The 143030-nt window shown below is 41.0% G+C and overlaps 8 protein-coding genes across 13 annotated transcripts; 5 read left to right on the top strand and 3 right to left on the bottom strand.

The window, feature by feature from the left end:
• The first annotated feature begins 9063 nt into the window (after positions 1-9063).
• On the top strand, positions 9064-14637 carry LOC101155122 (glycoprotein endo-alpha-1,2-mannosidase-like protein). Its single transcript, XM_004074099.4, has 4 exons — positions 9064-9929; positions 10614-10723; positions 12301-12377; positions 13013-14637. The coding sequence occupies exons 1-4, from the start codon at positions 9293-9295 to the stop codon at positions 13647-13649; spliced, it is 1461 nt and encodes a 486-aa protein (XP_004074147.1). The 5' UTR covers positions 9064-9292; the 3' UTR covers positions 13650-14637.
• A 1945-nt stretch (positions 14638-16582) lies between these two features.
• Positions 16583-21303, bottom strand: sf3a3 (splicing factor 3a subunit 3). Its single transcript, XM_004074097.4, has 17 exons — positions 21053-21303; positions 20904-20951; positions 20128-20180; positions 19931-20036; positions 19301-19373; positions 18844-18935; positions 18682-18764; positions 18463-18601; positions 18314-18382; positions 18175-18242; positions 17835-17942; positions 17681-17750; positions 17434-17598; positions 17241-17351; positions 17067-17157; positions 16925-16980; positions 16583-16824 (listed from the first exon to the last, which is right to left on the bottom strand). The coding sequence occupies exons 1-17, from the start codon at positions 21146-21148 to the stop codon at positions 16747-16749; spliced, it is 1506 nt and encodes a 501-aa protein (XP_004074145.1). The 5' UTR covers positions 21149-21303; the 3' UTR covers positions 16583-16746.
• A 5235-nt stretch (positions 21304-26538) lies between these two features.
• LOC101154878 (ubiquitin-conjugating enzyme E2 E1) lies at positions 26539-31391 on the top strand. Its single transcript, XM_004074098.4, has 6 exons — positions 26539-26743; positions 27408-27591; positions 27906-27956; positions 28890-29022; positions 30318-30465; positions 31075-31391. Exons 2-6 carry the CDS (start codon positions 27446-27448, stop codon positions 31170-31172), a joined length of 576 nt encoding a protein of 191 aa, XP_004074146.1. The 5' UTR covers positions 26539-26743; positions 27408-27445; the 3' UTR covers positions 31173-31391.
• Positions 31392-33296: 1905 nt separating this feature from the next.
• rpl15 (ribosomal protein L15) lies at positions 33297-36419 on the top strand. Its single transcript, XM_004074096.4, has 4 exons — positions 33297-33404; positions 33920-34102; positions 34179-34315; positions 36065-36419. The coding sequence occupies exons 2-4, from the start codon at positions 33931-33933 to the stop codon at positions 36368-36370; spliced, it is 615 nt and encodes a 204-aa protein (XP_004074144.1). The 5' UTR covers positions 33297-33404; positions 33920-33930; the 3' UTR covers positions 36371-36419.
• Positions 36420-40953: 4534 nt separating this feature from the next.
• Positions 40954-48136, top strand: LOC101163230 (nuclear receptor subfamily 1 group D member 2). The gene is made up of 8 exons (XM_023959989.1): positions 40954-41281; positions 43510-43743; positions 43894-43982; positions 44193-44337; positions 44480-45150; positions 45261-45446; positions 46763-46973; positions 47283-48136. Exons 1-8 carry the CDS (start codon positions 41263-41265, stop codon positions 47477-47479), a joined length of 1752 nt encoding a protein of 583 aa, XP_023815757.1. The 5' UTR covers positions 40954-41262; the 3' UTR covers positions 47480-48136.
• Positions 48137-55768: 7632 nt separating this feature from the next.
• thrb (thyroid hormone receptor beta) lies at positions 55769-124118 on the bottom strand. 6 transcript variants are annotated; one of them, XM_020706870.2, is made up of 12 exons: positions 123707-124118; positions 90997-91061; positions 88311-88361; positions 88093-88195; positions 83863-83927; positions 67689-67789; positions 67458-67605; positions 63877-64082; positions 62432-62518; positions 62205-62351; positions 61636-61894; positions 55769-60513 (listed from the first exon to the last, which is right to left on the bottom strand). In XM_020706870.2, the coding sequence occupies exons 5-12, from the start codon at positions 83867-83869 to the stop codon at positions 60272-60274; spliced, it is 1197 nt and encodes a 398-aa protein (XP_020562529.1). In that variant the 5' UTR covers positions 83870-83927; positions 88093-88195; positions 88311-88361; positions 90997-91061; positions 123707-124118; the 3' UTR covers positions 55769-60271.
• Positions 124119-124710: 592 nt separating this feature from the next.
• On the top strand, positions 124711-142057 carry ssr2 (signal sequence receptor subunit 2). Its single transcript, XM_023959990.1, has 7 exons — positions 124711-124715; positions 138267-138308; positions 139589-139749; positions 140216-140314; positions 140505-140613; positions 140690-140767; positions 141772-142057. Exons 2-7 carry the CDS (start codon positions 138297-138299, stop codon positions 141880-141882), a joined length of 570 nt encoding a protein of 189 aa, XP_023815758.1. The 5' UTR covers positions 124711-124715; positions 138267-138296; the 3' UTR covers positions 141883-142057.
• Positions 134417-135928, bottom strand: LOC101175090 (sclerostin domain-containing protein 1-like). The gene is made up of 2 exons (XM_004074095.4): positions 135586-135928; positions 134417-135270 (listed from the first exon to the last, which is right to left on the bottom strand). The coding sequence occupies exons 1-2, from the start codon at positions 135779-135781 to the stop codon at positions 134900-134902; spliced, it is 567 nt and encodes a 188-aa protein (XP_004074143.1). The 5' UTR covers positions 135782-135928; the 3' UTR covers positions 134417-134899.
• Positions 142058-143030: the final 973 nt, after the last annotated feature.

Genomic DNA, 143030 nt, shown 5'->3' with positions numbered 1-143030 from the left:
TCATCAATGTCCATTTCGGACTCTATTTCAGCACCTATTTCTCATAAATGTAAATATATCATTTAAACTTGCAGATGAATGCAGTGGTTTTGTAGGGGAAACATTTGAACTTTTGACTGATCAGCTTCAGTCTTATTGTGATCTGCGATCATTTAAAGTTTATTGCTCATCCTCCTCAGTTTCAAGATCATAATTCTTCATTTTTTTCTCTGTTACAACCACGGCCTGTTGTAGTATACAGAGAACTTACTTGTTGGGCTAGCTGGTTCTGCCTACAAAGATGTAATAAAAGAAGTGTCTATTCATCCTTGGTGTTAGGTAAGTGTACATTAATACATTCTCATTTATTAGTTTACATGCAATGCAGTCACACTTTAAAGACCCACTATAATAAAAAACAGGTTTTGGGTGTTTTTAACATGTTGTAGCATTTTGCTCATGATAGAGGACATATATAAAATAATTTAAAACTAAGGATGTGTTTCTGATTTTTCTTCTTTGTACAAATCATGGTGTGTCAGGAGCATATGATAACTTTAAGTTTGAAAAAGCCCTAAGTTGAGATGTAGTAACAAAAATTGGAAGGTCAAACTCTCCCTACTCCACTCCATTCTGATGCATCCACTTGCAGACAGATAGAAAATCCTCATTGCAGGCTCAAAACTGTTCGGCAGAATGGTTTTGATATTGCTAGTCATTTTTTGCTAATGTTAGCTTGAGGTTGTGAGGAGTTTAACCAAAGGACCGATGGGATATCACTAGAGGCTTACTTCTGTGGCTAATTTCTGAGGAACTTCTTCTGCTCTGCAGAAACTATGTCCTGGAAAACTACATAGGTTAATTTTTTTTTACTATTTTGCCTAACAATTGCATAATCCTAATCAAAAGTAATATGCTGGCTCCACCCCTGACTTTAAGGGTCTATGTTTCTTAAACTTTGAGAAGAGACCTAGTCCCTAGACTCTTGCAAACTGAAAGGTGTTTGTGTGACTCCCCTGGTGCATCAATCCCTAATAAACTTCTGTGTTTTTACTCCTAACAAAGTATTCTAAGTGATCTTTGATAACCACATTTCCTCAACAGTTTCAGTCTGGTAAATATTTTTCCTTCAGAATAACAAAGTTAAATCGCACAGTTTGTGATGTCACTCCAGGTCTCCACTAGGAGGCGGAACACTCACAGCTCTCTTTGTTTTAAAGGCCCAAAGTGATGGCATAAAGGAAATGTGATTCTGAACATGAAGAACCAAAAATTAGGAATGAAACTAAGTATTTTTTAAACAGATTAACTGTTTGTTTGATCAAAAAACTTTTTTTCCTTAGAAAAGAATACATGAGGCTCACAGATTAAAAAAGCAAACTATATCTGATTTTAAAATCATAGAAATAACATCAGTTCGAACCTTTTTATATGTACTCAAAAATTGAAAACAAAAGAACAAAAGCACAGAAGAGCTGGATATCACTCTAACGTCGTGCAAGTTCTTAAACACAATGTCATTTCGTTCCATGCTATTTGAGTTCTCTATTCATTTTAAGTTGGTTTTTTTTTCGAATCAACTTCACCATCAGTCACCTACTGGGGTCCAGTTCAGCGTCAACATTAATCATACCCTTCTGGGGTGAAAGTCAGCTCATCAGTTCTTGTCCAAAAATAATTTTAGTTGTAACAACGTTGAAAAAACAAAGTTGTACTGAAATTTTTAGGGCCGTCCTGGAGGAATGTGTCACAAAAAGTCCTGTGGTTCTTTGTGATTTATGATAACATTTTGTTATTTATTATTATTATTGTTATTATTAAATTGTTATTCAATTGTATAACAATTTAGGAGCCGGTGTATAGTAGCCCTATTTAGAAACATGTCCTGTGGGTGTCGCTGTTTTCATATTTTGTTGTCAATTATAAATTGATTGATTACCTGACCTTAGACAGGTGTCCATCAGTTAGATGGAGAAATTGTTTTTGACTGCTGAAGCGGGAAATGAAGCAAAAGGGAAGTCAAATCCATTCAGTCTTCTTCTTTCTCTTTCGGCTTTTCCCATCAGGGGTCGCCACAGCGAATCATCCTTTTCCACCTCACTCTATCATGGACATCTTCTACCCTAACATTAGCCAACTTCATGTCCTCTGTTAAGACATCCATGTATCTCCTCTTTGGCCGTCCTCTTGCCCTCCTACCAGGCAGCTCCATCTCCAACATCCTTCTACCAATATATCCACTATCCCTCCTCTGAACATGTCCAAACCATCTCAGTCTGGCTTCTCTGACTTTGTCGCTAACACAGGCAACATGAGCCGTCCCTCTGATGTACTCGTTCCTTATCCTGTCTAACCTGGTCACTCCTAAGGAGAACTTCAACATCTTCATCTCCGCTACCTCCATATCAGCCTCTTGTCTGTCTCACTGCTACCGTCTCTAACCCATAGAGCAGAGCTGGTCTCACCACTGTCTTGTACACCTTTCCTTTGAGTCTTGCTGACACTCTTCTGTCACACAACACTCCTGACACTTTCCTCCACCCGCTCCAACCTGCCTGCACTCGCCTCTTCACCTCTTTTCCACACTCCCCATCACACTGAACTGTTGACCCCAAGTACTTAAACTCCTGCACCTTCTTCACCTCAGCCCCCTGTAGCCTAATGCTTCTACCTTGATCCCTCTCGTTCAGACACATGTATTCTGTCTTACTACGACTGACCTTCATGCCTCTTCTTTCCAGAGCAAACCTCCACCTCTCTAGCTGTTCCTCCACCTGCTCTCTACTCTCACTGCAAATTACAATGTCATCCGCAAACATCATTGTCCAGGGAGATTCCTGTCTTACCTCGTCTGTCAGCCTGTCCATCAGCATAGCAAACAAAAAAGGACTCAAAGCTGATCCTTGGTGTAGTCCCACCTCCACCTTGAACTCCTCTGTCTGACCTACAGCACATCTCACCACCGTCATACTTCTCTCATACATGTCCTGAACTACTCTGACATACTTCTCTGCCACTCCAGACGACCTCATACAGTACCACAGCTCCTCCCTCGGCACCCTGTCATACGCCTTCTCTAAATCTACGAACACACAATGCAGCTCCTTCTGACCATCTCTGTACTTTTCCATCAACATTCTCAAAGCAAAAATGGCATCAGTGGTGCTCTTACAGGGCATGAAACCATACTGCTGCTCACAGATCTCCACCTTCTTCCTAAGCCTGGCTTCCACTACTCTTTCCCACAGCTTCATTGTGTGGCTCATTAACTTTATTCCTCTATAGTTGCTGCAGTTCTGCGTGTCACCCTTGTTCTTAAAGATCGGAACCAGAACGCTTCTCCTCCATTCCTCAGGCATCTTCTCACTCTCTAAAATCCTATTGAACAACCTCGTTAGAAATTCCACTGCTGTCTCTCCTAAGCACTTCCATACCTCCACAGGTAGGTCATCAGGACCAACGGCCTTTCCGCTCTTCATCCTTTTCAGAGCCTTCCTAACCTCATCCTTTCCAATCTCTGCTACTTCCTGCTCCACAACAACCACATCTTCCTCCCTTCTTTCCCTGTCATTTTCCTCGTTCATCAGCTCCTCAAAATACTCCTTCCATCTTTTCTGTACACTCTCCTGGGTTGTTAGCACCTTTCCATCTCTGTCCTTAATCACCCTTATCTGTTGCACGTCCTTCCCATCTCTGTCTCTCTGTCTGGCTAGCCTGTACAAGTCCTTCTCTCCTTCCTTTGTGTCTAACCTGTCATATAGCTCATCGTAAGCCTTCTGTTTGGCCTTTGCCACCTCTCTCTTCACTCTACGCTGCGCTTCCTTGTACTCCTGTCTACCTTCCTCAGTCCTTTCTACATCCCACTTCTTTTTAGCCAACCTCTTCCTCTGGACGCATTCGTGTACTTCTTCATTCCACCACCAAGTCTCTTTACCATCTTTCCTCTTTCCAGATGACACACCTAGCACCTTCCTACCTGTTTCCCTGATAATCTCTGCTGTAGTTTCCCAGTCATCTGGAAGCTCATCCTGACCACCCAGGACCTGTCTCAACTTCTGCCTAAATTCCTCACAAGTTTCTTTATTCTGTAGCTTCCACCACTTGGTCTTCTTTTCTGTTTTCCCTCTCTTCTTCTTCCTGACCTCCAGAGTCATCTTACACACCACCATGCGGTGCTGTCTGGCTACACTCTCTCCTACCACCACTTTGCAGTCATTAACCTCTCTCAAATGACCTCTTCTACATAGGATGTAGTCCACCTGAGTACTCCTACCTCCACTTCTGTATGTCACTCTATGTTCCTCTCTCTTCTGGAAGTAAGTGTTGACTACAGCCATTTCCATCCTCTTCGCAAAGTCCACCGCCATCTGTCCCTCCAGATTCCTTTCCTTCACACCAAACCTGCCCATCACCTCCTCATCACCTCTATTGCCCTCACCAACATGCCCATTAAAGTCTGCTCCAATAACAACTCTCTCTCCTCTGGGAAAACTCTCTATGACCTCATCCAACTCACTCCAGAATCTCTCCTTCACTTCTAACTCACAGCCAACCTGTGGCGCATACCCACTGACTACATTCACCATCACCCCTTCAATTTCTAACTTTAGGCTCATCATCCTGTCTGAGACTCTTTTCACTTCTAGAACACTGTTTACAAACTCCCCCTTCAGAATCACACCTACCCCGTTTCTCTTCCTATCAACACCATGATAGAACAGTTTGTATCCTCCTCCAATACTACGTGCCTTGCTGCCCTTCCACCTTGTCTCCTGCACACACAGTACATCTACCTTCCTTCTCTCCATCATGTCTGCCAGCTCTCTGCCTTTCCCTGTCATTGTGCCAACGTTAAAAGTCCCTATTCTCAAACCTATGTTCCTGCCTTTTCCCTTCTCTCTCTGGCCACGGGCCCTTCTGCCTCCCCTCTTTCTTCGACCAACAGTAGTCAAATTTCCACCGACACCCTGTAGGTTAACAGCATCGGTGGCGGTCGTTGTTAACCCGGGCCTCGACCGATCCGGTATGTCTAAAGTCAAATCCATTCAGTAATGTAAATAAAAAAAGAAACAAATTAATTGCAAAGTTGCTCAGAGTGAAAGACTTATTTTCTTCGTCATACAGGGAAACGACAGCCCACTTGGCGCGTCAGTCAAATCTGGCGTCGCATATCTCAGTGGCTCAAAGGAGCTAGAACTTTGCTAAATGGTTTCTAGGCCTTTAGGTCCTATATGATTATTATTCATATAGTTTGTTCTTCAAAATCTGTTTCAGTTTTCTGTGTTCATTTTTTTTCTTGCAGTTTTGTTTTACAGACCAGCTCCCAAATTTACTATCCACTCGAGTGACTGAGGCCGGATGGTGGCTCCTACAGATCACGGTAATGTATTGATCAACAGGGTCAGAGGTAGTTACTCCAAAATCAAAACCTTTTACCCCTCCATTTACTTGACCTGCACAGCCTGTCTCATTGTGGCTTTTGCAGCAATGACCTCTGACCCCTCCTTTCCTACATCAGGCCTCTTCTTCCAGCAGAAAAATGTTAAGACCATTAGAAGTCTGGTAAAACTGTTACGGTTTCTGTTTCTTTGCCCTTGTGGTTTGTTTCCTTTTTGTTCTGTGATGTTTTCAGTTCACTTCCTGTTTTAGTTTGTAGGGTTTCCTGTTTTTTTTTGTTGTGAGTTTTACTTTGGTTCCCCATCCTGCCTGATTGTGTTCACCTGTGTCTCGTTTGTCTGTATGTATTTAAGTCTTGTCATTCCCTTCGTCCTGTGCTGGTCCATAGTTTGTAATTGTATTGTTCCCCAGTTTCAAGTGTAATGTATTTCAAGTATTCTAGCCTGCTGAAGCATTGGTTTTGGTTTTCTTGTAGTTTTTGTTATTAAACCCCCATTCCCTGCATCCTCCTGCCTCCTCTCCTCTCTGCGCCTGGGTACTTCCCTTCTCCCCCGTAACATTATGGACCAGCCATACCAGTACCCAGCAGAGGGGACCTGTCTCTGGTGGACCCCTGGGTCTTCCCAGGTCTACAAGGACTTTAAGGGGAGTCGCCTGGCCGTAAGAGGGGGTCGTCGTCGTCACCGCCGCCCCCATTCTGAGTCCTCCCCTGTTTCCTGGATGGAGCAGGACGTTTTCCGGCATAGGTCCTTCCTGGACCCCCTGGACCAGGACCTATGGCTCTGGGATGACTTGTTTCTGGAGGAGGGGGCCGCGACCCAGTGGACCTCGGAGTGTTTTCAGCTCCCCGCCTCCTACTTCAACGGGAGTCGACTGGCTGTAAGAGGGGGGCCGCCGTCGTCGCCGCCGCCCTTCTCGGCGTCCCGTCGTGGTTCCGGAGGTGGACCTGGAAGCTCCCCAACCCGGTCCTGTGTCCAGGAGGGCGCCTGATGCACCCCAACCCGTTCCGGCTCCAAGGACGGTGCCTGACCCACCACGACCCGTTCCGGCTCCGAGGGCGGTGCCGGAACCACCGCGACCCGTCTTGGTTCCGGAGGTGGAACTGGAGGCGTCCCAACCCGGTCCTGCGTCCAGGAGGGAGCCGGACGCACCACGACCCGTTCCGGCTCCAAGGAGGTTGTCGGACGCATCTCCTCCCGTCCCTGCTCCCAGGAGGGTCCCGGACGCACCACGTCCCGTTCCGGCTCCGAGGAGGTTGCTGGACGCAACTCCTCCAGTTTCGACTCCTAGGAGGGTCCCGGACGCACCTCGACCCGTTCCGGCTCCGAGGAGGTTGCTGGATGCACCTCGACCCGTTCTGACTCCGAGGAGGTTGCTGGACGCAACTCCTCCAGTTCCTGCTCCGAGGAGGGTGCCGGACCCACCACGACCCGTTCCGGCTCCGAGGAGGGTGCCGGACCCACCACGACCCGTTCCGGCTCCGAGGAGGGTGCCAGAACCACCACGACCCGTTCCTGCTCCCAGGAGGGCCCTGGACAGGGGGATGGCAGACCGGAGGGAACCGGACGTCTGGCCCGAGCCCCCCGCACCGGACGTCTGGCCCGAGCCCCCCGCACCGGACGTCTGGCCCGAGCCCCCCGCACCGGACGTCTGGCCCGAGCCCCCCGCACCGGACGTCTGGCCCGAGCCCCCCGCACCGGACATCTGGCCCGAGCCCCCCGCACCGGACGTCTGGCCCGAGCCGCCCGCCGCGGACCCCGAACCCGAGCCGCCCGCCGCGGACCCCGAACCCGAGCCGCCCGCCGCGGACCCCGAACCCGAGCCGCCCGCCGCGGACCCCGAACCCGAGCCGCCCGCCGCGGACCCCGAACCCGAGCCGCCCGCCGCGGACCCCGAGCCCGAGCCGCTTGCCGCGGACCCCGAGCCGCTTGCCGCGGACCCCGGGCCGCCTGCCGCGGACCCCGGGCCGCCTGCCGCGGACCCTGAGCCCGAGCCGCCTGCCGCGGACCTTGGGCTCGAGCTGCCAGCCGTTTGCTGGTCGGACAATCAAGGCCGGACGGCGCGGCCTCCCGGCCGCCCTCCAGACCCGCCTGGACGGACAGAGCGGCCTCCCGGCCGTCCTCCGGAACTGCCTCGCCGGGCAGAGCGGTCTCCGGGCCGTCCTCCGGACCCGCCTCGCTGGACTGCTGTTGGCCTTTTGATTGGCCTTTTGGGCCCCCTCCTCCTGGACTCTAGGAGGAACCTCGTTGCGGTTCCTTGAGGGGGGGGTTATGTTACGGTTTCTGTTTCTTTGCCCTTTTGGTTTGTTTCTTTTTTGTTCTGTGATGTTTTCAGTTCACTTCCTGTTTTTGTAGGGTTTCCTGTTTTTTTTTGTTGTGAGTTTTACTTTGGTTCCCCATCCTGCCTGATTGTGTTCACCTGTGTCTCGTTTGTCTGTATGTATTTAAGTCTTGTCATTCCCTTCGTCCTGTGCTGGTCCATAGTTTGTAATTGTATTGTTCCCCAGTTTCAAGTGTAATGTATTTCGAGTATTCTAGCCTGCTGAAGCAGTGGTTTTGGTTTTCTTGTAGTTTTTGTTATTAAACCCCCATTCCCTGCATCCTCCTGCCTCCTCTCCTCTCTGCGCCTGGGTACTTCCCTTCTCCCCCGTAACAAAAACGTGCTGGATGAACACATATTCTGAGGCTTGCACACAAAAACAGTAAATCAATACATAAAGAAAAACAAGGTTGGATCTTTGGGTTTTTGTTGTTGTTTGTTTGCTTGTTCTGTTGTTTTTCTGATGAAAACTGAATCCTGGGGAATCTGTAGAGAGTCTGAAAAAAGCCAAAGACTGATCAAAAGCAGAACACTATACAACAAAACACATGCACACACAAGAAAACACACAAACAAATGTGCTAAATTCATGACTCATACAGTTCAGATGAAAAATCCCATCAAGAATCCTTTGTTTGATTTTGAATCCTTTTTTAGTTAAAGGGAAGCCAGGTGATTCTCAAAATGAACACATGTTCATTCTGCAAAAGCACATCGTTTTTCCACAGATTTAGCCGGTGTTTAAATTCAAAAATAGCCCAATTGAGAAAATTAGAGAAAGTTCAACAAGGTAAACATCTTAATTTAACTGTTCCAATTTTTGGTTTGTTTGTATAAGAAAAAGGTATATTTACGTCAAATAAAAGACTCCTTCAGCACCATGGACAGCTCCGGGTCAAATGAAAACTGTTGTCTTTCTGATTACAACAAACAGAAACATGAAAAACGTTCAAACAGAAAAATAGACGAATTGTACAGATAAAAATATGGACATTTTTTAACGTAAAACCAGAAATGAAACAAATTAAAGCATTTGTTTGTTTTTTAATATTGAATAATTTATATAATTTAAAGAAATATTTAAATTTGAAAGTATACAAATTACCCTGCTATTGTTTTTCTTTCTATCCATGATCTTAACATTGCAAAATTTAAATAATTAAAATTTGTTTTGTTTTTATTTTTGAGGCCCACAGTACTGTTTCATTTGTTCCACTAGACGTCGCCCTTGTTTCCTCCAATATTTTATAACAGGCGCAATTTTCTCCCAAAAAAAAGATTACAACCTTCAGGCAAATCAAGAAATAAAACTGAATATACTTTGATAGGAAAGATGAAGTTATCAGACAGAGAGTGGTGTGATGATGACGGCGACTTGAAGCTCCGCCTTCTTCTTCTTCTTCTTCCGCTGAGCCTCCTCTCAGGAGAGAGGGAAAAAAACGACGTTTTCTCAGACAAACGGATGCACCTTCTGCGCAGGCGCAGCAGGATCGAGGCTGTTTTGGAGGCAAATCCCTGACCGATGTCCGTCCCGGAGGAGCGCGCGGTGGCCGCGCTGGAGGCCACATAAGCGGCGGTCCGGCGGCAGCGCTCCTGCATGCGGAGCTCCTGCTCCACGCCAGCTCGTGTTGGAGGGCCACACTGGGGGGTCGCAGGCGGCTGTGAGGGGAAGCAGCGTCCCCCCGCTGCCCGCCTCCCTGGAGCAGCAGCAGCACCGCAGACAGCGACCATGACGCGGCTGCGCAGGAAGGCTCTGGTCGCCCTCTTCCTCTTCACGCTCTTCATCTTCGGGACCATGATGGGGCTCAGGACGCTGAAGCCCAGCGACGGCTTCTCGGACTTGGCTCCCGGCCTGGACTCCATCGGGGAGAGGTCCGAGAGGAGGCGGCAGGAGGCGGGGGACGTGGGGGTGTCGCCGGGCCACTTCCACGAGGGCGGCAGTGACACGAAGGTGGTTTTCAGCAAATCCGACCGCGACTACAGCATTTTCTACGACGTGCACATCTTCTACTACCTGTGGTACGGTTCTCCCAGCGTGGACAACAAGTACATCCACTGGGACCATGTGATGGTCCCGCACTGGGACCCGAAGATCGCAGCCAGCCACGCTCAAGGAAAGCACACCCCCCCAGAGGACGTTGCCTCCAGTTTTTACCCTGAACTGGGACCCTACAGCTCCAGGGACCAGAAGGTGCTGGAGTCCCACATGTCCCAGATAGAAGCGGCTGCAGCAGGTACAGAGATGTTCCTCCTGGACGTTCAGGAAGAGTTTCAGCTCTGCAGCATCTCCATGGATGCGGTCCGTTCAGCAACCCAAAAAGGGCTCTGATGGTCCAAACCTCTCTAACTCTGCCTGGTGCTCCATTATCTGGTTACCTGGCAACAGCAGAAGAAAAAGAAAAAAAAGTTTTCCTCAGAACAGCGATGCTTCTCCTCATCTGAGCAGCTCTTTCACTGCTGGGGTCAAGGGTCATCTTAGATTCAATGTATTTGAAATAGGGATGTAGTGTGACAGGTGTGAATAATGTCCTCAGAAGCAGTCACAACTACGTCACCAGTTGGTATGCTCAGCCAGATCAGGAGGTCTGCAAAAATAACAGATAACAATAGAATAGATTGTTAAACTGTAAAAATGCGATCTTCAAGTTGATTTCTGACAAAAACTTGGTGTCACCGCTTTGAGCTTCCAGGTTTGAGGTCCGTCAAGTCACGTGGAGCTTGGTGGAGACAAAAATAGAGATTTCTTTTTTGCTGTCCTGGTTTTGTGACGTCACAAGAGTGGAAAAACTGAACAATTTACGGGAAGCTGTGTGTCCAGAAGTCAATGGTCACTACATTCTGAAATAAATGGTCTAATTGGAAATCAATCCTTTTTTAAATGTTCTCTTTATTACACTCCCCCTCCCTCCTCCCTGCAGGCGTAGTGGTGTTGTCATGGTATCCTCCCGGGGTGGCTGACGACCACGGTGAGCCCACCGAGGACCTGGTTCCCGCTGTCATGGACGCCGCCCACAGACACAGCATCAAGGTAACTGGTGAGAAAACCGCTATGTTTTTCCTTTCTAGTGATTTGTTCGTCGCGTGATGGCGATGCAATACCCCCTGAGGAAAAAAGATATTGTGCACATCCTTTCAACTCAAATGCATTTATTACCAGAGGCCTGTTCTGAACTTCTCCTTTCCTCGCAAGGTTTTTGCCTTGCAGCTGCATTGCATTGTGGTTCCTTAGCCGGTAAATGATCTTCTGCAGCTTGGGTTTTGAGGCCTGCAGGCTCCTCCTCTAAAGGTTAGACACGCAGATTTCTTTCCTCAGACGCCATGTTGGAGGCTGGAGGTGCTCAGGACAATCTGAACAGAGTAAGCCGAGCATCCGACTCCGGTGTTCAACGGAGACGTAGGACTGTTGGGTTTATGCAGCAGCGTGTCTCACCGTTGATGTGAGACTGAATCTCTCCGCTGACAGGATCTGAGCTGAAGTCTCTGACATCCCAGCATCACTTCAAACCCGTGAATATAGGTCATGGGATTAGGGACTCGCGCTAAAAGACTTTACTGCATAATCTTTAGGCAAACAACTTTGAATCAGAGCAGCAGAACAACGTGGAGAATTCTCAAACAGAGTTGGAGGTGAATTATCGGTTTTAGACCCAGCTGTGCCTCGCAGGCTTAAAGATCAATTCTGATTAAATCATGTTTTTGGTTTTTTAACATGTTCTTATGGGATTTTTCTGATGATGGAGGACATATTGTAAGAAAATTAAGCTCAAAATGGCATTTCTGAGAATTTTTTATTGACTTTTGTGTAAATCAAGAGCGGACAAATAATGGTGTTTGAAAAAGAGCCTTCAGTATTTGTGACATAGAAAATACGCTGGGAGGGCCACAAGCTCCCTGCTCCGCTATGCCCTAAAACATGGGAGGGGAAAGGGGGGTGGGGTTGCTCTGTGCCAGCTAACCCACCCAAAACTAAGAGGTGAAATTTTAATAAAGAACACAGGTCTTTGATTTGAGCTAAAAATGGCATCATCTTAATAAAAGGACCGCTGGGGGACGCTTTTACAATAGATCAGAAGATGATTGGAGTTGGACTTTAATGTCTGATCCAGGAAGCAGGAGCAAAGCTGAACCAGAAGGTTTTAGGCTGACAAAAATCTGAACAGGAGGACTTTTCTGCTTCACAGCATGTCTGCGTGAAAAAGCGTCGGTGCTGTGCTACCATGTTAAGCGGAAAATGGATTTTAGTGAGTTGAACTTCTGCAGACTGAAAATATGGGCCACACAGTGAAGGAATGTTAGCTTGGTGCCTAAAGAGACAGTGGCCTGATGAGCTTCTATCTGTACAGCATCAGACGGCCATCCATCTTCTCATTATCTGCGTCCATCACAGCCGGAGAACAGTCCAGCTTTGAGAAGCACAACAACCAGAAACCATCGTGCTTGTTTCTGACATTTGTTCTCTTTTTATAAAAATGCACAATTTTTGATCAGATCATGTTTCGGGCTAACAATCATGTGGAGACAGAGCACCTGTTTATTTTTTTGTTTGTTTATTTTTTAACAGTCATGCAGTGATCACAGTCAGTCCATCTGCTCGTCTCTGCACAGGTGGCCTTCCACATTCAGCCGTACAAAGGAAGGACGGACCAGAGCATGCATGACAACATCAGATACATCATCGACAGGTGAGCTGTCTCCCTCACCACTGGTGTTTCAGAGCAGGAGCTCCTGAAACCCTGATGAGGAGGATGAACCTCTGGGAACATCACATCAAGCCTCTCTTCAGTCACATCTTAATATAAAAGAAATCAGTCGGATATGTATTTTATTTTTTATTCTGTAAAAGATAAAAATTACTAAACTTTTAGGTTATCTGTCTCTAACTTTAAATCGTGAGTAGCAATCCTGTTCAGATATGTTTTATTTTGACAAGATTGGTGGACTTCCTGTTCTAAAGGTGAAAGCAGCCGTGAAGCGTCATCACTTTACACTTCACCTGGTCCTCCGGAGAAGCTCATGGCATTAGTTGATGTAAATAACAGAATCAACCAGACAGGAAGTTTAGGATAGAGAGAAGAAAACGTCTGTGATTTTCAAAATAAAATAGTCCATGAAAACTTCATGTGCTCCAGTTTGGCTCCACAAGCGCTGCAGCCGTATGGAGTTAATTCAGCCGTGCCTAGCAACTGTTGCTATCAGACTGCAGAGGTCTTTCATGTGGCATGATTTATTTGATTGGTGCATTCAGCTGAATACCACTGCAGATAAATCATGGCTGCATCATAATTTTGACTCATTTTAAATGCTTTTTTTTTCACAGGTATGGAAAACATGCTGCCTTTTACAGATTCAGGACCAGCACAGGAGAAGTCCTGCCGCTCTTTTACATCTACGACTCCTACCTGACCCCGTCGGAGTCCTGGGCGGAGCTTCTCACAGCTAAAGGCTCCAGGAGCATCAGAGGCACGCCATACGATGGGATTTTCCTCGCCCTCATTGTCGAGGAGCGCCACAAGTATGACATTTTGGCCAGCGGCTTCAACGGCGTGTACACCTACTTTGCTTCCAACGGCTTCTCGTTTGGCTCCTCCCACCAGAACTGGAAGGCCATCAAGGCCTTCTGTGACACAAATAATCTACTGTTCATCCCTAGTGTGGGTCCAGGTTACATCGACACCGCCGTGCGTCCGTGGAACAACCACAACACCCGAAACCGGGTCAACGGGCGTTACTATGAGACGTCCTTGCAGGCCGCCCTGTCCATCAGGCCAGAAATAGTCACCATCACGTCCTTCAACCAATGGCACGAAGGCACGCAGATAGAAAGGGCCGTGCCCAAGAAAACAGTCACACGTTTGTATCTGGACTACCAGCCGAACCAGCCAGACCACTTCCTGCAGCTCACCCGGCAGTGGGCCGAGACTTTCAACAAAGAGAAGGACAAGTGGCTGATGTGAGCCTCAGTCTCTGAGAAAACCTCTTCTTTCCGTGACCAATAGGTCAAAAGCTACTTCGCTGCAGCCAGTCGTCTTTTCCTGATTGCATTATGATGGTTAGAAGAAGTCCAGTTTCTCCAGGTTCTAATTTTCCCCTGATGATGAGGACACTCTATGGAGAAATATTCTTTTTAATTATTTTGCAGTTGTTAAATGATCTCCACACATGTAGATATGTTTTACAAACAAAATTTGTGGATCTGTTAAAAACTTTGAGAATCATTTGGTGATTTTGTAATACGGTTTAGTCTTTGTGTAAACACACATACAGCGATACATTGGTTTTGCTCACGTAGAAAAAAAAGCCTTTCCTGTCTTCAGACATTTTTACATGTCCTCATAACAGCATATAAACACCCACAAGAGTGTTTTCTTTGGAGGGGTGGGGCTTACAAACATAAACTTAAGTCCCATTTTCTGACTTTTGACAGGAATATTTCATCTGAATAGATCAAATACTCAACACATTTCTCCAGTCAGCAGCCAGTCGGTGTATCACCTCTCACTAGATTACAAAATGTTACTCTATTTAATGTAAATGAGTGTTTTTCCATTTGTTTCTTGTGTTATGTAGCTAAAAACTAGGAGAAATTCTTGAACTTTTAGCTACCAAAGCAAGTTTAACAGATTTCTTTTATTTTGTTTGGGATAATCCTGACCACACCATGCTTTTGCTGTCTGTGTTTCAAATAGTTTTGGATTTTCTGCTCCAAGTATAAATCAGTCTCCGTAAAGATGATCTGAACAATGAGATGAAACGGTGAGCAGGGCAAACACTGGGGAGACTTTTCTGTCATTTAGAACCTCAAAGTTCATCCTCAGCCACTTGCTTTGTTTTTCAGCACTTCTTTTTAAATTCATTTATTTTAAATTTGTATATGTTTCCAACTTTTCTGTCTGTTTTTTTCTATAAATTGAAATAAACTTTGATTCAATCCAGGTAAAGACATCAGTTTGGGGCACTGACACAATAACTGAAATTTTCTGTCTTGCAGGAAACGTCATTGATATTTCCAGCTAACGAAAGATTCTTTACCACTGGCAAGATTCAATATTCACATTTTTTTCTTTTTTAAATTATTTATAGCTACATTACCTACATTATTAATTTAGAAATTAATTAGGAAATAAGCTAATACAAAAGGGAAAACCAGTCAGTTTAATCAGGTGCATACATTTAAAAAAATCTTCCTGTTTAATTTCTTCATTTTTTCACATTAACATCTGGTTCTCTTCAGGCACATCAGGTCTGACTGTAAACATGAATGCGACAAAGGTTTCCCATGATCTTATGTTTCTTAAATAACACAAGAAGATTCGACAAATGTTTCTGAAGATAGAAAAACATTTTTGCAAGTGTGCAAAACAATTTTACAACTGTTAATCTTTCATGTACAGTTTTCCAAAAGCACTTAATTGTTTAGCCCTTAAAAATTTTCCTTTGCAGATGCAAAACGTATTTACATGTGTGGACATCAATACTCACAAAAAGGAAGTCTAACTCCATGATTGTTCTTGCTGTAATTTTCTAAGTGAATATATAGTATGTCTGTTTACATTCCTGTGTGGGATTTTTTTTCTAACAGTTTGCTCTGCAGGAACCATAAAAGAAAAAAGCTTCAGGCTCCTCCCCCTCTGGGATGGTCCTACAGACTTGCCTGATATAGGCAGGAACAGGGGCGATTCCAGGATTTTTGTTCTTTCGGGAGGCTTTATCATTTTATTTTGACCGGCAGAGCATACAGGTCACTCTGGCAACATGTTTCCATGGTTCCTCCTTCTTTCCATCACCTCCTTGGAAGCGGCGGTCCATCTGACGTACAAACTTGCCTTAAAGCTCATCTCACTGTTTTTATGAGATTGTGTGAATCCATGCTTTTGAAAGAAGCTCCATGATTTTCCTGTGTCAAACCAACATTTTCAAATACATCCTTCTTTAAATTCGACCAAACAAGTCTACAAGCAAGGAAGAATTCAGCAATATCCCAACAATTCAGAACTTTGGAACCAGTGATGCTGGAATCTTTTGAGTTACTAACTCATGAAACGGTTTTAGGTGTGTAAGACCTGGATCCTTGTGGCCTAAATCACAGCACATCAGCAGAGGGAGATGCTTGCTCTTTAGTCTGCTGAAGAATAACAGAATTACAAAACATTAATCTCGATATGTTTACTGAGAAAACATTGACTAAATACTTTCTTAAATATACAGTTAGGTGTTTTATCTTCAGTGTTGATCTCATGTGGACTTTTACTACTTTTTAAGAGTCTGAATCTGTTTTTTCTTAAAAACTGAAGGCTTTGGCATTTTCCACTGGTCCCTTGAAAGTTGCCTCTGCAAGCGCATATAGACCCCGTCTATAAAGGCATAAAAAAAAAGAAAAAGACTATTAACTAAAAATAGCTCCTTAGTTAAACAACTGAAGCTATTTCAGCTGGACAGGTTGACAACTATAGGAAAAACATTTAGACTGTAAAGACTGTATAGCTAAAAAAAAAAAATCGGGATAAATACCACCTGCTGATTTACAATGTATTTAAATTATACAAAAAAACAGATAAAAGAAAGACAGATTTAAAAGGAGACAAAGAACCAGAAGTTCTTCTTTAATCTGAGAACTCAGAAACCTTTCAGCTCAACAGCTAAAATACCTAATCTGTCATAACTCCACCCGTGCGGCTAGGAATCTTCTTTTTAGACATCAGTGTCCGTTTTTACAGTTATGAGCTGAAACATGTCAGAAAATATGACTTCTGCTGCATTTATTTTCCCTAAGGATAAAAACTGTCAATGAAGCTCTGAAATGTCATCAATTGGATTCTATATAAGGATTCTAGTAGAAGTGTTTCTCCCAGATGAGGGTCAGTGTGCTGCACAAACTCAGACAATCAGATCTGTGTAAAAAGTCTTCAGTTTATTGTTCACAGATTGACATGTTAGAAAGGTTTATGAGGAAAAAACTCAAGCTGGAAAACATTCTACTGACTAAAACAGGAAACTTTAAGCAGTTATGATTTAAAAAAAAAAGTCATCATGGAGATTCTCCTTCCTGAGTAACTACAGCAAGCCCTGCCGCTTCAGATCTTCATAGGTCTTCTTGTTGACCACATTTCCGCTGGAGTCCTCGTACTCCTCCTGTCAGTCCAGATGGGGGGGAAGATGAGAAGTGAGCCCTCACATGTCCACATCACATGTCCACATCATGTTCTCAACAGTTTTCTGGAGGAAACCTCACCTCTGTGTCTGGCTGCCAGCGCTCCAGAGCCTTCTGGGACTTCAGCTTGGCCCACACTGCAACATCCCACAAACATCAGAGGTGACACGCCCCCCCCTCGCAACAAGCACACACATCAAAACCCATCAAGCGGGACACTCACGGGAGACTGCGTCCTCGATCTGTGTGACGTTAGCGAAGTGAGCCGTGTTGGGGATCCCCAGGCAGCGCATGCCGTGAGCGTGCCTCCACTCCTGCAACACAAGACGGGTTTTTTTCCACACCTGACCCCCACACGCGTTTAAACGCACACCCCACATTGACAACGAACACCTACTGCAAAGTGCCTCTGGAAGGCTTTGGGTCCCCTGTAGGTGTAGTTTCCACAAATCTCACAGTTGTAGTTGATGTTCAGACCATGGAGCTTATAGAGCCAGTATGGGATCGGCTGGAGAGGAGAAGATCACAAGAGGAAGCTTCCGATGACTGAAGCTGAGAGCTCGTCACAGAATGATTCGGGTGGCTTTTACCTTTCCATCCCAGCCCAGGGGCAGATTCTTGGGGTTGTAGATGATCTCGTTATCCTCATCTTCGCTCTCGCTCTCACTGAGCTGCTCCTCCTCCTCTTCCTCACGCTCCTCCCCTGTCCTGGCCTGCTTCCGTTGCACGTTCTCGTGTGTCAGCTGCCTCTGCTCCTGTGAAGGACAAGCGAGGCGGCGGCTATAACTTCCGAGGTCACAGCTGCACCAGAAGCCAGTCCACCAGCTCCACACTCACCCCGAGGATCTCCACAAGCTCGTACACCTGGGCCTCCAGAAATGCGATTTCCTTGTTGCGCTCAGTGTCTCTGAGGGGGAGGAGGGGAATATCAATAGAGACGTTAACAAAACACCATCAAATTTAGACTGGATACCTTTTTAAAACTGCTTACTTTTTGGGGCCTTTGGCTTTTGGATTCTTGGCAAACAGAGATGGATCGAGCGACTCCAGAGATTTGCCTTTGGTGCTGAAGAGTCTCTGCGCTCTCTCCTCCAGAGTCCTGGAGCAAACAACATCATGCTGGTTTTTCCTCACGCCCATCAGGCCACAGCAGAAATGTCCAACAAACCCCAGGGTTTTATCACTATTTAAGTTCAACTGCTGGACAGGTAAACTCTGACGTCACCCAGAGGACATTTAGTTTTAACAGGACAACCAAAGAGGTTAAGGCTTTGAAATTGGCTGATTGGTCTCCTATAGTAAAAGACCAATCAGAGCTGAGCAGCACTCACCCTCCACACTTCAGCTCCAGAGCCATCAGAGCAGACTTCAACCTGTCCAACCCCAAAGAGGCCAACTCCTGAGAAACAGAGAAACGCATTAAACAGGAAAGACAACCGCATCAATCAGTCATGCATGAACGCTGTGTACCTCCCAGGATGAAAAGGCAGACAGGTCCAGATGAGCTCCAGCGTGTGTCAAAGCGCTGCTCGTTTCTTTCTGCATCAGAAACGTTTATGTTCAACGTTTCTTAAATCTGAGATCGTGTTCAAACGTTTGGACAAATGAGGAGAACTTACAGGCCAGCCTGGAAAGGTCCCGTTGTCCCATTTTTTCTCAAAGTCGGTCAACACTTTGCCGTAGAGGTCGTTCTGGTCCAGCAGGGGTTTGACCCTGTCGGTGTAGTCCTGCAGGTACTCCAGCAGCATCTCCAAGTATCTGCACAGCCGGCAGCATTTTCCACCTTAATGCTTCGCGTGCGGAAAAACAGCGGAACTTTCGCCGGAACAAACACTTACTTTCTGTACTCAGCATTTTTCCGGTCCTTGGAGATGTCAAACAGTTGATCGAAGGAAGACAGGTATGTGATGTAATCCAGTTTCTGAGAACCACAGGGCAGTTAGAAAGTGCACCTTCATGTGAATCTGGACACGGATCAAGCAGATCTGATGGATCCTGACCTCAGACCCCTTCAGGTTGATGTACTTCAGGTAACAGTCATGGAGGTCCAGGTAGCGGCCGTATCCCTCCTCATCCGTGAACTCCACCATGTCTGAGGCAGACAAAAATCTGGGTCAAACCAGACTCAAACTATTCTGCTCGATTTTTCTAAAACTAAAACAAAGGCTTTAAAATTAAATCCATAAACACTTTAGACCAAATATATATATATATATATTTTTTATCTACAATACAAAAAAAAGACTTAAAGCCGGCTAGTTGCCGGCTTGTGAAGGGAATTCCTACATTTAAGCCCCCCCCCCCAAAAAAAAATGAATTTAGGATCTAGCTCACCAAAGGTGGAAAAACTAAAACAGATGTGTACTTTGAGAAAGAACTCTTGTTTGTTAATAAGAGTTAATGTTTGTAAAAGAGAAGAACAAGATAAAGAATGCTTTGGAGGTGGATCCGACTTACTCTGAGCTTCCTCACTGAGATTTTCACTGGCTTTCATCAACTCGTCAAACTCTGCAGACATGGGGATGGAAATCTACAAGGAAAACATGTTAAAAAACGGTTTAATGAAGGTCACATGACCATCAACAATTCCACATGGATTATGGCCATTACTAAAACACCAAGTGTCCTTCTGCTGACATTTTCTGCAAAACAATCCTGTGATGCACAAAAAGGTTTCCTCCACAACTTTCAGTCGCTCCAAAGAGAGCAGTTCCCCTCAAGCTCTGCAGAATGAGCAACATTCCGGCACAGAATGTGTCGGTCTATTAAACACACATTTGACATACTGAGGGCTTTGTGTTGCGCTTCTGACTGATAATCCAATAATGTCCATACCCCAGAACAGGAAAAGTATTTTTTGATACCTAAGTGGCCGAGTCTATTTCTTTACCTTTCAGTTGTTCCCTACAGTGGGTACCACAGGGAATCATCTTATGATTCCCAGGATGGCCTTCCTAACACAATTCCTAACACAATAACTAACACACTCTATAGTTTAAATCTTTTCCTGATATGAAGCAGCGTTTATAAATAACTCCATCTGTCAAACCACACAAAGCAGTGCTGTTACAACTCTGGATTCTGTACCTCATTGGGGTGCTTCCTGTGAAACTCCTTTATGTGTTTGAGTCTGTTGTAGAACTCAGCAAACTCATTTGGTCCAGAGATGGCAGCGAGCTCGTCTCTCCTCATGCTGCCAAAAGAAAAGAAGAAGAAAAAAAACAGCTGCAGTAAAGAAAAAGAAAAGATTCAGACCTGTGGGTTCTTAAGACTACAACACTCACCCATCTTTGTCTTCATAGGAGTCTCGCAGGTTTGCACTGACATCCATGTATCTCTGACGAAACACATTTAGACACAAGCATTCTTGAATAATTCCATTTTTTTAAAGTGCTATCATCAAAATAAACATCTCAACTTCTTTTGTCATTTTAGTTTCAAAGTCTTAATTATGACGGCCTGTTATTGTTATATTTGTACAACCTTTCTTCATTTAAAGCTACTACAGCTATGCTTTCAGTAGTTTATATTGCATCTCATTTAGATAATACTACTTGTAAAATACATACAAACAAAATGTCCAGATCTGAGAGACAGACAGGTCTAGTTTTGTGAATGGCTTTGAAGGTAAACTCAAAATTTTTAAGTTCAAACCGGAAAATGGAAGTCAATGGAGCTGCTGGATGAATGGAAGCAGCAACACCTACCTGTGTGTCTCCTTATTCTATTTGGACAAATGAGTTCATAATCGGAGTAAAAAACACTTATTCCTTCTCATCATCATGTGTCCTTCTTCTGACTCCACTATATACTTTTTCGCTTTGAGTTGTCTATAGTAGGAAATATAGTAAAATTTTCACTTGTCTCAACAGCTTATGGATGATTGGTCGTCTTTAAGATAGCTCATCTTAAGTTAAGAAGGCAATGTTTCAATGTCTATTTTAAAACTATCTGTAGCTTTTGAACTAATACTATGCTCTAAGCATTGTAGCGGTGGCGTAAGCCTGCCGCTGTGTTAGCATCAACAAAACGTTGTTTTTTTTTTTTAAATTCTACTTACATCGAGCATGGCTCTAATCCGATGGTCGGAATTAATCTGATCCCGAAGCTGAAACAACAAATAACACATTACAACCATTAATTTTCTGTTTTAGGAGGATAACGTCGTGGCACGTAATGCCAACGTTAGCCTGCAGCGGCTAAGCTCACCGTTGACTTTTTCTGTAACATTTCTTTGGTTTTGGCGTCCATGAGCCGCTCCTTCTCTTCGTGATAGCGGCGCTGTTGTTCCAAAATAGTCTCCATGTTTCGGGAATATCTCGTAGTTTGATTGCCTGTTTTCTTCTTGTCTTTTACGCTAAATGAAACCAAAAAAAAGCTACTACGTTTGTTTCTATTGAAGCATTCTAACGTACGCCGGGGTCCGTCACCAGATAAGTTTCTGAAGAAACACCCCCCAGTAAAACGGTTCCGCTTTGATAACCGCTTCCCTAACAGACATACACTAAACTATTACTTTAAATAAAAATACTCAAAGCTTGGTTTGCAAAATTACTTTTAGATCGTGGAATCTCATTAATATAAAATATTTTTGGTTTTGTCACTTTTTTTTAAGGAATGTTGTTTTTAAACTAGACTGGAAGTGTAAATGTTTTGCCTGGAAAAAATGCACTTCATTGCATTGTTCGTGTTTTATAATGTTGTATATGAGCAAGAAATGCAGATTCTCGTTGTTTTTGACAGTTAGAGGCAAATATACATTTGAAAATATGAATTTAAGACTTTCAAGCTAGAAAGACCCACCTTAGAGAGGAGGTGGTGATGCTTCAGAGTATAGCTCTAACAGAGGATGAAGAACAAGAAGTTTAAGTCCTGCATTCCCACAGTCATCAATGAAAATGTGAGGTTTGTGCAAATTACATGGATGAAGTGAAAGTGTTCATCAGGACATAGGGAGAGAGCAGAGAATTCGGTATAATGTGTTTCACAAGGACATGGGTCATCACCAATCCCAATTTCCGGATAGCTTCAACTGACAAAGACACTACCTCCATCGGCAAGGGGGGAGCAAGGGGATCTCGCCTTGCCCAGGGTGTCACTTGGGGGACATCTTTGTGAGTCCTCCCAAAATCAAGGGAGCTGGCTCGGCCCTGGGCTACAAACTGGCTACTATTGAGGAAGTCTGAATCAGAAGGAGGCTGGTAAAACTGACATCTATCATGGATAATCCCTCCTAACCCGTCATCATGCTGTTAAATCTCTCAGTAACATATTCAGTATCAGACTGTGACACCCTTGTTGTAGGTAAAAGTGCCATCATCCACCCTCTCCAAAACCATTATGATGTGCAGAACAACACTGCACAAATTGCGTTGTAGAGTACACTCATTCTGCATTTCAATATTTTACAAATGTTTTAGCCCATGCAATATTTTAAGCCACGCAATGTAAAGACCAATAGCATTTTTTTTGCAGCCGCTCAACACCTTCTGTTTGTTTTTTATTCATTAGCAGTTGTTGATTGGATGCTTTTACTCCTGGATGCTCTGCTTCCACAGGAGACGCAGCGATCAATCATTCAGAGATCGGAAAGTGATTGCTGTCTCTGACTGGCGCCACAGTGTTCTGATTTTACTCCGTGTTTTCCTCCTGTCTGTCCTGACTTTAACCCTTTATAATCTGTTGGGTCTTCAACAGATTCAACAGTGCTGCAAGGACACTAACGGACACACAGAGATAATTTCTTCTTCTTCTCAGAATATCTACCACAAACTATCAGTACTTAATCCTCTCTCATCCTAAACACAGGAACGCTTCGAGGCAGTGTCCTTGCCCCTCTTCTTTATTCATTAGTTACACAAGACTGAACCACAACTGATCATTTAAACACCATTGTCAAGTTCCACCACACAGCTGTGGTAGGACAAAAACTAATTAAGCTGCCAACAAACTAAAAGTTCAGCATCGTGTGCTTAAAAAACTGGATTTAAACGTTTGAAAAACAAAAGATTTAATGATTGACTTCCAGAAACACAGATGTGAAACACCCCCACCCAGGACACAATCTGTTCACATCACAATCCTCTTGAAAAGACATTTATGAAAACTAGAATAAACAGAATAAACAAAAGTTGTCATTCCTTCTCTGTGTGTATCTGATTCTGCCTCTGATGAACCTAAAATATTGTCACTAATTATGCCACACAGATATTTTAATGGCTCATATTGTGTTCCGTTATTGCTGGGTTATTGCTGTCTTTTTTCTTCTTTTTTAATTTTATTTTTTATCATATTTAACCTTTTTCATCTATTATCTACCTTTTACTGCTCATGCATGAGCAAACTACCAAACTGAATTTGTTTTTTTGAACAACTTTGACAATATAATTTATTGTGAATTTATTTTAAATAATCTAGTTAAAAATAATTTAATCCAATCTAGCCACAGGGGTTGCAAGCCAGTTGCCTCTGTGCCGGTCCCAAGCCCGGATAAATAGAGAGGGTTGCGTCAGGAAGGGCATCCGGCGTAAAAATTGCCAAAATAACCATGCGAATCATCCACACCACTTTAGACATACCGGATCGGTCGAGGCCCGGGTTAACAACGACCGCCACCGATGCTGTTAACCTACAGGGTGTCGGTGGAAATTTGACTACTGTTGGTCGAAGAAAGAGGGGAGGCAGAAGGGCCCGTGGCCAGAGAGAGAAGGGAAAAGGCAGGAACATAGGTTTGAGAATAGGGACTCTTAACGTTGGCACAATGACAGGGAAAGGCAGAGAGCTGGCAGACATGATGGAGAGAAGGAAGGTAGATGTACTGTGTGTGCAGGAGACAAGGTGGAAGGGCAGCAAGGCACGTAGTATTGGAGGAGGATACAAACTGTTCTATCATGGTGTTGATAGGAAGAGAAACGGGGTAGGAGTGATTCTGAAGGGGGAGTTTGTAAACAGTGTTCTAGAGGTGAAAAGAGTCTCAGACAGGATGATGAGCCTAAAGTTAGAAATTGAAGGGGTGATGGTGAATGTAGTCAGTGGGTATGCGCCACAGGTTGGCTGTGAGTTAGAAGTGAAGGAGAGATTCTGGAGTGAGTTGGATGAGGTCATACAGAGTCTCCCCAGAGGAGAGAGAGTTGTTATTGGAGCAGACTTTAATGGGCATGTTGGTGAGGGCAATAGAGGTGATGAGGAGGTGATGGGCAGGTTTGGTGTGAAGGAAAGGAATCTGGAGGGACAGATGGTGGTGGACTTTGCGAAGAGGATGGAAATGGCTGTAGTCAACACTTACTTCCAGAAGAGAGAGGAACATAGAGTGACATACAGAAGTGGAGGTAGGAGTACCCAGGTGGACTACATCCTATGTAGACGAGGTCATTTGAGAGAGGTTATTGACTGCAAAGTGGTGGTAGGAGAGAGTGTAGCCAGACAGCACCGCATGGTGGTGTGTAAGATGACTCTGGAGGTCAGGAAGAAGAAGAGAGGGAAAACAGAAAAGAAGACCAAGTGGTGGAAGCTACAGAATGAAGAAACTTGTGAGGAATTTAGGCAGAAGTTGAGACAGGGTCTGGGTGGTCAGGATGAGCTTCCAGATGACTGGGAAACTACAGCAGAAATTATCAGGGAAACAGGTAGGAAGGTGCTAGGTGTGTCATCTGGAAAGAGGAAAGACGGTAAAGAGACTTGGTGGTGGAATGAGGAAGTACAGGAATGCGTCCAGAGGAAGAGGTTGGCTAAAAAGAAGTGGGATGTAGAAAGGACTGAGGAAGGTAGACAGGAGTACAAGGAAGCGCAGCGTAGAGTGAAGAGAGAGGTGGCAAAGGCCAAACAGAAAGCTTACGATGAGCTATATGACAGGTTAGACACAAAGGAAGGAGAGAAGGACTTGTACAGGCTAGCCAGACAGAGAGACAGAGATGGGAAGGACGTGCAACAGATAAGGGTGATTAAGGACAGAGATGTAAAGGTGCTAACAACCCAGGAGAGTGTACAGAAAAGATGGAAGGAGTATTTTGAGGAGCTGATGAACGTGGAAAATGACAGGGAAAGAAGGGAGGAAGATGTGGTTTTTGTGGAGCAGGAAGTAGCAGAGATTGGAAAGGATGAGGTTAGGAAGGCTCTGAAAAGGATGAAGAGCGGAAAGGCCGTTGGTCCTGATGACGTTCCTGTGGAGGTATGGAAGTGCTTAGGAGAGGCAGCAGTGGAATTTCTAACGAGGTTGTTCAATAGGATTATAGAGAGTGAGAAGATGCCTGAGGAATGGAGGAGAAGCGTTCTGGTTCCGATCTTTAAGAACAAGGGTGACACGCAGAACTGCAGCAACTATAGAGGAATAAAGTTGATGAGCCACACAATGAAGCTGTGGGAAAGAGTAGTGGAAGCCAGGCTTAGGAAGAAGGTGGAGATTTGTGAGCAGCAGTATGGTTTCATGCCCCGTAAGAGCACCACTGATGCCATTTTTGCTTTGAGAATGTTGATGGAAAAGTACAGAGAAGGTCAGAAGGAGCTGCATTGTGTGTTCGTAGATTTAGAGAAGGCGTATGACAGGGTGCCGAGGGAGGAGCTGTGGTACTGTATGAGGTCGTCTGGAGTGGCAGAGAAGTATGTCAGAGTAGTTCAGGACATGTATGAGAGAAGTATGACGGTGGTGAGATGTGCTGTAGGTCAGACAGAGGAGTTCAAGGTGGAGGTGGGACTACACCAAGGATCAGCTTTGAGTCCTTTTTTGTTTGCTATGCTGATGGACAGGCTGACAGACGAGGTAAGACAGGAATCTCCCTGGACAATGATGTTTGCAGATGACATCGTAATTTGCAGTGAGAGTAGAGAGCAGGTGGAGGAACAGCTAGAGAGGTGGAGGTTTGCTCTGGAAAGAAGAGGCATGAAGGTCAGTCGTAGTAAGACAGAATACATGTGTCTGAACGAGAGGGATCAAGGTAGAAGCGTTAGGTTACAGGGGGCTGAGGTGAAGAAGGTGCAGGAGTTTAAGTACTTGGGGTCAACAGTTCAGTGTGATGGGGAGTGTGGAAAAGAGGTGAAGAGGCGAGTGCAGGCAGGTTGGAGCGGTTGGAGGAAAGTGTCAGGAGTGTTGTGTGACAGAAGAGTGCCAGCAAGACTCAAAGGAAAGGTGTACAAGACAGTGGTGAGACCAGCTCTGCTCTATGGGTTAGAGACGGTAGCAGTGAGACAGAGACAAGAGGCTGAGATGGAGGTAGCGGAGATGAAGATGTTGAGGTTCTCCTTAGGAGTGACCAGGTTAGACAGGATAAGGAACGAGTACATCAGGGGGACGGCTCATGTTGCCTGTGTTAGCGACAAAGTCAGAGAAGCCAGACTGAGATGGTTTGGACATGTTCAGAGGAGGGATAGTGGATATATTGGTAGAAGGATGTTGGAGATGGAGCTGCCTGGCAGGAGGGCAAGAGGACGGCCAAAGAGGAGATACATGGATGTCTTAACAGAGGACATGAAGTTGGCTAATGTTAGGGTAGAAGATGTCCATGATAGAGTGAGGTGGAAAAGGATGATTCGCTGTGGCGACCCCTGATGGGAAAAGCCGAAAGAGAAAGAAAGAGTTAAAAATAATTTAATCCACGGAAAAGAAAATGTTTTTTTTATTCTCGATAGATATTTGAAAACAGTTTAAAAAATTCAATGAATAAAGCAATTCTATGAGCTCTTATTTTGGGGGATGAAACCGGAAGCTCCTCTCCGCAGACTGACGTACGTGCTGCGTTCAGCGGCGGAGGCACGCAGTCTCCCCGCGCACATAGATGGTATTCACGAAGCTGCCGCGTGAACTGAACAATTGACTACGACGTGGGTTTCGTGGTTGTGTTCTGACAGTCCGCCTGAGAGCACAGGGACCGGGGTCAGCGGAGCCCATCAACCCAGGGCTGCAGATAGGTTAGTCCAGGCTACAGCTCAGGAGTAATGGCGCCTTTGTGCGGCGTTTAGAGGCGCTCGGTGAAGTCAGCACTGTCTCTGGCTGCGGCCTCGCTGACTCTCCTCGCACGAAAGTTCATCGGGTCGAACTGAGTCGGGTTCTGTGTAGGGACGGTGCTAATCCTTTTCTGCCTCTTCAAGCACTCTTTGGAGACTCGTTCGACAGTGGGGTTCGGGTGTGCGGCTTGGTTAATCTCTCTGGTGTGTGGTGGTCAGAACCTGGACGGAGCCTCCCGCAGACGGTTCCGTTGTTGAAGGCTGATGTGACAACAAAAAAAAGAAGAAGCTCGGCAGGATCATTCCTGTTGGTTATTCTGAAAATCTAACTGAGGCTCAACCCTGATGGTTAAAGAATGGAGTCTGCTACTAGTGCTATTTAATACCATAGTTTAGGTATGGAGGCTTCTCGTTAAAGCTGAACCTGCTGGTTTAGGATAAATCTACGGTTATTCCTGCTGTTCCTAGTTTATCTGCATAGAAGCATTGGTTTTTATTTTACTAATGTTCAAGAGAACTTCCTTACCTCAAAGAAGAAATGCATTGTGGATGAAAAGCTGCTCTCTACTATGTTTGGTTTTTGTTTGTTACAGTCAGTCAGTCAATCAAGTTTTACGATTTGTTTCAGAGCCTTCCTCCAGTTTTTATCTGCTCTTGGGGCTCGGCATGTCGGATGAAGATTCCAGAGCCAGCTCAAGCTCCTCTTCATCTTCATCTTCAAACCGGCAACAGGAGACCAACTATCTGAAAAAGAAAGACAGCAAAGCCAGCATGAGCAAGAGCTCTAAACTACTGTCCACTAGCGCTAAAAGGTCAGTGCTGAGTTTTATACTGTACTCATCGCTTAATGGAAGATCTCCTTGGTCCTGGATCTTCTCTTACTTAGGAAAATCCAGGACTAGTCCTCGAGACAGATTTAGCATGTTTGAGATGCTGATAATCATCCTTTTTATCGGCCTACAAAACATTGTGCTGATATCATTGAGCGTCAGTGTTCTAACTTGATCTGGAAACAGGGTTTCGGATCATGAATGCCAACTGGTACTGATAAGGTGTCCCTCATGGCTCCATTCTTGGACCACTGTAGTACAACATATGAGGAAACAAATCTTGTGTTTTCCTTCAGAATTCAAAAGGAGCTGGCTGACATCACACTGGATCCTCCTCCCAACTGCAGGTAAATGTTTAATTTTGACAATATGCAGGTGAATGTAGTGATTTCTGTGATACAGGACTTGAAAATAAATTATTATATTTGACTAACATTTCACAAAAGAAAAATACTGTTGGTTTGACAAGTTTTTCTGTTTAATGTGAGCTTCCTGTTTTTTTGGTGGGCGTTTTTTTTTTTTTTTTTTTTAGTGGTTGGCTTTTATCCTCTAAGGGACTTTCTAGCCTATCCGAGGTCAGGACGGCTGGAGGGGAACGTTTGAGGTGATAAAACCTGTTGCAAGCTGCTCCAAGTTAAACGAATCTCAACTGGAATACCGCTGAATAGAATATCGAATATAGAACAGAATATTTAAGGGGGATCCCAGTAGAGTTTTCTCCTTTTTTATTTATTTTTTGGTGTGGGGGGGGGGGTGAATGCACATGATTGGATTTCAGAAACTGGTCTAAAATGTGTCACCATTTGAAAGTCCATTTCCCGATTTTTGGTGGAGAAGCGGAGTTTAGTTTAAAATCGAAATTATTGAGCATCAGTATTCAGCAACGTCATAGAAAAAAGGATCTTGGTGGAACGCTTTCAGCGTACTTCAAAACGGCGTTTAAATCAGGACCTATCTGTATTGCTGTTCCTGTTTCTGTATATAATAAAGTTCTTCCATGTGCGTTTGGTGAGACGGTCGTTATTACTGCAGAGAGCCTCCTTTTCCTCCCCCGCCATAGTTCTTCATTCATACAGACGCCCACACGGTTCTTCCATTTCAACCTATAGTCTATTAAATAAAGGTCAGCCATATGAAAGAGCTCATCAGCTCTCTTGTTCCGTGCAAAATAGTAAATCCTCTAAACAAGTTAGATGTAAGCTAACAGCAAAACCAAATCAGACTAGAAATCATCAGAGATGCTCACAGATCTGAGTGTAACTGTTTTTTTTTTTTTACAGTGCTGGACCCAAAGATGATAACATCTATGAGTGGAGGTCAACCATCCTGGGCCCCCCGGGCTCTGTATACGAGGGAGGGGTATTTTTTCTGGACATCGCTTTCTCTCCAGATTACCCCTTCAAACCACCCAAGGTCAGAATCTCTGGAGAGAAAAAAACCTGTAGCTCCGTCAGGAGCTGTTCCACAACACTGTCTGACGTTTTGCTGAAGATCTGACTTACAGATGTAGATTTGTGGGTTTTATATGCAGAAATTCTAAGTTCATCTGCTATTGATCTTTGAGAAAATATTCATTACAGATGTTTTTGTTTCTATTTTTGTCTTCATGCTGTCTTTTCCAAAGTTGGTTTTCACTGGAAGAGTCAAAGAAGACCCACATTTTCAGGATGTCAAGAAACTGACATGTTATGGAAAAGTTGATGTCAGACTGTTGTATTCAGAACATTAATGAAAACATCTGCAGAAGTTCGTTTTTTTGGTAATGTTCCCTTAGTCTGAATCAGTCAGAAATCTTTGGATCAGATACAAACGGTCTTCAGCAGTTTACTGTGTCCAAACATCCATGAAAAGCTGAAAGCTTCATAAGCAGCAGAGATGAATTCAGTCTTTACATCTAAGAATTAGTGGAAAAGACTGCTGCTGGAGTTGAAGCTTCAAGATTTTGTGGGTTTCAGCTGTCACTTAAATGAGTCACTCTTGAACCAGAGATACTTTGAGCGAGGACGGAAAGAAATGGACCCAGTTGACGAAAGTCTTCTTTTCCAATAAAAGTAAACCTTAATTTCTTTTGGAAATCAAAGTCCTTGAGTCTGGAGATTAAAAAAAAAATGCTTAGAATCCAGTCTCCTCCTTCAGTGGTGATTTAGAGGTATTCTCCTGGTAAAGAAAGTATGGAAAGAATATGAAGACACTAGACCAACAAAGCAGACAAGAAAAAAAGTAGTTTTCCATAACATCTCAGACGCTGCACCGATGCAGGAATTTAAGCCCAACCAAGAACTGCTTCTTTGACCTTTGGCCGCTACGTTCCACAGCGAATCATCTCTCATCTAATTCACAGCATCCTCACTCACGCCCTCATCTCCTCATTCACTAGATTAATCCATCTTCTTTTTGGTCTTAATCTGGGCCTCGTTCCTTTCAGGACACGCAGTTAAACTCTGCGATTTCAAAAAAAAAACAAACGACACATTTTCATATTTTTGTTTATCAAGTTTTATTATCTTCAGCTGTATAGTGTGTTCATTAAAAACATTGGAACTGTATCAGTTTGTGGGATACATCTATTTATCAGTTTCATTGTTTTGAACTAAATCATATTATTGAACGTCTTTGTTTTATTTATTATTAATGTAGATCTGCCTGGTTAGACTTAAACTGAATGTGAAAAAGCAAAAGTGGTGGTTGGTGTCTCCATTTGTTTCCAGGTGACATTCCGGACCAGGATCTACCACTGCAACATCAACAGTCAGGGCGTCATTTGCCTGGACATCCTGAAGGACAACTGGAGTCCAGCTCTGACCATCTCCAAGGTTCTGCTGTCCATCTGCTCGCTGCTTACCGACTGCAACCCCGGTGAGTGCTGCAGCTGACCCGAGCTAATGGTAAAACACTGAGATGGATCAGTGGCTGAGGTTTTTGAGGGTAAATTTGGATTCAACCATTAATTATTCAAGGGATGAGGAGCACATTTTTCCTGTAGAAGTGTGTGAACTTTAGCACGTTCAGAGTCCAGATGTTGGTGTCTCCTGAGATGATGAAGCAGCAACCTTTGGAGCAGTGATTTCACTGGTTCCACCTTTTTATTTTGTTTGTTGCAGGCTGTTATTCATGTTCAGACTCTGTTCTGAGTGATTTATCGTGGACGTCTGCACAAACAGCTCCACAGTTTTTTATTTCTTCAAGTTTGTCACTGAAAATGTATGAAATCCGATCTGCATCTCCTCTAACCTTAGCGTCTGACCCATCTTCTTTAAATCAATAATCAGACATGCAGATTTCAAGCTGATAGATGAGCTGATCTGATCAATATGCAATGAAGAAGTCCTAAATAAAGGCGCTTATTGGAGCATATGTTATATGAGAAACAATTCTGCAACAAGTGTCACGTCCTGTTTCAGTGAGACCTGCTGTTGGGCAGTAAAGGGGTTTCTGTTCTGACCTGCCCTCTGCTTCTCCTAACAGCGGACCCTCTGGTGGGGAGCATCGCCACGCAGTACACCACAAACAGACCCGAACACGACAAGATAGCCAAACAGTGGACCAAACGCTACGCCACATGATCGCCCAAGCTGACCCCATCACCGCCGCCGGGGGAGGGTGGGATTTTATTGTGAAATGTATCTTTGTTGTATCTTTTAAGTTATGCGTTCCAGCTGGAAGACCGTGTTAATATTAAAGATGAAACGTGTGCTCCTGTTGCAAACGCAAGGGGTTTGTGTTGTTTCTAACATACGGTCATGCTTGTTTCCAGTCCTCTAAAAGTGACAAATTAAATCATCTAAACATAACTTTTATTGATCTGTGCTTGCATATGTGTAAGTAAATACAAATAACTTTAAGGAAATGCAGTTTCTGTCAGACAAATCCACCATCGGAAAAAAAAATCATTACCGCTACCAGGACGAAGCTGGATCTTCATTTCATCTAAAGCAAAAAGAAGCTAAATGAATAGTTATACTTTAGTGGAATGATGGGTCTAAATGGAGATCCGCTGGATCCCGTTTAAATTACACATGTGTAAAGTTTAGAAATATCAGGCCAGGTAAGCTTCCTTCCACCTGTGCTTGGCCCTTTCTCGCTCATGCAGACCCATCTCTGAATTCATACCATTAGTAGGCAGATGCTGGCTCTCACAGTGACAGATCTGGTTTGTGGGAGATCATAAGAACTTAACTAAGGCTGTTTCTAAATGAGTCATTGTCTGTCAAGCAGCTTAGCACTTCAGTTAGTTTTAAACATCCTCTGCAGAGAGTTGAAAATCAACATGGTCTGTGCTCCTTTGCATCTTGGCAGAGGAAGGGAAAACTTGATTTGAGAGTGCATGGGATGGTCGGTTAGCTGGGTGAAAGGTTGGTTAAGACTTGTGCTTGGTGACCGTCTCCACCCACAGCTTTAAGCTTCTTCCATTGCTTGCACTGCTGTGCAGCATCCTGGTCCACCTCACCTTCGCTCTCAAAAGGAAGGTCAGCTGCAGCAAGTGTATGAGTGTAAATGACGAAGACTCAAGAGGAACGGTGAGGTTACAGGGAGCGTTTGCAAAAGAGGTGAAGCGTACAAGAGTAGGAGGAGGTGGTTTCAGGTGTGACAAAAGAGAGTCGGCAAAAATGAAATGATGGAAAAAGAATGTTGACGTTGAAGCCACCAGGAAGGAAGATTAGAAGAAATCAAAATAGAGGTGAATTATGATCCACTGTGGTGATCCCTGAAGGGAGCAGATGGCTCGTACTGTAAAAAACATGGACAAAGTGTGTTGATCCATTACCTCTTGATAACATTGAAAAGAAAATGTGATCGTAGGGAAATGTTCGGATGATTTCACATTTGGGTGTTAGCTACCAAGCTAATGGCTAATATGCTGCAAACAAACCAAAATTCCGGCGATAAACCTCGTTAATTCAATATTAACATGTTAAAGGAATGTACTCAGGTACTCACTTGCTGTAAAAGTAACTAGCACTTTGTAAAAGTAAAATAACACAGGCGATGGCAAATGCTATGTTGCAGCCACAACGCATGCGCACAAAATAAACATTGCGTCAAAACGACGCGACTTATCATTATATTTTTTGCGACGTTTTATCTAGACTAAATGGGAATTATTTGCATTTATATCTACTTTAAATATTTTTTTTTAATTTTTGTTTTATTTTATGCCCCTAAAAATTTATTTATTTTATTTATTTAATGTTTGAATTGAATTTTGAATTGTTTTATAACCATTTGAATAAAGCTTGATTTTCACTCACACAAACTTTTTTTTAGATATTTAAAATACATTCTATTTTTACAAGCCACTAAACACACACACACACATATATATATATATATATATATATATATATATATATATATATATATATATATATATATATATATATATATATATATATATATATATATATATATATATATATATATATATATATATATATATATATATACACACACACACACACACACACACACACACACACACACACACACACACACACACACACACACACAATATCATCATGATGCATTGGATTATAATAATTTTATTTTTGCAAACATTCAAATATTAATGAAAATTGGTTTTAAATATGCTATTGAGTTTTATTGTTAGTTTAACCAAATATTTATTCATCAAAAATATAGATTATAACTAGAACAAAGGATCAGTGTCTGTCTAGAATCAGTGCGTGTATAAAACTACATTTACCATGAGCACAGAGGTCAGAACTGCGCAGCCGTGGTTTTGATAAAGCATGCTGGGTAAAAATTCTCCCTCTTTCCGGCTGGTTCGCCATCATGTAAGCGAGACTTTTCTTCCACTACTGAATTAAACAATCCGTCTAAATCCTCCCGTTTACCTTAAAGCCTGTACTTCATCTTTGTGACACAAACAAACAACCTTTTAATAAAGTATAATAGCGGACTATTTTTGTAAATAAAAGTCATCTTATTACCCTAAACGGTAGTGCTAGCGCTGTTAGCTTCAGTCCTTTCGCCGAAGCGGTAATGTGTTATTGCGGGGATTCAAACGATCAGAAGACACTGAAAAGACTTTAGGCTTTAAAACAGTCAAATTAAAACAAGTTTCTCTGATATAGTTCTTTACTGCAGGAGTTTGTGTCTGTGAGGGTTCTCTCAAACATAATCACAGCTTCTATAGTTGTTGCTAAAAGCTTTTTTTGCGTCTCGTGCTGCAATGAATCACCTAAATACTTAAGTTTTGAAAGTGTCAATTCACTTGCAGTTTGCCATCATTCTTGTGTCTTTTATGAAGGAATAGATTTGTTGATCTATTTGGTTTCTCCTTGTTTAGATTAAGTCACCATGGGCGCATATAGATATATGCAGGAGTTATGGAGGAAGAAGCAGTCTGATGTGATGCGCTTCCTCCTCCGTGTCCGCTGCTGGCAGTACCGGCAGCTGTCCAACCTCCACCGTGCTCCCAGACCCACCAGGCCCGACAAGGCCCGTAGGCTGGGTTACAAGGCCAAGCAGGGTGAGTGCATCATCGTCCTCCTCAGTATCTTTGTGTGGTACCCATCTTAACCCCTTTGCCCCCCCCTCCTAAACAGGCTACGTCATCTACCGCATCCGTGTACGCCGTGGAGGCCGCAAGCGCCCCGTGCCTAAAGGTGCCACGTACGGCAAGCCAGTGCACCACGGAGTGAACCAGCTCAAGTTTGCTCGCAGCCTGCAGTCCATTGCTGAGGTTAGTTGATGTTCTGGCATATTTTCTGAATGACGGTACAAGCAATTGATGTCAGATCGTTCCTCCATAACTACATGTGTGACTATAGGGAGGACGTCTTGCTTCTGGGAAGAATTGGTCAGGTGTGATGAGAATCTTTATTTGTAATGAAACAGTTTAATTTCCAGGATTTACAGCATTTGCCGGAGTAAACATGTATGTGGTGTCTGTCTCTCCCCAAAGTTCCACTGCCATCATCTATTGATCTATTTTCCCTGTGGTATTTTAGTCATGAATATGCAGTTTTTAGTCAAAATCCAAAAACTTGTGTTGTTATCTAGTACACGGGTTCTGCAGAGTGGTAGTAGTTCATTAGTAATTACCCCTGACTTGTGGGCAGGACTGTTGGTGTGGAGTAACCCCGCCCCCTCCCTGTTGCTGAGAGCTGTCTGTTTACACGGTCTCCAGCTAGCTTACAGCCTCTCGCATCGCCAACTCGAGCTAACATTACCGGTGCAACAAAAATGGCGAGCAATATTAGAGCTATCAGCCATTCAGTTTTGAGCCAGCTCAGGTGAGGAGAACAGACGTACATTAGAGCAGCCAAGCTCTTTTTCATCTGCTCCTTAGCCACAACAATTAAAATAAAAAAAATACTTAGAAATGCAACTTTGAGCTTGATTTATGTCCACCATCATCAGAAAAATGCAGCAAGAGCTTGTTAAAAACACCAAAGAACAGTTTTCATCTTAGTCAGTGGGTCTAAAGGTTTCATGGGGGGAAATGTACGATGTAATCTCACGGTTTTTTATGTTTTTATTTTTTAAAGCAGCCTACGCTGCATTTTTTAAATAATAATTGTGTCAGACTTCATTTTTGGTTTGTCTTGTGGTCACGTATAAGGCGATGAAACTCTGCCTTTGATTAGATATTGGCTGAAGAAAATAACCTAGATTTTTGTCAGAAGACGGACTCAGATGGGCTGTTCTGGTTTCGTGTGAGAACTCCTCATTCTCTGCAGTCAGTAGCAATTGTGTGAACCGTTCGACATAAAGTGTGTGAACATCTGGGTTTAGGATATTGTCGTGACTCCTGTCTGCAGCAGAGTTAGAGCTTTTAGCTGCAGCTCGGTCTTCAGGTCAACTGTGGGCATGAACTAAACTCTCAGGTTGTGCTGTGTGAGGACGCTTCACCGCCAGAGCTGAACAGATGTTCATCTGCACAGTAGACAGCTGTGGATGAAACATCTCCTTGGAAAACAATCTGAACTTGATCGTTGTTTCCACGTTCACAAATGACTAGGAAACGTGCATCAGTGACTTGATGGAGTCCCAGATTGAAAACAGATTGGCTCTAAAAGTGCGTTTAGTGTTGAAATTCTGTTTTGATGTTTGCTTCACCCTGGGACAGACTGGTGACCTGTCCAGGGTGCCCCCTACCTTCGCCCACAGATGGCCGGGATAGGCTCCAGCAGCCATGTGACCCCACAGGGGAATAAACGGAAGAAGATGAATGTTAGCTTCATTACCAGTATTATCTGATTGGAAACCTGAGGCTGAACGATCTTAACGAAACCTTTTCCTCTTGTGGAGGTGTTGTGTGTTCATGTGTTCACTTGAATAATGAGCTGTAGAAGTTGGGTAATGATCAGGCTTCTGTGGTTAGATGAACATCTTGCTGTAGATCATTTAGTTTGAGTTCCTGAGCCTGTTGTCTCTGGACCTTCTGATGAGCTTTGGAGAGCTAACGCAGCTTCACCTCCATTTTCAGGAGCGTGCTGGTCGTCACTGCGGAGCCCTGCGAGTGCTCAACTCCTACTGGGTTGGGGAGGACTCCACCTACAAGTTCTTTGAGGTGATCCTGATCGACCCCTTCCACAAGGCCGTCAGACGCAACCCGGACACCCAGTGGATCACAAAGGCCGTGCACAAGCACAGGGAGATGCGCGGGCTGACATCTGCAGGAAAGAAGAGCCGAGGTCTGGGCAAGGGCCACAAGTTCCACCTGACCATCGGAGGCTCCCGCCGCGCCGCCTGGAAGAGGCGCAACACCCTGCAGCTGCACCGTTATCGCTAGTCTGCGCCACACGTCTGTACATTCAAAGAAATAAACCTTTTTATGGTGATCAGCGTCTGAATCAATCCCTACTTCACATCCAACGACTTCTTCTCATTTACAGTTTTTCTAGCTGCTCAGCCCATCGGGTTGGATGAGCAACATTAGGAAAGTCATAGTTAATGGAAAACGACCAGCAAACTGTGAGGGAATCAAATATAATGGCTTTCAAAACAAAACTGAAAATGCAGCGAGAACAACTATTAGAAATTCTAAGTCATTTGCATTTCATGGGAATTGTTAAACTGATGAATTCAGTATCTAACTGAATCATTTTTCTAAACTACAACACACAAATACCTTTTTAAATGAAAAGACCTTAGTTCCAGAGTTTCTCAATAACATGGTGGTTGTTAAAGCTCACACGAATCTCACCATTTTTCTAAATGAAGTAAATAAAATGACAACCAGCAGCATCTGAGTTCATGTTCTCCACAAACCGCGGTGAAGTCATCACAGCACAGAGGAACCACTTCATGAGAACTCAGAGAACCAACCAAAGTGACTTCAGAGACTATGAATATGCTCCATGCATCCTATTTACATTAAAACCTCACATCTCATTACAAGAAATCAGAAACATTTCAAATCTAAACTGAATTAAAGCCTTTAGTCTGAATTTAGTTTTCAGACAAATTTTCTTTTTCAGTGAAGAAGCTGAAACTGTTTCTGCTCAGAGGTGAAAATCTTTCCATCAAAAACAGTTGGAATCACATTAGATCAGTACGGTCCTGGTAACCCGTTGTCTGGTATTTATGAATCCTAGAATGTAAATCCAGAAGCAAGATCCCAAACATTCTTCAGTTTGGAGCCTTTTCTTTATGAAATCACTGATAAAAAGCAGCTACAAACAGAGAGTTCTGGAGAGAGGAACAAAGTTAAATGTTTGGACTTGCACATAGAAACAGGTGGACAACATCTAAGTTCATTGAAGCCGCTTCCACCCATCAGCTGCTGATGTTTGGTTCTGACCCGAGGCGTCTTTGGGTTTGTGAACCTCCAAATGACTAATAGTGTTGAGTGACAATCAAGTGGTTTCTGAATCAGCTGCAGCTTTAATACAGTCCTTGGGCAGTGTAGGAACTTTAGAACTGTTCTCCTGGTTCTGGTCCATATTATGGTTCCAAATGAGCTGCAGTTTTTTCCAGTCTAGATTGGATTGAAACAAAGCATTCAAAGTCTCACCTGCAGCACTTTGGAATAATAGTGATTTACACTCACATATGATCACATTGACTGGATTTAAATCCATTCTAAAGGGAAGAAAAAGCAGCTTTTTTTAAAAAAAAAATGTTAGCATACATTGCTTTATAGTGTTTTCTAGATAAAAAATAAGTTTGTTTCTAGTAAATAAAGCCAAAAACGCACTTCTTCTGCATGTTTACAGGTTCAAAGAAACAAAGTTTCTCAATAAATCTCTCAAAAAAGAGGAAGTTACTCAGTAATTAAGGGGATCATCTCTTATTTACGGTCGGTATTTTTTTATTGAGAAGTATTTCGACAGTTGTACATTTTCCGGCTTTGATTATTCTAGTTTCGTGAGCATCACAGCGCAACTCAGTGGTCATTTTAGGAACTGCAGTTCTGAATTTCCCCCTTTGGGTTTTTCTGCATTGAGGAAAGAACTTTCTTGTCAAACTTGGGGAGCTGGAGGTTCTTCCTCCCTTTGGACAGAGCTGCAGTTTTGGAAACAGATCTGGGGTTGAAAATAAGAAGATCTGGTGACATTCAGGCTTTTTTTTTAGGTTGACAGAGCAGAGGACACACATTTTCATGACAGGAAAGTAGCAGTGACTCACAAGTCAAATGGATGTGTGTATGTGTGTATGTGTGTGTGTGTGTGTGTGTGTGTGGGGGGGGGGGGGGTCTATTTTTCCTTTTTTTTTGGGCCACGTTTTTTTGTTTTGAAGTTTCAATGGAAGAAAAAATATTTAAAAAAAATTAAATTCTCTCCATTCAGCCATTACAACAATAGCAGCTTTCTTCAACAATATTTAAATGATGCTTTCTCTTATTCAGTCTTATTTTAACACCCCACCCCAAGAACAAGAGTGCCTCTCCTTAGACATTGACAAAATGATGATTATAAACTGAATTGTTTTTCCTGTTAAGAAAAAACTTGGGCAAATAGGTTTGGCTTTTGGAGCAGCTGAATAGAAAGCTGTGAATCCTGTTGGCTGCTTTTATAAAAAGCTTTGTCTAATTAATGTTTATTTATTGTTTATTTTATTTATTTACAAATGGGCTTTTCTGGTCATTAAAGATGATAAGAGATATTTTCTAACATGAACATTAAAAAAAGTTACAAATGTAGTGATGTCAGGTCACTTTAGTCTGAGTGAGCTCTGGATTGCTTTAAAGTTAGATGAGATGTGCTGGAACAGTCCTGCAGATGCGCTGAAGCAGCTCCAGGGTGACACTTCAGTGATCGCTTCAGTCACTGTCCAACACGAAGGAATGCTTTGTAAAAACTCGGGTCTGTTCTTTAGAGCTGTGCTGTGATGGCCGCTGAGATCATGGTGTTTCTGTCGTGCATCCTCCTCCAATTCCACCACAGAAAATGAGAAAAACGCGTCACCGTTTCTCTACCAGGATGCACTAAAACCTCCGGTTGAACCTGAATCCCCAACCCCACTTGGCACAGGTTGTTACGCATTACACACTCACACCTGCTCCTACACAAACATGCAAATGAATGTGCGAGTGGAGACAAACAGGTTCTCATGAACACATTTTGTCACACAAACTTTGCCAGTCTCTTGTTTAAATTCTATCATAGTCATTTACAAACACTATTTGACACACATTTAATGCACTCTTAGACAAATGCCATTAACGTCTCACATGTAGATTGTTTAATGGCCTTCACTTATATAGCAGCACTTTTCTAGGCCCAAAGAGCTTCACAGTCCCATTCATCCCTGCACACACATTCACACACTGATGGGAGAAAAGTATTTTACAAAAACTAACAAACTCTCACATACATATTAAAATATTCCTACATACATACTTCCAAACTCGTACATGGTAAGCACATTGAACGTGGTTATAACAGTGTTTTTGAATGATTATGGTAATTGTGTATGATAATATGTGTTTGTGAGAGACTCTGGTAGTATTTGTGTTCGTTTAAGACCAATGCAGTATTTGTAGATTATTATAGTAGTGTTTGTGGAAGACTGTTATAGTAATATTGCAGGTATGTAGTATAGTAGTGTGGGTTTGAATATAGTAGTGTTTGTGCATACATATACTACAGTCTGTGGTTTACTGTAGCAGCATTTGTGCAAACGCTTGTATTTATGTGGGAATTGATGTAATATCTCTCATATGTGCAAAAACAAAGACACATGTATGAAGGAACTTTACAACAAACTCTTGAACACACAAAGCCCAAATGCATGCATATACATGAACAAAGACATGTTCTTTTATTGAATTTTTTTTAACATATACTACAAATGTTCTGTGACTGTTCTGGTTTGCTCCCAAACTACTGGTTAACTTATGTCTTTTATCCTATAGCTGAAGAGATTTTATTTTTTGTATCTGCTTCCTCTCATTGCTGGAGTTACTAACCTGTCAGAAGTTCTTTGAATTCAGAATTGTCTTTTTTTCTTTTCACCAAAACTCCTCTATTTTGAACAGTTTACTCTTTAAAACTTTCACTCCACTATCAACTTGTTTCTCCTTTTTACACATTTTGATTCGATTGGTTTCATGTTGTTTTTAACTGTTGTTTACAGTGTCCTTAGGCATTTAAAAAGGTGATGTAAAAATGTTTGTTTTTACATTTTTAACAATTAGAGATCTACTATAATATTTGGGCAAGTATGACTCAAATATTACTCAAATCTAACAGGAAAATCCTCACTCTTCTTTTTCCAAAGCAGAATGGGTCACATCTGACCATACTTTCTCGGTTTGCTTGTCTTTATGCGCAGCTTGTCTCACATTTACCTAAATGGGTCATCCTGCATTGATCAAAAATACTGCTTCACGGCAGATTTGGTTTAAAACTACAGAAGAGGTGCTCAATCTGCTTCATTTCGGTGGAGCAGGAGCTAAATCAACAGCTGAAGTGACTCACTTTTAATAATTTTACATTTTATTTTTTAATGATTACTGTGCAGGAGCTGGAGTCTAAAGTAAATATTATCCTACTCGAAATCACCTATCGATAATCTAGTGGACTCCCTAGATGAAACTTAAAGTAAAATTAAGTGAGTATAACTTTGCAACTCACTTTTAGTTATTTTATTTTATTTGTCCGGTGTAAAGTTTATTTTGAATAAAATCACCTATCAGCTATATATTGTAAACAAACTTAACAAAAGTTGTTTTGCTTTAGGCAAAACAACCATTTATTACTATTATAACTATAACTAAAATGTAACCATAGTAATAAACAAATAAATATTTTTAGAACTCAGACTGAAGTTATAAGGTGCTGCGTACCTCCTCCTCCGCTAGGGGGCGGTGTCTGCAGTTCAGTGAAAGTATGTCAGTGGGTTACATGGACATCAGCGGGGCTGAGCAGAGGAGGAGCCGCTGAATTGGGTCACATGGGTTCTCTCTGCCTCTTCAGTCGCTCACCTGGAGCTCCTCCGTGCAGGAGAATCGTGCCGGCGCGGAGCGAAGCACCCGAACCTTAAGTTAGCTGGTTCCGGTTGGCACGGGTCGGATCCTCGCGGCAGACAGAGGCAGAGATCGGTGCTTTTTTTTCTTTTTCTTCCTCTGGTCCGAAAACCTGCCGCTGCGCTCTGCGGAGGTCCTCGCTTCCGCAAACTACCTGTTCGATCCCGGCTTTACAGCAGAAACACGGATTCAGCGGGAGCGCTCGCGGGGAGATGGACCCGAGCAGAGCCGGTGAGTCGGGGGTATGCCCCCCCCCCCCCCCCCCCCCCCCCCCCCGCTGTGTTTATGTCCCCCCCCCCTGCTGTGTTTATGTCAACCTAACTTTGTTGGGGGTGGGGGTGTTGTTAATATAAACCTGGTATGCTACCCTGGGGTTGGGGGGGGCGGCTCACCGCTCACATGGACTGGCCCGCCTAGCCATGTGCTCTTGTGTTTACGCGCACCGTGCGTTCCCGCTGATTGGTCGACGGGGGCGGCGTGACGTAGACGTTGCATAATTCGCTCCCACTAGCAGGTGCGAGCACACGTGAGGCGGCGTACCGCGAGCTGACCTACTTTTCAGAGCTGGCTGGTCTGGAGGGGATTCTGTCCGAAGTAGTGGTATGTTCAGGACGCATAGGAAAATTGGGTTCAAATAAATGAGACTGCAGAATAAGATCAAAAATACATAAATAACACAGTTTTAGAGTCTTTTTTTAGAATATTAACTTAAAGGTTTTGAGCCCACTTCCTTTATTTATTTTTTATGTTTTAATTACAATATAATGGGCCAATTGCATTTTCTTTCCAGCAGAACTTGAACGCATCATCACCGTGTTAACTTTTTTTTTTTTTTTTTTTGAAGGAAGCAGGTTTGCTTCCTGCATTGTTGTCATTGCATTTACTGTGAAGAACCAATGGCTAACGCTAAACTTGCCTTAGTGTATTGGGGTCAGTTGCAGATCATCATCGGAACTGTTGTTGCCTCTGTTTTGCAGAGTAAGACAGAAAATCTACTGAATAACAAGTCTGTGAGGACGCTTTGAGAGAACCGGTGTGGAACGGTGGGATGGGCGTGCAGCCTGTAGACGAAAGGCTTCACACTCAGCCCTGTCAAGCTGACATTATGTAATGACTGTTACCTAACCAGACTGGGACAAAAACCAGGTCAGCCTATGAAGGAACAAGATCTTGGCTGACTGCCTCCCACTGGCTGAAGCTGTTGCCCCCCCCCCCCCCCTTGTTTTTTTTTTAGTTAGTTATGAAGGTTATGTAGGAACAATACGACTGGCTTTATCTTCAGTCAGAACTCACTCTGAGCACCTCCCACAAAAAGGAGAAAAAAGGAAGGGTGGGGGCCTTGCAGCAGAAGAACAATCTGGAATGGATGAATAAATGCAGATTGGCTGACACTCATCACAGCACGGAGGCACTTCACTTCCAGGAAAACTTTCTTTCTCTGGGAAAAAAAAATTCCTTCCAAGATTTTATTTCTGAATTTGGGACATTTTTAAAGGGGGCAAACTGTGGCGTGTTCCTGTAAGCTTAATCCTAAAGATGGACGGTATGGAGGCCGCGTTTAAATTACTACTATAGATAAAAATAGATTTTTTGATTTTCACTACAGTATAGTTAGCTACATATTTTAATTGGATTGATTTCTCAGGGGGCTTCAGAAACAGCTTTTTCATCATTTGTGCAGCTGAAGGTCACCTCGTCTTTTTAGGGGAGTTTTGGATCAATAACATCACTTATTCTGTCAGCAAACGGTTCTATTTGGCTGAAATAATTCAACTGAGCAGCTAATAAATGTACAGACCTCACTGCAGGATTAAATTCTCTGATAGAAATGAAAAAAGGGAAATTAGTTTCAATCGTAAACTTTAAAAACATGGTAGATTGTAAAAAGGTAATTTCGTTGAAAATGAGAAAGGAAAAAATAGAATGCAATAAAAGAATAAGATAAATGCTGAAAAGGGGGAGCACGTAGTTTCTCTCACAATGAACAAAATTATGCGGGGTCACTCCAGAAAATGGCTTTATTCTCCGGTTTGAGGGATTTTTGAATTATGTGGTTCTACGTTTTATACTTTTAACACAAAAACAGAATTGTTGAGCTTGCGTCTCTTCTGGGTGCATATTTGTGGAGGTATGTCCCACGGGGGGGGGGGGCTAGAGGCCATGACATGGTGGAGACACTATGTCTCTCAGCTAGCCATGGAGCACTTTGGGGTTCCTCCGGTGGAACTGGAGGCAGTTTCTGTGGAGATGAATGTCCGGGCATCTTTGGTTCGACTGTGCCCCTCTTATCCTGGCTCCAGATAAGCAGAACTAAGTTGGTTTGTGTGAGGTCTTGTGGTTTTGCTTCTTAGTACAGGAGCATTTACTAGCTGTACCTTTTTAGGTAACGCTCTTGAAACCCCAAACCTGCTGCTTTACTTACTTCTCCTGTCTCTTCATCCTCTTCTCTTCACCACCAGGAGGCGTCATTGCCTACATCAGCTCATCCAGCTCCGCTTCCAGCCCCGAGTCCTGCCACAGCGAATCCTCCAATGGCAGCTACAGGGCATCTTCGCCTTCGCTCCGCGGGTCCTCCCCCACCCCGAGCCGCAGGACCCAGCCGGCCAAGCCCCAGCTGGGTGCCGATGACCAAGACCTTCCTGCTCCTCCTAAAAACAAACGCTCTGCGTCCTCAGGAAAATCCAGCATCACAAGTAAGCAGTCAAAGTGGGCTTGTTGGATATTTACATGGCACATCGCTCCCTGTTTGTGAGCAGTTGCTAGATGGAGGATGATGTGATGCAGACATCCACATGAGGCTGTAATGATGTGTCACCTGACCCCCCCGTTTCTGTGTCCCTCAGAAATTAACGGGCTGGTGCTGCTGTGTAAGGTGTGCGGGGATGTGGCGTCCGGTTTCCACTACGGAGTTCACGCCTGTGAGGGCTGCAAGGTGGGGGCGTGTTTCTGAAGAACACGCACACTCCTGTTCAGGGCGAAGCATGTGTCTTAGTGTGGCGCCGCGGGCGCTTCCTGAGGCTGAGCCCAGTTAGCTGCAGCTGACTTTCATAAAGCTGCATGGATTCCATTCAGAAGACGTCCGACTGTCGCTGCGCCACGGCACGTCAGATCACTGAAGTTGCTGGTCTGTTTGGATCCACAGGGCTTCTTCAGGAGGAGCATTCAGCAGAACATCCAGTACAAGAAGTGCCTTAAGAACGACAGCTGCCCCATCATGAGAGTCAACCGCAACCGATGCCAGCAGTGCCGCTTCAAGAAATGCCTGATGGTGGGAATGTCTAGAGACTGTGAGTACCTGAATGTGGCGAAAGTTCTCGGTTATGGAGTTAGGAAGGAGGTCGCATAAAAACACACCTGCTGTGACCACAGAGGTTTTGTCAGCGAGGTTTAGGTCAGAGTTTAGCCGACTCATAACATCTATGTCTCCAGCTGTCCGCTTCGGTCGCATCCCGAAGCGGGAGAAGCAGCGCATGCTCCTGGAGATGCAGAGCGCCATGGACAACATGATGAATGACAGCCGCTTGCAGAATCAGCCGCAAGGCCCGCCGCTGCCACCCGTCGCCAAACGGCTGCCGCCCGTCGCCAAACCGCTGCTGGCCAGCGCCACCAAACCCGTTTTTGAGGAGACCGGCCCCGCCCATTCTACCTCTTCTTCACCACGCTCCAGCCAGTCAGAATCGAGCTCCGACCCCGAGCCTGCTGTCTCCGTGGAAACCAGCTCTGCCTCACCCAGCATGTCAGACAGCAGCGAGGAGGAAGTGATCGGCACGGTGACCAGAGCCCACCAGGAGACCTTTATGTACAACCAGGAGCAGAGCAGCCTGCTGCCAGAGGCCCCTCCCCACCAGCTGACGGAGGAGGGGCTGCGAGCCTGGAACCGCCAGAACAACATGGCAACAGCGGCCGCCCACAGCTCGGCCTCCGGTTTTCCTCGAGACATAAAGGAGAGCACCGCCAGGCAGTGCCCATTCAAACTGTCCTCAGGTGCCCCCATTACTCCCTGTCAGGGCTTCAAGCACGGAGCTGTCCAAGCCCAGCCCACTTACACCTGTGCCCCTGGAGTCCAGCAGGAGTGGAGCAGTGGCAACAGGATGTACCTAGTAAGATTCACAGCAAAGACTTGTTTAACTAGTTTCTTTTCAGCAGACTCGTTTTGTCTTCCCATCAAAGCCTGAGTCGTCCTGAGCTGTGATTGGCTGTCTGTCCTCAGGTTTGTCCAATGAACATATCTCCTCACGTGAGTCTGCACAAGACTGGCAACGAGGTGTGGGAGGAGTTCTCCCACTGCTTCACGCCCGCCGTAAGGGAAGTGGTGGAGTTCGCCAAGAAGATCCCCGGCTTCAGGGACCTGTCGCAGCACGACCAAGTCAGCCTGCTGAAGGCGGGCACCTTTGAGGTGTGCTGTTACACGCTTGAGCATCCACCCCCCTCACAGCTGTCCACTCCCACACACGCTTACGCACACCGTCACATGCTTGCTCTTTTATAAACTCTTCCATGTTCAGACACTCTCTTGCATGCTCGTACACTACGTTGCATGTTCTTACATCTTCACACGCCATTGTGCAAAAAAGCATGTGAAAATGTAAGAACGTGTATGTAAGAGTGTAACCAAGCATGTAAAGCAACGTTCACATCGCCCTGGGGAGCGTGTTCAAGATAAACACACGTAAATGTGCGTTTTAGGCTTCTACGTTCAAATGTCCTGCGTTGATTCGTAGTTTGACGCGTTTTAAAGGTCAGTTTTTGGGCTTTACGCACCAAACGTGCGTCCATCGAACGCACGTTTAAAGTTAAAGCAGGTCAATCTTTGAGCAGTCAGGGACTCGGATTTGGTAACGGCACATGGGTAGCGCCCGCTTTCATTCAAGTAAGTACCAACCGTTTGACAATTGATCGTGGAGGAGAACATAATAAATGCGGTTTGTGTCCTGCAGGAATTATGACACTGTGTGAATTCCCTCACTACGCACTATATGGTGTGTTCGCCATTCTGTAGCGCTGTGCGAATCGACAATTCCATGTGCCCGAGAATTTTCCCAGAAGTCTCTGTGAAAAACCAGTGTGCATCGATGCTCAGTAGATTGGCAAATATAGACCACAATGCATTGCGTTTGAACAATTCATTGCCACGAAAATGTATTTAAATGTATTTTTTAAACAAAATAACGTTTTCATCTTTAGAAGACAGTGGCTTCATAAATGATTGTTGCAAAGTGCTCATATAATTAGATTTTCATTTCGTGAAATCGATAACGTCATTGTCACCGTAGTGAGCATGGTGTCTGAATTGCTTTTAAAATCCCGGGCACTACATAGTCCCCCGCTATATCGTTTTTTAGTAGTTAGGGGTTAGGGTGGGAATTCGGACACAGCCCAAGTCTTTTGTTTATCGGAATAGAGCTGTGAAAAAAAAAAAAGCCTGGAGCGAGACACGTGAGATTTGCTCAAATTCCACATCTTGCACCAACTGTATGAGCTGGACAAGAGGTATTAAATAGAAGAAAAGAAAAAAAAAAAAGAAACCCCTCACCATGAGCTAAATGCGCGTTCAAGAATGAGCGTCACATGACCTCAGAGGAGGCGAAAGCATGCAAGGTAGGGTTCATTCAGACTTTGACACTCTTTCTCACTTCCTCCCATCCTATGAATGCTGTTAACAGGCTGCACACTTCACAGTCCCTTTGAGGCTGAGACATTTTTGTCCTGCAGGTATTGGTGGTTCGCTTCGCCTCGCTTTTTAACGTCAAAGACCGCACGGTCACCTTCCTGGGAGGGAAGAAGTACAGAGTGGAGACGCTGAAGGCCATGGGTTCTGGATACCTCCTCAACTCCATGTTTGACTTCAGCGAGAAGCTCATGAATTTGGGCCTCAGCGAGGAAGAGATGAGCCTCTTCACCGCCGTGGTTCTGGTTTCTGCAGGTAGGTTGTTGATGGTGACAGTCTCTGTTTTGGGAAAAATTCCACATTTGATGGATCATTTGAACCTTTTTGATGCTTGTGATGTTTTACTTTCTCATTCAGTTTTTTTCTTTTTAAAGGCTGCTATAACTTGTTTTCTACAATTAGAAACTAAAATTCAACACTATCGTCAAACAGGACCAGATTTTAGTGTGGATCATCTGTACTGGGAGGAACTTTTAGGGGACAGCATGTGTTTTTGACTGACCTGTGCTGCCCACTGTGACCCCCCCCATCCTCATTGGTCTGACCGCTCTGTTCTCCTCTCAGACCGCTCGGGCCTTGAGAATGTGAACTCTGTGGAGGCGCTGCAGGAGACGCTGATCCGAGCGCTGCGCAGCCTCATCACCAGGAACCACCCCAACGAGTCGGCCATCTTTACCAAGCTGCTGCTAAAACTGCCCGACCTGCGCTCGCTCAACAACGTGCACTCCGAGCAGCTGCTGGCCTTCAAGGTGCACTCGTGAAGGCTCCCGTCAGACCAGAACCAAACAGACCTTTGAAGCACCATCGCCCCCACATTTACAGCCCTTTCTAACCCCCCCTCCCGGGAGGGGCGGGGCGGAGCATTCCTGAACTGCAGGGCGAGGTGATATGTAGCAGCTGTACAAATGTTAGAAGCACTTTTCTGTGGATTGTTGTCATTCAGTGCAATATGTGACACTTTTTTTTTTTTTTTTATTGGAGCTGCAGGAAAATGTATGTGGGGGGGTAGATGAATGTGTTCATGCGTCATCTTATCTTTTCCTTTTTTTTGCAAATTTACCACAGTGTCACGCTCTGGCCCAGGCGTCAGCTACCCCCTCCTCCCAGCTTAAAGAGAGCTGTACATAGAGCAGCTGAGTCACTGCTGTGAATACGTTTACATATGGTTGTAATTTCTGAGGATAAGCTGTGTTATGGTGAGAGTCCAGCATGAACGTCCAGAGCTTCTGTGTTTCTGTGAAACGACTGCAGCCGTTCCACACTCATGCAGCAAAATATAGACTCATTCCTTTGAGAAATGTATCAATAAAAACTGTTATGACTTTAGTTATTGTCTCTGAATCCAACACTGCAGCCGGAGTTGCTGCTTTAAATCGCAGTTGGATTATTCTGTGCAATAAAGAAAAACTCCTGTCAAACAATTACTAACCTGCGGCAAAACCCTTTTTGCATAAAAATATGAATCCATCTGCATTTTATTGATTCAAATAAGAATCTCAATGAGGTTATGCACATTAAATAAATGTAATGAAGGTTAAAAAAAAAAAGATGGGGCTCTGCTTTAATGAATTAAACAGACTGCAGCCCTAAAAAATGGCCTGTAAACTATTTCAAAAAGGAAACATTTTAGGAACGTCAGTCAAGTACAGAAAAAAATGTGCATTAGATACGTCAGTAATACTTGGCGATTAGGCTCTGGGCTGGAGGGGGAATGGCAAACCATATAGAATGCAGAAAATGAATCATTTATCGGCAAAAAAAAAACGATTGGGATTGCCTAAGAAGAAAGGCGATCTATTTGTTGGTTCAAAGTTAAAGCCTAGGTGATAATGCTGTGTTGACAACCCAGCATACCTGCAAAAGACCTAGATCTGCAAACTGGTTATCAAGCCTGTTTACTTCTGTATAGCTCTAATATTTAAAGCAATTGCAATGTCATTTACGTCAGTTACATTAATGATGGCTCCATGAGGAGATTTTATAACAGTGTTCTGTGATTGTCATAGAAGTCCTTAGTTTAGTTCATTTACCTTTTTTTTTTACTTCTAGAGACAAAATATATAAATAAAAAAATACATGATCACCTTACATCGTGTGACAACCAACCCCAAGTGACCGTTTGCTAAACATTTGAGGCTTTAGTTGGTAAGATCTAAATTTAATATCCTAAATTTTGTATATTGTTTTTAAACAAATTGCTATTCTGCACATTTCTAAAATAAAAATACAATCCCCCCTAAAAATCATTATTAAAATTACAAAATGTATTTTAGTGTCATTGCAGAACTGAAATAAAATGTGCTGAAAAATGAGGAGAGAAAATGGATTCAAGTGGTGGATGTCAGTGTCAAGTCAAAGCTCTCTGTTGTGGCTGTAATTAGAAATGCCACAACCAATCCTTTGTTAGGAAGACATGGAGATTTACCTTCAAAGAATAAACTTCATAATACTGTGCAGGCAATATCTGGACCAGCAGATTCCTAATTAAAACGGTGAGTATTGACACAAACCGGCGTAAGGAATAATGCGCTTGGACTGCATGAAGACGATGAAAGCTTCTTCACGCCTGCAGTGAACAAACATGATGGAACGTGGAGGCATAATTTTGTTTATATGCTTGATTGATAAAATGTGTGAGAGTAATAGAAAATGTAACATAATAGAAGTCATAAAATATAAAAGTAATGGGAATAATATTAATTTCTGTTTTGTTTACTGTACTGTTACTCCTGGAATGACCTGTGGCTCTCAACAAAAAAAACACAATGGTAAATACTTATATAGTGCCTTTCTTCCTACAAGGACAAAGTGCTTTACAGTCACACACCCATTCACCCAGTCACGCACACATTCATGTGCTGGTGGTGGCTCTGCTGCCAAACACAGGTGCCTGCCTACCACCAGACGCAAGGTGGGGTTCAGTGTCTTGCCCAAAGACAATTTGACTCATGGGCGTGAAGGGTGGGAATTGAACCTGCAACCTTATGATCATGGGACGACCGCCCTACCGCTGCACCACGGCTGCCCCCAATCCCAACATTTACTTACCTTAACATTCAGTTTGGCTGTATAAAAAAAAAGAAGAAACATATTCAGTCGATTTCTAATTACTTAGTTATTTTAGGTACATTTTGTATTTATAGATGTCATATTCTGAAAGAGAAGCCCAATTTTTGTATTTTAAAGACGATCTTATGCTTTTTTTGTAAATCCCTACAAAAGATAAATAATAAGTAAGCAAAAAACTCTTGAATTGTTTATTGGTTTATCTGAATGTTTCTTTTGATTTTAGTTTGATAATTTTATTTTGTTGCTATTTTTAGTTTGGTACTATATGTTTTTTTTCTTTATTCTGCTGCTCAGCAGCACCAAAAATTGGAATTTTCTCTAGTAAAAAAAACAAAAAACTGTTCTGTTACTCCTGACCTCATGGTGGCAGCAATGTTCTAGCTAATGTAAGGTTAAGGACAAGAACAGCTGAAAAGAATGAGTTCTGCTCAACCCATGTGCTATACTAGGCACTTTAACATTGGGAGTTGGGTCATCTAGACCCCACAAGACCTGATCTGCACTGGTGTCCATGGATTACATGAAATCTTTCCACCTTTATCCACCTTTGCCATGGTAGGGAGAACACGTCAATGTAAGGGTGGGGTCATCTAAGATAGCACAAGGGTTAAAGAGAAAATGTGTGGATCCATGTTTGTTCATTGTTCTACATTGATTAAATCCTAAAAAGGAATAACCATCTGCCACCATCTAACCTTATTTTGTGCATCCTCCTTACTCGCACCAGCCACCCTCATGTGCTCCTTCACTACCTCCATGAACTTTCTCTTTCCTGTAGATCTCCATGCTCAGCATCCTTTTACCAACATCATCTCTGTCCCCTCCTCTAAACATGTCCAAATGATGTCAATCTGCTTCACTTCATTTATCTCCAGAACGCCTAACATGAGCTGTTCCTTCACGGTTTTTCTTCAGTTCTGCTCACTTACACACAGATCTGGCATCTTGCCCAAGTTGACCTTTATTTCTATCTTTTTTTTAACTTGTCCTGTCCAACAGCTAGGCAGGCAGATGAGAGCTGAGGGCCTCTTGTGTTGGACATATTTTACTTTAACAAGAGGGGTTACTTATCTTCAGACAAACCAAAGGTATGTCTGAATAAACCCCTTTTGTAATTGAGGCCAAACTTTATTAATTTCAATCATGTTTGAAAATCTTTGGTGTTGGACCGGACGGAAAAGGAAAGAGGGGAAGAAGAGAGAGGGACGTTAGAGAGAGAGGGGGGGTAGGAGGGTGATAATAGGAGGGGAAGGGGGGTAAGACCATGAAGCAGCATAAAGCAACAAGTTTACTGGTTGTTAATCATTATGGTAAGGTTCAAACGTAGTACAAAAAGGGCGGGGCCTATCCACACACACACTCAAATGTTATAAACACACCTGCTAGCTGCAAAAATGTCCACCTGTCGACATGTACACAAAACAGATAGTGTTCACACGCATACTTATGCCTTAAAACCAACTAGTGTGAAATATTTCAGTCATTCAATCATGCAAACTGTTAGTGCAAAGGTGAGCTAACACCTGTGCTCAGGTGAGTGTTTATGTTCTTCTAAAATGGATGGTGGAACGTGACAAGAAGGAGGGAGAGTGCCCAGCCATCCCCACCCCAAGACCCCCACCGCAGCAGCAGCGGCAGCAGAAATCCCCCCAACGCCACACGGGAACCGGCAGGGAACAACCGCCGCCCGGGCGACCAAGCCCGCCACCCAGGCCAGGGCCAGCAGGACCGCCGCAAGGCCCCCAGAGCCAGAGAGCAGGGAGGCACGGAGGGAAAGACAGCGCCGCCCCAGCCCAACCAGGAGAGCAGCCCCCCCGCCGCGCCGGGAGCGGCCAACGCAGGGCCCCACCGGAGAAGGACGCCCACAGCCCCAGACGAGCACCCCACCACCACCCAGGAGTTCCGGGCATCCCCCCGCCCCCACCCCAGGTACGAGCCAGGACCCCCCAAGGGAGACCCGCTCCGCACTCCAGGCAGCCATCCGCCCGGCCCACGGTTGGTCCAGGGAGGAGCAAGGCAGGGGCCGCCGCCCCCGCCCAGGAAGGGGAACCCAGGGGAAAAAAGAGGGCCCACAAGGGGTGTTATAAATACGGCCCGACCAGGCTCGGCCATGTTGAAAGTTTGGCGGGGCCCAGCGCTCAGGGGCAAGGACCAGGACCCACCCCACAGGGACACGAACACCCCCGGCTCAGGTGTAATATGAACCCCCCCCACCGTGCGGAGAGAGCACCGCCGGGCCCAGGGAGCCAGCACCCAAGGGACACGGCCGCCATCGCCAAGGGGCCCGCACCCCCCACCAGGGAAGGGGTAGGGGACAGATGGACCCAGGTCCCACCTTCCTTGCAAAATGTGTGTGCGTGTATGTGTGTTTGAAAGGGTGTAAGTGTGCATGTGTGTGTTTATGTTGGAATGTATATGTTGAAGGGGGAGGGGTGTGTGTACTAAGGGGGGTGCAGTTAAAATTGGCGAGTAGGGCACTAAGGGGACATCTCCTGATTACTCACAGTGATGTCCCCTCACCCTCCCCACCAAGGGGCCCTAAATGTCTAAGGTGCGGTTAAAATTGGCGGGTAGGGTGCCAGGAGGACATCTGCTGCTTGCTGGCAGTGATGTCCAAGCACCCCCCCTACCAAGGACCCTACATGTCTCAGGTGCAAATAAAACCGAAAGAGGGGGGGCCCACTCCATACGGCAACCATAGGAGGGGGGCCACTGCCAAGTAGCCCCCCCCCCCCAAGGCGCATCGCAGGCTAGACCCCCCCCCTCACCCTAATATGAGGTTTTATGAGGAAGGGGGTAAGTTGGGGACAGCTGGTAGACTGTCCCCCGGTGGTCAAACAGCTGTCCCCCAGCCCCCCCCCCCCCCCCCCCCCCCAGCAAAGGGGCCAGGGCCACTCAGCCTAGGGGCCCCCCCCTTGGAGGCGCCGACACCCCAGGCCCAGCACCAGAGAGAGAGGAGCCAGAAAGCATCGCCCCCCCCGGAGCAAGCCCAGGCCCCCACCCCCAAACGCCGGCCCTAGAAGAGCTCTGGTCAGGCCTCGACGGGACCGAGGCAGCCAACCGGCCGGGGAAACCGCCGATGGCCTCAGCGGAGACCCCGACCCGTCAACCCCCCCTGCCCCGTACCAATAGTGCCCCCCTCCCTCCCCCAGAATGCCCCCCCACAGGACAGGGCCGACAAGACCCCCCCCCCACCCCACCCCAGACCCCGCAGCCGAAGCGGATGACACCCAGAGCGACCGGGGGCCCCAACAGGGTTGTCCCGTCCCGCCCCAGAGCCAGGGAAGGGCCGATCCCAGCCCCAGGTGTAGATGGACAGCCCATCCGGCGCCGCTGGGCCCCCCCGAGCAGGGCCCCCCGCCAACCCCCCCAGCACAGGCAAAGGGACCACCCCCCCAAGCCAAGCCAGACCACCACCCCATCCCCCCACCACGCACCCCCACACCCAAGCCCAGAGGACAACGCAGCACCCCAGCCCGCCCCACCCAGGCGCCGGACCCGACCCCCCGACCAACAGAGCCCCCACCACCCCCCGCCAGGCACCGGAGGCCCCGACCCCCACCCCGGCCCACGGCAGAAGGGCAAGGAGCAACGACGACCAGGCCCCCCCACCCCCTAAGTCATGGAGTTAGCTATGGGAGACCAGAGAGACCGAATTCTTTCAAAGTTACTTGAACCTTGGGCTGACATTTTTTCCAAGCTGATATGATCAAGCAACAGATTTCTGTGTTGACTTATATTTATATTTTTCTTGCTTTTCCAATTTATTAAAATAGTTTTTTTAGCAATGCAAAGAGTTATGAAAATGATAGATGCTAATCCTCCTTCTACATCGATGGCACTCATGTCACCAAGCACACAAAGTGACGGTGAAGCTGTGATTGAAACCTTAAGCCAGACTGATAGATCGGCACATACCTGCTGCCAGAGAGCCTGGACAGGCGTGCAGAACCACAGTGCGTGCATGTAATTGTCGGGTAGATTACCGTCACAGTGCTGACAAATGTCTGAGTTGCTGAGACCCATCTTGAACATCCTCTGTCCAGTATAGTAAATTCTGTGAAGTGTTTTGAAATGGATTAGCTGCAGATTTGGACTTTTTGTCAGTTTAAAGGTGTTTAGACAAAGTTCTGACCAAAAGCTTTCATCTGTGCTGATGCTCAAATCCGCATCCCATTTTGTTGTCGGAAGTGAAATATTATTATCTAAATTACATAAAAGTTTGTATATTTTGGAGAGAGTTTTATTCATTGAGAAATTGATCAGAGTGGTAACTACATCTGGTAGCTTTAAATCGTTGTCTCTGTATTTAAACTTTTTAGTAATAATTGATTTAAGTTGCTGATATTCCAAGAAGTTATTTATTCCATGTTTGTCTTGAAGTTCCTGGGGAGTTATGAATCTTCTATCAATAATTATGTGCTCTAGTTGTTTTATGCCCCCTGCTGTTGACCTTTATTTCTCATTTATCCAGAGCAAGCCTCCGTCTCTCTGGATCTTCACTGGATCTCACCACAGATCACAATGCCATCTGCAAACATCACAGGCAACAAAGTTTGAGACAAACTCCAGGTCCTCTCCATGGGTCTTCTCTCCTGCAAAACAAAAGCTGACTTTGACCTCAGTGTTGCATCATCAAAAATGAGGACTGAGGCTGTTTCTGAAAAATGGTGGAATCTAAACGACCGCTTCTGTTTAACGCTGATCACCATTTTTTCCACCAAATTTGCGTATTTTCTAACATTTGGACTTTGCTATTACATGTTATAATTGATATTATTTACCTTATTTTCTTTTTTCTCCCTGCTGCTCCAACTAACTTACTGTTTTATGTTTAAGTTACTATAAACATAATGTACAGTATTTGTCTTCTAACTGTCTTCCAGAGCCCAGCTATTCATGAGAGTTTGCTGGAGTTCTTCTGTCTAATTTTCCATTTAGAATTTGTTTTCCTCTCCACTGTTGCCTTTTTTGTTCACACACACAAAAAAAACTCTTTCATGTCATCTGTTTGCTGGCCTAATACTCTGGATTTAGGATTTTAACATTTTTACTAAATCTAGCTATGCTTACCCTTGTGCTATCTTAGATGGCCCCACCCTTACATTGACGTGTTATTCCTACCATGACAAAGGTGGATAAAGGTGGAAAGATTTCATGTAATCCATGGACACCAGTGAAGATCACAAATCATTGAAGAAAAAAGGTTCAGCACACTGTCTAGTGGGTCTAGATGACCCAACTCCCAAGGTTAAAGTGCCTAGGACAGCACAAGGGGGGTGCCTGTCAGGGCACTAAAAAAACAAACAAAAACGTTTCTAGTTCTGGCTGACGGGTTCTTGCTTCTGCACACATGAACATGCATCTTGGAATATTTGTGTTGGTGAGAATTTTTAGCTGTGATCCAGAAGAACTGACTCTTTTCTGACTTTTTACTGGAGATTTAACCAATTGGAACCATGTTCAAAGAATATTTGCATATTTTAGGGCATTCAAAGACACTTTAAAAACAATTATTACTGTGCCTCTTCAGGGGAGCCGGTTTAGCTCGTGCTGGTTTGCGGCGCCTTCCGTTCGTGAAACCAGGGTTCGACTCCGGGCTGCTCCCTGTTCCCTTCTCTACCTCTGCCGGTTCCAAGCCCGGCTTGAGAAGGTTGCATCAGGAAGGGCATCCGGCGTAAAACATTGCCAAATCTACCATGCGACTTGTTCGCTGTGGCGACCCCTGATGGGAGAAGCCGAAAGTGGAAGGTTATTACTGTGCCTCTTCAGAGGAATCACCAAATACTAGAGCAGGTTCAAAACCTAAACCCTATATTCAGTAAGACAAAGCCTTTAAAAATAGCTAAATGTGCGTCAGAAAAAGGATTGAAAGTAGAGCTTGAATAAATTTGTATTTCACTCAGTGGAAACAAACAGAGAAGTCCAAAGAAGCAAAAATTCCAAAAGAATCCTAAATAATGACCGAAATATCACCAGGATTTTCTTTAAAGGATCTTTATTTACATCAGCTGCAGTCTATCATGTGCATTTACAGTTTCCTGTGGAAATGACTGCATTCCCTCCTGTGTTTCAGTATGTGATGAGCTGAACAGGGATACATTTAGACACACTGAGAGACAATCTGTGGGTCTTCTGCTGCTGCTTATGTGCGACAGAAACGTTGTCCCAAAAGAAGTTTGTGCAGACAGTCCATTAGTGCCTTTAAAAAAACAAACGTTTTCGTAAATTGACATGATTTTCCGAGAATTCATTTTCATAAAACCAAAACCACATCTTTGTTGAGCTGCATGCATCTGTAAAATAAGTCTGCAGTATGAAAATATACATCCTGTTTCCTCTGTAAGAGTTTTCTATGGTGCAGGTCTTCTGGTTGGTTTGTAACTGAGTCATCAAAAGAGGAACAATAGGTGAGAGAGAACAGTGAACTGCCCAAAACCACATTCTGGACCAACAGGCGATGCCGACCACGTCTGTTGGGTTTTAGTGAATTGCTGCTGCCCACAATACCAAGAAAAAAACAAAAAACTTTTCTTAACTGTATTGCTTTTGTCAAACTTGCTGGTAGAGATGTTACTGAATCAAAGCGACATTAGAATAAAAATCCGTCTTTTTTCCCCCAACTGTATTCCATCAGTTTTTCCTTTCTCATGCATGACTTTGTCTGTGTTTTTAAAGCCCCTCCCATAATCCACCACAATAAGAGTCTTTACATTCCAGAAATAGTTAGAATAGGACATTAATGGAAAGTATTTGGATTTTTTTTAAACCAAACTAAGTCCACCTCTGTTTTTAAAAAAAATATTTTTTTCATAATAATCTAACCTAGACCAGAATCGGCTAAAAACATTTAATCTCATGCAAGGCTGTCAACAGATCTAGCTTTCACTCTCCATGCTTTTGGTGCAAAATGCTGCAATTATCAGGAAGTTTTAACAGGAATTCTATTCCTTGCTTCAGTCAATCTAAGAATTCATTTTAAGTCGCTGGATCAAAACTTCTTTTTAACGCCTTTTTAAGGGTGGTTGGAATCAGTATTGGTTCTCACAAAGGAGCTAAGGACTCTTATTTAAAAGAACATTCAGTATATTTGTAGCCTTTATTTTGGATTCCTTTCATCTTCATTTTTGCCCTGTGACAGGCTTGGGACTTGTCCAGAGTGAACCCCGCCTTCGCCCACCAGTGACCCCAACAGGGATAAAGCGGGTTAAAAAATGGATAGATGGATAATCTTCATTGTTTTATTTTAATTTGATTGGTCCAATTTTTATTCATATATCTGTGTTTGGTTTTCCAAGTATTCCTAGGTAAAAGCACTTTGTCATTTTATCTCTGAACAGTACTATAAAATAAGGGTAAGGCTACTTTTAATTTGAAAAGGTAATGCTGGGTTTATTAATGTTTTTTTCCTTCTCTTTGCAAAAAAGGATAATGATGGCATTTTGGGATTATTATCATATCTTTCTATTATTGACATCAGTCCAGTCAGCTGTTTTATAGTTCTCCAGGTTGTTTGCTACATCATATTTTCTTAATATTCATCTAGATCTACTGCACTTTCTGTTTTCCAGCTGCTATACAGGTAGACGAGCAGTTGGCTGCTAACTGAAGGGTCAGTTTGACTCTTTGTTACCCCAGTCACATGTTAAAGCATCCGATAGCTGCCTGGAGTGAGTCAGATTAGATTAAAGTTAAGTTAGTATCAGTCCGTAAATGAGTGTGTTTATGTGAGCAATGTGCTTAGATAGGTAGAAAAGTGCTAAACATGTGCAAACCATTTACCAATTACAACTAGCTCGCTGAAGAAGGTATGTTCGGCCCATCAGAACCACCTGATCAAGGTAACGTGTGTAGAGCAGGTACACAGCTGGAAAACATGAAGGTTTGGTAGATCATCAGGATCAGCTGTACGGGTGAACCACAGGTTAAGGTGGTATAAAGTTTCATGTCTTTCTGCTGCACCCAAACAGACTGATTTGAAATAAACCCACTACTTATGAATCCAAAGAAGAGCTCAAAACACAGTATTATTTCATTCTAGTTTGGACCTCTGTAAATAAGCAGGTTGGGTTTGGGGAGTCACTGATTTATCAACATTAGAACCGAGCCAAATCAACAAAAGTGGTGGCAACAACTGCAGTTACATTTACATAACGTTTGTGCCACTGGTGTCAGCAGTGGGATCTCACAATGCCCCTCTGGTCTGACCAACACTAATGATCATAGTATAAGGTGAACATTAATCACCTACAATTTTGTAAATATGAGGAGGACTTCCTGTAATATTAAGACAACTTGATGCTTAAAACATATCTGGGTCCAGCAAATCAGATCTTGATTGCTCTGTTGTTGTTTCTAGATCCCAGAACTGTTAAAACAAAGGAATTCTATTACATACAATGTAATTTTCTATCTCTAGTCTGTAAAAGTGAAAAATCGTTTTCTAACAACATTTTCTTTCAGCGTAGTCTGGCTTTGGCAGCGGTCATGTTCTCTCCCCCTCTGATTGTCTGTGCATTTGCTTGAGTCTGCAAGGTGTGCAAGTGCTCTTTAGGTTAAAGTCATTTAAACACCGAAGCAAGTCTATTGCTTTTTTTTAAAAAGGCATCACTTCACGGAAATGAGGAGAAAAGTCACAAACTGCTTTGAGGAGGTGCGTCAAGCTTTGGAAAAAAAAAAGCGACGAATGAAAAAGACGTGGACACACCAGGAGCGGCTGAAGATCAGCATCTCGCAGGCCCTCATCTGTGACCTGCCGACAGAGAGAGAGAGCCAGCATCCACCAGCGGCTCACAGTGATGGGGTCTCATCGATGACCTGTGTGTGCCCCCACTTTGAATGCATAAACAGAATGAACTTCCCATAGCACCAGGACTTAAAGTGACAGGACTGTAGAAGGTGAGTGCAAAAGCAGAACTCATGACCTCACCATGAGGAAAGTTCACTGATAAGGGAACAAACTGGCTTAGAAAAAAAAAAGAGTTTGCACAATTGCCACTTCCTGCCCTGAGAGCTGTTTTGTGCTTGTCCTTTCCCTGACTGTGCGCCCCTGTTTTACTGTTGTTTCAATCCCTGTGAATCTTTACCATTAAAACTCAGTTTTTCTGTGCCGTCACGATCTCTCTGTGACAATCAGGTGAGCAAACGTATGAAAAAAAAAAGATAAACTTAAGAAATCCACACATTCCAGGAGTTAATAACTGTTTTCTTCAAAGAAAAAAAAAATTGTTCAAGTGTAACAGCAGCTGTTGTGTTTCAAAAAACATAAACCTGAACTTGAGATCTCACTCAGATTCAGTGAGCTCTGCAACCTGAGAACTTTCTCATTCTGGAACAGTGAACAGACATCTGGGAAGGTGCTGATGTGTAGAACAATCTGCAACAGAACTTTGTGAAAGCAGAAAATGCATTCTTTTCTTCTTCTTCTTCCCGATTTGTCAACTCTCGAAGAAATTCTCTTCACATTCAGGCAACAAAAGCTTTGGTTTACCCTTTATCTGTCTTTCAGGCGCCACAGTCACAGCTCCAGCTTGCATTTTCCCTAATTGTATTTCAGAATGAACAGCAGGTAAACACATTAGGGTGGATTCAGCGTTTGTAAATCTGTATCGTCTGTCTGCCATCCTTCACAGCTTTCATTTCAAACGATCTCATCAAAGCTAACATGTTTGCGTTTCATTTAAGGCAGCAGCCATCCTGACAGGTTTGGTCCAGGTCTGATCCAGAGCTGGTTTCATCTGAAGGTCCTCTTAGTTTGGCAGGCGTGAAAGCTCGGCTGAACTCTACTGAGAACCAGGGTTCCCAGGAAACAGACCTTTACGCTGAAGTGAACCTCAGCGTGGAACCTTCCACGGACCAAAGAGAGGACGAGCATCAAAGGGAGGAAATGACGTAAACATGTTCGGGTTCGTTGAACTTTCCCCGAAAAAGAATCCGATTTAATCGTCAGTCGTGTAAAGTTGAGCTGCATCTTAATCAGAGTTCGCCAGACTTCTCCTGCAAAATTCTATTTTTTCTGAAACTTCCAAACGCGACATCTCCTCTACCTGGACGAGTTTATGATCTTCGGGTGTGGAGCTGCTAATGGGTGTGCTCACAGTGTGATAGCAAAGTACCAAACATCCTGGAGGGAACAAACTGAGACAGGTCGGATAAGCAGAGAAGCGAACTAGGCGTCTTGTAGTGCATCGTCCCGTTTTTAAGAGAAGAAACATTTTTGTGGTTTGTCACCAGAGAACAAGCGTTGATTAGATCAGCACTTTGTCAACAAATCTAAGAGCAAGTCATGAAATAAAAGAAAAGCTAGGGGCTCCTCACATGATCTGTGAGGAATGTCAGAGCTGGACCGTAGCGTGACCCCTAAACTACGGAATGAAGGGACACTCAGTTCATTGAGATGTGCAGCTTGCTGGCTCCGCCCCGGAGACCGTCAGGGTGCCCAGGACCTCGACACACACATACGAGAATGCGCACACGCCCATGGGTCAGTCCTCAAAGACCTCCAGGAAAAGTGGGGGGAACAGCTCAGTGGGACACTCCACCTTCAGGTGGAGGAATCGGCTGGCGTGGCAGGCGCCGATCATGCGCAGGTCCGTCACTTTCATTAGCAGCTTAGGCCAGAAGTGCGCCACTTTGTGTTTGCGGTGGTTGATGTAATGTTCAAAGGCGAGCAGGAACTCCTCTTGGCATCGCTCGATCCGGTCCGTGCTGCTCAGGCCCGGACGATCTGAGGATTAAAGGCACAATAAATCATTCTGATTGCAGTTCTGCAACATTGGAATAAATGTTGCGAAATTCATGAAAAACGTAGGAAGGTTCTAGAGGCCCACTCCTAAGACAACTGTGTTTTGGTGTTTTTAACATGTTTTTGTAGCATTTTCTCATAACGGATGACATATATATAAAAGAATATTCAAATAAGACTGCATTTCTGAGTATTTCTTTTTTCAAATCATGATGGATCAGGAGCAGATAGAAGCCGTAATTTTTTTAAAAGCTCCAATTTCTGACGAAGCAAGTAAAATGGGCGGGCCTAAGTCTCCCTGCTCCGCTCCATTATGATGCCTCCCTTTGCAGACAATAGATCCATTAATGACTTAATTTTCCATGTCTGAGCTGGCATCTGCATCTCACAGGAATGCAGTACAATTTTTAAAACAAAATTACATTTCACCACACTTTGGACACGTCTAGCTTAAATGAATACACACTGCTAGAAAAAACAAGAAACTTTTGGGGATAATTTCCCTGAATTATTTGAACAAGACTTCTAGATACATGATGATGTTGCAACACATCCAAAAGTCTTTAAGTATTTGACACAGTAGAAGGAACTACCGTAATGTGCCAAATACATGTTTGATGAAAATGTGCTTTGAAAAAGCTAAAAGTTTATTCTTTTCATTAGTATTTGCTGAGACGTTACTTTTTTTCTTTTTTAGACATTCTTTTTTTCTCTTAAAAGTAATGATAAATAAAAAAAGTGAAGTATTTTAACCAAGCATGCATTAAAAATGTGGATTTCCTGCAGACCTGCATGGATTTATTTTGTTTTGCAGTCTCATGTCTGACAGAGATTTCCACAAATCCAAAAAAATCAGTACAAGTTTGTTAAATCGCTAAAAAACTATAAGTTGTGATAGAAATTGTTGAAGAGAGCTATATTGCTTATGATGTACTAAAACATTTTCTCTTGGTAATATTGAGAATTTTGTATTTTTCTTTTATTTTAGCTGATTTAAATGTTCCTTTGCTTTATTCTTTTGTTAAACTTTTGCTTATTTTTCTTTTATAGATTGTTTTTCGCTCCTGATCTTGGAAATACCCATTCAGCTGCTGCAGGGCTCACCAGAGGAGAGCAGGATGACAGCTTGCAGGAGAGCCACCTCCGAGTCATCCAGGTTAAAGGAGGAAAGCGACACGCCCAGGTCAAAGATGGCGTCTGAAACCACGCCCAGGCCTCCATTTTTCAGCTGATCCCGGGTGACAGCCATTTCGCCGTTCAGCGTCAAGGTCTCGCTCTCCGGGTCGTAGCGAACGGCGGCACGCAGCGACATAATCTCCATGCAGCAGCCTTTCAGCAGGATGATCTGGTCCTCACAAGGCAGCTGGGTCAGAGAGGGGCAGTCAGAGAACGCAGCTTCCTGCTGTTTGAGCCGCAGCAGCTCAGTCTGTGCGCAGCTTCCGGCCAATCGGCGGCTTACTGCTCCCATATCCAACATCGCGTTTGTGAATTAAGCAGATTTGGAAAACAATACTTTTTCTTTTATTGCAAAGTTTGGACCAGCCAAAAACATTTAGAAAGCTTCATAATAAACATGACAAAAATCGATTTTGACTCAAAATAAAAGAAAGTGTAAAACAAAAATCATCAAAGGTTTCAGAAATGATGAAGATTAAGTCTTAAAAACCTCTTACCTCGCAAAACATTGGCAGTTTTTTGGCAAAGTCCACCACTCTGGTTATAGCAGGGGTGATAATTTTTGTAAACTGACTGAAGGCTTCAATGTCCACTTTGTTTCCATCGGGTGAACTGACCACGGATGATTGACCAAAATCCTCTGGCTGAAAGAACACAGCAAAAGCTGCTGAGTTACTGAGGGAGGGGTCAAGGCAGAGGAGAAACTCAGAAAACCCTTTCTTACCTTAGTTTCCTTTCCCCCCGCCTGACTCTGGTCAGAAGTATAGAATAAATTACATGTTATTTCATTAAGAAGCATTGCTTCCTCGACCTGTCGGATAATCAACAGGAATCGTGAAGTTTCCATGAAGGAGACGCGTCACATGACTACAAGAAAACAGGTTAAACTGCAGACAGATGAGTGCAGACAGAAAAACAAGCAGATGCAGATGAGTTTCTACAGTGGGACTCCACAGCCTCTCATTTATTTGGCATTGTTTTGCAATCCTCTATTAGGTCAAATTAGGATCAGTAAATTTTATATTTGAAAATTAGACATTGTAAATTTGGGTAGAAAAAAAGAGGCTTTAAAATGCAAAAGGTACACATTGTAAAGGAATTAATGAAAATTTAAAAAGTAAAATTGTAAATTTAAAAACAATAGGTTTAAACTTGAACGAAATATTACTAATGTTTTATTTTTATCTGTTGAAAATACAATAAAGCAGCTGTTAAAAATAAACCTTATTTTTTATTTGTTTAACAGTTTTAGGTTTAACTTTATTTTTTAAAATGAAGTTTAAAAGTTTTTTTTTTTCCTTTTGTTTTTCATCTTTTTTCATTTTTATTTTTCCCCCACAATGAAGACTGAACAAGAAGAAAAAACAAGAGAAAAAAAGAAACAAAAAGAAAAATATATACTGAGATATATACTAATATGACGCCTTTTTATATTAAGCAGTGGAATCCTAGTCGTGTGATGTAATCAATGACAAAAAGTGACTCCATATATGCCTTGTTTTAACCTAGACATTGTTTATATGCGCAATTAGCTAATATAACTAGTATTATTTTTTTTATTAGCTAAGATTGATATGTATTTATCAAAATATATAATTTTATTTTTCAAATTTACAATAATTCCTTCACATTTAAAAATGAACTTTCTTGGTTTTTTCAACGTACTTTTATCAAATTTACTATCTGGGCTTTTCGTTCACTTTAAACTGAAATGATATGACCCCAAAACCGTCCTTCACTTTTTTGGTTCTGGGATTAAATTACTTGTAAAACATTTTCTGCAAAATCCCGCCATAGAAAGCCAAACAGCTGACAAAGACTCGGCCGGCACAGATGAACAGAAAAAGAAAGAAAAACTGGTTACAGGCTGAAAGTTAAAGCTGCAAATCAGAGAATGAAACAAAGCAGCAGGAAGGAACTGAAAAAAAGACATGAAGAAGCGATTAAAGGAAAACATTAAAGAAAGACGCTTTAAATGTCTGATATTAGCGCCGCTGCGCTCAGGAACACTTTTCTCCAACGCCCAGCTAATTCTGCTCTCTCTACAAGGAGATACAGAAAGAACACACGAACATGTTAAGGTGGGAACAGTGGTGAGGAACTGTTGGGGGGAGTCTCATCCGAGCATTGAATTGATGGCTGTGCAGAGAAACAGGAAACCCATCTCACCAGGAATTTCCTTTTCTGCTTCCAGTGGCTGCCCTGAGCGTTGGTGGTCGTGTGGGCCTCAGTCACCAGGCGGATGAGGTCCCACTCCTCCTGGGTGGGCTCCAGCCGGTCCCACGCCGTTTTCTGCAGCTCCTCTTTGCGACGGCGCTCCCGGTTCTCCTCGATGAGCTTCCTCTTGGCCAACCGCTTGCCGTCATCCAACACCACTGGAGCGGGACGGGAAAACGTCACACTATCAGCTGCACCTGTTCGACCACCTTCTCCTCCAAAACACATTGCAGCCAATCACAACTGCAGCAGAGTGCCCTCGTCAGGCAGATGGGGTCAGTTGATGTTGTCCCCTGATGTACTTCACGTGAGAGGATGTCGCTCTGCTGTGATTGGTGGTTGAGGGACCCTCCCCACCGAAACTTTTTCATTGCGTTAAAGTCCCACTCTTATCGTCTTTTGAGCCGTTCCCAGTGTTTTCTTTTATAATTATGGCGTTTCTAGCCAAAATAAAATAAATTATCATTTTCAAGGACAGTTTCTGCAGAGTGGCAGGAATTCATCGGAAATTCTTCTCTGAGTTGGGGCACAGAGCGATCCTGCCCCCGTTCCCCTTACCCATCTGCTTACATGCTATCCTGCTAGCTTACAGCCCCTCAAACCTCCAACTTAGCATCATCAATGCAGCAGAAATTAGTGAATAATTATGGAGTTACTCAGCTGTAGAGTTTTGATCCAGATTCCAGCTCAGACGAGTAAAACACAGACATACATGTGAGTGGATGCATCCGAATGGAATGGCTTGCCCACTGCAGCTTCTACATCACAACTACGAGCGTTTTCAAACTTTTTTTTCCTGCTCCTGATTCACAACCATTTGAATCAAAAATGCTATTTTCAGCTTAATTTTCTTTATATATATGTCTTCCATTATCAGAAAAATGCCACAAGAACACGTTAAAACACTAAAAACCGGATTTTCATCAAAGTTGATCTTCATACAGTGATTTCTGAGGAAATACATTTTTGCTATAACACAACTGTGTTGTATTTTCAGGTTTATTTGCTTTTCTAAGAGAAATTCTCCAAACTAAAGACGTTTTTCATAAAAAGTCTTTCTATCCCAGTGAAACGCTTCCTGATGGCTTATTTTGTGTCTTAAATCAAGATCATTGAGGCCACGAAAGAGGTTAACAAAGAGACAGCAAACAAACCTTCTCCTCCACCTCCTCCACCCACATCTCTGGCTGGCTTTGCAGCTTTGTATGTCTAAAATAGTTGCACCAGGTATGTCTGGTAAAGCTGCACCTCTTTACACTGGACAGATGTAGTTGAATAAACGATCTATTCATAGTCGGAGCACCTTTGTGGCACCCACAAGCTCTGAACGTCAGCTAACCACAGTCAAATTAAATCCAACAACATGAAACAAAATTTCTTCTAAACTCCAACCCAAAAAAAATGAGACGGCAAAGAAAACTTTAGGGATCGTTTGGAGGACATCTGTACAATGCCTTTTATCAAAACAGGAAAAAATCCTTATGAAAGATTCTAATCTCTATGTTCTCTGCTTGCCTGAAACATGGCTTCATGAAAGTCCAGCAGTAGCAACATCAGCTCTTTAGACAAAAGACGAATCAAAGGGAGGAAGAGTTATGAGGATACGACTGCACAAAAATAACCTGATATTTGTCACATGCGGAAACTGACCAGAAAGGATTTCAAAGGGGTTCAAAATTGGAACCTGTTGGTTATTGATTATATTAATCATGTTTTTTTGGTGCCTTTGTAAATCAGGTTTCAACCTAATTTCAAATTTTCTGGTGCCAAGTAAAAATGTTATTTTGAACTAGTCTGGTTTTAGACCTGTTTCCTCAGAAACGCCCCCCCCCCCCTGTTGTTGAATCCCTTCTCACAGCTAAAGCTGCACGACAATCCTGCCGTAATCCCGCTTGATCTTCCTGTAGCCTTCCACACCGTAAAGTACCAAATCCTCCTTTCTACCTCCATGAACTAGACATCTCTGCACTGTTCTGGACTGGATTACATCCTATTTATCTAGGGGAGAATCCAGCTCTCACTGCCCCTACGCTGGTGTTCCTCAGGGTTCTGTCCTCTGCCCCTATCACTTCTCTGTCTTAACACCATTTCTAAGATTCATCGTTTGTTTTCTTTTTACAATTTCTGTCCTGATGACAAAAGTTATCAGGAAACAAAAGTCTAAACTCCTTGTTTAGACATTTGTAATTTCTGTGATTCCTGCAATTATGCATTTGGCATGCAGGTGATCCAAAACGCTGCAGCACGTCTCCTTTTTAACCCCATTAGGTCACCTCAGAGGCACCGTCCTACCTAAACTCTCTGAGTCTACAGGTTCTCCTTCCTTAACAGGAGCTGGAGATCCCTGCAAGAAGAAGACCCGAAAGAAGCTCCATTATGGAGCTCAGCTGCCTCTCTGAAAAATTTTAAGAAGACTGAACTCTTCATCCTACAGCTTCAACCCAGAATGTGACTCTGCTTTAGTTTCTGCTTTTTAATGAAGCTCATTGAGCCTCAGTGGATGGAAGCTTCAGTAACTGTAAGCAAAGTGTTTGCAGTGGTGGAGTCTCAGATGTTCTCAGTGAAGATCCTATAAAAAAAGACTGCTTCAAAAAACTCTTAAAGAAACTGGTTCTGAAGATCTGCCTGAACCTCAGCAGATGATATAAGGTTCTGCTCTGTGATTGGATGAAGAAATTATTGTGCAGCTGAAAGAAACCACCAAACCTCTGAATATGACCATCAGGGTTTTTATGATTGGTAGTTAAATGAATTTATACGCTGATTAAAGACGCAGGGAACATTTCACTCAGATAGAAGAATTTGTTCTGTTGTCAGAAAGAGCTACATATTAAAGATAAATTTTCTGAATAATATATACTATAATTCCCTGTAAAATGCCCCCCCCCCGTTCCAAATAGGAAGTACCCACTGGTTTTCCCAAATCCCACATACCCACATTCTTGCTCTGCTCCTTTTCATAACATGTTCCTGTTAACACTATTTATTTTCTTGATAATTTTTTCTTTATTGCAAGTTATTCAAGCTATAAACTGATCAGTTAGATACCTCAGGAAAAGCATGTGGTCTAACGTTCAAATGTGTGATTGACAGATTATCCTGAGTCCGCTTTCAGTGGCAGGGGTGTGGCTTTCCAACAAGCTCACTCCTGATTGGCGAGAGCGGTTGCTATAGAAACGATGACTCAGACCAACTCCAACCAATTACTGCTTACTGACGTTGTCCGTATTGCAAAAAAATGGTGACTGAATTGACTCAGTTGGTTGGAGCTGGAAGTAAACCATTTTCTATGGGTGATGTCAAATTCACTCAGTCCAGTTCACATGTACAGTCAATGGTCTTTCATCAGTAAATGTTATTTAAGTTCAAATAGATCAAAGATGTAGAGTTTGCAGTACAAATATCGGACTTTCAGAGTTCCTAAATTCAGCTGTTGTTTGTGTTTCTCTAAACTAAAATGATCTTCATACCTCGTCTAGTTTAGACTCCACAAATAAGGAAAAGCATCTGTGAGGAAAGCTTCATGCACTCACAGTCTGTTGCCATTCCCACGGCTATGCATTTCTTGAAGCGACATTCCTGGCACTGGTTCCTGGTCACTTTGTCGATGACGCACTTCCCCTCGTACTTACAGGCGTACGTTGGATTGAGGTTTTTCTGTATGGTCCGCCTGAAGAATCCCTGCGGAGCAGCAGAACAGGGGTCAAAGCAGGAGGAGAGCTGCTTTGTGGAAGAAAAGGGTCATGACGTTGTGTCGGAGTTACCTTGCAACCCTCACAGGTGATGCAGCGATAGTGATATCCTGTGGCTTTGTCCCCGCACACGACACACAGTTCATCCTTGTCCAGGTAACTCGGTATGTAACCTGGAGAAAGGAGCTGGGTTAAAAATATGCATTATTCCAGTTTAATCTTTCTAAATATAAAACAGAATGCTCCTAAACACGTGGTCACATGTTTCTAGCCCCTCTGCCTATTAGGTGGGTAAAAGCCCAGCCCCCCATCTGATCAAGCTCTAGTCTATCAGCCCTAACGAGATCAGACCTTAGAGCATCTGCAGATGCCACACCGATCAATACTTTTTTTGTGTTTGCCGAAACAAGAATACACCACGCCTTCTGGTGCATCTCCATCAATCAATCAATCAATAGAGCCCCCCCCCCCTTTCAGCTCAGAGACCTGTCATCTTGTGACGCCAAGTCTGGCTTCATTTACAAGAACACCCATGATTCACGGATCGCGGTCGACGCTAACACATGATCGATCGTGCCATCTTCACGACACCTCGAAAGGGAGGGGGCCGCGGGACCGACAACAGAACCCCTCGGGGGTCGTACCTTTCCGGTGGGCCCCTTGCATCCACTGCAGGTGTGAAAAGTCGGCTTTGACCTCAGGGAAGTACTCAGGCTGGTAGTGGAAGTGGCTCAAAGGGATGTCGCCGCTGCTGAACTCCGACTTAAAGGACGAAGAGCCCCCGGCATACGAGCACGAGAAGTGCTGGCTGGGGGGCCAAGTCTGCTCCATGCAGGGTGGATGGTGCAGTGGCTGAGGCTCGTATTGTCCGTACCCGGGCCCCTCACCTGGATACATGCAATGCTCCCCCCCGCTTTGTACGGTGTAGCCTCCCACCCCTGGGTGAGGCATCTCGTACGTGTCCGGAATGCAGAAGTTCATGGCGTCAAAGCTCAGCAGAGCGGCGAAGAAACCTCCGAAATCCAAACGGGGGTCCGCGTACAGACCATGAAGCAGCCCAGCCGCAGCTCGTCCCAGACCGAAAACAACTTGATGAGGTTGAGCCAAGTGGAAGAAGAAATCTTTATTCCAGCAAATCCAAAGACTCCACAGAGCACCAGCCTCCCCCCCCTTCTGCCACCACCCGGCCAAATTGGGAGGCAGAGATTTATGACGACGCAGGGCTCTAATCTGACACTCCACAAATCCTTAATGGGCCACTTCCACTGACAATGTCACAGATTAAGACTTCTGCGTGTCGTACCTGCTTTGAGTCCCATCCCAGAGGGTCCAGAAAGACGAAAGGACCAACGCAAGACACATTTGAAGAAATCTAAGAGAAGTGTTGCACTGAAGGATGGACGGCCTCCTAGCCTTAACCTCACTCGCTTATCCACAGGATATTTTACAGCCAGCTTCACGGTTCAGTTTCAGGACAAGACATAAAGTCAGAAGATACGACCACGATTTTTGTAAAAACAGTTTTCTCCTCAGACTGGTGAGCTGCACAGTGAGATCTGCTTCCAGATAATAGGACTCAAGCTGAACGCGGCCATATTGATCAGACTTCCTGTTCAATAATAAGGGGATCAGCCTTCTGCCGCCTTTCTGCTGATCTGAGCCCCAAACTTGGGCTTTGATCAGTTCTGTCACATCCTTCTCTTCAGGAAACTCTGTCCAGATTGTTTCATCAGTCCATCTCCTGCCATGTTCCTGCTCGAAAACTATCAAAAAATGACTTCATTTCTGCTGTTTAAATCCTTTGGGGCTGAAGTTTGAAACATTATTTTCCCCCAGGAAAAAACCTCTAATTATTGCTTCGTCACAATCTCTTCCAACTACATTTAAATAAAATACTTGTATTGAAAAGAAACAACCAATGTATATTTTGTACTTACAAAAGAAGCAGAATGATGATAAATAAAGTTGAAACAAATGAAAATAAGGGATTTCTGCATAAAAACTGGATGTTGTTTATGTAGAAAAGCAAAATAAAATTTGATGGCAGTTAAAGCTCTAAAATACATGATGGAAAAAGTCTGACAAGTGACTAAAGGTAAAAGTTTGCTTTTACACGTCAGATTTTTGAAGAAATGTTTGGTTTTATTTTGTGTTTAGCTCTGCAGGTGAAAAACTTAAAGGAGTTTGACAAATCTTCAGTTCAAAGCCTGATGGGTAACTGATGAACTGCGACTCCATCCACAGCATAAGAGGCCGAGCTAAAGATTTTTCTGTCATTTTCTTGTTTTGCGTTTCATCACAACATTGGATGAAATGAGAAACTTTAGTGTCGAACGTAGCAGGAAATTCCAAAAGAAAGTTAAACAAATAAGGTTTTTATAAAAGCACATTTTTACCATTACTGTTGCCCCATGCTTTCCCTCTACATGTTCATCTTCATCCTATTTATTAAACTATTTCATATAATAAAAAAACCTACATTTGCAGTTTTAAAAAAATGTTTCAGATGTGTTTGAGCACTCTTTCCTAGTTCCAGCCTTAGAGTGTTCAATAATGTATAGCTGAAGAAAAGAGGCCCAATCTGAGAAAAGTTTTTCCGTTTTGGACAAAAGCATCTCAGGCTGCTTCAGGCTTCATGGTATTTGCTCAGTGACACAAGTGTTTGGCACAGAATAAAGAGAAAAACTGCTACAAAATAGCTTTAAATTATGTAAAATTTTAGAGACTGAAGACTCAAGGGGAAGAAAAAAAATCAAGCATTTCCATTTCTCATCTTTGGAGTATCTTCTGAGTCCTGTTTAGATCATATTCAGCACAGGTGCTGATAATCCTGTAATGCAGCTTAGACCTGCAGACAAAAATCCGACAGAGTGATTAGGTGTCCACATATAATATAAAGCTAAAGCGCTTTAAACTTGTGTTAAAGTAACTAGTTGGGGTGCAAAGTGCTGCCTCTGTAATCTCATTACTCTGGGAGCACAAAAGGGCCTGGGTAGGATGAAGAAACGGCTCCAGATGAAGCCGGGTCAAACCCTCACCTGTTAAACCCCAACAGCAAAAAAAAAAAAAAAAAAAAAAAACAAGTTTAGCTGCTTTGTGACAAGAAATCAGTGACTGATTTTTGTTTTTCAAAGTTTCACATAAATCCTTTTCCTTTTTGGGAAATGAAAGGATGGAATCTGCAGCCTTTTTGCAGATCTGAGATCAAAATCTCACCACTTTATTGATACACAATGCCTGAAACACACAAGAGCGAGCCTTTAGGCAGAATTAACTCTAGAATCCCCCCATCCGTTGATTAATCCCACACATGAGAAAAAACCCATGATCCCCCTCCAAACTGTATTTGAGCTTCAAACTTTACAAAAACTATTCAAAACCTTAAAATAAAACGAAAATTGAAAGCAACAAGTAAAAAAAAACTCCAAGAATTTTGAAACAAATAAATATTAAAATGTTATTTAAATCAAAATCTTGACTAAAGTTCTAGCCTCATAGAAACTAAAAAATAATATTGTCATTTTGAGTATATTTTTTAACGTTATTTATTATCTATTTGCTGTTTTAAAAAGAGGTATGGTAACAAGGTAATTTCCACTTTATGGGGTTAAAAACTATATTTTAATCTGTTCTGTTCTGTTCTGTTCTATTCTATTCTATTCTATTCTATTCTCAAGAACGAAATTGAAGATGAAAAAGAATTCTCATACAAAACTGAAATAGAACTTTTTTTTAATTAAAATATCCAAATAAAAAATAGATCAGAATATTACAGGGTTCATTTTTCCTAGAATATGAAAAAACAAAACTGAATAATAGAAAGAAGACAGTTCTTTTCATTTTTGTGCTCTCCTTCATTTTTTCTGCAAGTGCAGACTGTAGAACTTGTGTTGTCAGTAGAAAAACCAAACCCTGGAGATCAAATTTGCATAATAAATAAAAACAACAAAAACCTAATCAAGAGTGGAAACATCTGAAAATAAAAGTTCAAACGTAGAAAACTAAAAACAGGCGTGTGAGTAAACTAAGGGTCCCGCCTAAGAGTCCCCAACCCCATGTAGGCCTCTTTTCAAATATTTAGGGAAGCAAAAATTGGCTGTAGGCAACCAGCTTTTTTGACGAGAAACAAAAGTGGGAAACAAAAAAAACAAATAAAAAAATGTTGTAACTTTTACTTATTTATTTTTGTGTATTTACTTGTCCTATTCAGCAGCTGAGCAAAAAGAGCTGAAGGCCTCTTGTGTTGGAGAGATTTTATTTTTACATTAATAGAGGGTTTTGATTCCTAGGACTCACAAGGTATATAACTCTATAAACCCCTTTTGTATTTGAGGCTAAACTTTATATTAATCATGTTTGCATTCATTTAAAATTGAGTAACTTTGAAATAAATGAGGTTCAATACTTTTCTTTTGAACCCGTAATTTGACTTTTTAACTTGTAATTGACCTTCATATTTACTTTGCAACGCCTGCACGGGGGTATAGTGGTTAGCAATCTCTCTTTACAGCGAGGAGCCCCTTGTTGAAATCTGGCTGGGTATTCAACTTTGTGGAGTTAACATGTTCTACCGGCACATTAGTGGGTTTCCAGGGACACTCTGGTTTTCTCTCACAGTCCAAAAACATGGAACTGTATGTGAATAAAGGATGGATGTAATTAAAATGTTACTGTTTTAGTAAGATATTTACATATATTTTCATTACATTTTATGCTTTATGAGTTTGGAATTGTTTGAATTATTTTATGTCTTGCTTTTATAATCAGTCAGAGCTGTCTGCATCAGGTAACCTGTGTCTCCATGGCTGGTGTCAGTGTTTTGCCCTAAAATGCCCCCCGTGACAAATTGCTCCTTCTTTTGTTATTGCTCTGATCAAGCGTGGACATTTGACAAAACACAGACTCTGCTGACGCTATTCAGACCTGGGATGTTAAGAACCGCTTCCAGGCATCAATTTACATCACATTGGTACTAATAACATTTAAGGGAAGCTTGTGTTCATTTTTTGCATGAATTTTAATGAAATAATAACATAATTAAGTAAGAAAAAAGATGTTCAAGACTGGCGACCTGTCCAGAGTGAACCCCGCCTTTGCCCAACAGTAGCCGGGACGGACACGCGACCCTGTGACCCCGAAGGGGATATAGCGGATGAAGAAAATTTATGGATGAATGGATGAAGTTCAGCCATCAGAGCAAGATAAATAGCAGTATTCAGAAGTATTAATGCAGATGTATTAAAACAGCTCAATTCAGGAACGACTGATTCTGTCTTAGGATAAGAATTCACCGATAACTAAAAATAAACAAACACTACTATTGGATCTAAAAATGTATAAATGAGTAAAATAAAAATTTTGTTGGACCCACAACAGTCAGGTAAGAACTGGCGAGCGTGAATGCAAAATTTGATCATTTTTTTATGTAATAATAAAAAATGAATCAATTTTTAATAAGAATATGCAGGTAAAAATAAATGAAAACATGACTTATAATAAATGTAAATGGTAATTAATACTTAACTGTCTACATCTCAACAGTTCACACGACATGATTCCAGTAATATGGTTCTAAGGTTTCACTTCAGAAAAGATCATTGAAAAACCTTGTCCAACCCAAGCATCCTTTAGATCTGCAAATAAAAACCTGTTTTAATTTAATTAGTTGGTTTGATTTTTTAAATAAAATAGTGTCACTATTTAGATTTATATAGACGTATTTTTTTAGCACTTTCTCTTGATGATCAACGCCTATCGGTGATGGATGAACTTCTATCAGTGCCGTTACATATCTGTCAAAAACAACAAGAAAAATCCCTTCAACAAACCTTGTTTCTAATGTGTGTTGAATGTTTTTAAAGAGTAATTATGCTCTTTAGCTCAGTTAATGAAGTGAAATCAGCAAATGTTTAGCTGGTTTTGTCAGTAAGTCCTGTTTGAAGCGTCATGCATTCACATTTGTTCATTATAGAGTAAAAGCTTCTCAGTGTTGCTGCACATATTCCTGCAGCTGTATTACACGCGTTGTTGCCATGGGTGTTTGCGATTCCGAGGTAATGGTTGCTGGCGGCTGTGTTGTGAGTAATGGCGCTCTGGCAGCAGGTGCAACACCAACCACAGATGGCTTTGTATTTGCTGTGGTTGGGGCAGTTGGGGCTTCGCTTGATATTGCAGTCTTCATTGTTCAAGCAAGAATTTGAAGATCCTCTTTGACTAAGAGTTTTAAGCGCTAATCTTTTTTGGGCACATTGCTGTTTTGTTCTGGGATTTCAGCACTTTTTCCCTTCTTGTGATGCAATTAGCCTCTCTTCCAAGCATTAATAGTACGTGACTGCATCCCTGATGTTAGGGGGGTTCTCCAACAAGTTTTCCAAGCCTGTTTGAAGTTCCCATTGGCGGAACACTGAACAACCGTCCCCAGGTCTGCAGACCACTCTGACTTTAATTTCCCTCTTGTAAAACACACCTTCAGGCAGAACAGGTCATTACATAAACCTGTGTGTAGGATTGGTCTGCAACACCTTGCCTGCATTGAACAATAATTTTAACAACAAAATGTCCATTTAGAAATGCATGTAAAACAAATGTTATTTTTTTAAGAATTAATTTTCCATCTAAATTTACAGCAAAGTCACAGATTGAAGTATATGTAATACATTTCTTGGCTTAATGCTTCTAATGTGTTGAATAACCAGCATGGTTCAGATCTGTTGATGTGAGTCGAACTAACCTTTAAGAAGAAAACACAAGGTTTGACATCATAACTCTTTTTTTCCAGACTTTGTAAAGCCAGTAGGGTACTAACCTGGGCTACAATGCTACTAAGGAGCGCAGTATCCATCACAACTTTCTCTTAACCTATATACAGTAGGATTAGAGATGTTCACCTACGTCAACAGGTCTGATGGACACCCAACCAAAGTGGATAAATCCCTTTTATAAAGTAAGTTCAGCATGTGCATGACATCATAAAATGCAATAAAAAAAATCACATTTGAAGTTAAAAATCTACTGAAAACAACAGCCTGATTATCAGCACGTCTGATTCTTTTTATTTGTTTTCTTGAGATCACGAGTTAATAAGTCGTCATCTCAAGATGTTTTCTGGAGATCATTCTAAAAGAATTACAGCTCATCTTAAATCCCAGCTTATTAATTGCTACTCTAATAAAACATAGAAAAATAGCTTTTTCATTGCTAATCGTATTATCAAACCATGTTGGCTGATTGGATTCACATCGAACAATCGAACAATATTTTTCTACCGATCTCAAAATAAGGAAAAAATAATTTTGTCATCTGGAGATCTTGACTTAATTACCCACTTTTTGAGAAATGAACAATTATTTTATTCTGTCATCTAGAGAAAACAAGTGTTATCTACGTAGCTCTTGAAAAAGAGCTAAATAAGAAAATTAGCAGTCATTTTCATCTTCCATAAAAAAGAATAAAACATAAAAAACACATTTCAAGAGAATTTTGAAAGACACAGTAAGTTATACTAAGCTTATTTGCATGTTTTTCTTCTACAAAGATACTGATTTAAAATAATAAAAGTTAGTTATGATGTAAACAGGCACTAAAGACTGTGATGCATTGATGTAATTTTATTTCCTAAAATCACAGGTTCAAATAACTTCCGCAGCTTAACTGTGCGACAAATATGTGGAACTGGTGCGACACAGACACACAGTTGCATTTTGTGGCAGCGTGTTCAGCAGAAACTATTTGTTCACGTTAGGGACAGATTTGTTTTCTCTGAGCACGAGCTGTGGGAGAAAATCTGCATTGGTGGTTTGTTGGGAAAAATAGGTGTTTTATTGAGAATGAAAGATATGGAGCTATAATAAAATGTGTGTTTTCAAACAGTAAATGCACAGACAGCTAAACTCATGCCCACATGTGTAACACACAGAAAAATAAAGTCCCTGTTGTTGCTTTTATTGTGTGGTGAATTCGTCTCATGCTGTTGGAATGTGACTGTGTCTGCGTAAACAAGCGTGACGGAAAATAAAAACCATGTGTTGAGCCGGAGAATGACAGCGTGGCACTTCACACCGATCAGTGCGATGACATAAGGGGCGCACAATGTGTGACAGGTGGGCATTTTACCACACAACACCAGTACTGGTTCTGGGCGTGGGCCTGTCCTCACCAGTTGGGGGGGACGTTTGGCTTTCTGTTGAGCTTTTGTAGTTCCTGTTCAATGTACAAAAAGCGCTCTATGGGACGATTGATTTTAACTTGTCATTTCTGTTAAATCCGTCAGGATTCCAAAGGTATAAGGCTTTTTTTTTGGTAAAATGTTTGTGACTTTTCTTTGTTGGCAAAATACTAGAAGCTTTATGCAAACCAATGTAAGAAAAGCTGCAAGATCAGAAAGAAATTCTTCTTGTGAAAAATATGTTTGCGCTCTATTTGCTGTGTTCATCCATTCACAGGCTAATGCAAAAGACATCTAAAGAGCCGACCTTAATCGATGTTCTAAAAAGAAGACTGTTGAAATGGATATTTGAAATCACTGATTTAGCTGCAAATGTCTGAAAATTGTGTTTTCAAGATGTCATAAGAATGTGAACATGAAAACATGGAAGAACAGACACTAGTCCAGGTAACTTCCTTTGCTGCAGTCAAAAAGTCAACCCGTCCTCCCATACGGGACAATCAGACCACCTGTCTCTGCTTTTGACTCTGGTCTGGTCTGGTTCAACACCAATGTGAGCGCTCTCCTCCTCCAGAGAAGCCAACAGAAAGTTCAAAGCTGCTAGTTCCAGATCTTCATTAGCTCACCACTCCCACAACTAGGTGAGATCTATTTGGGCCACCTTCTTTGATGGACCAAAGAGATTAAAAAACACACGCACAAGACTCTTTAAAGCCCAACCAGCTCAGCAAAGAGGCTTCTCCATGAAAACTGTATAGTCCAACTATCTACCAACATCACTCATAAGTGATATTATTACATTAAGAAATCATTTGTAGTATTTATCCTACATACATCTATATTTATTATTTTGTTCTTAAGGATGTATAAAAAGAAAGACTCTTAATCAGAAAAAAACTGTTATGTTCTTCTTTATAAGGAAAACAAATGATGAATAATAATAATCTGTTTACATTGAACGGATTTAGGAGTGTTTTTTATAAATTACTTTTACTGATGCTAATGTTGTGCCTTTGCAGTTTTAATGTCATCACATGATGTAATATGGGAATATTAGCTTTAAAAAGGTAGTGCAAAAATAAATAATTTTGTACAAAGTAGAATTTTTTTAGAGGGATTAATTCTGCTTGTTGCATGCCAAACACTGAAACATCTTGCGCTCTGACGGCCCAACGGCGGAAAAGTTGGTCAAAGTTTGGACAGAAATCTGGGGTTCATAGCACTAATGGAGGTTTTGTTTGGAGGGAACTTGCAGATTCAATATCATTCTCCCCTTCCCTCCGTCATGAGGTTTGACCAAGAATGAGAGAGAAAAAGAAGGGACGATTTCTGCCTCCAAGAAAAAAAGACAGTTCCCAACAACTCAGCCATTTTTTTCCTGCAGTCTGCAGAGGGTTCTCCTCCGCTCTTCATCAAATAATTGTTTTAGTTTGTCAAAGAAAGCCAAGAAAGTGCCCCCAATCAGAGGTTTTAATTTTAGCCGAGCGGGTTTGAGTGTTGGTCACTTTTATGCAACATTTACCTGGACATCAGGGTTTATTCATGGATGTCCTTATAAGTAGATTTTCTTTTTCTTTTTTTTACTCTAAAGTCTTTTTGTTTGCTGACATTCATCTGTCTGAACTTTCTTTCGCTTAGAAACTCTTTTAACTGCTGATGCTCTCTTTGTCTCTTCCTTTTGATTCAGTCTGGTCCTATTGATTAGTTCATTGATTATATTACTTTTATATGGCGCTTGCTTTAATGTTCTCTAATCTTTTCCAGATTGAGCGTCTGCTTTTTTGTGCAGACAGATCCTGTGTTTTTCACGTCCACATTTCTGTGTTGGAAATGAATAGTTGAGTATTCAAATGAATGTCCACAGTTAGTCACACATGAAGTGGCTGATTGAAAAGGCTTACTGCAGGATTAGCGAGTCCATTAATGAACAAGTGCGATAACTGGACCCCATCAACACGCAGCAGCTGGTGGACACAGGTCCTTCCAGGCCAATCTGCTTTCAAAGATGCTTTGATACCAGTTTAACTTTTTGATGAGGTGATGTCCTGGACTAATCTTGTTTGGGAGTTTCTTAAACAACTGTCGACAAACTGTTAAGCATCCATCAGACGGACTTTAAGACAAGTCAATATTGACACAATCTGGTGTCTAAGTGGCCGGCGTTAACGCCTTCCGCACAGCTCTGTCAGTTCAGATGAATTATTCTTCTAAATCATAATTTTCTAAGAAGATTGCAGCAGGATTATTGTTCTCTGTTAGCATGCAATGCATGGTGACGACAGCAGGAACATACAATGAAAATGTTGAATTTTTTTCTACTGATGTTGACTGAAAATGTAAAATTTAACCAATAAAAATTATAAAAATGTTTTCCAGCTGAAATCCTTAAAGATTTTCAAACTTCCAGCTCTGAAAAATGGAAAATTATGGAAAAGCACTGGTTGAAAATGAATACAAAAATCATCATTGGATCATTTCTGCTGCAAGAGGGACATGCAGACACAAAGAGTGAAGATCTTACCATTTCGTTCTCATGAACATGCATGAAGCTTAAATCCGCGCTGTTGTCCAGTTCTGGATCATACAAACTATATTCCAGATGTCATCTCCTCTCTGAAGAAACACCAGCTTTTTTCTGTTTTTATACAACTTTCATGTCATCTTTCCCTACCCCGCACACGCAACCACATCTTCCCGACGGCGTCGCCGGACTGCAGTGGCCTGGCCACCAGCTTTTATTCCCACCCTGATCAATCATTTCAGGACTCGGGGGTTCATCGCTGGCCATGAACAAATTTGGGATGTGTGGGATCTCCTCTACCCAGGGGCCGTTGATTAATGCAGTACTTTGTGCCAGATGTCCCCGGCTACTCGGAGTTACCTGAGGAGGCCACATGAGCTGACCCCATCCCCTCATCATTCAGGGTAAGCTCTGGGAAAAACAGACGTAAGGCTCCCGAGCGGAAAGTTGAAGTTTGAGAGGATTATCTGGCACTTCACGATGCAGGACATGAATGTTTTCTGCAGTTCTCCTGCTGCTGTCAGAGCAACCTCAGTTGGCCTTCATGATGACAGAACTGCATGAACACCACCTAAACACCACCTCAGGCTTCAGGAGTCTTCTGATTAACCCCGCGTTTTAAAGTCAGGCCCTTTTTCTCAAACTCAATTTTTAAAATGAACCAAGAATGAAGAGAAAGTTTATGATACATAAAAAAAAAACACATGAATGATCCCAGCCAATCATCATGAGACAGGAGTCTGTGACGCTGTAGATAAGAGTTTCACTAGAGATGCTGTTGTGATCACCAGCTCAAAAAACTGCTACACCACCATACCATAGATAGCAATTTAAAAAATTGCAAAAAAAACAACATTAAAATTCAAAACTGCAGCTGCTAAAACTGAGTGTAAAAACTTCCTGCATCTTCCTGGTCTTGAAAATCTTTTAAGTACATTTTTTATTATTGTGCTTATTATAAGAGTTTGAACACTCTTTTCTTAGTAAAAATTATTTTGAATGAATACGTTGTTAATTATTGCTTTTCATGACAAAAGGATTCACTTTTTATTCTTTAGTCCCAAATTAACCATCTGTACATTATTCTATTATTTTTGAATGGTACACTGATCTAAGACCTATTCAAATTTCATTGCACATGTGACAATAACATGTAAAAGTATTTTTTTATATATCCTGAAAATGTCATTGCATTTTTTGAAATGAACTACAAATGTTTATGCTTATTATTTTTTTTTAACTGAATCCATCAGACCATGGGTGGACTGATAAATGTGTGAGTGGATGATCATCCAACGATAGCATGGAAGAAAGGACCACAAAAAGTGTGACACAAAATTCAAAGATCGCCTGCAGAGACTGTGGAGCGGTGGAGCTGTTATACCATGATTCAAAACAAATTTTACATGGCATGGATGACAGGTATACTGCTGGACGTATTGTTAGGTAAAGATGTGTAGTAAAATGGTAAATGGTGGCTCCACTGCCACACATCATGCCAACCTATAACCAACAGGAGCAACGCGGGGTTCAGTATGTTCCCCCATGGATATTTTAATTCATGGTCAGCCAAGGTGGGTACCAAATCCTCCAATCAGAGGTCGACCGCTCTATCTCAGCACCACAGTTGCGCATTTATGATAGGACGTCACATACTTTATTTTCTAAATCACATCAGCTTAGCTGCTAGTAGTCACAATGCTTGACATAGTAGAGATGAGAGATGCACAACATTTTTAAATCAAATTTAATTTACCGGTAGTTCGGTTCAGTTTATTTTTAAAGCACCAATGAATTCAGTACTGAGGTTGTTTGAAAATGAAAAACTGCCAGGGCCTTGGGTCTGACACCTCAAAAGCACAGATAAAAGCCCCAAACACACATGCTTTCAGTCATGTGACTGCAGGGCAAAGCAAGGATCTTCACTTTTCACTGTGAGCTAGTTATACCTAAAAAATATCATGTTTCCTAAAATTAGATGAAACTATCACAGTTAAACGAGACATTACTAACAGCTAGTTTATGTCTTATTAGTTTAATTTATAGTTTATGTTTGAGTTTATTTAGTTTTACTAAGTCACAAAAGGTCAAATCTAAAAAATCCTAGATATTTCTACATAAGGGTCAGATCATTTAAATATTATTGCAGTGTGTTTTACTTGTTCTTAATGTTATTTAAAAGCCCATTAAACATGAAAATCATATATATTACAAACAGAATCTTCAACAGTTATAGATAAACCACTGATCATGTGACCATATGATTCTATGTTGAGTCTCAGTCTTTATCAGAATGTTCCCATGTTCATAACAATACATTGTATGATTTTCCTGTTAAAAGCCACGGCTAATACTCCCTTAAATCCAGCATTTTTGAGTCTTGTGTCTGTTACAATTGCACCAAGAACATGTCTGGAATATCCTTTCATAGACGGGAAACTCTACAACATACAATTTTAAGAGAAGTCAATTTATCTTCAAAAACTTTCACAACATTTTGACACAATAGGAAAATTACGGTTTAAACTTTCCTTCTAGCTCAGTCCTTACCACAAATGTTTATTGCATTTGTCTAAATCACCACATTTATGCCCTTAATTGCTGTTGTGAGTCTAAATACTAAGTGATTCATCTAAAAAGGGCAGAAATCAAGCTTACTGTTACAAAAAGTAGTGGCGCACTTTGAACATCAGGGGGCCTCTTCTTCCTGATCGTGTTTCTATCAAGGAAGAAGCTTCAACACACGCTGGGAAGATTATGTCTCTGCACCGACATCAAGACTTGTTTGTTATCTTTTGGAGGAATTATAGAAAGAGGCAGGGGGAGGAAGAAGTGAGCGTGTCCTCTTGGACTAGCACATCCCTTCCAGGAGCTATGACATGTTGATGAAGTCTTTCATATTCCAGCAAGAAGTTCATGAAGTCAGCAGCTAGTAATCTTATTACAACAAATACTCACTGCTTTTAACTTGGCTTAGTCTGCCTGCTCTTACTAAGTTTAGACGAGAGGTGGAACCTGACCTGCTTGTTATATCAGGTAGGTTTTCTGACAAGCAGGACTCCTACCTGACTGGAATTTCCATCAAGCCTACTACAACTTCTACATGAAAGCAGATTTGGTCTTTTTTTTTTTACTAGTCATGACCGACATCCTCATGTTTCAGAGCTGAAGCAGTCAGGAGTCAGACTCCTTCGGGATAACTCAGTTTGTGCCTCCATAAAAAAACCAAAGTGGGCTGGGCAGGTTAATGATATTCTGGATCCACTCTATTGCTTTGGCAATGACTTCCAATTCCATGTGCTCATTTGTATAAACAGTTTGGATCTGTTAAAACCACAGAAAAATTGTCCAATCTACAGCGAGGAAAAAAAGTATTTAGTCAGCCACCAACTGTGCAAGTTCTCTCACTTAAAAAGATGAAAGAGGCTTGTAATTTTCATCAATTGTATACCTCAACTATGAGAGACAAAACGAGGAAAAAAATCCAGAAAATCACATTGTCTAAATTTTTAAAGAATTTATTTGTAAATTATGGTGGAAAATACGTATTTGGTCAATAACAAAAGTTCAGCTCAATACTTTGTTATTTACCCTTTGTTGGCAATGACAGCAGTCAAATGTTTTACGTAAGTCTTTACAAGGTTTTCACAAACTGTTTGTATTTTGGCCCACTCCTCCATGCAGATCTTCTCTAGAGCAGCAATGTTTTGGGGCTGTTGCTGGGCAAAACATTTTTTCTGGATTTGTTTCTCATTTTATCTCTCATTGTTGAGATGTACCTATGATGACAAAGATAAGTCTGTCTCCCGTCTAACGGGACACAGAAAAGCCTGTAAGAAGAGTTTTCAGTGGTGTTTAAATAAACGCTGTCACAAGTAAGGAGTTGAACACTTTTTTCCTCTTTGATAAAACGACAATCTTTGCTTTACATTTGTCTGTTGCTTCTTTCCTACTTTGTTTACATCATGTGACCACCAGCTACGATGTCGGTTTTGGTTCAGTTGTTCCGCTCCCGGAGCAGTTTGCATTCAGACTGAGGAATCTTAGAGCGAAATGAATCTAAGTCCGATTGGAAACTAACCGAGACCGACTCAAAAGATGGGTCAGAGGGCAGTTCCTGGTCCCGGACCAGGGTCCACCTGGGTGTATTCCGACTGAAAATTTGTTCCAGATTATCAGGGGAAACAAACTCTGGTTCACTTTAAGTGTCCAGTCTGAATACACCCTAAAACTAAAATCATCTGCTTTGGGAAACCAAATGCCCCCCTTGCTTTATCCAGTCACTCAGGGACCTGGCTTTTAGTTTTTAGCACTTTAAAATTGAACAGTCCTGTGCCAAAGTCAAGTTTCTTCCAACTGAGATGTACTGCATCAGTCTCTCCACTGACTCTGCTCTCTCCTCGTTTTATAACTGATTGATTTTCAAGGTTTTACAGCTTATGTTTAAAGTTTTACACAGCTTGGCCCAATATATGAAATCGTCACAATGTCCACCTTCCAGAAAGAGCACTCTGCTTGACAAACCAACTCCTCTTACATGTTCCAAGATCAAGGTTAAAACATCAGACTTTTGCAGCGATTTTAACATTTGAATGATCAATAGAGTCATTTCTTTCAATTTTAGTGGAAAAATGTTAACTGAAGACTTTAACTGAAGCAAAAGTTTGAGTCAAAATAACAGCTGAGACGTGCCATCGTCTTAAAATGTGAATCTGATATATACATTTTACAATGCACCTATGCATTTCATTGGACAGTATGCATAGCTTATGGAAGTAAAATAATTTCTATAACAATTCATTGTTTCTCCTCTAATCGAGTCAGTTTGAGTTGATGAACTGCAGGTCTTTGGACACAGAGCAACTTTTAATAGATCCGGGTCATAAAGGATGTTGTCTTATTGTATTTATTATAAATACTAATCGATTTTTATAACAGTTAGGTGGAAGAGTTGATGCCGTATCCAACATGACAGCTTCTTAGCCCTGCAGTAAAGCTGGTAGTGGATTATATAACATAACATCTACCTTTATTAACATTTTGTACATGACACAGTTTTTAATACATTTCAGACATTTTGTTGCTCAACAAAACCTAAAATATATGGTATAAATACTACAAATACAAAAATAAAAAGCAGAGTGCACAGTGTAAAAACACCTTTCCTTACAATTATTTGTAAAAACCTTCAAAATATTGCAGAAGTGCAGCAGCAACATTTGTATAGTAGATTGTAAAAAAGCAGTGTTTAAGCAAAGAGTACTGTGGGACAGAAACAGTTTTCTGCGCCTGCTTGAGGTTAAAAGTTCAAAGGATGATAGACTTTTATTCTGAAGCAGGTAAAGCAAACACTGCACCAGGAAGTCAGGGAGCGGTAGGAGGACACTTGTGCTAGTTTGTTCTTCCCAAGTATTGTGTGTGAGTATAGAAATGATAATATGATGTGTATATTTTTTGTGAATTTAATCCCATTCACACCATGAGCATACTCTACTGGTGATGCCGAGGGTCGTCTGAAGGCATTCACGAGGGTGTGGGCAGGTCCACCATGTCTGTCTTACCTGACATACTGGTGGGGTCTAAGGCCAGGATGTCATCCTCAGAGCCTCTTCAGACATCTGGGTAGCTGAGGAGACAACGGGGGACCATCAGTCAGTATCTATGGATCCATCAGCATCAGAACTCAAAAGAAGGACACTTTCCCCCATTTCATCCCTGCTGCTTCATCTCAGCCTAAACAGCACAAAAAGCTTCTATGTTACCTGATTTTTTAGACTCATCAGAGAACTAAACTACTTTAGTTTTCTGGAGTCTCTCACAGATCTGCTGTTTGTTCCTCTGTATAGGGTGACATCTAGTGGTTACAGATCACAGAGCCTAAGGAGGGGCAGCAGCAGTTTCATTACAACTCTCCTGCTGGGAAAAACACAGTGAGCTGCTATAACACGATGCTGGACGGCCAGAAAGATAGTTCTCCCAAACATTTTGAGGTTTTGGGAAACCCCTTTTGTCTGGTATGGTTTGGCTGCAGGCACCTGCCAATCAAAGACACTTGCTACACCCAAGTGCCGGAAAAGCTTCCACGTTCCTGGAATGACCGGATGTTTGTCTGCCACCTCCTAACAACCCAAGGAGTCTGTGCAGTGTGGCACTGGGCCACCAGTGTGTGTCCCACTTAGGTGTTATTGGGGGCTTTAACACATCATCAAGCAGCCATCTTATTTTTGAAGGGTCACAATAGTGGTATGCATCAAACAAAGGAAACATTTGATGGGAGGTTAAAGACCTAAGATTTGAAGAATCTTGTTCCAGGAAGAATTCCAATATGAAAAAATTAGTGAACATGTAAAGTTTGATGAAATCCAAAGGCAAAAACTTAAAGATATCCATGTCTAACAGTGGAAGTCAGAGCATTGTAGATGTAATGCGAAGCACACCAAAGACTGTTGGACTTGACAGCTGTGTTGATGAAGAAAACCACCAGTCAGTGAAGAAAAAAACCTCCTTACTAATTTAAAAATTTAAATCTGGTTTGAAGGAAAAAAATGGGTCATGTGGTTAAATGAGTCCAAATATATCCCCACACTCCCATCATGCTTAGTGCCTCAAGCCTGTGGGTGTAGGGTGATGATCCAGGGGTGCTTCAATGATCAGGACCAGCTTAAATCCACCATGGGTGGAACCTGACATGACAGACACTTTCCTAGATAAACTTCCAGGATCCATTTGATCAAACTGCGACACAATGGCTACATATTTTTCACACATGGATTGATCACAAGAGTCTAGACCTGCACCCTACTTTATCTTTGGAGTGTGCTTGAGAAGTACGGAAAAAGCAGTCCGACTCTTCCATCATCAGAGAAAGATCTAGGCAAAAAAAATTTTTTTTTTGGACAGGCAGTGAGCAACCACATTCTCCAGTCACTAAGCTGCTCCATAAGCTGCAGAAATGTGGTTGCAGTTTGCAGACCTGTCTGTGCTGCACCGAGCTTGCCTGCACTCCTGCAGGGAGTTTACTGAGTCCCTTTGTTGTGAAGAGAAACCAAAGACTCAGACACTACAGAACTTCTTCAGCCTCTGGGTTCCTCTTGCACAGAAAAAACAAGCTGCACAGCAGAATGCAGCAGATAATACAAGAATGTAATTCAGCTTTAGATGAAACAAAACAGCATTTAGATCTTTTGGTGGATGATCCAGAAGCTTTTACGTTTCTGTGCATTTGGTTCATTGCTCTTTTCTTTTTTGGTAGAATCGGCAGCTGCAGACAAATGACCTTTAGCACTTTTCCTTTATGTTTTACACAATCATCTGTGGATGCAACATAATTATGGTTCCAACAAGACAATGAGACAAAACACAAACAGCTTCAAAACTACAAGAATGACTGTGGGAAAAACAACAACATCTACTGTTTTCAAGTGTCCTTCTATTATGGCTTAGTCATGACTGCTCTTATGGTTAGATACAGGCTGTCTACGGGGGAAAAATGGGCAAACCTTGAATCTGCAAACCTTCTTTGAACCAATGCAGGTACTCCACACTAAATATCCAGGTCGGTGAAAAAAAAGGTTTTCTGCACATTTTTTGGTACGGGCATGCTGCAAAACGTCATAGTGTACACTTACCGGTATATAAATGCAAGAATAAAGTAGGCAGGAAGTAAGTGAGACACAGGTGCATCATACAGATTTTTCATTTTTTCAACTCTGTCCATATCCTGCAGACTGGGTAAGGGGCGCGTAAGTGCTCTTCATATGATAAGAGATAAAACAGGTTTCCCCGTTTTTTACCCGCAGGTAGCCCGTGAACCATCCGCTCTTCTCTATGACCCTCCATGGGCCCAGACAACCCAAAATCCTGCTACACCCATACAGGTCAACCCCATATAGGTGCTTGTGACTATAAGTTTATCTAAATAGTGGGCCCTGTCCAGCCCTGCCCATCCATTGCTCCTGGTGGTTAAGGCTTGGTGCCACTGTTCGGCAGCAGAGCAGTGTGTAAACGTGTGTGCATGGGTGAATGGGACTGTGACTGTACAGTGCTTTGGGCCTTCTAAGAAGGTAGTACAGCGCTACATAAGTATATGTCATTTACCATTTACATCCTGTTAAACATCTTTGGAATGAGTTGGAACATGCCATCTGGAGAGGGTACCTCCTTACCCAAGACAGTCGGCAACGTTTGTTCACGAGGACCGCACTACAATACCTGCTGACAGGTGTGAAAGTCTGCCTGACAGTTACGGACACGCTCGAATGACTCAAAAAGTTGAGTAACAAAATATCGGTCAAGTCGTGGCATGAAAAAAAACATTAGGCTCAGGGAACTGCATGTTCCATTGATCACTAGACTAAGAATAGATCTGATTATTGTGATTTCATAGAAAAGTTACGTGAAACCTACTAACTTTTATCTAAAGTTATATAAATATATGCTAAGAAGTGTGGCTTTTGTCACTTTGCAAACTTTTAATCATTAAGTTTACCGTAGTTGACATGTACAGTATAATCAGGAGGTGGCTGTAGTATGGACATCTTGCAGTTACACTCCTTTTTTCCATTGCAGGTGTCATGATTTATCAGTTGGTCCGATCTTTTTCCTGGCTTACAGAGGATACAGATCCCAGTTTCCATGGTAATGGTTCCGTAAAACTAAAGCCCATGCAGTTTAATGCAGACTCCGCAGCTCCTTCGGACAGGTAAAATGAGGTACATTTCAGGACAACCCTACAGCTTTTTGTGACAGTTACACTCTATATGCAAATTTTACAAAAACAACCAAAACAGACACAAGTTACTGTCATTTCTACTGGAGGTTCAATGTGTTTGCTCCATCCGTATTTTATCTTAAGTGTAAATTTAAGCCAATACCCTGCTATTTTTCAATTGTTGATCTCTGGCGCTCAGAGAAACCCTGCAGGGTTTTTAAAAAAGTTGCAGAGAACCTCTTTTTTTTCCAAAGAGTTCATGTTGTCTTGAAAATACTCCAAACCAAAAATAGATTCCTGAAAAAAAATCTGTTTTATTAATCATGCAAAAATGGAGCTGCAGCTCCTGCCTGATAGGACACACATGAGGCAGGTGACCAGCAGCACATAGAGCCAGGTTATCTGGAGATCATGCAGGACAGTGAACCTCGAGGGCCAAAGTGGCCCAATTCTGATTTCTCCATCCCCTAACAAGCAAACATACACAACTGGTGCCAACAGACTTTGGTCCTCTCAACTAAACAGCAACATAGGCATCCTGGAACTGCGGGGTTTTATCCACACTCTATCAGCACTGTACTTAGTAGGAGGCATCTGTGTGTGGGGGGGTTGTTGGTCACTTTGTCTTTTTGGTTCCTGAACCTGAAACTGCTTAAAAAAACTCCTGAGACAAGAAGTCATCACCGATCTGACGGACGTACAAAAGTTATTAACCAGGTCTGTTAATGAGCAAAATATAATGAAGATTCTTTTCTTTATATTTGCCACTAACGAACAAGCAATGTTGATTATTTTCTGGTGAAATGTGCAGAAACATAAATGGAGAGGTTGATTAAAGTAGATCAATTATATTATGTATACATCACAAATGTGATTTATAAAACATAAGGAAGGATTACAGCTGCTGTCTCAACTTTAAAAAATTGCCTGCCATAAATGAAAGATAAAAATGGCAAAGTGCCTCCAACTGTTACTCTGCAGTCAGTCCTTCAAATACATCCAACCTTTCATCACAGAAAAAAACACATCATTAAGATGAATATTCCATAAACCTTTAACCACATTTGGTAAAATATTTTACCTGTTTTGTATGAAGTTCTGATCTGTTGTTTACCCTCCCAATTAGTTTTAGCTTTATACAGTCATTATCTGCATCTACAGTGGCCCCCCAACACGCCACACTGCTGGAAAACACAAAAACAACACATATAGTATCAGTAATTCTGGGAGCCATGATGAATGTCTGTGTGCATCAAGGGTTAGCGCACGGCGAGCATGACAAAACACTAAAGGCCTTACAAGGGAGGGGTGAGGGCTGGCTCCAGCAGCTGAACTCCCCAAGAGAAACACCTAGGAAAACAGACAAATGCAGAAGACCAGGTCAGACCAGGAGTACAAGGAGATCCTCAAGGAGGAGATAAACATTCCAGATGTGTTAGTAATAACTGTGACTTTTGAAACACCCCCACTCTTTAAAATTCTTAAAACCTGGGAGATTAATTATTTTTTTTGATCATAAGAAAGATACAAAAAAAATCCTTCACATTTGAAATCCACATTAATTTGTGAGAATGTTTATTTGAATGCACCGCATGATCTGAGGAGAAAAGGGAACACAGCAGGAAAAGAGCAGGAGAACTTTCAAGTGACTCTTTGGATAACAGAGGAACTCGATCATGGGATGCCTTCTTTTAAAATTAACAAACACTTTGGAGAAACAGTACAGTGTTTAACATAACCAAATTTAAAAATAAATTAAAAAATGGTACAAAGAGACAAACTGAAATAAGGAAAGACGACAACAAATCCTTCAACCATCAAAGTCAAATCCTTGCAATGTGAACCACTACATCATGGACTGGTACAATGATGACAATACAGAATATTTGGAGCAGAAAAACCTTCAAAACTTCATTAAAACAGACAACCAAAGTTGGTTGAGGCTTAACATTATCACTGTCAAAAATACCTACTTACACAGAAGTAGCTCACACACATGTATACCAGCACTCACGATGATGTTACTGACTGTGGAGATGAAGACAGAAACTCCGCCCCTTCCACTCAGAGCCCACGGCGGTAGAACCTTTATTACCTTCTAAAATACCTAAAAGTTGTAATTTAAACAATGAATTTGTTTTTACTATTTTAGAATTATATATTATTGTTTTTATTTTATTTAATCTAAATATTAATGTTTTTTAATAGGGTATATATTTTATTAAGAAAAACTGTCGTGTTAGGAAAAAAAGCAACAAAAAAAAATGAATGAACAACAACCTCAGTCAGACTGAAACAGCCTGCTTTGGTGGCTCAGATCCAGAAAAAGCTCAGACTGTGATGAAGATGAGCTCAGTGATAAAGGTGGGTTGTAAAAAATACATTTGAGTGAAGGCAGCAGCAGACAAAAGCCCCACATTAAGAATCCCAACCCCTAGCCTCTTTCATGCCATCAGAAATGCACACCCCTCCTGAGCTGACAGAGCCGAGATCGCTGCAGTGCATGATGGGAAAGACGGATCAACTCAGGACAAATGGAGAGGGCTTTGAGGACGCAGCAGAGTACCACTCACACAGAGGAGGAGGAAAAACCAAGAGAACTCTTCTCTGTCTGTTCACATTTTCATCTTCAGGCTAGCATCAGTGCAGCAGCACTTTCAGGAGCTCGAGGCCAAAAGATGAAAACCAGAACCAGCAAACCACAGCACTTCATTTTCTTATAAAGGAAGTCATTAGCCAACTGCATTTTGGATTTACATGGATTATCTGTGAGGATGAAGTGTGAAAGGGTGAGAGGTCGAATAAACACTCACGAATCAGGCAACACTGTGGCAGCGCTGCAGGCGGCATAAGAGGCTCACATGACAAACAGTGTAAGGATGTCAGCCTTCGTTTGCAAAAGAAGCTGCTGCTCCAGCTGCACGAGCCGCAAAAGCCTCATTGTTTTTTGTACAGGTGAGTTTAACCCAACCATCCATCGTCTTCCGCTCATCTGGGACCGGGTTGCAGGAGCAGCAGTCTAAGTCCAAACTTCCCTCTCCACGGCAACTTCCTCCACCCCCTCCACGAACGTCACCATAACGCGGTGAAGGGGTATGAGAGCTTGAGGAGCTAAGCTGTTGGGGTCCCACGCCAGACAGGTCTTAGGTGACGAGCTGGACAAAGAGCGGTTCAGAACCCCTTTTATGAGCCCCAAATTCCATACTTCGTTATGTGGCCTGGATTGGCATCACTGGGGCGCTGCCCTAGCCCTCGCAGGCCAGCGCCTGGTGGCTGGGGCTCTTCCCCCGAAGCTCAGTTGGGTCCAGCCTGAAGGAACAATGTGGGAACAATGTCACTTTCCCATGGGCCCACCACCTGTGGGAGCAAGGGTGCAACGAATTGCAAGGGTGCAATCCCAAATGCAAATTCTGAAGCAGCAACTGATTCCTGGCCTGTGGATCTGTAAGGATCGGATGTTGCTCTTCTGGGCTTCTTTCCACCGGCAGCTGAGCTTTACGGCTGGGCTGTTGTTGTTTCCTGACAGCTGAATGGGCAGCAGACCAGCTCTGCATGGATGTAAAGGTTTGTATAACAAAAAAACAGGGTTTCTGCTCTTAGCGCGTTTCATGTCATTGTTGCAATATTGAACAAGTATGTTTTCATTCTTCAAGATGGAAAAAAAACTGTCTGAGACACAAAGCAGAGCAGAAAAACACAAGCAGCCAAACCACTGTCCTCATTATATTCCATGAATACCACATAAATTCATAAGGATGATCCAACTCTGCCTCAAAGGGAAACCAGGTCCAAACTTCTGTCTTTTCCTGAAAACATTCCTAAACAAAATACTTATTCCAAAGGTTCCATCATCTGTCAGTGGTTTAATGCTTCTACCTGATGCATGTTTGATTGCTGACCTTTGTTCCAGCTTAGTAATGCAAACATGATGCAGCTGATCTATGCTGAAACATGGCAAAAGGAGAAGAAAGATCAGACCACAGACCTGAACATGAAATGAGGGACGTGGTTCAAGAAGCGGGGTAGGTGGAAATCCTGACTATGTTCAGGCTGAAATGACAGAAAAATCAGAATTGACTGTTTCACAAAACTGCAAAGCACCTAGTGTAAGTTTGTTGTTACAGTAACTTAGTTCATAAAATCTAACCAAGCTGGTTTTATATTAGTTTAGGCTCCTCCCAACTCAGAGTCATTTATTGTTTTTTTTCTACATTCACACAGTTCATCTCAAAGCGATGATCAGAAGAAACTAGCATAAATGTGTGTCTTTTAATTGACACCTTTTTTTCAACAACACATGTTATAATGATGCAGAAGGACAGACATTTTTGCAGATTTGTTAGAAAAAAACACTCTAGATTTCTTCAGTGACAAACTTCACACATTTCTTCTTTTCCATATTTTTTTTTCAATTCAATTTCAATTCAGTTATTATTCAATTCATCCTTTTTTAATGCGAGCAAGATAAGTAAGAAGCAAAGAAATTTCAATTGAAAGATTAACCGATCAGATCATTCTTTTAGCAGGATTGAGACAAAAATGTTTGTGCTAGTGTTTTGGCTATTCACAACTAAATGTAAATGATCCTTATGAAACCCTTTTTAGTTGAAGATACATCCAGTGAAATTTATTTGCATATTTTGAGCTCCTTATAAGAATCCCAGTGAATCAGCACCATGCAATGTCAGACCGTCATTCGTCAGACCATCATCTTTTACTTCCAAATTGTATTATTATTATTTTTATTCTTACCCATTACTACTTTGTTTTTTGTAGCCTTCCAACTGCTATTTTTCTTGTTTTTGGCTGCTGTGACAACCTAATTTCCCCGCGGGGATCAATAAAGTCCTATCTTATCTTATCTATTTTATCTTATCTTATTTAGACTGCATTAGGTTCCAGCCTTGGAAGCCCCTTGGTTCTTGCACTCATTCTTTACTCACCCCTCTATTGATTTAAAATCCTCAATCAAATGCTACAATTTCTTGTCATGTCTCGTCAAGCTTCCTGTTGTCTCGTGTGGGGTTTCCTGTTTTAGTTTGAAAGTCTAACCTACCTCTCGTTCCAGACCTTCCCCTTCCTGCCTTGTCTGTTCCCCACACCTGAGTCTGCCTCATCATCCCTGATCATTCCCACCTGTGCTTCTCCTCATGTATTTATAGCCTGTGTTTCCCTTTGTCCTGTGCCTGTTTGTCATGTGCTATCACCTGTCAAAGCTAGCTCTTCTCTTGTGTCCAAGAATTAAAACCTTAAGCTCTGCATCTGTGTCCAGTCCTGTGTTCTGCCTTGTCATTTCTGTTTTTTCTTTATTTGGCAATCAATCTTACTAAGTCACCTACAAATTCAAATTAAATGGCAAGTGCACTTCATTTGTGTGCACATGGCATTAGTGAAATTTGATCACTCAAATTTGATTTGTTTTTTTATCTTTATATGTACAATATTTGTAAAGTTAAACATTCTGTTAATTATACAATTTGACATTTTTACAAACGACACCAGCCTGGTTTGTTTGGAAATCCCAGAGAACTTTGGAATCTTTTTGGTGCTTATAATCCAAAAAAAAAGGAAGCCTTTAAAATAAGCTAAACGAATTTGTGTGGCAACATTTATTTACAGAATGTATGATCTTGGATTGATTGTTCAGATTGGACCTAACAAATCTTTTAGGTTTAGTCGCCCTGGATCCTTTTTATTGTTACAAAACAACTATGCCCAGATATGTTTGTTTCCCTTCACATTGTTAAAACTACTAGTCGTTCTCACGTTTAGAAGGAAAGACTTCAAACCCCCCTATGGTCTTCAGCACTGATGGCACATCTCTGGATCCCTTTTCAAGGCTGGAAAACAGATGGATACAGAAACTGAAGAGATATGGACACATCAGCTCCCCACACTACATCAGTAGTTACCGTAATGTCAAATATTATGGAATGTATTTATTTTTTTTAAAAGAAAGAAAAAGACCAAACTGAGAAGTTGTTTTTGTGGTAGCTGCATTTACTTAGATAAGCAGTTGTTAAAGAGGAAGCCGCCCTGACCGTCATTATCTGTCAGCACCTGCATGTCCCCAATGCAGCACATTTACCCAATGAATTCTGGATTCCTGCTAAAAGATGGTTTTTAGGACTAAATGTGTGGTTCTTATCTCGGTTACTCTCTTTTTTGCCATTAAGAGTTCAAATCAAACATTAAATCCAGGTGACCAAAGGTCAGGTGAGCTTCCAAAAATAGCAGAACATCAACGGACACAAACTGAAGCGACTCAGTGTAAGAAACCCAGAAGTTAAACGGCTCAACTAGCTGATTTTCAATAGGAGATGGAGGAAGGGGTGACAGAAATAGAAAAAGACATATGAGGTTTAAGACACCGCCTCTTAGGATCTCTGCTTTAGGAAAATAGTTTCTTAGTACGACTGCTCCAGTTTTTTGTATTTCCGTCATTTCTTTGGCATCCACTTGCTTCCCTTCTCTCATTGGACAGATTTCAGGGAGCATAAAAACCTTGGCAGGCAGTGAGATCTTTCAGTTCCTCCAAAAGAAAAGAAAAAGAAAAAAAAGTTTTTATGTGTTTAACAGCTCTCCAGGCTGCTTTTCCTCAAAAGCTCACATGGAAAAGAGCAAAAGACCAAATTGCACCCATCCCCTCTTGTTTCTTTGTTTTTTTTCTTAACTGAATTTGAGACTGCAACAAAAACTCTTGATGTATCTGGACGACACACTAAAGGACACAGATGTCAGATCAAAAAACTGTGCAGCGTCTATGTGATTTTATGTGCAGTAATTTGCCGTCTTGGAGCATTTTTTGAGGTTTGAAACATGTTTACTTGAATGCATTTTAAGACGGAATGAAGTTGGCCACCGTAACATCTGGACTCAGTGAAGCTCCAGTCAGCGATGACAGATATCTAACGCTCTGATGGGCAGCTAAACTCACAATGACTTAAGGACAGAAGAGCAGAAGATACAGAGCAGGTTGTTTTGAGCACCAGAATCTTCTGAGTTTTGTGTCCAGGATTTTCTTCACTGGAGCTTACAAAGGCCACCAGTATGTCTGTTCTCCACCTCAAAAGATTATGGCTTGGGAAAGGACTTGGGGGGTCCAAAGGCTCTAAGTTTTCTGATGTTTGGCAGCAACATTCTGAACAAATCAATCCAATCAAATCAATTAAAAAAATGGGAGTCATTGCCTGTTTCTGTGGGGCCCTAAAAAATGAAAGGATGGATGTTTTAACTCATGTTATGTTATGGCGCTATGTTAATGTGTAATGATGTTATTATTGGTGGTTTCTGTGAGATGTTTGCTGGAGAGAGAGATGGTGACTCTAGATGATAGGTCCTAATAAATATGCAGAGAATCTAAAGGTGTTTTTGGAGATTATGGCTGACGAAGCTGCAAAGTTCAAAGGCAAAAACCCAAAATTATGAAGGAATCAGAGCTAAAACACAACAAAAATGTGACAAAATATTGACTGAAACATGACAAAAAAAAACTCAAAAGAATCATTGTAAAAAACAGTCTTAATATAAAAAAGAACAGCAGAAAAATACTGAAAACATCCCATAAAGATAACAGCATGCCAACAAAAACACAACACAAACAGGCAAAGGACAAAAACACAGCGGATAAATATGGAGGACAGAAAAACACTTGAAGGACAAAAAAAAACACAACAAAATTTGCACACGGCTGAAACATTACACTAAAAAGGTGACAAAACCATCACATGGCCAAAAAAAACTCCCAAAACAACGGCAGCACAGCAAAACTGTCCCATAACTTCACAGAAAAAAGACAAATAAACACAACAGAAAAAAATGCACACCACAGAAAGGTGACGAAACCTTGACATGACAAAGAAATTACTAAAAAGAATCCTTCCAGAAACACGACACAATCAAGAAAAAAACATCTCTTGTGTTTATAAAAATTAATGATATTTTTTCCAATAAGTGTGCAGCTTGACATTCTACCAAATCGTTTGGAGCAAACAGCCAGAGCATGTGCCGCTGAAGCTTCTGCTGCAGATGGTACTCTTAAAACTAAAATAAAAATATACCACAGCAAACGTACTTCCTCTTAAATGATGCAATCAAGGCCTGTAAATCTGGAGTCAAAAACCTCTCAATTTTTAAAAAATCATTGATGTGTTTTCTCATTCTTTATTCGCTTCACTTCATACCAACACTGACGTTGAGTAAAGTGTTTCATAAACAGTTTGCAATTTTTGATCATCCGCCTACTGAGAAGGACTTCATGGGCTTAAAAAAAACCAAACACTCTGGTCCTGATCCGTGCAGCTTCATCAGTGAACAAAGTTTTTGTGTTTTTCAATTAAATGCACGCAAAAACTGCGCTAAATTAAACTGATGTCACAGAAAAACTGCACTCCACTGTTACTCTTTTGTTTTGTAAGGGTTTCAGGGGCTCTGACAATAAAAAGCAGCCAGCCCGCTCAGCAGGAAACACGAGCGGAGGCAGTCGAGTAGAACTCTTAGATGTGGTCTGCAGGATGTTATCAGGAAAGGTGTGTCTGAAGACGTAGGCGCCACAACCATCACAAACAACAAATGTGATGACGGCTGAAAGACGCTGCAAGCTGTACTATCAGTCGCTCACAGCACAGTTTCAAACTTCCTGGTGTAAAAATAAACATTTTTACAAGTGTTTATGGATCAGAAAATTAAAAATCATGACAATATTGAAATAAACTTATGATTTCATCATTTTTTCTACGACAAACTAGACAAAGTATCTCCAACACGACTGGATAATCCTATCAGTACAGGTAAAAAAATGTTCTTTTTGAGAGGAAATGCTAAAAACACTTAGTTCTTGATAAAACATTTGTCCTGTAGTAGCAAAGTCAGGAAAAGTGATTCAGACAGGCCAGACAAGCCTCTCCAAATATGAGATGGAAAAGCTGGAGTATGAGATGTTTTGTTTTTCACAACAGGCAGGAGTACGCAACTCTCTAAACACACTCTGACAGCTTCATTATAATCGGCCATTGACAGAATTTATGGTGCTACAGTCTGTATTTTTGAGCCTTTATCCAAACTCTCCTGGAAGGTACGGTAAGCACAATTATGCTCATGGCTGCAAGAGGGACCAAGAAACCAGAGTACAAATATGATGCGCAATAATCTCAGAATAACTTCTGCTGTGTTCATCCAGACCGGATCAGTGTTAATCCCAAATAACTTTATTGATAAGGCTGAAAGGTGACATGAAATTAAAGAGATGTTATTGAATACTGAAACATTTTCATAAACTTGTATATGAATAGTTTGCTGTTGGTGAAACACAGACTAACACATCATAGAGTACAAGTGAATGCACTCGCTCAAACCACTAAAATTCACAGACTGACAGAAACCTAAAAAAGGATTTATGAATTTTAAGAGGACTGAAGCTTTTTGGGACGCAATTCTAGAGCGACAATCATTCATTCATGTATTCATTCATTTTCTCAACACTTGGGACAATTTAGAGTAGCCATTTTTTTTGGACGGTGGGAAAAGGCCGGAGTCCCTGGAGAAAACCCACCCTAGAGCGACAGAAAACTTAAAAAGAGACGATCCCTCAATTTTCCTAAGCAGTCGTTCCCTTAAAACCCAAACCACTTTCCTTTCATCCGCTCATCATAATCAGAGAAAGATCCCTTCCTCCCAGGTTGATAGAGATTCCTAATCCCTGTGATCCAGGGATTCTTACATGACTAAAGATCAGGCGCAGACACAAGTTGGTACAAAAAATCTTGCAAATCTTATCTTGTTAAGACAACAAATCTTAGTGGTTACACTTGAGGTTTAAAACTAGAAACACTGCACTGCATAAAATCTGTTTTGTGACACACAGTTCAGACTATGTGACGATACGAAGAGAAACAATGGAAAAGTTGAAAGGATGAGTTGCAGCTAAGCCAAAGTATAATTATGTCACATTTCTATTAGAGCTGGGCAATATGGCCAAAACATAAAAATCTCCAATTCTTTTATTTCAAATTCAATTTTTTTCTCCCTGCTTTTACTTTCTTTAACAAAAATGACAAATGATGGAATATGTTTGACAAAAACTATTTTATTTTAACATCTGCTTTGGAAATTGACTAATGCAAAGTTAAACTAAACACAAGCTGTGAAACTGTTTGCAGAACAATGCAGCAGATGTTTTGGGAGCTAGCGCTAGCTTGAGCATCTCCTAAAGAGAAACACTAGAACGCACTCAGCAGAGCGTTTTTGGTAACAGCAGCCTTGAAACAGATTTTGCTGCATGTGGTTTGATGCTCCAAGTTTGAAGTCACAACCACAGTGGGTTGGTTGGTAGAAACAAAAATCTACCAAATAAATGATTTCATTATTTCACAATAATCACTATCTGTGTTATTTAAAAAAAAAGATATTACGTTAAATGCAAACAGAGAGAAAGTCACAATACAATGAAAACATCAAATAAAACTGCTACAGAAGTGAAATAAAAATGTAAGGATAAACTTCTCTACTAATCTGTAGAAATAAATCAAAAATGTTTATGTTGCTGCATTGTATTATATAAGCTTGATGTCCTCAACTGTAGGAGTGAAGTTTATATCTTTCAAAAAATGAATTGAAGGTGATTCTCTTTGAACGTTCAGCTCAGCATTTGGTGATAACAAAGGTGTTTGCCTCTTAGGTCAGCTGACCTGCCGCTGCAGCATTAGCATCTCAGTGCTATCATGTGTTTGGGCAGTTGGCTAATGGTAAATAGTATACTTTCACAGCGCTTCACAGTCACACACACACACACACACACACACCAGGCCTGGGAGCACAGTATCTTTGCTGTACCTAGATCTCTGATGTTGTTCTTGCATTCTGCTGGAGGCATTCGTCCAGTTTGGGGGCCAGAGTGTTCACAATTATCACAGGGACCCCTGCTGCCTTCACATTTTTTCCAGCTCTCAGTATGCCCTACCTGCTAGCATCTTCCACTCTACTATAATGAAGTGATTTGTCTAAGGGGTAGCTTTGCACAGCCCCACTGGGAGTCCTGCCTGGTTTGCCCTCTATTGATCATGTACTCAGAGCCTGCTCCTGTGGGCTGTCTTACAGTCCAGCTTTGTGGTGAGCAAACCTGAGCATGGAGACCTTGACTTTAAGAAAAACTTCACAGCACAGCAGACACGCCATCACATGAATAGACAAGCTTTCCTTTTTATAACCAGAGACATAAATATGTCACTTACTGAGCAGAGAAAATGAAACCTTTGATGACATTGACTAGAATTGGCTCCGTCCAACTCAACAATGTGTGGATAACAGCTGGTTGGCCAAAACAAAGTAAACACAGAGACAATCAGATCTACCCATGACTCCAGTCACCAGCAAATATAAAAATACCCAACAAAATATTTCAAATTAAAAAACGTCGAGACCAAAAAAGAAAATTCCTCAAAGGAGGTCATCAATAAGAACTAAAGCGATGAACGAAAAATGTTTTGACATTTTGACATCACACCTCTGTGGTCGTTTGAGAAACTGTAACATTCAATACTTTGACGTTTAGCTCAAATTCGGGCATTTGGACAATAATAACAAGGCTGACTAAAGCATTGTTGCTGGTAAATTGGTGCATTCTTTTGTAATCAGCTCTGCAGTTGAGCACGCAGCAGGAATAAAAATCTACCAGAAAAATGGAGTCAACAACTGTCAGTAACATTCAAACATTTTAGAACAGAATCTTCTGTCTCTGCATTGTCATTCCATTTGCCCTCTTTAGGCCACACCCATTCCTCCTCTGACCCCCCTCTAAAATGTTATCTTAAAGGTCTGAAACGAAAAGATTATGCTGCTGCGGAACAGCAGGCATCAAAAAGACAAAAAGAGCCTAAAGTATCTGGAAGAACAATACAGTGAGTTGAAGTGTTCATGAAAACTGCTTGGTCAACAGTTTATTTATGCACAATGTTTGTATGTTTTACTTCTGTCATAAAGTTGTAGAGCATTGTCGTTTATTCCATCACATTAAAATTAATAACTACTTCCTGTCCATTATAAATAACTTGGGAAAAGAGTTCAAAATGATTCCTCTTAATGCGAAAACTATGAAAAAGGCGTGCAAAAAGATCACTCAACTCAACTCAACATTATTTATATAGCACATTTAATCAACAGCAGCCGACACAAAGTGCTGAACACGAACAAACACTAAACACAAGATTAAATATAAGAGATAAAAACAATAAAACCACTACAGCAACCCAGCAATAACAGAGGTCTCATGTTGTATTAAAAGCCAGAGCATAAAAATGGGTTTTCAGGCGGGTTTTAAAAATGGGCAGTGATGGAGCTTCTCTTATGGACGGTGGCAGAGTTTTCCAAAGCTTTGGAGCAGCGACAGGAAAAGCTCTGTCCCCTCCGAGCTTCCGTCTGGACCTCGGTACCTCCAGAAGCAGCTGATCAGCTGATCTGGGGCACCGGGCTGGCGAGTAAGGAGAGAGAAGTTCAGAGAGGTACAGCGGGGCAAGGTCATGTAAAGATTTAAAAACAAGTAAAAGAATCTTAAAGTGAACTCTAAAATGCACAGGAAGCCAGTGGAGCGATGCTAAAATTGGCGTGATGTGGTCTCTCTTACGACTTCCAACCAGAAGACTGGCAGCTGCATTTTGAACACGTTGGAGACGTGGGAGAGACGACTGGCTGAGTCCAATATACAGAGAATTACAGTAATCCATTTTGAAACGCGTGGATTACGGTTTCAAAATGTGCAGCTGTTAAAAAAGGTTTTACCTTAGCAAGTTGGCGAAGATGAAAAAAGCTCGACTTCACCACTGAGCTTATCTGCTGATCCAGTTTAAAATGACTGTTCAGTTTAAAACCTAGATTAGAGACATTTGTTTTTAAAAAGTTAGTATAGGGACCCAAATCAACCTGGGAAAGTTCCTTAAAATCATTCGGTCCAAAAACTAAAACTTCAGTTTTATTTTCATTAAAACTCAAAAAGCTTTGGGCCAACCAAAGCGGTGTGTCAGCTCCTGTCATGTCCCGAAGACATGACAGGAGCTGCTTCATGGAGAGATCATCTTTTTTTAACGGCACAAGACACAAAGATCACCTTTTTTATTTTTATTTTCTCTGCTCAAATTGGATTTTTGTAATAAAACTATAAAAGAGCAGGGCTTATTTTGGGATGGAAATCATTTTTAAAATAAAGTTCTTGAGAGTGTTTTGAAAACTTTTTAAGGAAGAAACAGATAATTCAAGAGCTACAGATCAAGCTCTATTTTTGTTTCCCTTTTTTTATTCTTTATTTTCTCTAATATTTGGAATTTGGATTTTCCTCTCTTCATGCAGCACATTTCTTTTCAATTTTAGATCTCCAATCCATGTAGATCTTCCCACTGGTTCCAGATCATTTCAGCTCTCCACTGTATTTTTTAATTGGCTTTAATTGAAGCTCCTCACACTTTCATCCTGCTGGAATCAGCATCCTTGTGCATGTGTCTGTGCAGTTCAGTCTGCATCACAGGCTGTTGAAGGCATCTGGACATGAGCATCTGCTGCTGTGACTGCAGCTGGAGGAAGCTGTACGTTTTGCTCTGAAGGCTCTTTAAGACAGAGAAGTGGGAGTCAGGACATAGCATGACTGCTTTCTAAGGGGATATTTAAGAGACTTTCAAGTCAGAGACTCCAAATATCTCCAGAAAGGTCTCTGACCTCTGACCTCTGGATGATTGATTCCTTTGTCTCTGCTTGTTTTTTTGTATCAAACGGAAAAACCATAGCATCAGCTCAGAGTGTAAAACTATTGCAAAGGACATTTTCAAAATAAACAGAACTTTTGAAAAGGCTATAAAAATGTTTGTTTTAATGATACACAAATTCTTTATAATTCTTTACAATTAATAACAATACGTTTTCAAGGGTCTACGGTCTGATTAATCTTATTTAAGAAAATCCCCCATTTCTGTTCAAATTAATGTCCCAGTTTCAGGCGTTTCCACCCCAAAGTCAGCTTTCTGTCTAGTCTAAATTTTCGTTTTTTTTTGCAACAAAGCAGATTTCCAATGACACAAATCTACTGGGTGCTTATGACTAAATTCAAAGTTTAAAGGACTAAAATAAGATCAGATTAACTCTCAATCCTGCACAAGGAGCAGCGACAGAAGCACCAAAGCCTCTGCTTCTCAGCCATTTCCTCTAAATCAGCTTTAATCATTTGATTACTTAGATGTCTGTAAATCTCTTTAGCCGTTTGTCGGCTCAGAAAAATGGCTGTGCAGGCATGGATGTGCTGCTGCACAGTGATTGTTTCCTGTCACTGCAGGTCTGCCCTGGTCCCTGTAGATCTCAGAACGAGGGACACTTCCAGTGAAGGTCCGCAGCAATGCCCACAACTGTGTGGCAATAATTTGCCAACAGGAAGAACAAAAAATTGCAGACAAATAGACTGCTCTTTGTCAATAGCAGAGAAATCCTTCAACCACATTGTGCAATCGTTCATTGCTTTCTGTAGATCTCAAAGTGAAGACAACGAAAAACAAGAACCTGCTATTTTCTGTCAGTTTTCCATATTTGTTACATATTTACAGTCTCATCTCATTTCAAGGAAATTTGTTCACAGTAGTGCTCTATTTCCTATTATTATTATCAGCATCACAGATTTCTACTTCAGTTTCTATGTAGAGTTTAATACAAACGCCATTTCATGTGACATTATCTTGGTTGCATGAGTTTTTCCTTATATTTTGAATTGTTTTAAGTCTGTAAAGCACTTTGCATTACTGTAGTATGAAAATAAAGTTTGATTAGATGTTTTTAATCAGCGTTTTTAACTTTATTAAAGCTCTCTTGGGGGGGGGGGGGGGGGGGGGGGCTTCTTGCTTAGCAAGTACGCTACTGGTCAAAACTGAGACTCAAACTTTACTTTATCCCATCCAATTGTTGTTTACAATATGTTGCTGAGGACGAAGGAGCAAATTTCTGCTTCATCCACATCAGCAAACCTTCAACATGGTGATTTTTTTTTAGATATGCCACAGATTTCACAGTTTTCAAGTTTTTTTAGCATCTAAATTCTGATAAACATTCAGAAATTTGAATCTTCTTCTTTTAACCTCTACCCGTTCAAACATTCAAGATATCTCCTTGTATTTTACTCTTTTATATTATTAAGAATGTGTAAAAGTTTTAGTGTCATTAAAACTCAAAAAGAAAATTTCCAAAACTTTAGCAAACCTAAGCCAAAGTATAATTTATCCTTTTAAAACATAAAGGGGCCTTTAAAAAAAAACTCATTTACAAATTTAGCAAAACTATTTTAAATGAATTAGTCTTCTTAACAACTTCATCATGGCTTTTCCTTTAAATATGTTTAGCATATATATATTTTTAAACTTCTCTTACAGATGTTGCTAATTTTCTTAGCCTTTTAGCTTAACTTTTAGTATTTTAACTAATTTAGAAATTCAATTACTTTAGCATTTATGCAAGTATTTTGCATAAATGCCTTTTGCAGCTTTTGTAGTGAAAATCAGGTACGAGCATCCCATTTCCCATCTAAATAAGGCGTTGCAGGTAAAAGTAACCCAACCACAGAAGGAAGGCCCACATTTGTGCAAAAAAACAAACAAGGCTGGAAGTTGTTAGCCTCCTGCTAAGCAAAACACATGTGTTTATCAGGTGTGGTAAACAAAAAAGAAATTTGCCGGGAAAAAGAACATCCATCACCAGATCCCAGAAGACAAGAAAGAACGAGATCATCTATTTTCCGTCAGTCTATTTTTTTAATGCAGATGTTTTTAGAGTTTTTATGCTATTTGGCATCTTTGGGCTGGATTTGTGCCTATCTGTACAAATTAATGATTACACTGTATAACCATTTGTATCATATTTGATACACATTTTTCTGACAGCCCAATTTCAGTAGCATGATCCAAACTTTCCTTTAAAAACCCTTTTGATGAACACGACAAGGAGTTTGTCGTCTCTTTGTTTACATCGTCGATGAGCATAATAACTCCGCAATAAAAGATCAAACAGTCTGAACTAGGGCTGCATGATCTGAGGAAAACCACCAACTTACGATATTAGTGATCAATATTGTGATGACAATAAAACTTGTGATACATGAACAACTAGCAAAACAACCAAAAACAACATTTCCATTTCACTGCAACAGTTTAATTTGAATAAGAGTCAAAACAACTTAAATTATACTCTAAATGACCCATCCGATTAGTCAACAACATGAAGGGCTCCATCCGATTGGCCAAAAGCACAACGGGATTCATTTGATTCGTTAAATATTTCAAGCTGCCATAAGACTGCTTTAGCACATTTAAGGTTACCTTTTACTGCAATTTTCGACGACTTTTGTGATATGCATACTAAACAGCTTGATATCGCGATAACGATAAATTTGTGATTTAACTAGAAATTTAGGGTCAGCAAACCCTAAAATACACCTTATGGACACATCCTGTCATCTCAGAACCTCTGCTTCATGTTTTTAGTCTCTGGATACATTACTGAACAAGAGAAAGAAATACTAATCCTTAGCAAATAATTAATGAAAGCCCCCTTTCTCATTTGAGTGAGATTTCAGAAAGAGTTGGATTAAAGTGTTTTAGTACTTCAGACAGTTCAGCACAAGTTAACTAATTACAGTATAAGCTCAAGTCCACAACAGTATTGACTCATCACAAACATTATTGTGAATCAGAGTATAGCTCCTTTCTTAGATATGAACTTTTCTGAAGGGAAATTCTTGATAGAGCTCTTAACATAATTCCAAAAACATACCAATCCCAGGAGCAAACCCTGCTGCTGAGATGACGTGCAGCAGTTCTCAAAGTACCGAGTGCATTCAAATCTCTGTGCCCTGGCTCAAGTTTGTACTTTAAACTGCGCCAAATCATGCTGCACTGAGACCCAGAAGCTGCCGCGATGCAGAAATCTCCTTAGAAGAACAAAAACATACTCCAAAAATGAAAATCAGGTCTGTGCATGCTGCATTTTTTACTGGTAGAATGGATAGACGAGGCTGATTTTGAGCATATTCTCTGCAGTGCATTAACTGGTGACACAAAACGATTGTTTTGTTATACAATTGACATGAAAAATTGAAAAATTTCAAATCCTATAGTTATGAAATATATTTTGCATTCAAGTTAAAGTTTAATTTTTGCAAGGGGTATCATCTTATTAGTATTTCACTTGTAAGTAAATATCTTTCAGTATTTATTTTAGATAATGAAACTTAAATCAACATGTAGTTTTGGGGACTCTTTGTTGACTTGTCACAGAAGTTTGGCGACCTTTCCCCCCCTTCTTTTCTTTACTTTTAACTTTTTTTTTCACTTTTACATGTCAACCAAATGCAAGATTTTCCTTTTGAAAAATGCCAAAGGGATATGCAGCATCACTGTGTGTCTCCGACCCAGAAACATTTTTGTCAGGGAATAAGACTCTGGCATGAGGACTGAAACCAGTTTTTCCATCAGCCTGAACGTCCAGTTTGTTTTGGTGATTTCTGCTTATTCAGCACAGTTACATGAAAGATCTGGGGGGAGCACATTTTTGCCAATTTCAAACTAAAACTGGAAACAGCAGAGCAATAATGCACCGCCATAATTAGCAGTAAATAACATTTTTTTGTTATGGCTACCTTGTGAAATTTTGAACATTAAATTATATTTCCTATTTTCATTTAAATGACCTGGAATCTTTTTTTTAATAAAACACATTTTTGTTTTATCAGAAGAGCTTTTTGAAAACACTAACTGTAGAAGACTGGATTTACTTTACATCTTTAAGGCCTCTATTTTCACTTTTGCAAGATATCAACGCTCACCTGAGCTCAGGAGGGAATTTAACATCCAATCCCTGGTTCCCTTTAAAGTAAGTTTCTGTTATATTTTGATCTATTGTAGAAGCGTTCCCAGTGGTCTTTTAATTATCTTTTAGCCAAAATCAAAAAGTCTGTGTCATTTTTTAAGACATAGTTTCTGCACAGCGGCACAAGTTCATCGGATACTGGTCTCCGAGTTGTGGGTGGGACTATTGGTGCGGAAGTAACCCTCCATTAATATCCCATTTGTTTTCACTCTTTCCCGCTAGGTTATAGCCCCTCACATACCCAAATTGTGTAATAAAAATAGCAGGCAATACTGGAGCTATCCAGCCTTACAGTTTTGACCCAGATTCCAGCTTAGACTATGAAAAGAAAGACGTTCATGGATCTATCTGTCTGCAAGTGGATGCATCAGATTGGAGCAGAGCAGGGAGACTTTGGCCCGCCCATTTCAACTGCTGCATCACAACTGAGAGCTTTTTCAAACGTCAACGTTCAAACGCAGTTTTAATAAATTTTTGTATATTTGTCCTCTATTATGGGAACAATGCAACAAGTGGGCGGGGCCTGTCCACACACACTCAAATGTTATAAACATACCTGCTGGCTCCAAAAATGTTCACCTACAAACACGTCAACATGTACAAAATACAACAACGGTAAAGCAGATTGAGGAAAACCGCCTGCCGGGCAAACACATCCGCCACCCCGGCCAGGGCCAGCAGGACCGCCACCCAATGCCAGAGAGTAGGGAGACAAGGGGGACAGAAAGTTCAAGCTCCAGCCTGACCACAAAAATAGCCCCCCCCCCAGACGAGTAGCCGGAACTTGTCGTGTTCTGAGCGTCCACCAACCCCAACCCCAGGCACGAGCCAGGGCCTCCCAAGGGAGACCCGCCCTAAGGGGGGCATTTATCAGCATTCTCACTTGTTTAAACCGAGCCCACAGTGGCTGTCCTGATGCTAAATCTGCTCTTGTTGAGAGTTGTGAACATAGTGCATGATGTTCACTTCAGAAAAAGAAACTGTTACAATCAAGCCTGAAATAATTTAAACCCTTGGCAAGATTTATGTTTTTGTTTCAATTAAAATAAATGGAAAAGTTACAAAAATTGTAACTTTTGGACATCCTGTTATTACTCTCCACAAGACACCTAAGTGATTTCCAACCAAGACGAGACTTAGAAGTTGAATAAAATTAACCAAGTCAAACTGTACTTCAGGATTTAGTTATATTGCAAAGTAAATCTGATGTGTGCACACGCTGCAGAGTTTCTGATGTTTTAAATAGGACTGGAAAATCATATTTGCACCGTGCACAAAATTTAAAGGCACTGCTAATCCAAAACACCACTGACCCATAGATATGATCTTCTCCTCTAAATAACTCCAACCTGCTTTGTTCAAAACCAAAACCCCACAGGTAAAAGCAACCTAACTCTTTTATGGTAATCATTTTTGCTTTGTTTCCCTTGTTAATGAGATTTTCTTGCCAAAGAGCCATCATTCCTGAGAGATTTAGAGGAGAAAGAAAACACTTAACAAGCTTTGTTCCATTTACGGGGCTCAGGAGCATTAATCTACTCTGGATAAGGGTTTGGCTCACTGTCTGTGCTGAGCTGCCTGACTGCTGCCATAAATGAAAAGTTTGAGTTGTTAGTTGTTTGTGTTACAGCAGATGCATTGATTTCTGCAAAACAAGGCCGACTTTGTTGGGATCCACTAGGGCACGCTGCCATATTAAAGTCCTAGTGCCATTTGAGCAGATGTCTTAGACAGCTGCACAATACCATACATACAACACAACAAGCCGAACAACACATGCCACACGCCACAGCTCAGATGGACCGCAGCAGCGGGACAATCTTTCAACGTGGTTTGACGACACTTTCATAACCAGTCACTCTTATTAGAAAAAATGTAAACCAAAGACTGTGAATCAATTGGAATTTTCCTTATTGGTTGAAGTTTCCTTTTAACAGGTGGACCTTTGTTCTGAGCCGGTGTTGGTCTGCAACAAAGTTCAGCTCCTGTATAAATCTATTACCTCAAGATCTTGTTACATAACTGCTGTACAATTACCAACTGTCTCTAGTAGATATTTTAAAGTTCTACATTGACAAACTGTGAAATAGAGACTAAAACCTGGATTTGAAATTAAGGGGGTTTCAGACTGGACACATTTTGTCCGCTTAAAGTGAACCAGTGTTCGTTTCCCCCAATAATCCAGAACAAATTTTCATTCTGAATGGACCCAAGAGACCAGCAACCGATCTCTGACCCATCTTTAGAGGTAATTTTGATTCGTTTCCAATTGGGCTGTCCTTCGGTTCGCTCCGAGATTCCTCAGTCTGAATACAATCTGTCCTCGGAACGGAACGGAACAACTGAACTAAAACGTCCACCGTAGCCAGCGGTCACATGATGTAAACAGAGTAAGAATGTAGCAACAAATGAGCCGCGGACAAATGTAAAGCAACAATTGTCGTGTTCTCAAACTTAAAAAAAGGGTCCAACTGTTTATTTGTTAGAACGCTGTGTCTGTGTCCCGTTACGTGGCACACACCCATGCTGCTGTGACGTCACCCTAAAAGCTACCTTGTAGTTTCCTTAGCAGAATTCTTTTAAAATAATGCCATAACACCACAATGATGAGACATAGCAACTCATTAAAATATGGTCAGATGAATTCAGGCTCATTAAAACAATTTTTTTTATATACATCGTTTCTTACTTTTTCCCCGACCATCTATATATCATAAACACTTATCAGCCAACCTTCATACCCGACGTCTCCTCAGCACTGCAGTTGCTAGCATTTCTCTAAGATAGGAATGAAACTGAATGAGGTATTGTCCCAAACGACAATGTACTGCATCTGGTCCACTTCGTTTAATGCTGTGACATTCTTGTGCAATCGGTCAAGAAAAACAAGTATTAAATTTGTATTTTAGGGTCCCAGATTTGCATGGTGGTAGAGGACCCCATTTTGTGTGATAACAGCGCAGAGGGAGATGTTAACCCATCGTTGACCTGTCACATTGGTGATTGTGTTTTCAAATTAGTACATGTGTGCTTCCCCACTTTGTGGATGTGAGTATCCAATTTGTTCATTTGTGTGGTCATTGGCAATCTGGGGCTTTGTGATGACAAGAAAGTAACCTCACAATCCTTATCTGTGTCTAAGGTGTTGAAATATTTGTTTAGTTTCACAAATCACTGTGTAATGTTTTGCAAAAAGAGTGACGCAAACATTGTTTGTAATGTGTGTAATGACATTGTGTGTAAAATCTGTGGCGGTGTTTTTTCTCCTTGGAGTGGAATTTTGCAAATTGTTAGGAGATTTTTATTTTAGAGTGTAAACAATTGTAAAAAAACACTGTAAGAGCTGCAGGACAGTGCAGGGACCGCAGAAATGTAGTCACTATATCAGTCTAAGAAGGGGGTGAGAAAAAAGGCAAAGCTTTTGAATTATCAATCTGTGTTTCTAACCTCACCAATGCTCATGATTGAAAAATGAGATCCTGGATACAGGTGGCTGAAATGAAATATGTTCATAAGCCACCTGGTCTCTCCCTTAGGCCTTAGACACAACCACCCTTACGGGTAGAAATTGGCTTTCTTTGGGGAAAAATGGGCAGACCTGTACAACACATGTTTTTTATTGTTTTCTCAATCCTGAACCAAAGCAGCTATAAAGAAAGTACTGCTTTGTTAAAGAAGCAGTTGATGTAACAAAAATAATCAGTTTCGTGATTTTTTTTGTTGTTGTGATAGATCCACTTCACCTTGTGTTTAAATCCTGAGAAGTGGCATTTTGACAGTCTTTCTCTACCCATTCCTGCTTAATGAACGGTAGTTCCTACATTTTAGAAGGTTGCTTGCAGATTTTTTTGTGTGTGGGTGCACTCATGCAGGAAAGACCTATTTTTGGCTGCTAACACTTACAGATTCCTTCAACTTCTTGCTGATTGGTCCGACCATATTAACTTTCAAAACCGTATTTATTAGATTCTGACCGAAAATACACAAAAACAAGACATTTTAACGAGATGACAGCATAGAAAGAACTTTACCAAAAGCTGTGCGGTAACCTTTTTCAAGTAGCCTAATTTCTTTTTTTTGCTGTAGGCTTTATGAAAAAATACTTTTAAGAAAACTTTCAAGAATGGGAAAGGATAGTTGACAACTACCATATCTTTAAGTAAAAGTGGTACTTCTTGCATAAGTTATGGAGGAAAAATAGACTGACTGGACTTTGTGAATGAATGCATGATTGAATTAATAAATTAATCTTTATTTAAGTAGCACTTCACAACTGCTTTAGGGTGCCAAAGTGTTGTAAAATAAAAGAAAGACAAAAGAAATTTTAAAATTAGGCAGATTAAGAACAAAAATATAAATAAAAACAGCAAAAAGCAATACATTAAATACAGATTAGAAGTTTTAAGTTGACATCTAAAACTGTTAAGGACTGATATCGTGTGCGTTTCTGTAGGGAATGTTACTCCATAACTGAGTGCCGGCAATGAAAAAAGCACAATCACCCGAGTGTTTCTGTCAGGACCTAGGGACATGAAGCAAATATTGGTTGGCAGACCTTAAAACTCTATAATGGCTACAAACAGTTAAAAGCTCAGTTAACTAAACTGAGGCAAGACCAGGAAGAGCTTTAAAAACAAACAGTGAAAGTTTAAACGGAATTCTAAAATAACAGTGAGCCAGTGGAATGAACGAAGTACAGAGTGACGAGTTCTTGTCTGGATGTTCCAGTTAACAGTCGCGTTGCTGTATTATGAACAAACTGGATGTGGTTTAGTGATCATTGAGTGAAACCAAAGTACAATAAGTTGCAATAATCTGTACGAGAGGTGATCAGGGCATGAATGGCTGTTTCAAGGTTACTTGAGGCATATCTGTTTAAGAAAGTGAAAAAATGTCAAGTTTTTACTTGATTTTATTAACAATCTAAGTTCAAAGCAGCTGATTAGAAAATTCTTAATACCCAGCATTTAATTGAATCATTTTCGCACAAATCTGAAGACGTGAAAGGAGTGTCACTACTCGTGCGCACTTAACCGATTCATGCATAAATGTGGTTTTGTGTGTGTGTATCAGGGGATTGATGCGTACTATTTAAAGATTTGTATGTGTAGGAGCCATTTGGAATTCGTAACTAGTTTTAAGCTGTTGTAGTTTCAAGCTGTACGTGTGTACTGTATTTGAGTGTACATGTGAATACACAATCGCAAGTACACACAGTTATGCACAAAGTGTATTGTATAACCTAAAGATCAAAAATTACACACACACAAATCCAAAGTTACACGCAAACAAGCAGACACAAGTTACAAATCAGGAATTACACACAAACAGAGTCTATTTTCTCTACATAGGGGTGCGACTTATACTCAGGTGCGACTTGTTGTGTATGTGATTTTTTGTTTTTTTATGAAAAGCAACAACTGCTTGAGAAGCAATAAATGCTGCACTTTAAGTTGTCAGGTACACTTTTAATATGATGACTGAAGAGAGGAAATGCCTCCAAACTCATTGATGAGTCAGTAAACAGAGATAAAGGAACAATGTGATGGTGTTAATTCAAGATGAGTGCTGTGATTTTTTTAAATATAATTAAAACAGTCAAGCGGGAAAAAGGCCCTCAGCTACACAAGGGCATCCTATGAGGGGCCGTATAAGACATTATTTATTCTGAACCATTCACATTCATACATTCTTGCTCTCACAGTCATATATACTCTCTTTCGCATACATATATTCTCTTACGCATCCATATATTCTCTCTCTCACATTCATACATTCTTGCTCTCACAGTCATATATACTCTCTTTCGCATACATATATTCTCACTTGCACATCCATATATTCTCTCTCTCGCATGCATATATATTCTCTTACGCATTCATATATTCTCACTTGCACATCCATATATTCTCTCTCTCGCATGCATATATATTACTTTACACATACATACATTCTCACTCTCATTGTCACTCTTAAAAAAGAATGTATGTATGTGAAAGACAAGTATATATGAACGTGTGAGGAAGAGTTTATATGTGTGTGTGAGAGAGGAGTATGCATGAAACGGAAGTTACTTTGCATGAAAAGGAAGGCACTTTGAATGAAAAGGAAGGCACTTTGAATGAAACGGAAGGCAGATGATTTCTCGTGCTCTGATTGGACGAGAGGCCGCCACCTCCCATTTTGAACACTAAACCCTATCACTTGTACTGACTCATAACTATTAAGGTTACACAACTTAAATGTCATTTTGTAGTTGATTCAACTATAAAGTATTAAGCTCTATCAAGATTTTTTCAAATTTAACTTAACAGTGCTAAATATTTTAAAGCTTATTTGTATCTGGCACTCAAAAATTTTAAGATCCGTGAAGTAGCGTTATGACGTCATCACGTACTGGTGGGAGGGTCTTTCGTTTTCTCTACGTTAGCTCAGGTGGCCATGTTGGATTTGCCGAATGCGAGTATGCGACGTTTGAAATTGAAAGTCGAGCATTTTATTATTCTGCAAAGCGTTGCGATTTCGTCCCGCTTCAAGACGCCCCAACCTCAGGTTTTTTTTTCATCCGCCTCATCGCTGATGGTGCCGTCTTGTCTTCAGCCCTGATTTAATTTGGTAAGTATCGTTCATGGTTTATGAATGAATGCTTTAAAAATGCTCTTATACTACCGTAAATGTGGTTTACTGTTGTTTAAACATATGTGTGTTATGATTGTTTTAGAGATTAATGTGGAAATGTATACATGATTAGTTTGTCATAGCAGACGTATGGCGAGCCAAACCCAAAATGCATTTCTGCCCGTAAGTTACGACAGTGATGAGGTTTTTTTTTTTTCAGAGGTAGAAATGATCTGTTATGCTGCAATCACACTAAACATGATCCGCGTGTGAAATTCGCGTTGGAGGCCTCTGTCTGTGGCTAAAGTTTGCTGCTGGACATTTGTCCAAAAATGTCACTCAAAGCCTCTAACGGTTGTGTGGGAGGAGCTACCGCCAACAGTTTTAAGCCTGGTTGCTACATGGAAGCATTGGGTTTTGAATGCAGCTTTAAGCTTTTATAAATCACTGATCTCCGTTATAAAAAAGGTTTTTGTAAAAATAAATTAATCAACGTGCTCGTGTTGTGTTCAGGTACCGAACTACAGAGTGTTCAGTGTTTCACCTCCAGGTAGACGCCAAGGCCAGCGAGGTAACTTGTCTCAGTTATTTGTCTAGAGCTATTTTAAAAAAACAAAAAATGCAATAGGTTGTGTAGTGCAATAAATGTTTTTTGATCAGAATATAATTGAAACATTTTTTAACATTGAAAAATCTCTCTTGGACTTTTTCAGATACTGAACTTCAGAAAGTTCACCAGAAAGTCACCATTTCACCAGAAAAGACCTGTCAGTGGGTGAGTTTTATACTTATTTAATACATTCATCCTGAACTATTACCATTATTAGATTTATACGGCAGCATGGAAACATTTATGCACATTTTAACTAGCCAAAGGTCTAAATAGAGCTGAAATTATTTACAATTTAACTAAACATATTTAGATTGCAGGCTGAAGGTGGCACAATGGAATGGAGGTGCAAGTTGTGTTCTGTTACTTTGGCACTATGCAGTACTACATATAATACTGCAGTACTACATAGCCAATATTCCAAAGTGTTTCCACTGCCATGTATGTGGAGACACTTTGGAATATTGTCATGTCTTTATGACAGTATATTACAATAATAAAATGATGTTGCATTAGCACCATTCCATCATTTGAAACCATGAAAACTCATCTGTCAAGATCTGAAATGGATTTATGTAGAGTAGATGCAGTCAGAGGAAATTGTGCAGTTTTTACATGTTTGTGTAACTTAAAGCTGCCCTTTTCTGAGACTAAGTCCACCAAAACAGACAGGAACTGGCCAGCTTGGTTAGGATTTATGACCTCCAGGTGAATTTCTAATGTGCATAATTCAAAAACGGATAACAAATCATTTGTAAACAGCTGTAAGAAGCCACGGTGTAACTTGCCTTCAAATGACTTTGGGTCTTTGACCTGAAGTGGATCATGACATAAACACTGTATTGTCCTCTTACTAGAAATAGACATCTAGAAAAGGTATCATTTTATTATTTCTTAAAGTTCCTTAAGTAAATATTGGAAGTGTTTGCTCTGCATTTGCTTCAAAGGTAATGGATATTTCTTTTTATTCTTTTAGGACCAGCGTGACGTGAACATGAGACGGGCACTTGTCCTCCTTGCACTTCCTGTTTATCTGCATGAAGATGCCTCCAACTTCTTCAAGACCTGTACAGTAAGTGCACACGACTCCCTGTCAATGGTTTTCACTAATCCTTTAATATTGATTGAGATTTTATTGAGTGACATAATAAATAGGGCAATTGTTTGTAGTTTGTAAACTGAGTGATATTTTTAAATGGTTTTAAAACTGAGACGGAAGATGAAAGGCGAACATCAGGGACTCCTGATTGGAAGGAGTGGAGTTTCGTTTACCTTTTTCTGCTCCTGATCCATCATTATTTGAATAAAGAAAAATGAAGCGTTAGTCTTAAATTATTTTATAAATGTCCTCCTTCAGAAAAATGCTAAAGAACTTTTTAAAAACACAATTTTAATTGGAGTTGGTCCTTAAAACATCATAGCCAGTTGATTAAAAGCTAACAGAATGTTAGCATGAAAAGATTCCTATTGACAGATGGCAGGAATGTCAGTTTTGGACATTAGTGTGATGAATATCTTTGAGGGTCTGAACTCATCTGTGTTTTTTGTTTTGTATTTTCCAGAATACCAGACCTCACAGACACTGCTGTGGGTATCTTCTCAGTTGTCGTGGTGACGCTCCGGATGCTGCCGTCAGTGGTCCCACACATCTGGCTGACTAATCTCTTCTAACTCTTCGGGGACATCTATGCTCTGGACCTACAGCACCCCAAAAAACTTGAACTTGCCTTCATATTTATTCAGAATGCTGTCTTGAGCCTTGAGGACAGCAAACCACTGAAAGGACATTTATTGACGCTGGAGAATGTTTCGTTGAGTGAGTCTTCCAGAATGGACTATTTGTTGGTTTAAGTGTTATGTAACTAATGTGTTTTGTTGTGATCATTTGCTTTTTCTGCCGTAAAATACAAAACCAACTCTTTTTGTCAATATGTTGTGTGGCACTCTTATAATGCAGTTTTATTGCACTTATTGTTTCTTCATCCTCTTGATATTTGTGCTTTTTTTTAAAGAGCAATTAAAAAAAGTGTATTAAGCAATCACTATTGTGTGGCCTTCACGTTTGTTGGTTTTTATCAATGTTAGCCTTTAAAATGTAGTGGGGCAGTATCAATATCTCTGTTTAGAATACATTTTAAGCTGAAGAATTTTAAATATTTTCAATGCTACACATTTAATGAGTTAAAGAATTTATAAAGCATTTGAGTGAATTTTACATATTTTATGAGTTGAGTAATATAAAAATATAGTTAGTTAAAGCGTTTTTTAGTTGGAAAATATTAAAAACTTTAAGTAAATAATCTCTCTTTTATAAGTTGAGGAATCTTAATATTTTTTATATGAAATAATACAAATGTAAGCCAACTGACAATATGAATTTTAATAAATGTTAACTTAAAAGTTTTAATAATATAACTTAACTGTTGCGTAATCTGTTACAAAATAATTTTTAAGTTCAGTCAACTCGCTAGGGATTACAGTGCAGACGCTAACATGAACAAGCAAGAAATCCCAAATTAACAGACTTGTGTTGTGGAAAGGTATGTTTTTCAGCTAGCAGGAATAATCAAAGTATCCGTTCTCTGTTTCAAAATGAGATTGCCACAAAACCGTATGTTATCTCATACTGGAACAGCTTTGGATGTAGAATTCAGTGGGAAAAGGTTTGGACCCTGCCACAAAAGTATTTCATCACCAATAAAATCAGAGAAATTTCTTTCAAAATTCTTCACAAATTTTATCCAGTGAAACATTTCTTTACTAAGTTTAAAAAAGATCTGGACATAAACTGTTCATTCTGTCATTCCTCACCAGAAACTGTGCCTCATCTTTTTTGGTTTTGCTCTTTCACTCAACTATTTTGGAAAGATGTGATACATTTTATAAGAACTCATCTATGTGAAGATTATAGATTATTTTACGAGCATATTATTTTTGGATATTTTACACAAGAAAGACTTAATGCAGAAAAAATATATGTAGTTAATTTACTTATAATTATGGCTAAATACTTTATACACAAGTGTAAATATGCCAACAAAAAAACCGTGTTTTATGTTTTTCAGAAAGAAATGGTTTTGTATGTGAACAGTATTAAATCTTCCACTAACAAAAAAGCTGTCAGAACAGTTGAAACATGGTCTCTCCTGAAACTTTAACAGATTCCTTTGCCTTATTATTTTTGTTTTCTTTTTGCATAACCTGTTTTACATGGTTATCATTATGTTTTTTTGTTCATTCTCATGGCGAACGTGAAGATTGTATTTTGCACACAGTGGAGTTTTGAGTTTGGTATTTTGTATGTGCAAGATATTGTTAATAAAGTTTATTTTTTTAAAAAAACGAACCGGCAAGAAGTAGCCACGGGGGTCCTGCAGCCATCGGAACCTTAACAAATATTTCATCTCCACCTCACCGTTGCCTTTTTTAAGAAATGACAGCTGGTTTTCCCACATTTATATGTAGTTATGGATCGAAAACAAGAGGAATTTGTTTTAATGTAAATGCGTGTTCCAGCGTCTACAGGAAGTGTCGCCCATAATTCACGCAAAGGCTCATGGGGGCTAGGAATAAGGTGGATACGGATTTTCTGTTTCGGTGGCACTTCTATTACCATTATTGGTATTTGAGACATTCCTTTGTGTCTCTAGAGATGCAGACAGATTTGTGACCACTTGAGGTGAAGATAAAATATTTCTTAAGGTTCCGATGGCCTTCTTATTGGTTCGTGTTAGCGTCTGTTCAAAATGGGAGGTGGCGGCCTCTCGTCCAATCAGAGCACGAGAAATCATCTGCCTTCCGTTTCATTCAAAGTGCCTTCCTTTTCATTCAAAGTGCCTTCCTTTTCATGCAAAGTAACTTCCGTTTCATGCATACTCCTCTCTCACACACACATATAAACTCTTCCTCACACGTTCATATATACTTGTCTTTCACATACATACAGGGCCGGCCCTGGTCTTCTGGGGGCCCTAAGCGAAATTTAATTTGTGGGCCCTCTAACTGGTCAGCAGCACCAAAAAACGCAACTGTTGTTGTAATATAAATGAGATATCTCTATTAATACATTTGTGAATTATGGTTGCTGCCAAATAATTGAATACAGTATATTGCCTGGATGTTGGATGCACATTAAGTGGTGCCAAACAAATTTTAAATGCAAAGAAAAAAAATCAATGACAAATGTATATAGATATATATTTTTTAATGTATTATTAGGCAGTCAACAAATGACATTCACAAAACTCCAACTTATTAAAAACAGCAACTTAATAGCAAATCAAATGACAATAAAACAATCCAACATAAAGAAAACAACAGCTCAATGAGGGGGAGTTTGGAAAGTCAGAGTCTTTCTCAGTCTGAAAAGGACCTCTTTGCACCAAATCCATTCTTACTGGATCAGAGAGTGTGGTTAGACATTCAGCTGGACCAACTGGATTTGAGGTAGGTGGAATTTTGGATCCAGTCGGCTCCTCTTCCATATACGCCTCTCTTGGAGCCCCTGGAACATAAAAGACAGAACTTCAATAAAAGCAAACAGTGAAAAGTCAAACAGTCAAATGTTTCCCCTTTCAACAGTAGATGTGGTGACAGCAGTTTCTTCTGCAGCTAAAAAACAAGAATTATTATTATACAATAATCAATGATAAAGCTAATAAAATATCTTTAGCAGAATACTAATAATACTTTAGTGGCTCATTTAAAATCTGTGTGCAGGTTTTTCACAATTTCATGATCTTTTGATATATTTATGAGAGGTTTATTGTTTGATTGTATATTTGCATAAGGTCATATTTCATTAATTTAATTATGAACAGTTTGGAGCTCCATACTCTTCAGCTGCTGTTTATGAAAAAAAGGGTTTATGCAGACACTGTTTTTTTTATTACTTTACATGCTTTTAAAATTACCTGAGATGAAATCTTCAGTGAAGTCAGGAACATCTTGGGATGTGGACGCTGCACCACCTCCAATACTTTTGATGCTTTTTGAGAGCAGAAGAAACTGTCGGCTGAGACGGAACTGTGCAAAACATCATCATTATGTAGAATCAAAACTGCAAAATACAAATAAGAAATAAATGTACCTACTTATAAATAATAAAACGTGAACACTAATTTGAGAATAAGTGGAAATATAAGCCTTTTATACACTTCTTTTTGTATTATTTTGTATGTTCATAATTTTAAAATTAGTACATTTATTTTGTTTGTCATTTATAGATGAGAACCTTTATTTCCTATGTATTTGGTAGTTTTTATTCTCCATATTTCATGCCAATGCAAGATTTATGACACACTCATTGTTGTAAAACTCAGACTACCTGACTATAACAGATAAACAGCAGTTTTTATGCTGTAATAAACCGGAGAATGCAGAACGCACTAAATATGTGTTAGCAAAACAATGTAACAAAACGATATCGTGAGTTAAAACATTTTTCAGCCACCATATAGTTGTCATTATTTACTTTTCTTTACTTTCCGCCGTTTTAGAAGGTCATGTCCAACCTCATCTTGGAAACTTGGGTATCAAAATTATTTTCGAGTTTTCCATGGGAAATTACGACAAAGGGGGTCGTTTATGTGCAAACTTCACCTCAGATCGCTTCGTATTTTACGTAAATTGCGCAGCTGCACAGAAATGCTGGATAATGTAAAAATAAAGCCCCAACATCCTCCAAACTTACCTTGTGGTTGATGTTGAAGTTCTTTATCTTTTTTTAGCTCCTGGTGGTGGATAAAGTCTCTGAGGCATGACGTTTTCTTGTTGTCGCTTTGATCAGCGTGACAAAATGTGCTGTTTTTTTTTCTTTTCCCCAACTTTATTGAAACAAAATGCGCTCGTAAATGCACACCGTGCCAGACTCAGATGCAATTATGTTGACCAATCGTTGCTAAATGGTGTAACGTCATTATTTGGGTTGCCAAATTGGTTCATGTGTGCTGACAGGGGGGATCATTAAAGTGCAGGCAACTTTCTTTTGCACAACATTCAGAGCACACGTTGGTAAGGAAGTTCTATGAAATGGGTTGCCAGATTTGGGTCTTTTTTAATTTAATTTTTGTCGCCACTTCGGGGCCCTGCTGGTGACGGGGGCCCTACGCGGCTGCGTAATTCGCGTATAGGGAGGGCCGGCCATGCATACATACATTCTTTTTTAAGAGTGACAATGAGAGTGAGAATGTATGTATGTGTAAAGTAATATATATGCATGCGAGAGAGAGAATATATGGATGTGCAAGTGAGAATATATGAATGCGAAAGAGAGTATATATGACTGTGAGAGCAAGAATGTATGAATGTGAGAGAGAGAATATATGGATGCGTAAGAGAATATATGTATGCGAAAGAGAGTATATATGACTGTGAGAGCAAGAATGTATGAATGTGAATGGTTCAGAATAAATAATGTCTTATACGGCCCCTCATAGCATCCAGTGTGCTGCATTCATTGAGTCAACAAGTGGGGAATTTCTTCATTAAATTTTAGGAAATGTTTCTGCATTTTTCTTTTCTGTTTTGTTCCCTATTTACCAAAAAGGCCCCCTCAGTATCAGTTGTAAGGGGTGGAAAAAAGAGGAACTCTGTACGGCAAACACGAATCAGCAATTTTACCAGAGAATCAAAGTTTTTGGGAGCCAGACTGTAGCTAAAATAAAGCACATATCCAGGGAAAATCCTTTGCTGAGAATCTTAAATACTCATTGTCATACATCTTTCAACAATACACAGGTTCAGGTATTTTTCATAGTAAACCCCTGACAATTTTTTGGTATTTTATTGAACATGACCATCTGAAAAACAAAAATAGTTTAAAAAAAAACATCTTTAATCTTTAACCATTCAGTAAAAAAAACAACATAGGTCTGAAACATGTTTGAGTTTTAATAAGCTGTTAACAAAAATAAACAGTTATTTTTTCCTTTTTTAGGAAGACTCACTGTGCAGGCTCTAATATACCCAGAGATCTCTTTTTGCAGAGACACAAGAAGAGCATGTACAATGGCAATGAACCCAGAGTGAATGTCAAGAATTTCCTATTCAGATAAAAAGCAGTCTCCATACTGAATCTTTTTAATAGCTAAACCAGAGCATACTGTATGTTGGCCCATAACTAGCTTGCATTTTTGAAGCAAACAGAAAAACAGCGAAAACAGACAGGACTAATATGGAATCTGTCCAGTACTAAACAGGTGGAAACTATAGAGTATTTTCATAGGTGTTGATGCCTTCATGCCGAATGACGTCATTAGGAAGACGACAGCCAAGCTCAGTAGGGAACGTGAAGGGCAGGTTCTGTTTTTTTATACCCGGCAAATCCATCCACAACTGTTGAAATAAAAGGACGATGCAGCAGGTACACAGGTCCTTTTGAAGAATCACACAAAAATGTATTAAGCAAAGAATGGTTGTCTAATGATTAAAATCATCAATTGTGTCCATTTTGTCTCATGTTCAATTTTGAGAGCAGGCCAGAAATCCATCTGGACAATCTGCTGGACGAGACATCACTAGATATTATCTACTGATGAAGAGACATAAGTGGGTGGTGAAACATTTCAAGAAAGAAGATTTTAAGTTCAGATGCCATGACTCAACTTTAAGATGCCACTTGAAAATTGGGAACCTTCACCACCATTACTACGGTCTATTGGCACAAAGAAACTCTAACTTGACTATTTAGAGTATTGGTTCTTTGCAATATTTGATTGTAAAAGGAATAAGTGGAATAAGACACAACTAAAATTAGAGTACCTGTTCTATATCAGTTATCCTCAGTAAGTCTGTTAGTTGTATATAATCTTTATATTGAATAAACATAGAAAAACAATCCAAACTGTCCCAAACTATACATTTTCCCATCTAGAATTTTCCCTAACGCTGCTTTTTCTAACGATCAATCGGTCAACGATTAACACTGCAACTAAAACCATCAAGCAAAATGAATGGGGCGAGCCTACTCTGCTACCAACTGAACTTCACATTTGTCTCAATCAAGAAAATACAGACTAAAGCACTAAACATTTAAAAGAACCACCAAAGTTTTTTTGAGTTAATGTTACATATTTTTCATAAGATCAGGCCCTCTTGAAATCCTTTAAGTTTATATTAAAGAAAAAATCAACGGTGCATTTTATGTCATCTTTAAATTCTGGTTGTGCTTACTGACATCAAATTGATTTTTCTGTGCGACACGTCTGTCAAAATGTATTCGTAAGACTTTGGTAAACTATGAAGCCGCACCACTGGATGGGTTGTTGAAGCATTACAGCTATTGTAATCAGGAGCCTGGCAGAGTGATACGTACAAGGGGGTGTAACGATACACGTAGTTGAACCGAACCATCTCCTTACGCTCTCCGGGAACACTTCTGGGAACACTTCGACACTTCGGTTTTTTCAGCATCCATGAAGGAAAAAGACAATTGAATGCAGTGTCGTATTGTCGACATTGTTACACATAGATAGCGTATGCCACAGGTAACACATCTAATATGTTAACAAACTTAAAACAGCATCACCCGACTGTAACAATCGGGTCTACAAGAAAAAAAAGTGCAAGTTAAAATATTTTTTTCAGGCCAGTGTTAATTATGCAAAATGTTTGGTTTGGCAGCTAATAGTTTTTCATATTTTATTAAGCAGATCACCTACATAGTTCAATTTTATTTATTGTTATGTAAAACCAATAAATGCATTTTGCAAGTAATTTTTTTCTGCCTTTTTTGTACTGAAAAAATAAAGAAAATAGATAGATAGATGAAAACTTTATTAATCTCACAAGGGAGAAATTCATGTGTGCAGCACCAAAACACACACAATAAATAGTTCATAAAATAGCAGTTCATATTAGGCAGATTTGTTAAACAGTCGTACCGAACCAAAATGTACCGAACCGAGCCCTATGAAATTCTGAACCGAACCGAATTGAGATGTTAGCGTATCGTTACACCCCTAATACGTACTGTTCTTCAACATGGGCGACCGTGGTGCGGCGGTATGACATTGACATCTGGTTTGATTCCTTCCATGCCTGCCCATGTGTCGCAGTGTCCTTGAGCAAGACAATAACCCCGACATTGCCTCTGGTGGCTACAGGTTGGCGCCAGTGTTCAGCAGTGGAGCCAACATCAGGGTGTGAAAGGGACTGGGACAATAAAGCAATTAAGGCATGCGAAGAAGGTAGAAAAGCGCTATATAAGTATACGCCATTTACCATTTTACCATCATGAACTAAAAAAGTGAGAGTATTGCTTCATATTTTATTCATGACAATGCTAAAAAAAAAGAAAAAGTAAAGAAAGAAAGAATGAATTAATTTTAAAATGACTAAAAATGAATTGTTCTTCAGTCAAAGAGACAAAATCGAAGGTAAAAAGAGCTGGTTCGGTTTCTGAGCCTCGGTAACAGACACCATGTTAGATAAATGTGGTGATTTAATTGGTTAGAATCTAGACCAATCAGCAGGCTGTTTGATGGCAGATTTGTCAGGCTAAAATGAAACTTATGAATGTAAAATCAAAGACAGGGAGAAAGGGAGTTGAGACACAACGCATGTGAAATAAATTGTGTTGCAAACGCAGATATATTTTATGAAAGCAAAACAAAGGTTTTTGAAATATAATATTTTAATTTGCTACTTAGAAAGGTTTGTTTGCAATATGTTGGCATAAATATCACTTTATACTGGTGGTGTGCTATTAAGTCTTACTATGGGAGAAGTGGGTGGGTTAACAATGGGATAAGCCATTATGATTGGCCATGGCCAGTGTCACGTTTCATGGAAGCCAATCAGAGCCAATGTTGTTTAACACAGACGCACACACACAAGCCCACCTACGTCCCACACACAAACACCAAACAGGTGGAGGAAACTGCAGACACTGTGAGGCTGAAGCAGCTTGATTTGAAGTTGGTCAATAAGAAGTCCTTCCAGACTACTCTATAAGGCTGTGAGTGTTTCATGTGTTTAATGAACCGCAGTTACCACAAAAACAGAAGATTTTTTTACCTTTTAAAAAATGAATAACATTTAGACTACAGATTTATAACTTAATGTTATTTAAATGCTTACTTTTGAGGTGAACAAAATACCTTTAAAGTATAGATTGTTTACGTTTCCATTGGTCTCAGGTTGTTGGAGTTTAATTTATTTAGGAAATATAATAAACACTCGTAATAATTTTCTACTATTTACTTTTTTAAAAGAATAAGTAAAGTGCTACTTGCTGATATGCAATAAATATAGAAAGTTATATAAAAGTACATGTCTATTTTATTCATTTTTAATTCAATTGTGTTAAAAAAAAATCCAAATTTTGATAATCAGCAAGATTCTTTTAACAGCAATGCAAATAGTTACTTTACCTGGTAACAAGCTATTCTTATCAAAGCATATATAGTTAATATCCTAGTTGTTTTGTGTTTTAAATAGAAAAAAACTATTACTAAGACCAATATGTGAGAGCTGATGTGTATTTCTTACAGAGTTATGCCTACATTTTTTCAATGTTTTTCCTGTATAATGGCTAATTTAATTAGCTGTTGTGCTGTCACGTGCTTTTGTCATAGTAGAGTGTTTTCATGATCTAATACAAGTACAATGAAAAAAAAACTAAAATATTTTTAAAATACATATTTAAAAACTACACTTAAAAACAAAAACTTAACCAAATACAAAAATATTGAAAACATTTTTTGTAATACAAAATACAATTTTAAAACCAGGTTACACCAACGAAAAATGATTTTAAAAATTCGACCTCGCTGTTAAAAATTGCAGCAGAAGAATTCTCTTGTTTTTTTTTTTTTAAGCCAGATGTTAGCTGCAGCTGGTAAAGTGAAAGCAAACGGTACAGCGGAAACTCCGGGAGAAAAGTAAAAGTTAAAGCGACAAGGCTCCTAAAACTGTCGGCTCTGCTTTAACCAACTTAACAAGTCTGGGCCCACAAACCTAGCAAAACCCCTCTGGTCCTGACAAGCTAACCCGGGTCCGTGCTGAACTGCCTGCTGAAGTGCAGAACTCCAACCACACAAGCGCACATTCAAGACGCTCTCTCTTTAAAATAACTTCCAGGAGCCACACTGAGAGCTAACACGACACTGGGGAAGCTTTGGTGAACCTGTGAATAATTCGGCATAAATAAAAGTAATCAAAACCGGGTTTACCCGCACGGTTGGGACTAATTTCCCCACGCATCCGTGCCATCGAACCCACATTTGACGCACATTCGTTCAAGTAAAATATCAGTGTTTATCTTTTTTTAAAGCTCGAATGAAGAACCAGTGAGGCTAAAAAACAACCCGATTTGTCCACAACCTTGTCTTAGTTCAACTGATGCCAAGGTAATGTTCACCGATAGCAGGACCGCCGGTAAATGAGCCAAACAGCCTTAATCTACAGACATTTTGAATGGAGTTCGTAGTGTGACACGCAGCTGGTAGTTAAACCATGAACATATCAGTTTAAGCGCAGAATCTGCGTCCGAATGCTTCAGGGCTGAGCAGAAGGTTTGACTTCAACAACACTGTCAGCGTCCAAACAGCTGCCACCCCCCCGAAAGAAGGAGAATCCAACATACCGCTCATCCGAAGATCACACCGTGTTCTCTCGGAGCCGGATCACTCCTCCTCGGCGGGGCTTGGCGTTCATCTCCGTCCGCTAAACAGAACGAGACCCAGACTTTAACCTGAAATGACCCGCGACCAGCGCGCGTACGAAGTCAAGGTTAGGAGCGCAGTGAGTTCACGCGGCTGCTTGGGCTCGTGCTCTGCAAATACACAAACTTGCACACGCATAAAGCTGAAAACACACACACACACACAAAAGGGGAAAAAGAGACAAGCGACCGAAGCCTCCCAGAGCCAGAGATACGAGACCAGAGCTCCACTGCACTGGAAGAGAAGCAGTGCTCCGAGGCGGGGAGAGAATCTTGCCTCGCCCTTATTGCAGATTCCAACGTTTTTAATGAAGACAGGCCTCCATGCTGCTGCACATGTGTTTCCTGCATGTTGGGTTAGTGCAAGTTTTCAAGTGAGTGACATATCTATCTATCTATCTATCTATCTATCTATCTATCTATCTATCTATCTATCTATCTATCTATCTATCTATCTATCTATCTATCTATCTATCTATCTATCTATCTATCTATCTATCTATCTATCTATCTATCTATCTATCTAAATACACACACATATATATATATATATATATATATATATATATATATATATATATATATATATATATATATATATATATATATATATATATATATATATATATATATATATATATATATATATATATATATATATATATATATATATATATAAAATAAAGAATAAAATTGTTATTATTTTATATCTGGGGTGTAATCATTAATTGATTTATACCCCTAGAATCCAACCAGATCGATCTGTCTGAAGCAAGTTATTCATCAGATCAACCTGTGCCATTACAAAATTAAATTGAAATGAAATGAAGCGATTTATAATCAATCTTTGAAAATACTGTTTGTATTGATCCTGGATTGATTTTAGGTCAATGAATCTGATCGTTCAAAAGAGAGCTTTCCCGCTCTCCCGGTACTTCTTTGTTATTGGTTACCTTGATCAGGTTATTTTCAGGAAGGAGAATGGAGAAGAATGAGTGGGGTTACTGGATGGGGATATATATGGACAAGAAACAAGAATTGAGGCCGGGGGTTGCCCTTCAGTGATTAATTCAACGATTCATGGTCCTTGATGTATGTCTTCCTCTTTGGATTTCTGCTGCAGGTTTCTGCTGTCCCAATGGTTGTGAAGAAGATGAAGTAAACAAGGGTAAAGTGGAAAAAAACGCGATTGGAGCAGAAAAAGGAAGAGGAATTGAAACAGGCTTTGCGGACAGGTTTTCCTAGATGACTGGACGACTACATATCAGTGATCAGGGAGACTGAGAGGAAGCAGATAATGAGACTTGGTGGTGAAATGAATACATTCAGGAGTTTGTTAAGAGGAAAAGATGGGACACTGACAGTAGATAAGACAGGACGGGAGATAGGAGTACATGGAGATGCAGCCAGAGATGAAAGCATGTGCAGCAGGTTAGGATGATGCAGGACAGTGATGGAAATGTCTTAAAGTGTGATGCAAAGATGGAGGAATTTATCAGAAAAGATCTGATAAATGAGAAGAATATTAAAAAGCACATAATAAAAAGGTGTCTGATGTGGGGAAGGAGAGATCAATATTAAAGATCAATAGGGATGAAATGAAGAAGGTTTCCAAGTGTTAGGAGAAGTGACAGTACAGTTCTTCATTCATTTTTACTGTATGTTAACTAAAGTAACCTTGTTGATCTTCTTTCAGTAGATTTAACAACATTATATACTAATGGGAAAGAGCACCAATCAATTATAAAGGAAGCCAAGAGAGTATCCATGACCAAAACATTGTACTTGTATTTATATTATTATTTGTAAGTAATATCCACATTTCTATAACAGTTGATTAACAACTCAATTCAATTGGAGCACTGCAAAATGATTTTTTCTGAAGAGTATCAAGTTGTTGTTCAGGTTTCAGCACATCCAATCAGGAATAGCCACAGCGAATGAGCTTTCGCTCATTTGCACAGGTGGTTTCCTGCCCGTCCTGACACAACCATTGGAAGAAATGGATTCAGCTTGGAATTATAAGCTTTCTAAGCCTTCTTCGAATAAAACAGAATAGAATAGAACTTTATTAATCCCACAAAGGGGAAATTGCCCCCCCCCCCCAACAAAAAAACTATGACACTTTAAAAAATAAAAACAGTGTAAATACACTTCTACTTTCTAAAAGTAGAAAGTTTTTTAAAGAAAATAGATTTTGTTAACAGTCAGATAGAGCAGTCAGAAGGTGCTGCAAAGATGAAGGTGGAGTTGTCTTCTTCAGACAAGCCCCACAAATAAAACAAAGTTGTTGAATTTCTGAGGCCCCTCAGTGGCCAGAGAGGAAAAAAGAAGAGCTGCTGATGAACTCTCTTCTCCCCTTTTGTTTCAAAAGGCCTCGCAAGAATGGTACTCACTAGATGTCATCCTGTTGCTATATTTACAATTATTTTTAATATATTCTATCTTTATAATCGTCCTGTAATGTGTTTTCGACTACTTTGAGTTTTTATTGTGTCATCTCAGTTATTTGAATGTTTTATTTGTTTTTAAACCACCAAATTAAATCCAGATTAAGGAGAACATTTTAATCTTAAAACCTTAATCTTACAAGCGGGGTGTTATGGTTGAATTTACCATTAAGGTTCAATCATTTTTCAACCATTTACCATTAAAAAATTCTCATCTAAACAAGACCAGTAAACACCTCTGTGACCCCTGGGAGAAGTTTCTGATTTGACCTTTTTGGCACCATAACTCCCAGGAGGAGGTGCTATCGAGCTGGGAGTGATCTCCTTGAACTTGACTTGCACATTGACAAGAACGCTAACAAATTTGTCCACTTAGTAGTTTTTTTTTCCTTTTAAGTGCAACATTTTTTATGGAAAACCATGACCCTTAAGTTTGAAATAATTCAAACTTTATAATACATTACTGGAACTTATCCAGCAATTTAGTCTCAGAATTTTGTTGTGAACAGGTTCTTGATGTTTTTGCCAAAGCACTTTATCTAAACTCAGCTAGAACTGAGGATTTCTGATGTAAACAGGTTAGTCACAGTGAAACTGCCTTGTAAATTACTGCAGAGGATTGATGAAAGTGTGAAAAAGTTACAAACAAACCAAAACAATCTGAAAAGAGCAGAGATAGAAAGCAAGGCAGACCAATGTCGTGCTGTTTTGAACCAGCAGAGGGCGCACAACAGCTAATTATTGTTCTGTAGTACATCTGCAGTTTTTAAAGACCCACTCTGATGAAAACTGTGTTTTTGGAAGACATATGTAAAGAAAATTAAAGTGAATATGGTATTTCTGAGTTTTTCTACGTTTAAATCATTGTGAATCAGGAGCAGACAATAAATACGGTTGGAAAAAGCCTGTAGGTGTGACATACGTGCTTCAATTGACAGGTCACAAGCTCCCTGCTATGCTCCATTTTTGTTCATTTTTGTTCATCCACTTGCAGACAAATAGATCCATGTATGTCTGTATTTTCCTCATCAGAGCTGGTATGTGGATCCAAACTGTACAGCTGGATGGCTCCAATATTGCTTGCCATTTTTGTTGCACTGCTAATGTTAGGTTGGGGTGGTGAGGGGCTGTAAGCTAGTGAGACAGAGTGTAAACAGATGAATGACGGGAAGTGAGGGCGGGGCAGGCTTACTCCACACCAATGCTCCTGCCTACAACTCAAAGGTGAATTTCTAATGAACTAGTAGTCTGCAGAATGTGTGTCCTAAATGACGCAGGTTTTTTGATTTAGGCTAAAAACGACATAATAATATTTCAAAGACCACTGGAAACGCTTTTACAATAGATTAGAAGATGATTGGACTGGGACTTTAACAGTTTTAACAAGAAAGAGACTGCTGAGCGGCCATGTTGGCCAGTAAACCTGCCAAACGAAACAGTCTGTGGCCGAGATGCCCAAGCCACCTTGACTACAGGACAGTAAACTCCCTGTAGGAAGCTTTTGGAGCAAAAGTCAACTCATTAAATCATGTGGACAACTAATTGAAGCACAACTGAGGGGAAAACGCCCTTCATCTCTGATAAATCCAAAGTTGACTTAATCCAGGGGTCGGCAACCTTTTTTACTCAAAGAGCCATTTGGGACCGCCCCTAATAAAAAAGAAAGCACCCGGAGCCACAACCCGTTTTGACATCATTATATATATTATGCATGTATATATTATTCAAAGGTGCTCATTACGTCGATTGCGATCTACTGGTCGATCTTCAATGACATGAGTGTAGATCGCGGGCCAGAAAAGATAAAAATAAAAAAAAAGTACTTCTTTTAAATCCACCAGCCAATCAAAATCCACACTGAGAAGTACGGGACTTGATTGACATGGAGATTGGCCAATCGGACATCGTCCGAAGCATACGTCGCTCCAAATGCACGTTATGTTCTTTAAAGGATGATGCCGCGGCCGCGTGTGGGAGGAGCTACTGGTTCTGGTCTGATCGCTGCATGGAGCGATGTGTTTATCAATGCATGGTAGACACTGAGAATGTGGAGAGATCATGTTTATTATTTTGAAGAGTTCTACTTGGTAATCATGTTTCCATGTTTGAGTCTTCATGAGATCATCCCAGAGAAAGTCTCTGCTTCAACTCCTGCAGGGAAAGCTGCGTCTCAATCTGACGCCCGTGTTTCCATCTCTCTGACAGAGTTTGAAGCCAAAGCCCCTCCTCCGCCTCTCCACCTGCTTTTCCTCTTTACCTGATCACCTGTTCACATCCTCTGCAGCTGAGAGTTGGTTTCCCCGCGCTCCTCAGTGTGTCCTACACAGAGAGCGCAAAATACGATAGTCGGGGCGCTCCAGCGCCGCACAAGGATGAAAGAGCCGGACGCAGGTTATAGCGAGGATAGAGCGGGTTAAGCAAATGAATGGAAGAAGGCGGCCCGCTGAAGAAATATTCAATATTGTACACATTTTATTATTAGTCTGAACTATCTTTTATTTAGAAAAATCTTTTATATCAGTCCAGTACGAAAAAAAAAACATCAACAAAAGCTGTTTTGGGCGGTTTTTGGCTGGGTCTGGCGGTTTTCAGATGACTTTTCGGCTGGAAAACTGTGACTATCTGGCAACACTGGGGCGAACTCTCAATCTGTCATCAGCGAGTTGCTCTCAAGTTCCCGGCAGAAGATCGGAGTGTTTATTGAAGCCGCCCCGCGTGCCTCTTCCTGCTATCAGCTCTGCAGGTCTCGCCCGATAAATACGAGCTCATTACGAAGCTGTTTTTTACGTGGCTCGCGCTTCGTGCAGAGCCAGCAGCGCCTTTGAAATGCCATGAAAAATGAACAAACTAAAATAAAATTTAATTATTAGAAAATACTCATTATTTACCAAAGTCCCAGGGAGCCACAACAGATGGATGAAAGAGCCACATGTGGCTCCGGAGCCATGGGTTGCCGACCCCTGACTTAATCAAACTCTTTAGAATGTGCAGTGGTCTCAACCAAAGTACTCTTACACACTTAATGTGCTATTTTATGAACCATAAGATTGAACTTCTCATTTAATTTTTTTATGACATATTTTTTTAGAATATTTTAAAAGTCATAATGTGTTGATATGTGGTTCTTGTTTTCGACTGTTTAAAGGCTGTGGCTGTGACCTTCTAGTCCCTGTCCTTGTGAGAATTTCCTTTAATTCTTCTGTGCTGTAATTAATAATTCTGAACCAGACATGGTGTTTTTGAAACAACTGGGTGTCAAAGGCACGCCATATGTCCTAAGTGATGAAATGAGCTTCCAGGACAAAAGAGGCATCACTTTCTCACACATAAGGTACAACCTTGGGCAATGCACAGGTATTGTGAGCTTTCTTCTCATGGGAACAGTGAGAAATGGCATGTCTGCCGTGACCATAACGCCGCAACCCATAGCACAGCCTTCCCTTTCCACCCTTGTCTAGATTGCAATAAATCATGCAAAGATCTCAAGTTTCCAGATTTTGAGGCAAAAAAAAATTAAGAAATTATTCTTCGGATCACATAACAAAGAGGGTCTTCTTTTATGACACATTTATTTGCACACAAACACTGGCTTTTGGGGTAACTCTTGATGAAATTGACAACATAAAAAACAACATTATCTGCATGTAACAATAAGACTTGAGCAGTTGTGGAAGGGGGTTAATTTTCAGTGGTATCAAAGGGGGAAGCCAGCAGGCCAGTAGAGAGAGAGAGCCCTGGGAAAGGCTTGTAAATAGACACCGCGGGTCTGGGGAGGCAAGGTTTCGGCAGGATGAAAGTGGTTGGCAGGCTTTGTGTTGCAGCCGTAGGATCTGTCTCGTGGATAAAACACTATACATCATGACAGTGAGCTCATCCACAGAGCTGGTATAGGAGGGGTCCCGACAGGAAGCAGCAAGATGACAGATGCCACAACCAGACCTGCAATTTCAAACTACTCAGTTGTACATGACTGTGCGCAGAAATTAAATATGTATTGCATATTGAGCTAGATATTTATGTATTTATCTTTGGAGAAAGATTTGAAACCAACATGCAAATCTTTGGACTGTGGGAGGAAGCTGGAGTCCCCAGAGGAAACCCACGCGTGCACAGGCAAAACATGCAAACTCCACACAGAAAGGACCCAGCTAGGCTTCGAACCAGTGCCTTGTTGTTGCAAGGTGACAGTGCTAACCATGCCTCAGGGCAGACTGACTGTTATTAGCAAATATGATTTAGTTTTAATGGGGTTTTATTTAAGTTAAAGTCTAACTCCAGTCCTCTTTTGATCTGTTTTAAAAGTGTTCCCAGTGGTCTTTTAATTGTGATTTTTCCGTTTTAAGCTCAAGTAAAAAAATCTAAGTTGTTTTCTAAAAACACAATTTCTGCGGAGCAGCAGTTTATTAGAAATTCACCACTGAGTTGAGGCACAGAAGTAAGCCTGTGCTCATTATAGATGATTCCTTTGTTTACATGCTCTCCCACTAACTTAGAGTCCCTCAAACCCCCAAACTAACATTTTTGAGACAGATAGCAGCTCATACGAGGAAAACAAAGATGTACAGGGATCTATTTGTCTGCATGTGGATGCATCAGAATGGAGCAGAGCAGGGAGCTTGTAAATCTTCTTTACAAACTTTTATTGAGAAAAATGTTAAAAACACCCAAAACCTATTTTTTTTTTGGTGTGGGTCTGTCAGCAATTCAAAGCAAGACCTCTGAAAATATCCAAATCAAACATTGTATTGGTGCCACCATCTCTGTGATTGCCATAACTGATTTGGTTAATATTTCCTGTTGAATGCCCCTCCTGACACAACCCTTACATGAGATTTTACACTGTATTTTACATCTCAATTTTTTCCTTCTGTTTTTACCTTCAAGTTTTCTTTTATTGTGCTTTACGTTTTTATTCATCTATTAGTTGAATTTGTTTTTAACCGTTTTTATTATGTTTAATGTACAGCACTTTACATTAAACACAGTGCTTTATAAATGAAGATGATGATGGTGGTGGAACCCTCAACATTTAGCCAAACATGAAACCAGCACACCAAAGCACTGGATTGTTCAGTGGAGGTGGAATCATTTTTTGTCGCTGTCTGTAAAGTGAGAATCTGCTGTCAGCAAGACACAGACGGAAAACTTCTTTTAAAATGATTTTAGACAGAACAGGAAGAGAATGACAGAATGCAACAAAGTTGATGCTTTTAACAGAATATTGGTTCGGAATCTTAGGATAATTGCTCATAAACTTTAACGAACTTCAGCAACACTGTCAAGAAGAATAGTCATAGAGTGACATGACAGCCCCTCCATTCCTTGTGTTCACCGTCCACACAAAGCACATCAGTATAATGGCAATTGGCCATAAGGGGTTTCAGGAAACAGACAATGGTAAGGACAATGACTGCAGCATTGTGATTGGATGGAGTGGAGCAAAGTCACATAATCCCTGTGTGGGTCTTTGTGAGACGTGGGTTTTCGGGGCTTTGAAAGCATCCTGCTCACATCCTGCCTGAATGAGAGGCAGGTGTGTCGACGGCAAAAAGATTAAACCTCTTTCACAGTTTGGACCACTGACATGTAGACTTGTAGTGGAAGTTACCATTCACAGATTCATGCCTCAGGACAGACAACAAATGGACCTTTGTATGACTCAGTCTTTTCACAGAGCGTGTTTGCAAAAGAATTTCTGCAGCTTTTTTGTGTGACTCCCACCCTTTTTTTTTTTTTGATGTACCGAGTTTATTATCCATGTCATCAGAGAGGAAAAAGACTGTCTGTGACAGTGGACTGTCTTTGAGCTGCAAACTGAGGCTTAGAATCAGCTCCTCCAAAGCATTGTCCTGTGATTGATGGCTGTTGTGTTAGCACCACCCAGCTTCCTAACACCTTCCTCTCACGGCCAACTTTTGAGCCTGAGATCCTTCTCTTCCACCCTGTGAGCCCTCAAGGTTAAAGTCCCGTAGGGTGCAGTCATTTCGGATTTAAGGTGAAACATCATCAGATGGGTTACAGCTCAAAGCTCACTTAGTCTCCAGACACAATGAGTTACATTTGCAGCAGAAACCAGACCTCCAGAGGGGAATAGGGTTTGTAATTAAAATGTATCCACTCAATAAAAAGCTAAATTGTCATATACCATTGGTTTTGGTGGAAAGTGGATGATTCCAAAATCCTTTTTCCTCAAAAGATTTCTTTCTAAAGAGCACCGTGAGGTCAGTGGAACAGTCAAGTACGGTCATTTTCGGTTACAGCTCCAGGAATCAGGAAACATTCGTCAAAAAAAAAACATGTAAAATGTAAACATTTTCTATGTGAAAGAACTTACGAGCCAAAAACAAGACCTCATTGTTTGGGAAAAATTCAAATTTTACATCCACTGAAGATACAAATGTTTGTAAATGATCATTTTTCCTGATATTGTCAATGTGACGTTCTTTGTAGGACCGGCGAATTTAAATAACATGTTTTTTAATTAGATTACAGAAATACACCAAGTTTGGTGTCTGTTTGGAGTCTAAAGTGGGATAAATAAGGTAGCCCTCTGTTTAATCCTGGATTTACCATACAAGCCTTAAAAATCCAATTTTTAAGGATTCTCAATAGTTGACTGATAGAACTGCAAATTCTCCTTTTTTAATATATATTAGACCAAACAAAGGGCTTGAAAATGTTTGATTACTTGTTTGATTTCTGCTGGTTTCTTAACTGAGAAACATGGATTTTTTTGCACCCTGTCACTTATACGCAGAAAGTTTTTTTCCGATGCTGTGTTTTTATATACATTAGATTATTTACCTGCAGTATAACCCTGGATCAACAGATGACTCATCTTTGACATTTCTGTGAAGAGGTCCATTTATTCAGGATGGTTCCACAGCAGAACATTTTTAAAAAAAGGTTTTAGTTTTTCAAGTTAAAGATTATTCACCTCTTATCCATTCAAACTTCAACTGTGAAAAACAGAATAAAAGTATCCAGGAAAACATATCGTATGATTTTTAAAGAATGTATTTGTATAATGGTGCAGAAAAAAACAAAAGTTCGCTTCAATACTTTTAAATGTAACCCTGGTTAACAATGACAGATGTTAAATGTTTCCAATTAGTCTTCATTAGGTTTATAAACACTGTAGCTCCCATTTTGGCCCATTCTTCCATACAGATCTTCTCAAGAGCTGTGATGTTCTCAGGTTGTTGTTGGACAATGCAGACTTGTAACCCCCTTCACAGATTCCCTGTTGGATTCAGGTCCAAAAACTGCCTGGGCCGCTCCAGAACATTAAAATGCTTTTAGCCACTTCTTGGTTGCCTGGGTCATATGTTTTGCATCATTGTCATGTTGGACGATTAAGCCATGGTTCATCCTCAGTGCTCTCATTGATGGAAGGACGTTTTTACCCAAAATCTAATCATACATGGACTCCTTCATCCTCTACTACAGATCAGAAAAGCAGCTTCAAAGCATAATGTTTCCACCTACATGCTTCACAGTGGGAATGGTATTTTTGAGATGCTTTTGAGCATTCTCTTCCCTCCAAACATGGCGAGTGTTGTACTTACAGACATGACATTCTCCCAATCCTCCTCCTCTTGATGTTGCAACTGGGGTCAATAAAATGACTGCTATTTTGCTCCGTCTCCTATATCCACTTCCAGAGGTGGTGTCAGAGGAGAATTGGAGGCGGAGCTGCTTGAGCACAGTAACACCCATGCAACCTTGCAGTGACCCTGTTCAAACTGCAAAGTTTTTTCAGCCCCATATAGTTTTCAAAAGGAACTCAGCACATAAACAACTTTGTCAAAATAGTATTTGTAGCAGCAAACAGGAGAATCACATGTACATATTTCCTGTGTCGGGAGACATTAAACAGACTCACATCAAAGTAATCAGCATCTTTTTGCAGCTTTGTCAGTGGGTCTGTTTTATTAGGCTGATATATATCACAATTATTAGTGCACATGTGTCATTGTGTGTTTGCACTGATGCTGTTTATAAAAGCACACAAGGGTGGGATTTTTTCACCATTGGGGTATCTGGTTAACTAAAATGTGAAAATACAAAACAAATACGCACCTTGGTTGCTCCTTTGGTTAAAGCTTTGAAGTGCTGAAACAACCAGTAATGTGTTATCTGTAGATGTTGTTATGTCAACACCAAAAAATTCCCTTTCATGCTGAATTTGAAAATCTTTATTATTGTAGACTTTTGGTACATGCATAAGTTACACATCAACAGATATTACCATATCAGTAGCGAATAAAAAACCCAAGTGACATTCCATAAGAAACTGGACAATCTGTTATGTCTAAAATCTATCTGACACTCAAAGGTCTGGTAAGGAAAATGGACTTATACAACTATTGATACGTTTTTGTGATGTTCTTCTATGTTCCTGTTTTTTCCCTAAATGATGTATTCACCTCCAATCAGGTTAATAATGTTACCCCCCCCTTCCAGCTTATATGTTTAATGCAAAACATCTTCAAATCGGTTCAAACCTTCAGAGGTTCATGATCAGGTTTAAAGAGTCAGTAAGATCGTGTTCAATCCGAAAGTCCTGTGAGCATTGATCTGCTAGAGGGCTGGTATGAAAGCTGTGGTAATGTTCCAGAGTTCTGTGGGTTCTGGTATCTCATCTGGTCTCTCTGCTGGTACTTCACGGCCTTTTCCCACTCCGAGCAGCGACTTCCTTTCGTCCCGATTCATTCTGCTGTCTGCTGTAGCGCTTGCACTTGCAGGAGGTGACCACAGCTATTTTGTAGGTCCTGGAGCTGCCGTCCTGGCACTCCAGCCGGACCCGCTGGGTTCTGGTCCGGTCGGTGACGCAGCGCCACTCCTGCACGTCTTGGCGGCTCCAGGATCTCCCGTTGTGGCTGCTGCCAGCAATCCAGTTTGGGAGCAGGTGGGTTGGCAGACACTCCCCGGCACACACCAGCTCTTTGATGGGGTTGGCGCTGGTGCACTGTCCGTCAGAAATGTACTTTGTGGACCTCAGCTCCCTACAGCCCACTTGATGTTGGTCCGGACCTGATAGAAGAGAATTGTGTTACAAAGAGCGCACTTTGAAGACACTTAAGACGCAGCAGTTATTTGAAGTAATATGAAACAAACATGGTTAGTTTGCTTCAGATCCATGCCAATAGCTCTTTAACGCTGATTCAACATCTGCAGGTAGTAGATCATCTGCTGTGCAGGTACAGCTTTTATCTATGGTTAGTTGTGAATAAAATAAAACAAAGTAAAGTAATAAAAATGGAAGTTGATACATTCTCCATCTAGATTGTGAGTTGCGCCATCTGATCCACAGAAGACCTGTGCGCGCGCGCCTTTGCGCTCACTGACCTTTTGGCACAGTCTGCACGAGGCGCCTTCCGCCGCTCCTCGGCCGGTTCATGTCTTCAGCATCCGTCTGCTCCCGCGAGTCATGGACGGTCAGAGGGTGCGCGGAGTCGGTCGCGTTGTTGGGAAAAGCCGAGGCGCTCCCGCGCAAGCGCACGAGCAGCACGAGCAGCTGGAGAGCCGTGGCAACGCGAACCATAGCAACGTGCGGCGGATGGAGTCCCACCTGGTTCCAGTCATTTATAGAGGAATCTTAAGTACTGTAGGTGCTCAGGGGGCGGGGCCATCGTGACTCTACCTGGGACAGGTGAAGATGTTTGAGTTGCTGAAGGGTGTTTTTCTTTGAAGGGTGGTTTTTCCTTTCAATAAACTTCTGTCTGGAATTTGCGCCCCATAAGTATTTCCATTTAATCATTTATAGCTAGATTGTCTTCAGTGCGTCATTACAATGGCTTTTACCGGGTGGATCATGTTGATAATTCTTTTGTTATAATTCTCCTTCTAAACAAGCAATGAGCTCAAAACATATACTAAAGCAAAAAATGTCCTTCTTTTTGGAGATTTGATAGTAGATTACGTCAAGACCAGACTGGGACAAAACGCCAGGCTGTGAGTCCAACACCCTCATGCTCCCTGCAGGAATACACTTTAGCACACACTCATACTCATCCACACTGAGAAATCAGGACCAGTTTATGATTCTGTGTCAAATTCAAACTCAGCCACAAGTCTCCAGCGTTAACACCGTCCGTGTGTTAATTTAAAAAACTTAGCAAGTACATTATTTGTATTCGAGATGAGCATCCTTCGAGTACTGAGCATCTACTGTCACTGAATAAACAAAACCACTTTACTTATATTAGTTACCATAAGTAGCTTTGTTTGTCAGGTTTGGCTGTTGTTCATAGAAATGTTCATAGAAATCTATAAATTAATGTATTATAAGATTTTTCACTAAAAAGGAAAATAATTTGCTTTTTAGTTTCTCAATAACTTTAAGGAAGTGAGCTTTAATTAAAAACAAATATTCATATATATAAAAAAAGTGCTATGTGTCATGAAATATTATTTACGCTTGCTTTAGTCTGGAAGTGAGCTGAGGTTTTATAGAGGAAAGATTCGATGAGTCCATCATTTGTTTGCCTGCAGAACCTTAAAGTAGCACCAAATGTTCTTTAAACAGCAAGAATCTACTGGAGACCATTGCGACTTTTTCCCGGGTCCACAGTTTAGTTCCTGTTACTGCACAGTCTGACATATGAAAACACTACAAAGTACTAAGATTATTAACAGGTAAGTGTATACATATACATTCAAAGTAAATGAATTACACAAATTAAAAAGCGAATAGCACATAGGTGGCTCCATCTACTGGTGTAACAATGTAATAGAAGGCAGAGTATTTCTGATTCTTTTATTTATTATAATTTTTTTCCCAGTCATTCCGCCTCATCAGCAACAGTTTGGGTTTTTAGCTTCCATGTTGTCTGCCAAAGAAAGAATCAAACTACAGAATTATCTTTTTTTTGGGAAGCTACTCCTGTCAGAAAATGTTGGACCCAAGGAAGGAAGGAGGAGATCCGGTTTAATATTAACAAAGTACCAAACTAAATCAAAAGACCAAAATCTTTACACCATTTTGGAATTTGCTTCTGCTAATCTTCCTCCTTCTTTCAATATGTAATTTGATTTAGTGACCTTTCCCCTCTTCTTTCTCTTCAATGCCACCAATGCTGTAGACCAAACCATCTCCACTAGAATTTGGCCGATCAGAGTGATGTCATCTGCAAACTTCATGAGTGTAACAGACTGATGGTCAGACGTGCAGCTGTTAGTGGACAATCAGAAGAGAAGAAGAAGAAGGGTGCTTTCCTGTGGGGATTCAGTGGTAACAGTCTGGGGATATAAAACACACTTCCTGGTACTAATCCTCCATACAAAATAAAGCCTGAAATTCTGAAAGTCAAAATTTTGATCTGACAGGTGAAAAGTATAGCTAAAAAAGATGTGAAACTACAAAGATAATATTTTAAATCCTAAGTAGTAAATATTTAAATTTGAATATGTTAACTTTAAAACAGAAACAAATATAAAATTTATAAAGTGAAAGATGTATTCATGGACCTAAAAAATAGTACATTCGCTTTAGAATAGAATAGAATAGAATAGAATATTCATTTTTTTTATATAGCAAAACATTACAACAATAGTCATCTCAATGGGTTTAGAAAAGAATAGAACTTTATTGAACCCACAAAGGGGAAATTACCTTGCTAACGTTGCTTTAATAGTTTTTTTAGCGGTATTATTGAATATTTTAACATTTACTACAGAAACATGGATTTTTTGTTTGTATGATACAGATCCACTTCTTCATCTTTTGTGTCCTCATATCGCCTTTTTTGGCCTTAACCAACTTCAGCTTAAATGTCTCACTTTTTTTTAGCAAGACTTTTTCACTTAAAACACTCCTAAAAGTCTTAATTCCACCATGTTTCTTTCGTTAAAAAAACAGGGTGAGACTTCAATTTTTGTCTTGTGTAAAAGCAGTTCTTGAAAAAAAGTTAGTGGAATCCTTAGTCATTCCCTTCCTAGACAACAGAGGGCGCTGTAGGCGTAGGTCGTTTTCCGCTCTAAGGTACACGTCATGTACGTTTCGTCTTTAGGACACTGAGCATGCGCAGATCTGTCCCTTCTCTGTCTGTGCTTCGAGGATGCAGTCAACGGTGAGTTCCCGTGACTTTTTTCTGCTTGTAGTCTGTTCTAGTTGTGTCTATTAACTTTAATTTCGCTACCACCGAATTCAGGGCAAGTTTTCATTTCATACTTTGAGTTAAGGTCAGGATTTTTTCTCCTATTTCTGAAGGTAGACTGGACTTGGCTGGTCCACGTCAGCGGTTCATGTAGCTGAGAGCGTGAATGTTTGTATAAATCCATATCTGAACCCACACTTGCAGACTACTCATTACTTTATAAACGTGGTCATGTTGATTTCACCGTAATGTTCTACCGTGGAAAAAGGTTTTTAGACCACGATGTAAACATGTTCTGGAAATAATAGAACCAGGCCGTATGGACTCACTACAACAAAAAAAATTCCTTTTCATTATGAAAATAGAATTCGGAAGAAGGAATCTAAATTTGACTGGAAGTTAAAAGCCTGCAGATTTTTCGTGTGAGATCTTTGTGGTCTTTTCAAAACAAAAGACTTTCACTTCAGACTAAAGACCCTATTGGGTTTAAAAGATGAATAAAACCTAAAGGAATCTGGAGCTGATCGGCATCCTCACTTTGGTTTTAGTGTTATAAACCTCAGTTTTTTTTAATAACAGCAAGTTAAACTGCATGTTTTTAACTCAGATTTTCAGAACGACGGGACATATTTCTGCCTCTTACTTTAAAAACCTCTTTTAGAAAAGCATGTCTAGCTGACATGTAAAGTCAATGGGAACTTTAGAAAAATATGTCAATGGTAAAAATAAATAAATAAACACTAAAGAGCTAAATTTTAGCTGAGTTGTTCAAAAATTGAAATTCTTGCTCACATTTGGCAGAGGAATTGACTTTCGGAAGAGTTGAGTTTTAAGAGTTTCGTGTCGTTTTTAGATTTTGAAGCCAAAAGTTAGTTGAGTAGCATTAAAAAAAAAAGGTTTATCAGTTACCAAGTTGAAAAGTACAACCCCAAAGAGCTGAATATTTTTAAAGATGAAAGAGTTCATTAGTTAAAGGAGTTTTAAAGATACAGAAGGATAAGTAAAAATCAGTTTGGCTTTACAGCATTCCTACTACAAAAGTGTGAGACCAACACAAGCGATGAAAGTCCACTGAATGAACCTAAGTTGGCTAAGACAAGAAAATCTGTTTTGAAGCATGTAAAACACAAACCTTTAATGCCACGGCACAAATATTTTGTCTGCAAATCATGGGCTGATGGTAGGACCTGGATGTTGTGGAGAATCTGCTGTGCATGATTTTGAATGTAATACAATGTAACACATCTCTCCAGATGGTCATGATGCTGCGCTCCTGCATATTTCTCTCTCTGTTCCTGCTGGGCCTTGGAGAGGAAGGGGCCCGCCTGCTGGCCTCCAAGTCCCTGTTGAACCGCTACGCTGTGGAGGGCAGGGACCTCACCCTGCAGTATAACCTCTACAACGTTGGCTCCAGGTCAGGATTAACACTTGGATCACTTTCTGCCACACTACCCTTCTTCTTTAGGAAAAAAAACAATATTGTCCTTGAAACTTTAAGATTTGAACATGTCTTGGTTTAAGTGTTTGAGCCCCGACTAGCACAGTTTTTCTATGTGAACATCAAAAATAGTTTATCAATTAGAAATGTAAAGGTAACATATATTAAAATGTTATACTAATTTAAAGAGTTCAAGCATCTCTGATTTGTAAAGTGATGGTCAGATTAGATCAGTCTAAGGCTAGCAGAGCCTTTTCCGCTTTGCTGTGCTGAGCTTGTGTAAAAATAACATAGATATTATGATTGACTAAAAGGTGTTGAGTATTCACATTTGATTTTTGCTTGAACTCTGTAAGAAGATGAACCTGCGTGACATTTCGCAGTCGTGCCGCTCACACCTCCCTCTGCTCCCCCGGCGGTGTTCGTCTTTTTCATCTCGCAGTGCTGCTCTGGAGGTGGAGCTGTCGGATGATTCTTTTCCCCCTGAAGATTTTGGGATCGTCTCGGGAATGCTGAATGTCAAATGGGACAGGATTGCTCCGTATCCTTGAAGCAAATCGTAGCAACCCTGCAGATGGGAAGCAGAGAGCATGATGCATGCCATGCCTCTGCTCGACAGTCACTGTACAGCTTTAGTGTGCTGCCTCATCCTTAGAAACAACTGCAGCAGATGAAATATCTGCAGGAAACATTTTCTCTGCCCACGTTATTGGATTAACTGTGTATCTCAGAGCCAGTAATGTGTCTCACACCGTGGTGCTGCGACCCCTGAAAGCCGGGTACTTTAATTTCACGTCAGCCTCAGTCAGCTACCTGGCACAGGAAGGAGGACAGGTTGTGGTAAGGGCAGTCCAGATCATGGATTTGTGTGTACTTTAGTGTTTTAAGGCAGCACTCACATGTTTTCCTGCTTAAGGTGGGCTACACCAGTGCGCCCGGACAGGGGGGCATCCTAGCCCAGAGGGAGTTTGATCGGCGCTTCTCTCCACACTACGTGAGTACAGGAGCATCACTGATGAATGAATTAAAACTGCTCATAATTTTGCCTATGAAATAATAAATATCTTTGCATCATTGATCTGTTTACTTAAACTCAAAATCAATGGAAAGATTCAGTTTAGGTCCTGATTTTTCACAGCCTTTTTTTTTAAATAAAGTATCTTTTACCGTCATTGACTTCTTAGTCTTTGCCAAAGAAACCTACATTTCTCCTTTTTAGCTCTTGTGTCTTTTACTGAACAGTGTTCTGACACCAGTCAACTAATATTAGCATCTGTAATAAGTTGTGTCACAAATCTTAGCTGCCCTGCAGCAACAGGGAGCTTCTCCAGTGAGACATCTGCATGTGTAAATCCTAGACTGACGCTGCTGCCTAATGTTAGCCGCTGGATTATTTGTGGCAAAAATGAGCCCTGGAGGGGGGGGGGGGGGGGGGGGGGGTTGACTGGAAAGTACCCATTGGTCAGCCCACAAGCCAATTAAAAAGTGCGCCCCTAAATATGCACAGTGGTTATAAACAGAGCCACCCTGCTCTGCAGTTGTTATGATTAATAAAGAGGCAAGGGTTTTAAAAGCTGTGGAAATTAGATTATATGTGATTTTGAAGGATAAGTTGGACTTTCGCCCTTTCGAAACCATCCTCCAGTGGTCCTCCTTTAGTTCTTCTTGGTTTGTGTCAAATTTGGAAACATTTAGTGAAGCTTTGCTGTAAATGAGCCTAAAGAACAAAAATCCATGTTGCCTTTTTTGCTTTGAAGACCAACAAAAGGAGAGCCGTGTGTCTTCAGCCTCAGTTTATCTCTGAACATGTAGATGTTTGGCTTCTCGGTTTAGCTTAAAGGAAGAATCGAATGTGTTTTCATTTGCATCTTTTATTCGAACTCTTTTGTGCTCAAAACAAGAGAAAAAAACAAAAAGAAATTCCCATTTGACTGCTTTGTATTCATAAGGATTCAGTGAGTTTTATTTTGTCCCCCCCCCCCCCCCCCCTCTCTCCAGTTGGATTGGGCCGCCTTTGGTGTCATGACTCTGCCCTCCATCGGCATCCCTCTGCTCCTCTGGTACTCCAGCAAAAGGAAATACGACAGTTCAAAGAGCAAGAAGATCTGACCTGTCCACTCTGAGGTTGAGGTTTGGTAAAGGGCTTATGAGGGGGAGGAGCCTCTTCAGCACCTTGATCCACACTGAAACTGAGAGCGACCAGGAGTGTGGAGGGGGGGCTTCAGGAAAGCAGCAGGAGGTTTTGGCTCCACGCTTGCAGACTAATAAATGTGATTCCAACTATTGTTTTGTTTTTGTTACAGCTGTCTGGACATGCGTTTGTCTGCACAATGATCTGAGTTCAGGTTTCTAACCAGCTGTTTCTAAAATGTAATGAATAAAACGTCACACTTTCTTTCTAAATAGGGGCCTCTGTGGTTTTTCTGATGGGTCTCCGTGAAGCTGCTTGTTCAGGTTGTGTGCAGGCCAGTGAAAGTGTTTCTCCCATTGGTTGTGACACAACAAAGTCTGAATAAAGTAAATTTAGGAAACCAAGGAGAAACGATCCTTGAAAACCTTTAAAAGAAATCTCTGAGGAGGTCATTGACTTTTACTGTTATGCTGTCAGATAATCTTTTTCAAATCAAAATCATAGGTTGATAAGGGGTGAGAGAAAATCTTGAAAAACCTGAAAATTCATGCGGGTTCATATCAGAAAAAATGAGCCGATCCTAGATTCTTATCAGATGCATTAAATAATATTTCCGATTAATTTAAAATGACGCACAGGTCCTTTTATCCATCCAGCGCTGACACAGCACCTCCTGCTTGTGTGAAAACCAAAGGTATGTTCACAGGCAGACTGGATCTTTTAATAAGGTGCAGAAAAATGTATTGATTAGAAAAACACAGTCAAGTCTCCTGTGTCTGGTTGCCTTGGTTACAGCTCAGCCTCACCAGGGGAAGCTGGATGCTCAAACTCAAGGAAAAAAGATTTTATAAATCCATAATCACTTTAGAAGAGATTTAATGAAAGAGCAGAGACTGTCTGCTAAAGTCCAGAACGTTCTGCTGAATAAATATCATTGACATCAGACGAGTCTTATTTACTTTACAGAGAAATCTGACTTTTGTTTTTCAATAATTAAGTTTTACAACTATTTCAAATAGTCTAATGAATTCACTTAATTTCTGATCATTTTAGGAGGATTTAAAGCACCCACACAATTCTATGAAACATTTGTTTCTGTGTCAGAACTATAAAATCATGCATAAAG

This window comes from Oryzias latipes, chromosome 11 (assembly GCF_002234675.1).
Source record: "Oryzias latipes chromosome 11, ASM223467v1".
Taxonomy (NCBI): domain Eukaryota; kingdom Metazoa; phylum Chordata; class Actinopteri; order Beloniformes; family Adrianichthyidae; genus Oryzias; species Oryzias latipes.
The sequence above is the reverse complement of the archived record's forward strand: the minus strand, read 5'-3'. Positions and strand labels throughout refer to the sequence as shown.

Coding starts and splice junctions, on each gene's coding strand:
- LOC101155122 (XM_004074099.4), top strand. CDS start 9,293: ATGCGGAGCTCCTGCTCCACGCCAGCTCGTGTTGGAGGGCCACACTGG. Junction 10,724..12,300: donor CCCACAGACACAGCATCAAG/GTAACTGGTGAG, acceptor GTCTCTGCACAG/GTGGCCTTCCACATTCAGCC. Junction 12,378..13,012: donor ATCAGATACATCATCGACAG/GTGAGCTGTCTC, acceptor TTTTTTTCACAG/GTATGGAAAACATGCTGCCT.
- sf3a3 (XM_004074097.4), bottom strand. CDS start 21,148: ATGGAGACTATTTTGGAACAACAGCGCCGCTATCACGAAGAGAAGGAG. Junction 18,602..18,681: donor AAAAATGCTGAGTACAGAAA/GTAAGTGTTTGT, acceptor CCGGCTGTGCAG/ATACTTGGAGATGCTGCTGG. Junction 16,825..16,924: donor GCTGGCAGCCAGACACAGAG/GTGAGGTTTCCT, acceptor CTGGACTGACAG/GAGGAGTACGAGGACTCCAG.
- LOC101154878 (XM_004074098.4), top strand. CDS start 27,446: ATGTCGGATGAAGATTCCAGAGCCAGCTCAAGCTCCTCTTCATCTTCA. Junction 27,957..28,889: donor GATCCTCCTCCCAACTGCAG/GTAAATGTTTAA, acceptor TTTTTTTTACAG/TGCTGGACCCAAAGATGATA. Junction 30,466..31,074: donor GCTTACCGACTGCAACCCCG/GTGAGTGCTGCA, acceptor TTCTCCTAACAG/CGGACCCTCTGGTGGGGAGC.
- rpl15 (XM_004074096.4), top strand. CDS start 33,931: ATGGGCGCATATAGATATATGCAGGAGTTATGGAGGAAGAAGCAGTCT. Junction 34,103..34,178: donor GGGTTACAAGGCCAAGCAGG/GTGAGTGCATCA, acceptor CCTCCTAAACAG/GCTACGTCATCTACCGCATC. Junction 34,316..36,064: donor GCCTGCAGTCCATTGCTGAG/GTTAGTTGATGT, acceptor CTCCATTTTCAG/GAGCGTGCTGGTCGTCACTG.
- LOC101163230 (XM_023959989.1), top strand. Junction 45,151..45,260: donor GTGGCAACAGGATGTACCTA/GTAAGATTCACA, acceptor GTCTGTCCTCAG/GTTTGTCCAATGAACATATC. Junction 46,974..47,282: donor CGTGGTTCTGGTTTCTGCAG/GTAGGTTGTTGA, acceptor TTCTCCTCTCAG/ACCGCTCGGGCCTTGAGAAT.
- thrb (XM_011480959.2), bottom strand. CDS start 68,597: ATGAACTTCTGCATTCCGGACACGTACGAGATGCCTCACCCAGGGGTG. Junction 61,895..62,204: donor AACTGCCAATGTTTTGCGAG/GTAAGAGGTTTT, acceptor TCTCTGACCCAG/CTGCCTTGTGAGGACCAGAT. Junction 60,514..61,635: donor TGTCATCCTGCTCTCCTCTG/GTGAGCCCTGCA, acceptor TTTAATCCTCAG/ATCGTCCGGGCCTGAGCAGC.
- LOC101175090 (XM_004074095.4), bottom strand. CDS start 135,781: ATGGTTCGCGTTGCCACGGCTCTCCAGCTGCTCGTGCTGCTCGTGCGC. Junction 135,271..135,585: donor CGTGCAGACTGTGCCAAAAG/GTCAGTGAGCGC, acceptor CTCTTCTATCAG/GTCCGGACCAACATCAAGTG.
- ssr2 (XM_023959990.1), top strand. Junction 140,614..140,689: donor AGGAAGGAGGACAGGTTGTG/GTAAGGGCAGTC, acceptor TTCCTGCTTAAG/GTGGGCTACACCAGTGCGCC. Junction 140,768..141,771: donor GGCGCTTCTCTCCACACTAC/GTGAGTACAGGA, acceptor CCCTCTCTCCAG/TTGGATTGGGCCGCCTTTGG.